General features: G+C 51.0%; 6 protein-coding genes and 1 long non-coding RNA gene across 7 annotated transcripts; 5 read left to right on the forward strand and 2 right to left on the reverse strand.

Annotated features, from left to right (window-relative positions):
* The first annotated feature begins 7,194 nt into the window (after positions 1–7,194).
* Positions 7,195–8,703, forward strand: ZNF593 (zinc finger protein 593). Its single transcript, XM_065421744.1, has 3 exons — positions 7,195–7,426; positions 7,979–8,041; positions 8,499–8,703. Exons 1-3 carry the CDS (start codon positions 7,230–7,232, stop codon positions 8,626–8,628), a joined length of 390 nt encoding a protein of 129 aa, XP_065277816.1. The 5' UTR covers positions 7,195–7,229; the 3' UTR covers positions 8,629–8,703.
* Positions 8,704–17,578: 8,875 nt separating this feature from the next.
* Positions 17,579–46,279, forward strand: CNKSR1 (connector enhancer of kinase suppressor of Ras 1). Its single transcript, XM_065421817.1, has 21 exons — positions 17,579–17,663; positions 24,667–24,824; positions 25,085–25,287; positions 26,054–26,138; positions 30,522–30,563; positions 30,701–30,820; positions 30,917–30,976; positions 31,484–31,552; positions 33,866–33,994; positions 34,461–34,546; positions 36,778–36,893; positions 38,056–38,237; positions 38,899–38,929; positions 40,836–41,008; positions 42,241–42,314; positions 42,942–43,013; positions 43,446–43,519; positions 44,722–44,786; positions 45,031–45,172; positions 45,800–45,981; positions 46,070–46,279. The coding sequence occupies exons 1-21, from the start codon at positions 17,579–17,581 to the stop codon at positions 46,277–46,279; spliced, it is 2,358 nt and encodes a 785-aa protein (XP_065277889.1).
* Positions 46,280–49,428: 3,149 nt separating this feature from the next.
* LOC135893742 (claudin-1-like) lies at positions 49,429–50,028 on the reverse strand. The gene has a single exon (XM_065421662.1). The coding sequence runs from the start codon at positions 50,026–50,028 to the stop codon at positions 49,429–49,431; it is 600 nt and encodes a 199-aa protein (XP_065277734.1).
* A 3,383-nt stretch (positions 50,029–53,411) lies between these two features.
* On the forward strand, positions 53,412–69,867 carry CEP85 (centrosomal protein 85). Its single transcript, XM_065421754.1, has 14 exons — positions 53,412–53,471; positions 55,914–55,986; positions 57,311–57,463; positions 60,468–61,165; positions 62,740–62,873; positions 63,714–63,831; positions 64,244–64,429; positions 65,869–66,021; positions 66,277–66,431; positions 67,073–67,193; positions 67,703–67,753; positions 67,844–67,951; positions 68,920–69,145; positions 69,704–69,867. Exons 2-14 carry the CDS (start codon positions 55,932–55,934, stop codon positions 69,865–69,867), a joined length of 2,322 nt encoding a protein of 773 aa, XP_065277826.1. The 5' UTR covers positions 53,412–53,471; positions 55,914–55,931.
* Positions 69,868–77,836: 7,969 nt separating this feature from the next.
* SH3BGRL3 (SH3 domain binding glutamate rich protein like 3) lies at positions 77,837–81,514 on the forward strand. Its single transcript, XM_065421652.1, has 3 exons — positions 77,837–77,969; positions 79,568–79,735; positions 80,566–81,514. Exons 1-3 carry the CDS (start codon positions 77,922–77,924, stop codon positions 80,629–80,631), a joined length of 282 nt encoding a protein of 93 aa, XP_065277724.1. The 5' UTR covers positions 77,837–77,921; the 3' UTR covers positions 80,632–81,514.
* Positions 81,515–83,795: 2,281 nt separating this feature from the next.
* Positions 83,796–101,126, reverse strand: UBXN11 (UBX domain protein 11). Its single transcript, XM_065421808.1, has 14 exons — positions 101,062–101,126; positions 99,444–99,481; positions 98,953–99,063; positions 98,432–98,532; positions 97,507–97,561; positions 96,629–96,705; positions 95,000–95,114; positions 92,112–92,329; positions 91,737–91,814; positions 88,475–88,595; positions 87,328–87,431; positions 86,173–86,243; positions 84,814–84,960; positions 83,796–83,955 (listed from the first exon to the last, which is right to left on the reverse strand). Exons 1-14 carry the CDS (start codon positions 101,124–101,126, stop codon positions 83,796–83,798), a joined length of 1,461 nt encoding a protein of 486 aa, XP_065277880.1.
* A 5,382-nt stretch (positions 101,127–106,508) lies between these two features.
* Positions 106,509–111,393, forward strand: LOC135893704 (uncharacterized). Its single transcript, XR_010562336.1, has 2 exons — positions 106,509–106,661; positions 110,664–111,393. It is a non-coding gene; the product is annotated as an uncharacterized LOC135893704 (long non-coding RNA).
* Positions 111,394–115,095: the final 3,702 nt, after the last annotated feature.

Below are 115,095 nucleotides of genomic sequence, written 5' to 3' on the forward strand. Positions count from 1 at the left end.
GGGGCGCAGGGTACCAGAGCGGGCGGAGCCGGGGGCTGGGCGGGGATCCCGGGGACGCAGGGTACCAGAGCGGGCGGAGCCGGGGGCTGGGTGGGGATCCCGGGGGCGCAGGGTACCAGAGCGGGCGGAGCCGGAGGCTGGGTGGGGATCCCGGGGGCGCAGGGTACCAGAGCGGGCGGAGCCGGGGGCTGGGTCAGGATCCCGGGGGCGCAGGGTACCAGAGCGGGCGGAGCCGGAGGCTGGGCGGGGATCCCGGGGGCGCAGGGTACCAGAGCGGGCGGAGCCGGGGGCTGGGCGGGGATCCCGGGGGCGCAGGGTACCAGAGCGGGCGGAGCCGGGGGCTGGGCGGGGATCCCGGGGGCGCAGGGTACCAGAGCGGGTGGAGCTGGGGGCTGGGTGGGGATCCCGGGGGCGCAGGGTACCAGAGCGGGCGGAGCTGGGATCCCAGGGTACCAGAGCGGGCGGAGCCGGGGGCTGGGTGGGGATCCCGGGGGCACAGGGTACCAGAGCGGGCGGAGCCGGAGGCTGGGTGGGGATCCCGGGGGTGCTGGGTACCAGAGCGGGTGGAGCCGGAGGCTGGGTGGGGACCCCGGGGGCGCAGGGTACCAGAGCGGGTGGAGCCGGGGGCTGGGCGGGGACCCCGGGGGCGCAGGGTACCAGAGCGGGTGGAGCTGGGGGCTGGGTGGGGATCCCGGGGGCGCAGGGTACCAGAGCGGGCGGAGCCGGAGGCTGGGTGGGGATCCCGGGGGTGCAGGGTACCAGAGCGGGTGGAGCCGGGGGCTGGGCGGGGACCCCGGGGGCGCAGGGTACCAGAGCGGGTGGAGCTGGGGGCTGGGCGGGGATCCCGGGGGCGCAGGGTACCAGAGCGGGTGGAGCTGGGGGCTGGGTGGGGATCCTGGGGGCGCAGGGTACCAGAGCGGGTGGAGCTGGGGGCTGGGTGGGGATCCTGGGGGCGCAGGGTACCAGAGCGGGCGGAGCCGGAGGCTGGGTGGGGATCCCGGGGGTGCAGGGTACCAGAGCGGGCGGAGCCGGAGGCTGGGTGGGGATCCCGGGGGCGCAGGGTACCAGAGCGGGCGGAGCCGGAGGCTGGGTGGGGATCCCGGGGGTGCAGGGTACCAGAGCGGGTGGAGCTGGGGACCCCTGTTGCCTGCCCCTATGGCTAGCGATAGAGACCAGAGGCCCCTGCCAGGGTCGTCCCTACCTCATCCTTGAACTCCTCCTCCTGCCCCTCGCTGCCCAGACTCTGCAGCACTTTGGACTTGTAGACTTTCCAGAATCCCTGCGTCATGGTGGCAGCCGGGAGGTTGGCCCTGAGGCCCCGTGGCAGCCGTGCTCCTACAGCCGGTAGCAGGAGAGGCCCGGACAAGCAGGCTCCTTGTGGCTTAGGCGGTTCTGTCTGTGTGGTGTCTGGCAGCCTTTGGCTCAGCTCCTGTGCCCCGCGTGCCTACGGCAGGGGTGGGGTGCCATTGCAGTTACCCCCGGCGCTCCGAGGGTTCTGCGGGGAATCGGGGACTTGGCGGGATGCTGGACTCGCGCCTGGCACCGGCGGGTGCTTGCTGGGATCTGGTGTCTTCATTAAAATTGCAGGAGCCTCCTTCGATATGCAGTTCAGACCACAAAGAGGAACCTGATCCGGGTCTGACCCAGAATGCCAATGGGCTCCTAGACATGGGGCCGGTGGGCCTGTGGGGAGTTCTATCTGCCTGATCCTGGAGGGGCTGTCCCCTGTCCTTCAGCTCCCCCCAGATCTTGCCTCCAAGAAAAGGTTCTCTCTAGCCCCTCATCCATCCCCTGTCTTGTTCCCAAAGGGGGCTCTCTCCTGGGCCACAGCTACCTTCTCCATCCCACTCCCCGAGTCTATGCCTGGCCAGTCAGCATCTATGTCCCTTTGCAACAAAGGTCTCTCTCTTGCCTACTATCTGTTCCCCTGCCCCTGTAGAGGCTTCCAGCTCCCAGGGTGAGGTGCTTGCACAGCCCCCACCCCATCCCGGGGCCCGCAGACAGTGTCATCCCAGCTTGGCTGAGCTCTTGCGTTACCCTTCATTGTTTGTGGCCTGTAACTGATCCCCTCTGAGAAGGGGCGCCTGGAACACAGTATCTCAGCAACCAGCTGAAAATAGCGTCCGGCAGCTAAATTATTCCTTAGGAGTCGCCGGCCCTGCAAACCCATCTCTTCTCATTCACGTATTTAGTTTCTGCTCAGGGACCGAAAGCTTTTTGGAGCTGGGTCTATGCAAATTGCCAACAAGGGAGGAGAACTCGAAGCTGGAGTAGAAGCAGGGCAGCTAGCTGCGGTCTACGAGGAAGGGGCTTCTTGCCTGCCACACATGAGATGAAGGGACATGGAGGCAGACGGCCACTGGTGGTCCAGAGTGGCAAGACCCTGATGTCTGGTATGGGGGTGTCTTTTGTTCAGTCACCCTACCTGAGCTGCACTGTGTTAATGACAGAGGTCTGTCTGCCATCGCTACGTGCCTGTATGTATTATTGATTCCTAAGCAGAGAGGTAATGTGATCACGGGTGGCTAGCTGACTGACAGCCGCTCCTTTGTTGTGGATTGACAGGTGTATCCAAAATGCCCGACTCCAGGTTTGCTACACTTCATGCCATTAAGACACCCACCTCCAGTGGAGTTTAGTCATGCTGAGAACCCCCCCGCTCAGTGCAGCGGTGACCTCACCCCAAGTGGCAGCCATGCACCTCCCCGTTCCAAAGGTCACCCGCAGGTTAAAACCCTTTCACCATTTGTGCTGTTTACCTTTTGACCCTCACTTTGCTTGGGCAGAGAGAGTAGAACAGGCTGGATCACTGGTTCTTTAGTCAGTATCAGATTCTCCCCTTGTGGGGGAAGTAGAAGGGTGCAGACACTGCAGGGGAATTTACACACCCCAATCAAACACTATTACCTCCGAAAATCAAAATCCACAACCACATTTCTAGGTTTGTTATTTCCTGCCAAATGTTTTAAACACGTCAGACAGGACCTTTATGCCTCCATCCCACAAAAGCCTGCTTTTGATTTCACCGAAATGGAAAGCCAAAGTTAGACTCACTGAGCATGTTTAGCTCTCCCAGGGTTTTCTTTTCGGGCTTTCAAGATCATTCAATATAAGGGTGCAATACTCCTACTAACTGCACATGTCTGTATCACTTTTCATTCAGCCAAGCTGCCTTAAAGAGTTTATTTATAGAGATCATTCGTCCACCATGCAGGCATGCCCACCTCTGGGGTGGGAGGCTACAGCTGTTTATACACAGCAAGGGGCAGGGCACATCATGGTTTCAAGCAGAAAGTGAAGTACATAAGAACGTCCATACTGGGTCAGACCAAAGGTCCATCTAGCCCAGTACCCTGTCTGCGGACGTTGGCCAATGCTTCAGAGGGAATGAACAGAACAGGTAATCATGCCTCACCTGGACACCGACAAATACATAGCTGGAATTCGTCTGGCTCACCTGTGTGTTAGTATTGTTAAAACAGGTATCAGAGTTATAACAATGTGCTTAGTGTTTAGACCAGGGGTAGTCAATTATTTTTGCCAAGGTCCACATTTCTTGGTCAAGGTACAGTCAAGGTGCGGACTTCAGAGAAACATTTTTCACACCAAGTGCCACTGTTCAACGAACACATACAATTCTATATAATATACCCAGGGGCCTATTGCTTATATTTTTAGTGCATTAAATTAAAAATAAAATCAAACCACTGTATAACCTAAAAATAACCTCCAAGAAAGATGTAATAAATTACATCTGAGACTTTGAGAAAGTACATAGAGAAAATGTCAAATAGAGGCAAATATTAGCATTAAAACACTTTCAGACACCTGTTTTAAGTTTTGAATGTGTTTTGTCAAATAAGATTATTATAGGCATATATGTATATATAGAGATAGAAAAACTCTTCGAAACTTTTGTGGTTTATTTAATAAGTATCAGAGTATGAAAGAAAATAACACTTAGTACACATGAACTCTTTATCTTTTATGATTCAAGTCTTTCCAATAACAAATACACACCCACTTACACATGTATTAAAAAAGACTCATGAATAATTACTCTGAAATGCCTGTTAAAACTGTAGTATTACTACTGAAAATGTAATTTTATACAGAGGTTCACATTTAAAATAAAATATGCGTGAATAATGTATAATTATACTAATCGTCATTGGTGGGAAAAGTGATAGGTCCTTTGCTGCACAAGGGCCTTGAAGTTTGGAGTGAGTTCAGTCAATGCAAGACGAAGGCAATTGCACAGATGATTATCAGTCAGAACAGAGCGATACGGGATTTAATCTTGTTCATTGTTGAGAATGCTGATTCACACACGTAGGTCGAGCCAAACATAGTCAAAATGTTAAATGCCACCTTCTGCAAGTGTGGATACATGGAGTCCAGCACAAGAGTTGTCCAGAAAGTTTCAGCTGTAGTTTCAGCATGCTGCACCCTAAGCACTTCATTCGCTTGTAAATCAATAAACTCCAGCTATAGTTTTGCTTTTTCAACATCTGGAAAGGATGTTTTTGCTTGCTCACACCAAGTGCCATTTTCTTGTACCACAAATGGGTTCCTTACAAACAGGAAGATGTCTTTAATACTTTCAAATTCTTGGACCCTCTGTGGGAAGTTTTGAAGAAGTCTGTCCAGAGATGATGCCATCCGAGTCACGTCTGCAGTGTCCCGGCAGCTTAGCAGCGTTGGGAAATGCAGCATCTCCCCAGTTTCCAAATCACTTTTGAAGAGACTCAGTTTGTTTTGAAATGAAGTGACACTGCTGTGAAGATCCACTATGTTGTGATTTTGCCCCGGTAGCTTTAAGTTGAAATCATTTAAGTGGGCTGTCAAATCAACAAGGAAGGCCAGGATGCTCATGCTTGCGGCATCTCTCAAAAATGCATGTACCTCTTCTGTCTTTTTCCCTGGAATGTTATGTACATATTCTTCCACATGAACTCGAATTTCCCATAGCCTTCTTAGTACTTGCCTTCTGCTCAGCCAGCAGATGTCATTATGAACCAACAGGTCATTGTAATCGGCAGATACTTCTGAAAGAAAGCTTTCGAACTGTCTGTATTGCAGTGATGACTTGGACCGAAGGAAGCCGACACGTTTAATCACCATTGACAATACATTTGCATACTCATCGCTAAGCTTCGCACAAAGTTCTGTTTGGTGAATTACACAGTGATAAGAAATCAAATTGGGGTTCAGATCTTGCAGGCGTTTCACAAGCCCTCTGTGAGTGCCGATCATGGAAAGAGTGCCATCTGTTGCAATTGACACAATCTGAGTTACGTCAAGACCTTTATTAGACAAAATAGTTTGAACAGAATTAAACAAATCTTTGCCTGCTGTGCAACTGTTATGCAGTATAAAGGACAACAACTCCTCCTCAAATTTCTCTCCATAAAAAAACGGACATACAATGCTAGCTGTGCTGTGTCCCTGCCATGGAAAATTTTCAGTTTCATATACAATTGCTTGAAAATGTCTTGTGCCATCATCTCAGTATGCCTAATAGCTGTTGTGTCCGAAAGCGGCAGTTGTCTGAAGGCGTCAACAATGTCTTTCTTCTCTGCAAAACGGATTTCAGCTGTAGTAACCATGCACTGCTTAATAAGGTCTGCATTTGCAAAAAGTTTCCTGTGTTTTGCTGTTATCCACACATATCTCAGTGATGTTTCAGTTGCCTTTTACTAAGCACAAGTAGCCTTTGAAATAATATTTGTGCTCAGAAAATATGTATCCTTCAATGAAGCGATCTTGTCTGATCTTAATTGGGAGCCCGGTGGATACTTGAGGTCAAAATCCATGTGCTTCATTTCGTAGTGCCATTTGAGGTTCCCACATTTTACAACAGCCACAGTCTCTGTACAAATTAAACATACTGGTCGACCCTTTGGATGTTGTGGCAAAATAAAACAGTAAGTGTCGGTCCACTTTGCTTTAAACGAATGGTTCTCGGTGTCGACTTTCCTTTTCTTTGCTGCCATGTTTAAACACAGTGCCATTAGCTGTCAAAAGGGATGGAGGTGGGACAACCTTGGCTCACCTTTGCTCCTCCTGCAGTTCACCCCCCTCACACAGGCCAGGGAGGGAGAGGAGAAGACACAAGAGCCCTCCCCTTGTCACAGGAGTAGAGGACAGGGAAGCGCAAAACTGCCGCAAGCCACCAAACTCTGTCTTCTCTTACCTGCCTCCTGTAAGAATGGGGCCTGCTGGGATGGGGGAGAGAGCAGAGCCTGCTTCCCACAGCAGCCCTGATTGGCAGAAAAGGAAAAAGCAGCCAATCAGAGGAGGTTGACTAGGCAACTGGGCAACAAAATAGCAGATGAAATTTAATGCTGATAAATGCAAAGTAATGCACATTAGAAAGCATAATCCCAACTATACATATAAAATGATGGGCTCTAAATTAGCTGTTACCACTCAAGAGCGAGATCTTGGGAGTCATTGTGGATAGTTCTGTGAAAACATCCACTCAATGTGCAGCAGCAGTCAAAAAAGTGAACAGAATGCTGGGAATAATTAAGAAAGGGATAGATAATAGGACAGAAAATATCATGTTGCCTCTATATAAATCCCTGGTATGCCCACACCTTGAATACTGTGTGCAGATGTGGTCAGCCCATCTCAAAAAAGATATATTGAAATTGGACAAGGTTCAGAAAAGGGCAACAAAAATGATTAGAGGTATGGAACAGCTCCTGTATGAGGAGAGATTAATAAGACTGGGACTTTTCAGCTTGGTAAAGAGATGGCTAAGGGGGCATATGATGAGGTCTATAATCATGACTGGTGTAGAGAAAGTAAATAAGGAAATGCTATTTACTCCTTCTCATAACACAAGAAGTAGGGGCCACCAAATGAAATTAATAGGCAGCAGGTTTAAAATAAACAAAAGGAAGTATTTCTTTGCACAATGCATAGGCAACCTGTGGAACTCCTTGCCAGAGGATGTTGTACAGGCCAAGACTATAACAGGGTTCATGGAGGACAGGTCCATCAGTAGCTATTAGCCAGGATGGGCAGGGATGGTGTCTCTAGCTTCCGTTTGTCTGCCCTGCGCTCAGCTCCCACTCTGGCCCTGTGCGTTTCCCGCATGCGCACCGGGCTCGCTCCCCTGCCAGGAGGGGGTCGCTCTGTGATGAGGTCACAAGCCGGCGCCGGCCGGAAGCGGAAGTAGGGGAGGACGAGGCAGTTCCGTTTTCTCTCCCAGTCTCCCCATGGCGCCGCGGAGCTCTCGTCAGACTGGCTCGCACAAGGCGCGGTCCCTGGCCCGCCAGTGGAAAGCGAAGCGGCGGCGCCGGGACCTGGACCAGATCCACGGGGACCTGCGGCCCGACAACGCGGCCAGGCTGCTGCACCAGGAGCCGGACCCCGACATGCCCGGGAGCGCGCAGCACTACTGCCTGCACTGCGCGTGCGTGAGAGAGTGTGCGCGGGGGGGGCATTGCGCGTGAACGGGGGGCGGCTGGGGGCGTCCCAATGGCCCCTCCAGGGACCCCCCCCGGTCCATCTGCCCCTCCTGCTGCGCCTGTCCCGGGGGGGGGGGGGGGCATGGGAGCCCAGCTGCAGTGCATCCCCCACAGCAGGCACAGGGGCTGCCCACGGCCTGTGGGGTGTGAGGGGAGTGTTCCCAGGGCCCGACCTGAAATCAGAGGGCCCAGTCCCCTGGGCAAACTGAGAAGAGGTGCCCCAGCCGGGCGAACTGGGAAGAGGCGCCCCAGCCGGCCTTCCCCCATGTTTGCACAGTGGGGCCTGGGACCAAATACTTAACTTCATCAGGCCCCTTTCCCCACCTTCTGAGAGAAAAAATGTTTGGTCAATAGTGACCTTTGGTATCCTGAGCCTTCAACCCTGTCTTTTTCAGTCTGAGTCTCCAAAGCCTCCTGTTTAGTTCTTAACTTGACTCTTTCATGGAAAGGGCACTATTGTTTTCAACTGCCTGAACTTCTTTCTTCTCTCCCGACAGGCGATACTTTGTAGATTTGAATAGCATGAAGGAACATTTCAAATCTAAAGTTCACAAAAGAAGGTAATGTAAATTCTGTTATGAGGGCATATTTTTCTTAGAAGACTATTAGTATGAAAAAACATCTGATTTATTTGGGGTTCTTATGAATAAGAAACCCCCCACTCCCTTTTCCCTTCAAAAAGTTATTTGAAAAATCTATTTTTCCATCTCTTCTTCCCACCCCACCAGTCTTCATGGCTCCTTCAGTCTTCTAAAGATAGTTTAATTCAGCTGGTGGCTGAAAGTGTCCATCGAGTCACAGAACAGGTGGTGCAGCATTGATAGCTTTCCCACTGCTGTTCTTCAATCCCACTCTGACATTTGAGCACCTGAGACTTAGTCTGGATGTCCTGGCAATGTCAAATGTGGCTTTAGCTGGTTTGGGTTTGTGATAGTTTTTTAAAGTGCTCAGCTTACAGGGGGAACATTAAAGATCAGAACCCATGTGCCTCTCTTGGGTTTCTTCTTTCTCTTTTAGACTGAAGCAGCTGAGTGAGGAGCCTTATACCCAGGAGGAGGCAGAGAGAGCAGCTGGGATGGGATCCTACATTCCTCCAAAGAAGATAGAAGTACAGACTCAACCGCTTGAGATGGAGGAATCTGGCTGAATACGGAGGCCCAGAGACTGTTCTCTGATCCATTAGAAAGTGCCCTTGATTAAAGCCCCACTTTGTGGCAGCTTCTTTTCTGAGTTCAGCAAGTGTCTTTAAAAACACTCCCCCTGCAACAAGGCATAAAAACTAACTCAGCTGTTCTCATTAATTCTTCAGCAAGGAGTAGAGCACTGACCAGTGGAGACCTTTGAACCCTCTTGCTTTGGCAGATATTGTGCATTATGTTCTCATTGGCAACATGGACATACAGTGCAGCCAGAGGTCCAGGGAAAGGATGAGGAACGTCCTGCTGTGATAGCGACCTGATTGTTACAGTCTTTTCTCTTCGTGTTGGTATTTTAAGCAGTGGATGCAGCTCTTGGCTCAGAGGGTGACCTCTGAAATCACCCATCAAACTATTTTAACAATCGAGCTGGCAACTGCTGAATGAGCTGTAGAACATTCCTTGCCGGTTTGATCCAGATTGAGTTGTAGGGACTCAGTTTGGAAAATGAGCGGAGCTGAATTGTGAGCAAAACCAGCCCTTTCACCAACCGGCTCCCCGGACTGGGGCTAATCCCACCAGCTTGATCGTTCGTGAGGACTGGTTGAATTAGTTGGTTGAAGTCGCCTGTCCTTGTTTGTGGGGCGCCTAGAAAGGAGGTCTGAGCAGCCGCCAGCTTGGTCACTGCTAAATTCCCACTATGTTTATTCTTAATATATTTCCTTTGGCAGATGTTCTAACATCTCAAACAATTTCCTTCCTGCCCTCTCCGTGCGTCTAGTTAACTCTTCCCTGATATGGGAGGATGACTTACTAAGCTCCTTCCCTTCTCTTCTAGCAAGAGGAGTGCGCTGAAAGACTGCCCCAGCCCAGCTGAGCCTAACCTCATCACATTGCTAGGGATGGATACAAATTGCATATGAAACTGTTTAAGACCCACTGAGAGTCATTTGATTGTTGGCGATCTCCTTCCAGCCAGGGGGCTGTTTTGGGTGAGATCAGTTGCCAAAGAGGAGGGACACACTGCTCATAGAGAGGGTAGGCAGAGTCCGCGCTGACCCACTTTACAAGTAGGGGACTAACAAATTCAGCCCTGTTCCACCAGATGTCGGATAATATTGGCTGGCACATGCCAATATGCTGCCACAGCATAGCTGGGTACTTGGCTTGAGCATCTGAATTGCATTTTTATTGAGCCCCTCAAACAGGGAGGCGCTTTCTAGAAAACACATAGCCTGTGTTAGGATAATCGCTTGATCTGCAGGGTGGAATGTGGGGAATGCCACTGTCTGCTGTAAGTCCCTGCAAAGCAAGTTCAGCTAATGCCGGCCACCGCAGTGCATCAGTGGAGATTAAACATCTTCAGTTCTTTTTTTTTTTCCCCCCCAAGGGTGGGGAGCCCACCCCAGGTCTTTGTAACGTTTTTATCACCTGATCGTGTATACTCTACTGGCCACATGGAGGTGGGATGGCAAAAGGATGAGACAAGGCAGGTCACTTAATATAAAGGGATTTATTTAACATACACCAAATTATTTCCTCTGTTCTCCCCTCCCCAGGTATAAGGGAGGGTGAGATAGATGATCAAAATTTAGAAATGTCTTGTATTAACATCTAGACTTCCCTGTTAGCAGCTTAAACCTAGCAGGCGGGCCACAGCGGTAGAAGTTTTCAGAGAGGTGATGGGTGTGAAGATTAGCCTGATGCTGTCTGAGAAGGTGAAGTGTACCTGTCCCTGGTGGTGGGGGGGGGGGAGAGACATACTAATTGCTCCATGAAAGTGTCCTCACGCAATTGCTGCAATTAAGTAGTCAATGTCGGCCACTCTGGACTTCTTGAAAATCCCCCTTTCTAATCTGTAGTTTAACAGCATGATTTAGGTCCCAGCCATCTCATTGTGTGCACTGTTATATAACAGCAGTCGGCAATGACCTTGTTCCAGCTTGTTTTGCTATCCTATGATGCACTGCTCCTGGCTGAGCTGGGCGGGGGGAGGAGATGATAAAAGGGCTCAGTCAACCATGTGTAAAATTCTCTCTTGCTGTCAATGCAGCGCATTCCGCCTGTCATACCCCATCGCACTGGTTTAGCGAGGGACACACAAGTGCAGCCAGTGAGGTGGAAATTGCTGTCTGGAAACCTCTTGCTGGAAGTCTCATAAGCCAGGGTGACTGGTAAGCTGCCACGGTGGATTCTACCCCTGGCCTGGGAGGATGCCTTCTACCCTTTCAGCCTCAGTTCCTGCAGGTCCCACTTTATATATATCTATCCAACCTGTGGGAATGAGTCTTGTCTTCTGTCTCCCACAGGGCCCGAGTCGGATCTCACTTCTGTGTAAAGTGGGAGACCTCCCACTGAAGTTTAGAATCCGGCCTCCCATATGGAAGTAGGTTCCCTAGCCTTCTGTCATGAGCTCTGGTAGAGCTGCGGGGAGATGGTCTAGCCTTTCATTTAGTAGCTTAGTTGCATGTAGTGGAAGGGCGGAGCATGGACAGGTGCTGGGGTGGTCAGTGGATGGGGTAGGACTTTGCAATGAAATCCATTGGCCCAAACTGGTGTAACTCAATGAGAAACTCTGGAAGGGGTGTGACAGGTGTGTTTGCTTCACCTACTCAAGGACCCTGGACAGCAACAACAGGAAAAGCGGGACGGGCCAGAGTGTGTGTACCGAGCGATCCCTTTCAAGCCAGCACAAAGCAAGTTGGGAGATGCTTCTAGCTACTCTTAGCCTGGGTCCAGGAGAGCAGTGCGAGGGAAGCCTGCGACTAACCTTCCACTACAGACCAAGGGAGGAGGATGTAGCTGACCCTAGTATGAGAGCAGGACTGGAGCATGATGTCACAGAGTGAATGCCAGACCCAAGACCTAGTCCCCACCACCACCTCAGAGCTGCTGGAATCTCCTTAGATCTAGAGCACTCCATCCACATGGCTGAGCCTCACTGTTCTTGTGGGGTTTTAACCGACTCGGTCATTTGGCGGACGCTGTAGTAGGACAGACTTAGCCCCATGATAGCCAGGACTAAAGCCAAGTGATTCACCAGACGGTCTTTAGGTTCGGACTCCAGCCCCCTGGTCAGCTGCATCTATGAGAGGAGAAAAGGCAGCTTTTTAGAACAGGCGAGGCAGACTCAGGGGAGAGGAACTTGATCGTCTCAATGCTTGAAGGACAAGGGAAGCCGGTCTCCCATCAACCCTTGTGGGTTGTGAACTTGAAGTAACCCCATATTCCTTGTGGATGGCAGGAGTCTATTCAGTGATCTGCACCAATTAGAAATGGCTCCAGTTCTATCTGCAGTGCATGCTTTCCTTTAGCTAGGGGCCTGCCCCAGGGGACACCTTTCCTGGGATGCAGACAGTAGGGAACACCAGCTGACTCCTGGCTAATACCCAGTTATGTCCATTCAAAGCCACCCCAGGAAATCTTAGAAAGCATTCTCCATGCCTGGCTCCCTGAATGACTGGATTTAGTGTGCGAGCGGCCGGTGCTGTCACTTCTGACCAAGAGGCTGGCTGTAAATTCTTCAACTCTGTGCTCTAGCGGAGTGAACCCTGTTGCTGAACATATCTAGGCATCGCTGCCCTTCTGTGCAGAACCATTCTCTCAGCCCTCATTAGTGACTGTGCCTCAGATTAACAGCTGATCAGGGTTTCTCTTATGCTCTAGTGGGAGGGTCTGTTTCTCAGCTGTGTTCTCATTTGGGATGGGGAATCCAGGCCCCTGTGGCCCCGAGAACAGAGTCTGGGTCTGAAACGCAACCTGCCCATTTTGTCAACCAGCTCTTCCAAAAGAGACACTTTCTGTGGTGCAGTGTCGTCAGTGGCAAGGGGGAGGAGAACAGACAGACAAAGTCTACAACAGTTTTCACGGGAGTGGTTCTGTCCCTTTCAAATGGGGGATGACGGGAACGATAACCAGCTGCTCTTCAGGTACTGCCAGTGAAGCCATAATAATGCCCTGTGGGGCAGGCGTCACCCTGCACTTTACCAGCTGAAATGCTCAGCACCGCTCCTTACATGGAGCCATTTAGGCAAACGCCCCTGTGAGCAAAGCAGCAGCGCTCCTAGCCTGAAGCTAGCGATCTGAAACCTGCATACACCTGGTGGGTGATTGCCACTTCCCTCCCCACGCATGCTCATAGCCTCCCAAGGCAGGGCTTGCCATCATACACAATATACCCCTGGACAGCAGGTGCGGTTAGAGCTCAGTGCCGCCGATGATGCCCCTGTGGGGGATGGAGCCCGGGAATGCTGATTCCCAGTCCCCTGCTCTAACCACTAGCCCACGCTTCTTGAGCTGCTCTGAGTTGTCTTCTCTTGCTGGAGCAGCGACTAAGCAGGGCAAGACAGTGACGGTGCCTGCCTGGCTGCATAAGGCTGCGTGCTTGGGATGGACTGAAGGAGGAATCGGCAAACTGGCCTTATCCCAGCCACTGGTATGGACAGCAGAGAGCAATTCCCTCTCCTGCGTGATGCTGCATGATCAGTGGTGCAGGGACATTCGCTCTCCGCTCACCGGTGTCTACGCAAAGAGCCCTATGTAGGGCATCACTGCTCAGGCGGCACAGAGCGTGCCTGGCACACATGGAGCCAGCGTGGACAGGCTGCCTGTTGCCAGACCTGGCTCAGGATGAGCTGATGGGGCAGGGGCAGGGTCGGGGGAGGTATTAGCATCTCACATTTCGATCTGCTGGAGCTGGGCAGCGATTGCCACCGAGTCTGGGTGATTGAGGCAAAGCTGCGAGCCCCGTACCTGTAAGTACCGTTGTTCACAGAGCTATAAGCTGGGGGCCGGGGGTGGCTTAGCAGCCTAAACAGCAGGGCTGAGATGTTTAAAATGCTCCGGACCCACAGGCACAAATCACAGCAGGCTCAGCTCCTCACTCAGAGGAGTTGGAGGCAGTTTAGTGGGTGTGGGCCCGTCAAGTCCTGGCTATTCCGTGTGGACATGAACACGCCCCAGGCTCTGTTCAGAAGAGCGGGAAGTTGCTCCAACATCCTTGATTAAAATTTCCCCTCTCCTAACTGCTGTGTGGCAATTGGCTGCCTCCCTCTCCCCCAGAAGAGGGTCCGGGGGTGCCAGATACTGATCCTGGACAGGCCAGGGAGGACTGGTGCACTCGATGAGAACTAACTCTCGGCTTCGTGTCTAAAACACCAAGACAGGCAGGAGGAGAGAAGCAAAGGGATCAACCCTATCAGAGCTCCAATACAAAGCGCCCCAGGCCCCGGGATTGCTCTGCTCACTGGACAAGAGAGGGTTCAGGCCCTGGAACTGCATCCCAGGAAGATCAGTGAGGAATAGGGGGAACAGAGGCATCGATAAAGGCTCATGGACTGGCTAGAGCATCCAAGCAAACCAACAGCCCTACTGAGTGGGAGGTGGGTTTTACCTGGAGCAAGCGGAAGTACCCCGGGGTTAAGTGCCTGAGGCGGATGATCATAGCTCCCAGGAGGAGGAGGGGTGGATGTCAGGTGCTGCCTTCTGCTTGTAGTCAGGCAGCTTCACAGACTTGCCTTGACTGCCTCTGGCTGTAGGAGGAAGATGGGCAGAGCTGAAGATCAGGGAGGCTGTTCAGGAACCGGGTAGCAGAGAGCAGTCTCCATCCAGATGAACAGCCGTAAAGATGTGTTCTTTGGCCCACGGAAATCACTGGGAAACAGCCTGCCCCCCTCACTCCCCCAGCCTGCTCCAACCCAGTGTTTCCAAAATGCACCCCCCCCCCAGCCCAATGGCTGAGCACTCCATCGTTAGGCCGGGATTAGAACCACGTCATTAGTGTTTCCCCTTAGATGCTCCTTCCTAGTCCCCAGCATTGGCACTTATACCCCAAGCTGCAGCTAATGGCTTTTTCCCAGGCTGGGGGTGAGAGGAGCAAGTGTTTCCCCCACCCCATTTTGTGAGGGGAATCCCTATCTAAATTCCCCTTCGCTCTGAACCAGTTCCTGGACCCCAGCCTGTCCTTCCCCCAATAGAAACAATTTCCTCTCAATGCAATGGGGATGGGTTTCATTGTTGATCACTTACCTGGGTTAGACTCCAGTCCCTGAGTGCCAGGCAGCAAGACTCCCAGGCAGCTGTGTTGTGGAGCTTTTAAATATTACACACACACACACACCGCCCTGATGACGATCCCAACCACAGCCAGCCCCGGGAGCAGCTGTCACAAGAGATCAGCGCTCGCTGCTTCGCTGAGCACGTGCGAGAGAGACGCTGAGAGGGAGAGGCATCTGCCGGGCAAGAAAGCGTTTCATACTGTATATATCATTCTGCGATCTCCAGTGCCCGTTAAAGAGGGGCCACGGCGCCAAGCAGGAGGGAAGCAAAGAATCACGCCGGGCACAAGAGAACGGCTGGGGGCTTCGCTTGAAGGTTACGGATCTGGAGAGATGAGGATGGAAACATCTTACACGTACCAACAGGGGGCGCCCTCGCCTGGCTGGGATCCAGCTGCCTTGTGGGAAAGGCAGGTGTGAGATGCAGGATGGACTGGTGCTGTGGTTAAAGCACTGGGCTGGGACCTGAGAACAAGGATCTGGCATGAAGTCTGAACCTTATGGTGAGCCATTGGGGTGGGATATGCCTGTCCAGGCCTCAGTTCATGGAAACTTTCTAATCACGCCACCAAAGCTGAAACTCGCTTTCCGCCCTGCCCCAACCCCCTGCTGCATTCCCAATCAGTTTAGACAGCTGGAGATTATCTCATGAAAACAATCCCAGCAGTAGACTGGGGTCAAATTCATGACAGCAGCAGCCTTAATCTGAGTCAGCACGGGAAATCCAGAAGCACAGTGGCAGATGCTGATAATCCGGCCTCGCTCCCTGGGGAAGAGGGGCAGACAATTGCTGCAGGGCAGGAGGAGCTGTGTATGGAAGCCCCGGATTGAAGGAACGTGGAGAGAGCATCTTCCCCTCCAGGCCCAGGAGAGGATGGAGCCTCCAGGTCAAGGTGAGAGCTCATTGGTGATGTGCTGGGGGAGATGTGTGTCCAGAACTGGATGAGCATCAAGAATGAATTCCCCTTTGTCAGCGAAGAGGGAAGCAGCTGAAGACTGAATTCCTTGTCCATCCCATGACAGCTGCGTCCTTCCAATGGGGGGATGGCTTCCGAGAGAGGAGCAGTCAGCATCCCAGCATTGAAAGAACATGGGGCGTGAAGGAGAGACCATCAAACAGCTCCAAGGGCTCTGGGAAAGGGTGAGGAGGACAGTAGGAGCTGGGGTGGGTGGAAGGAAGTGTGGTCTAATGGACTGGACACCAGACGGGGCCCCGCCTACTTCCCAGCTCAGACACAGACTTCCTGTGTGACCGTGGGCGAGTCACTCGATCTGCAGAGCACACATGGTAGTGCCGTGAGCCTTCCTCGCAGAGAGAGCTCTGCAGGTGTCTGCGTCACAAAAATCACAACCACCTCCGGCGCTAGCGGCTCCCTGTGGGTCCGGGCAGCAGAAAGGTCAAGGCTTGACTGAACTCCCCTCTCACCGCCTGAGGGGGGCGCTCCTGAGCAGGCCCAAGGCACTCCAGAGGGCAGGGTGGGAGAAGCTGGTGCCCATGCTCTGTATAGGCTATGTCTGCCGGCATAGCCCCCTAGCATAGCATAGACTCAGCGTGCACTGACAGAAAGAGGTTTTTGCTGGTGTAGGGACACCACCTCCCCGAAAGCCCTTAGCTGTGGCGCCGAAAGCCCTCTTCCATTGACACAGCAGCGTCTATACTGGGATTTTTAGCTACGTTGGTCAGGAGTATGGGTTTTCACTCCCCCTGGCTGACAGAGCTATGCTGATATAAGGTTTAAGTGCGATCAAGCATAGGCAATATCAGCCACCCGTCCCTGTCCGTACTGCACCTTCCACCAGCATTACCTTCACTTGAGGGGAACTTCTAATAATAAAATCTAGTACTTATCATCAAAGGAGGCCAGGGTAATTAGCCCCATTTTACAGATGGGGAAATTGAGGCACAGAAAGATGCCCAAACTCACCCAGCAGCAGAACTCGGCATAGAACTCACCTCTCTGGAGTCCCAGGCTAATGCTTTAGCTGCTGCTACTCTGAAGAGAAACCTAAAGAATAAAGCCAAAGCCTCCTCTCTGATTAGAAAGGTTTGGAAAATGCCCCTGCAGATACTGGAGTGTGGAGCTGGACAATCAGCCAGACGCCCAGCTCCTTCTATCCCTGCCTGATCCTCCCTTTGTATTTACAAAAGCAGAATAAAGCCCCTACGGATGCAAAACCTGAGCTCAGAACAATTGCTCTAGGGCTCCCAGCCTGCAGTGGAGTGGGTGGGGTAAAGCTCCCTGCTGGAGTCAGAATGGCGAGAAATTCGGGTGTCTCCCCATAACAAGGCAAGGAATGTGCAGCTAAAGCGGCTGAAAGCAAATCGCCTGTCGGCATGTCCTCAGGAGGCTCCTAGGGTGTGATGCCCTGTAGCGATGGGATGTCGGGGTTTTCCGTCCCAGGGCTAGTTCCTAGGGAGCTAGATTGTTAAAGGTATTTAGGTGCGTAAAGATCTGGCCCTAGGGGACTAAGAGCCGCAGTTCTAAAGCATCTGTGAAATGGGCTCCCTTTGCCATGGTTTGTATTAGTGGAGCCTAACAGCCTCGGCCAAGATCAGGGCTTGTTTGTGCTACGACCTGGAGGAAGAGACTGTCCTGCGCCGAAGAGCTTGCCATTGAAATAGAAGAAAGTGTTGTGAGCCCCATTTGACAGGTGGGGAACCGAGACATGGAGGGATGAGGTGACAAGGTCATGCAGGGGAGTCTGTGGCAGAGCTGGGAACCGGAATCCCAGCCCAGGGCCTTACCTACAAGACCATCCTTCTGTTCTGGGGAACTGATGCCCTCTACCCATGAGGAACCCCCACCACAAGAGGGTATTTACAGCGATTTCACCCCCTCCTCCGTTCCTCGCCTGACTACAAACAAACCTCTCCTCCTCCTCCTGCAGATCTCACCCCACGTGCATGCTACAAACAGTCTGCGCTCTGCCCTGCAGGGTGACCAGTATCTGCAGCACCACCAACCGCACAGGAGGGAAGATACTGCTGGGTGAGTGCTCAAGGGGTCTGTAGATGACTTCCCAGAGGAGTCATGAGTCCCGTCAGTGACTGGCCCTGGCTGCAACAGCCGGATCCTGCAAAACCTTTGGGGAGCTGAGCTGGCTTCAGTGGGGCCTGCTCAGGTGAGGAAGGTCGACTTGCCTGGGAGAGGCTTTACAGAGTCAGGTGCATCTCTGTGGGCGCATCTTGCAAGCTGACCTGCTCCTTCATTCAGCAAAGCAGTAATGTTTTCCAAAGGGTAAAAGAACAGAAAAAGTGGGCAACTCTACCTTCCTCTGTGGGACTCCCGGGCTGGCCTGCAGAGCCCTGAACAGGGCTGTGGAGCTGCTAAGGGGAAAAGCTTCCCCCCCCTTCCCCCGTGTAACTAAGAGATCTGCAGACCGCCAGGGCAAAGAGCAGAGTGAGTGGGTGGGGGGTGAGGCAGTCCTGGGGGCAGGGGACTCACTGGGCGGGTGTGTGCATGTGGGAGAGGGCTTGACAAGACCGAACGGGGGAGGGGGTGTTCTTGTACTGTGGGGGCGGGGGAGGAGCTGGAGAACAGAGTTGAGTATTTTGCGGACATTATCTAGGGACTGTCATTGACTGGCACAGCCAGGCCTAACATGGATGAAGCCTGTACGCCTGGGAAATAGGCAAGTATTATCTCCATTTATAGAGGGGGAAACTGAGGCACAGAGCGGGTGAGTGATTTTCCCAAGGTCAAAGAGGAAATCATTGTCAGAGCAGGGATTAGCGTTCCTGGCACCCAGTCCTATGCTCAGATCAGGCCTCTTTCCTCAGCGGAGATCCTGCCTCCGAGGGGGCTGTAGAGCAAAGAACCCAGTGAGAATCTGGGGAGGGGTGATTAAGGTGGCGGCTACGTGCACTGCCGAGGAGGGTGTGCGGGGGGGGGAATGCGCAGCGTCCATCCAGGGTACTAGGAAAGAGGTAACACGCCATTCCTTCGAACCTGTGCTGCAGAGGGGAGGCTAGAGACCAAGCGTCACCACTCGGCTCCATGTTGGAACTCCAATTTCAATTGGAACTCCCAATGCAATTAGGAGAATTGGACTCCGGGGGGCGCTGCTTCCACAGAACCAAACAATGGCCACAGAAATGATTCAGGTCTTTCCCAGTGCTTCAGCTGGAGAGTGGCTTTAACATTTACTTTGTCCTCCGCTGTCATGCTTCACTAGGATTGCAAAACACTTTCCAAGCAGATACGAACATCTCCTCGCAACGCCGCGTGAGGTGGGCAAGGATCGTTATCCCTGTTGTATAGATGGGGAAACTGAGGCACCGAGCGGTGAGTTGGCCAAATTCATAATGGTGCCAGGAACAGACTCCATATCTCCTGGTTGACCGGTCCTAGTGCCCTAACCACTACACCAGGCTACCTCCCCTTTCCTCACTGGTGTTTTTGGTTTTAGATAACCTTACATTTTAAAATGCACCGGCCCCAGCATCCTTGCAGGGGCCTCCTCTTGCTCCTGGGCAGGGAATAGCAGCAGCAAACAGGTTACATTTGTTTCCTTTAGAATCAAGGGTTTGACCTGGAAGTGTGAGCAGAGTCTGCAAGCCAGGCTCCTCAGAGCTGTCTCCACACAAAGGGGAAGCCCAGAGCTGTCTCCCGCAACAGGGAATCTGGAAAAGTCACGCTAAGTCTGAGCAAGAATCCTTGGGTTGGGTCGTCCTTGGGACTGTCCAACTCAAACCTGCTCTCCTCACCAGCCGCCTCATGGCAGCTTTGTGTTAGAGGCAGAATTTCATTGGCCTTTTGTCCATTGAGCGATGAGTTTCTTTTGTGATGGGAAGCTTTGGGCCAAAGTTCTCTGAAGTGGCCTCTGATTTTGGACGCCTGACGTGAGACTCTTCACGCCTGATGTTCCCATAGTGGGGAGGGGAGAGCAGTAGTGGGAGGGGGAATGTAATCCGTGGCATGGCTGACTCTAGGGAGAAGGGGATGTCATGAGTAACCCCAGCAGAAGGTCTGGGACCTTGTTACCTGCCTGGATAATTGCATTGAGAAGAGAAAGGGGAGGGTGGTTGTGCCCAGGTGGGGAAGGGGAAGCCTGTTGCATGGCTGGCTGCAGTGACGGCAGGATATGAGAGCAGCTTTGCTTGGGAGAAGGACTGTGCTGACGGGGAAGGTCTGGGCCCCTTTCGCATAGCTGATCGAAATGAGGCAATGCACAAGCAAGGGCTGCAAACTCCACAGAGAGCTGACCCTAGCCATGTGTGGCGCGTGGGCTGGTTTGTTTCAGAGAACACGTGTAGAAGCGTAGCATTGGTATAAAGTGGGGCTTGCGCGTGGCACATCTCCTCTGAGGGTTTGCACTGGCATAGCTACGTTGGTGCAAAAAACCTTAGACTTCACTAGAAAGCACTTAACACTAAATGGGGAGGATTTATATACAAGACGACAGATGCTCCTCTGTGAAACGCTTATTTCCTTCCCTGCCAGAGGTCCTGGAGAGCTGGACTGTGCATGTTGCTGTGCCCACCATTGTAATGAAGGAGCAGCTGTACGTAGCGACTTGGATTCCAGCTCTATTTATGAGGCTCCAAGATACTACGGAGTCTGAGAACAGACTGAGGACAGTTTTTCTGGAGACCTCACCAGCTTCTGAAGATCTGTAGTGAGGGTGTGTGCAACAACGTGAGGGATCACACTTAGCCATTCCTGGGGTTGTTAGTGAGAGGGGATCCGGCGAGGGTGCAGCCTTCCAGAGGAGATCAGGTGAACCCGGAATCTGACCATCTTTAGGGATATATATTTAGGAAGTGTTGGGAAGCCTTGCTCTTTGGGAAAGTCATTCCACCATAAGTGACACTTACAATTCAGACACCCCTTTTGGTCCCGATCACCTACCAACTCCCCCCCAAAAAACCAAACCAAGCACAGTTTAGACCCCAAAGAGGGAGAAATGCTAAAGACTCCATGAAGTTTGCTATTGCTATTGATTTTACGTGGAAGAAGCTCAGATACTATGATGTTGGGCAACCGTATAAAGCCCTAAGGTAAATAGATCATAAATGACACCCTGACTGATGTCTGTGCTGTGCTGACTAATCTGTGGACGTTAACCACACCCCCTTGACGTGCAATAATGCAACAGGATCTGAAAACAAGGACACTGACTCTGTTACCAGGGCCGGCTCCAGGGTTTTTGCCGCCCCAAGCAGCGCAAAAAAAAAAAGCCGCGATCGCGATCTGCGGCACTTCGGCGGCAGCTCTACCGCTGCCTCTTCGGCAGCAATTCGGCGGCTGGTCCTTCGCTCTGAGAGGGACTGAGGGACCCGCTGCCGAATTGCGGCCGGATGTGCCGCCCCTCTCTCTTGGCCACCCCAAGCACCTGCTTGCTGGGCTGGTGCCTGGAGCCGGCCCTGGCTGTTACGATCTGGGATGTGCACTGCTAACTCTTGTGACAGGTGTTTTGATGATCTTGACAAATTGGAGAAATGGTCTGAAATAAACAGGCTGAAATTCAATACGGACAAATGCAAAGTACTACCCTTGGGACGGCGTAATCAATTGCATAAATACAAACTGGGAAGTGACTGTCTAGGGAGGAGTACTGCAGAAAAGGATCTGGAGATTATAGTGGATCACAAACTAAATATGAGTCAACACTGTAATACTGTTGCAAAAAAAGCAAACATTATTCTGGGCTGTATGAGCAGGAGTGTTGTAAGCAAGATACGAGAAGTAACGCTTCCGCTCTACTCCAGGCTGATAAGGCCTCAACTGGAGTACGGTGTCCTGGTCTGGGCACCGCCCTCCACAAATTGGAGAAAGTGCAGAGGAGAGCAACAAAAATTACGAAAGGTCTAGAAAACATGATCTCCATGGAAATATTGACAAAATTGTTTAGTCTGGAGAAGAGAAGACTGAGGGAGGACATGATAACAGTCACCCTGTATGTAAAAGATTGTTATAAAGAGGAGGGTGATGAATTTTTCTCCTTATCTACTGAGGACAGGCCAAGAAAAAATGGGCTTGAATTACAGCAAGGGAGGTTTAGGTTGGACAGTAGGAAAAACTTCTTTACTGACAGGGTAGTTAAGCACTGGCACAAATTAGCTAGGGAGGTTGTGGAATCTCCGTCACTGGAAGTTTTTAAGAACAGGTTAGACCAGTGATAATCAGACCTCAGAGTCACAGTAGTGTGAATTCATTGTTTCATTTACTACACCTCTACCCCGATATAACCCTGTCCTCGGGAGCCAAAAAATCTTACCGCGTTATAGGTGAAACCGCGTTATATCGAACTTGCTTTGATGCGCCGGAGCGCACAGCCCCGCCCCCTTGGAGCGCTGCTTTACCGCGTTATATCTGAATTCATGTTATATCGGGTCGCATTATATCGGGGTAGAGGTATATATATATATATATATGATTCTCTCAGCAAAATGACAGACCCAGTATTATTATTTTATCACCTACAATTGGTTAATAACATAGTAAAAGCATTCTGATTGGTTAAGAACTTAGATTGGTTAATAATTCAATCACACGGTGTTTTAATATCATGTGCTGCAAAGAGCCGCAGGAGACACATTAAAGAGCCACTTGCAGCTTGTGAGCTTCAGTGTGAGTATCACTGGGTTAGACACCACCTGTCAGGGATGGTCTAGGTCAGGGGTTCTTCGCCTGGGGTGCGAGATGCCCTTTCTGGGGGTGCGAGACAGGCCAGATTTTTTTAGAAGGTAAATCATCGAAAACACAAATTAAGCACAGGCACATAAGTACAACTACTTTGATTCATCAAACCTATGTATTTATTAACATTATACATTTTTTAACGATTACTGTAATATACAAACAAAAATATATCTAGGTTTAAGGGGTGCGAGAACATATTTTTTAGGTTTAAGGGGTGCGAGAACATATTTTGAGAACCAAAGGGGTGCAGGCTGCAGTAAAGGTTAAGAACCACTGGTCTAAGTGATACTTAGTCCTGCTTCAGTGCAGGGGATAGGACAAGATGACCAGTCGAGGACCCTTCCAGTCCTACATTTCTAAGATTCTGTGATCTCCAAGTATTTACCAAGGTGAATCCATTTTAGAGAGAGGGAAGCTGAGGCTAAGTGACGTGCCCATGGTCACGCACTGAGACAGTGGCTGGGTATAGAATCCAGGAGTTTCTGATTGCCAGCCTCTGCGTGAACCAGTAGGACATGCTCCCGGATATGCAGTCAGCAAGGACGGTGTTTGCTTTAATATTTAGAGTGAGGATGCGATGTTTAGCCACACTCTATTAGTAATAATACTTTGTACTTTTACAACACATTCCATGTAAGGATCTCAAAGCACTTTACAGATTTAAACTCTCATGATCCCCCTGCGATGAGCTGGTAGGCCAGTCGTACTTATTCTCATTTTACAGGTGGGGAAACTGAGGCACGGAATGTCAATGGTGAGCGTGTGTTACAGATGCCGGAGCTGCAGAGGCTACCTGTGACAGCCCCTGCTCAGGGACCTTGCTTCTTTAGCTCAAATTGTAGCCGCTCCTGCTTTTAGCTCTGCAAGTCCTCCTTTCCGTGCCGGGCGCGTCAGCCGAGATAGCAGGTGTTGTGTTAGTGACTCGCCCATGATCAGATGCGGAATCTGATGGCACTTGGAGCTCCTAGCACCCAGTCCTGCCCTCTGCCCACTAGTGAACACTCCCTCAGTGGCCAGGGCCGAGGTAAACAACCTACTGTGGGTCTGTGCCTTTAAGAGAGTCAGGAGACAGCCTGGGGGAACAGGGTGTGTAAGCCTGTTGAATCAGTGAGGCTGGGGGGTTGGAGGCTGGGCAGAGCTCTGAGCTGGGTTGCTAAGAGCTTGGAATTCCCCGTGGGGAGGGGAGCAAGGGTCCTCCAGAGGGGGCGGGCCTCTCCCTGCTGAGCGACAGGCAGCTGCACCAACCCCAGAGCCGGCTGGGAGTTACCTGGTGGGGCTACCTCAGCCCAGGTGTGTCCGGGAGTCCTGCTCCTGGACAGACTTTCCGGGAACAGGGAAGTCCCAGCTGGGGAGCAGAGCTGGGCATGGAGCCCATCGGCGCCTGGAGCCCTGTGCAGGTGGCGCAGTGGCTGAGAGGTGAGTGGGGCGGGGTGGCGGGTCCAGGGCTGGCAAAGTTTGTATGGGGGGGAGGGGTGCTGAGAGCCATTGAACCAAACTGTAACGTAAACCGTGTGTATGATGGAAACCACTTCAAGCCAGGGGGTGTGGTAGCACCCCTAGTTCCAGCACCTATGGCCAGGGGGTGCACTCCAGCCCCTCGGGCAGGCAGGCGGCTGCCCGCTCCCAGGGCAGAGTCTGCGCTGGCAGGAGGAGCTGTGCAAGTGCTGCTGGGAGCAGGAGCGACTGAAACCTTCTGGGGGCTCTGGCAGAGGCGGGTTACACTCCTGCTGGCATGGTGTGGCTGGGCACGGCCCGGATCCCTGCCCTTGGGGAGGAGAGACGTTCCTGGGGGAGGATATACAGTCCAATGCAGGGAGGTGCACATACTGGCAGGGTGGATATGCAGCCCCATGGGGACCTGCCAGGAGGGAGGAAGCAGATCTGGCAGCCAGGGAAGGTAACTGGTGTTACACGTTAGGTGGGATGGGGAAGAAGGTAGATCAGAGAGAAGGTAGATCGGAGGTTCTGTTCTCCCAGTCTCCTGACACGAGGACAAGGGGCCAATCAGTGAAACAGAAAGGGGACAAACTCAAAACCGACGCAAGGAAATATTTTTTCACACAGCACGTAGCTAGACGGTGGAACTCCTTGCCACAGGATGCGTCTGAGGCCAAAACCTCAGCAAGACTCCAAAGGGGTTTGGATGCATTTGGTGGATAACAAGAAATGTCTGGAGTTAGACGAGTTAATGCTATTCCGGAAGGGCTGTTAAAAGTCATGCTTCAGGGCTTAAGCCCAGGTGAAGGCAAGAGGACAGGAAGGCCTGGCAGAGCTGTCAGCAGAGGGGGAATCCAGGCTGAGGTCTGGACATGGGCGATCTGGGAGCAGCTGCGTTTGCCCCTTTCAGGCCTGGACAAGGCGCTGCAGAAGTATCCCTTTGAGACGTGGTCCCTGACCGGGAACGATTTGCTGCAGCTGTCCTATCGGCGCTTGGAGGAACTGGGCCTGAGGCGTGTTGGCCATCAGGAGCTCATTCTGGAAGCTGTGGAGCAGCTGTGCGCGCTGGTGAGTGAGCGGCTGTGAGGCTGGAGCGAGGCCCTCTCCCCATCTGCGGTGAGCGACGGTGTGAGGGTTCCCTCCCGGCGTCTGACCTGCGGTCTTGCTTCCCAGATGGAGGGAGCTCTGGGATTCCGGGGATGGGTGGGTCGGGGATCCTGCCCCCCCCCCCAAGCAGTATCAGGGAGCAGCGCAGAGTTGGGGGGTCTGCCATCCACAGCCTTCGTTCTGAGCCGCTCCAGGGTGAGCTCGTTTGGATTGTTCTCCAGAACTACGAGCTGGAGACCACCAGCCTGGGGACACTGACGGAGAAGCTGCAGCAAGTCGCTCGGACCACCCAGACCCTCATCCTGAGCCGCAGGAAGGTGACCGCGTATGATGGAGAGGCCATCGAGACGCCCTCCCCGGACCTCCTGGCCGGCATCGCTGAGCTGATCACGGCGGCCAAGGGGCTCTTCTCCTGGCTCAACAGGTACTTGCTCCCCCAGTCTGCAGAGGCCAGGGAAAGCACCTGGGGAGGCTGGAGGGCCAGGGCCATGTAAGGAGGGATCCCACATGATGAGGAAGGGGATCGCCGAATGGCACAGGGCGCAAGCTACAGGCCTTCTGTGTCTGTGGGGTTTGCACACACACTCTTTACAGAGGCGGAAAGGGACGCCGGACCAGTGCTGCCAGGACTGGATGCAAGGCAGCCAGTCTCCCTGGCCAGAGGAGGATGGTCTGTTAGCCCAGAGGGACGAGGCTCCACTCAGTGACTGGGGACAGGAGGGCGGTGCTGTGACCACACTCATCTTGGTGATGGTGAAAACAGCAGCATGACAGCCCGGAGCCTTCTGTGCAGAGAACGGGCACAGCATGGGCAGTGGCTGGACAAGGATTCCCTGCCCATGTGCCTCTGCCCTGGAGGGACCCCCTCTTGCGGCCAGAGGGGAGTTCCGTCTCCACAGCCTGCTCACTCCTTTGCTGAGGTGGCTCTATGGGGTGTGGACAAGATTGAGACTCCCACCTTGTTCCACGCAGGCCACTGAGCGCCTGGCAGCTGCCCACTGCAGGCGATTAGCTCTGTGGTCAATTGGGACCCCTTCAGAAAGCACCATAAAACCCTGGAAGCTTCCTCGCTTGTGTTAAGCCCCTGGCCCACGGGGAGGACGGTGCCTCGATTAACTTGAGGCTCGTTGGGCCCTCTCCTTTCCTGCCTTCCTTTGACCTGACGACTGTCTCACTCCCGCACCTCACAGGTATCTCTTCTCTCACCTGAATGATTACTCAGCCAGCCGGGACATTGTCTCGCTCTGCGGAGAGCTGGCCCAGATCCTACAGAAGGTCAGTAACGAGGGTTTTAAAAATCCCAAGAAACCAAAGCCAGACTGTGGCAGGGTTGGCGTGTTTGTGTGTTACCCCTGAGATGTGCAGATAAGGGCGACGTCTCTTCAGTACTCATGTCATGCCGGGGTGTCTCAGGACCTAGGAAGTGAGAGTAGGAGGGGCAGAAAAGGAGGGCTGTCCAGATACCATGGGGATGGGCACAATGTAAGGACTGACCGACACTCACATGCCACACACGCTTTTTTCTCACTAGCAAACAATCAGTGAGATGTTTCCTAAAACTTCATCAGGATCTCCATCCAGAATGTTCCTCCTTGGCTGATGAATACCCCCATATCCCAGGAGAGTGTGAGCTCCTAGCGGGACTGGCGAATCTATTTATTTGTTCTTATTTCAATTCAAAACATTTTCTCGTCGTCTCGGCACCCTGCTTGAGCAGCGAATATCCTGGCCGCTGTCACTTTAACCATTGTGTTAAAACTGTGTTGTTAGCCCCTTGGATTTTAAAGCTTTTCTTTCCCATACTCTAATTTGTCCCTCTTTGTTTGTGTATCTCCCTCAGCTCAGAGACTGAAAATTGCTCGTGTCTGTTTCACGTTTGTTTCAAAGTCAGTTGCATTTTGGGGCAGTCCCCTGCTGCAGTGTTTTGTGACTAATGCTTCAGGCAGATGTTGTTGTTTAATAATGTGTGTTTTCATTACAATTTAAATCTAGACTGGAGACCTTTCTGTTGCTCTTAGTGTGTCCAGACATCTAATCGTTGGGCCACTTCTGAACAGACAAGTGAACCTTGCACTGGTTCTACAGTATATTTTTCAGGGATAAAGCTGAGTGTATTGATAGACAAGCCCAATGTCCAATTTGGAGCTTGTCGCTTATAGAGGAACCCAACCATATCCTTCTGCATTATGATTTGTATCCGTGCAATATGGTTCATTTCATAGGCAAACCATTTGTCCTTCCAAAGTGTTTTTATCAGATGCGGGGCACTGTCCCCTCAGGCAGGGATGGGCTAGCGGGTAGCTGAGTTAGATGAATGGATATTGGTGGAAGGATGGAGACTGTTTAAAAGAAGGAATCTGACTGGAGATAATAAACTGTCAGCTGATGGAACAGATAACCATACCCTGCCTTTCAATAGCACCTTTTCCCTACAGTTCTCAAAGTGCTTTACAAACACGAATGAAGCCCTATTAAATAAGTCAGGGTCACCCACACGTGTATATGGGGAAACTGAGGCACGGAGATGAACTGACTTGCACAATGTGTCAGGGCTAAAATGCCTGAATCCTGGCTCCTAGTCTCCTGCTCTAACCACTAGAGTCATGTCTATAAGCAAGTCGCTGCTGGGGGGGGGGGAGGGGTGTCGGAAGGGTGGTATTTGGGTCATGGGAAGGAGTGCTGTTAACTACCTTCATCCTCCAGTTCTCCTCTGTTCGCTAGTCTTCTGCAGTGCTCCTTCATCTTGGATTCGCAGGTTGCGAGAGGGTAAAAGTAGACTCGGGTCTCGGCATGCCTTCTAGCCCGCAATGCCTTTGTAGTCCACAGGGCCCAATGGTGTCCCAAGTATGTTCTGACTCCTCTAACAACTCCTTGGACCCCAGCAGGGCTCTCCAGCTAGAGTAGAAGGTTACCAGCAAGAGGTACCAGTGCTGCCAGTTCAAATCCTAGGCATGCGCCTTGCCTTCAAGAACCCAATTTAGGGGCAAGTCCATGGGGAACCTGGGGAGGCCATCAAGGAAGGGTCAGGGAGGGACTGTAGGTTTTAGTGTTGCAAGCACGCTGTGAAGGCTTCCTGGAGAGAGGTCTGGAAGTGGAGAGACCGCGCTTTGCCTGGGGTGTATGCGATCTGGTCACCTGAGCCCGCGTCGGTATCTATCTCGGGAACGGCCTCGCTTTACAGAGAGGTTATGGCAGTGATTCAAAGCTGGCCGAAGGGCGCGTGTACCTGAGCTGCCCGGGGAAGGCTCGGTGCCTCTGAGGTACTGCCCAGGGGGACAAGGGCAGTAGGAGATGAGAGCCATGGATGGGTGCATCCGCGATCGGACCCTTGGCTTGGCACAGTTCAGTCAGCTGCAAAGAGGGGAAGGGAAAGAGAAAATGACCAGAGTGTGAGCAGGGAAGGGACCAGGAGATAAACAACATCAAAGGGGGGGTGGGGAACTGTTCTTTATATAACCCTGTGATTCACCCTTTGGGATCAGGTTCCGGGCTGGGGGGAGCTCAGTTGTCCATGAGACTCAGCTGAGCGAAAGGGAGGAGAGAGACTAACGGGCTGAGCCAGAGATTCGGGGGAGGCTGCTCGGCTGAGCCACAGGTACTGGGAGCTAATCATTCCCTGAAGATCCTGGCCTGCTCAGGGGGGAATGCGGCAGGAGAGGGTGTGTCTGGAATGGGCTCTGGGGGAGGCTTCTCCGGCTTTGGAAACAGGGTCTGGAAGGGAAGGGTAGCTGTGAGGTGGGGGAGGGGAGACTGTGACATGGAGAGAGATGGGAAAGGAGGCTCAGGGAAACCTTAATGGTTTGTAAATGGGGGGTGGGGGGTGGAGGGCAAGGGGACAGGGTTTAGGGGGGCAGGGGCAGGAGAGGGGGCGGGGGGCCGGGGGACAGGATCTGGGGGAGCGGGGGCAGGAGAGGGGGCGGAGGGCCGGGGGACAGGGTCTGGGGGGCGGGGGCAGGAGAGGGGGCGGAGGGCCGGGGGACAAGGTCTGGGGGAGTGGGGCCGGGGGACAAGGTATGGGGGAGCGGGGCCAGGAGAGGGGGCGGAGGACTGGGGGACAGGGTCTGGGGAGGCAGGGGCAGGAGAGGGGGTGGAGAGCCAGGGGACAGGGTCTAGGGAGATGGGGCAGGAGAGGGGGTGGAGGGCCAGGGGATAGGCAGGGCCGGCGCAACCCATTAGGCGACCTAGGCGGTCGCTTAGGGCGCTACAATTTGGGGGGCGGCGACCGCGGCGGTATTTCGGGGGCGGGACCTTCCGCCGCCTAGGGCGGCAGAAAAGCTGGCGGCTCTCCTGGGGACAGGGTCTGGGGGAGCGGGGGCAGGAGAGGGGGCAGAGGGCCGGGGGGCGGGGACCGGAGGTGGCGGGTTTAGGGCTGTGGGGCAGGAAGAAACTGACCCTACTAATAACCTAAAAGTAGAGCCATGATCCACCAGTGCCACCCCTGCAACAGAAGGGAGCTCAATGCCGAGGCTGTGCTAACTTGCTGCGGTTCACCCCTTCCTCTGCCATGCTAAGCAGAGAGGTCCCTGCCATTGTGCCCTGGGGGGTGGATTCCTTTCTGATCCCAGCTCCGGAGATTGGTGTAACTCTGTGTGTGAGCAAGAATGGCCTCAGTAAGGCATCTCTCGCCCATTACCCCCATCCCATAACAATGGATTCTTCTCCCTTGGGGAGGGGGCAGAGCCTTCCAAACACCAACTGCCCTGTGGGCAGATACCCCTGTGTGCCTAACCCAGTGGCTGCCCCACATTCTAGCCGTGTGTGCGGCCTGGCTTATTTCCCATGCCCAGGGTGTTTTCCCCACTCCCATCCCCTGGCATTCTCCTCTTGTCGAGTCACTCTGACTTTCTAGTGAAATTCACAAGAAGAGGCTGGAGTTGTGGCCTCGGGGCCTCATCCAAAGCCCCTGGAAGCCGAAAGTCATCTCTCAAAGGTCTGTCCTTTGAGCGAGGAGTCCCTCCGACAGCACTGCCCGCTCCTCTGCTCCTGGATCCTTTCTCCATTGCTGTACGGGGTCGTGTGAGGGCTCAGTGACTCCGCAGTGACTCCCCAGACTGACTGTGTCGGGGAGTCATGTGCTGCCTGGGATGGTTGTGCTCTGGCAGAGTACCCGTCTCTGGGAGTATGAGCACCGTCAGCCGACCTGCAGGGCCCAATCCCCCTGTCTGTAGGGGAAGGGGTGATAGTGCCTCTCCACAGCGCCTGGCCTCAAGGATCCCAATGTGCTCTCTAGGCCTAGATGTGATCGGCCAGGCCTTCCCTCCCCCAAACACCGGCTTCCCTGCCACATGCAGCCGCTCTCTGGGAGGAGCCAGGCGGCGCTGACGGGAAGGAGTGAAGAATGGCGTCTCCATTGGAGACAGCTGGAGGAGTTGAGGCTGGTGGAATGTAACAACCTGCTCTGGAAGCTGGCCAGGGCGCTGGGGTTAATCCTGCTACTGCGCTTAAAAACCAGTGCTGAGGAGTCTTTCGTGACTGCACAGCCTCAACCTTATGTCTCACCTGGAGGCCAGCGGCACGGCACCCTCTAGCACAGGGCGGGGGCATTGGGAGAGGAGCCACCAGCACCACTACTGCAAGACCTGGGGCTGTGTTACGTGATTCCCCCATCCATGTAAAGCTGGATCAGCCTAATTTATCGCGTGTCTCTTGTTCTTCTAGGACTGCAGAGTGTCTGAGAGAGAGAACCAGATCCTGCTGATTGTAAGTACTAGTGTGTGTGTGTGTGTGTGTGTGTTCAGTGCAGAAGAACACATATTGGGGTTTGCCTGAGGTCGCTGCTGCCCTTCTGTAGAAGCCATGAGGACTTGGCGGAATGAGTCTCTCCTGCTGTCCTTCAGTGCAGGCACCTCGTGGGGATCTGTGAGAACATCTCGAGCTGCAGCCCGGCAGCCCTGCTGAACCAGACCGCCATCTTGGAGAGCGTGGACCTTGTGCCCACCGAGCCAGAGGACAGTCTGGTGAGTCCGCTTCTCCGCCACAATCCTCGCCTCTGCCTCTGGCTCACGCTGGGGACTCGTTTGACGTTTCCAAACTCTGTCTGTCCCTCTCTGCAGGGCATCGAGATCAAATCCACCAACTCCTGCCTCCACTTCATAGCGGGAACCGCCACTGAGGTGAGAGATTTGGGGGAGGGGGAGATGGCTTCTGATTTGGTCTTTCCAGCCTGCAGGTGCAGGGAGACGGCTCAGGACTGGTGTCCCAACATATCCCCCTTCTTAAACCGTCCTACGCTGGCCCATGATGAGCAAAATCTAGTTTGGGTATCAGAACCCCCTGGGCTTGTTAAGGTGCTAAACCCTCTTCCTGAACCAGCTCTAGGACACGGGACTTGGCTGAGTCCTTCCAACTCCGCTGACTTGTGGCCGTGTGTCACACTAACCTTGGCCAAGGCTTCCGTTGTCTCCTCCTGCCCTCATGCCTGTGATCCAACAGGAATTACCCAAAAGATCAGGCCTGCAAGTTAATGGTTAATCCCCCTTTCCTGAGCCCCTCTGACTTACATCAGCCTGAGAGCTGCTTAACTCTGATTAGGATCAAGCCACTTGCGCTGCTGCCTTTCTCAGCTTCCCAGCAAGCACGGTTCTGACTCCGTTCGGTCTTTTCCTTGCCTCTCCTCCTAGTCTCCAGCTGACCACTGCAGCCAGATCCTGCCGGGGGATGAGATCGTTCAAGTCAACGGGCAGGTGGTGGTAAGTATGGCCCTGTCCTCGCTCCCGTTAGCATGCTGGTCTCTTGGGACAGCCAAAATCCTACCAGGAAAGGGGGCTTCTGAATGTAGCTGAGATCATGGCTGATGTTTATGGTCTGCCCTGGGGAAGAACGTCACACTCGGTAGAGGGTGCGGCATGGCCTCTGGTTAGAGTGGGGGCTTTGGGTTCTAGTCCTGACTCGCTGTGTCACCTTTGGCAAGTCACTTTCGTTCTCTCTGGGTCTGGTGGGGCTCCCCACGTGCGAGGCTCTTTCCCAACAGAAGGTGTGATTCCCTGCCCCGAAGGGATCAGGCTAAAACTCACTTAGACTCTGGGCCTCCTGACAAGGGGATCATGCTGGCTCCCCCTTTATAAAGGGCTCTGAGGTCCTGGGATGACAATGCAACGTATCCCTACTCATGTTTACTAAGACTGGCTGGTTCCCACTTAATCGCTCTGGACCCTCTTGGCTGCCGGAGTCTGTATGACCCAGATGCCACTGGGATGCTAGCATGGCTAGTTTCCTTTATTAGAAAGCCTGGTGCTAGCTCTTTTTTCTTTCCTCCGTCCCCTCTTTGCTCTTTGACTCACATCCTGCATGGAGGAGAAGCAAACGCCACCAAAGCCTGGCTTCCACCCCCTCACCCCCCTTTCTAAACACAAGCGCATGGGCACGCCCAGGAAACAGGTAGAATCGCTGTAAGGAACCCGGGTGTTTCTGCCCTGACTCTCTGTCGAACCACATGCTCGACAGACTGAAACCAGAAGAGGGGGGGAGGAAAGGAGGGTTTCAGGCTCTGTCCTGGGAGAGGCAAACACCCAGCACTTGGCTGAGCTCTCCACGCGCTTACAACCATCAGTTAATTTAGCCTCATAAAATCTCGACTGCCCACCCAAGTGGGGTCAGAATCATTCTCTCCACTTGACAGTGAAGCATCTGGTTAGGTGGGCGACTGTTTGCTCGAGCTGGTCGGAAAATGGGTCTTTCCCTGTGGGAAGAAAGGTTGACTTTTCAGCAAAAAAATCAAAACCTGAAATAACTGGGTTCAGCAATGGTGCTGCGGTACCTCCTGGGAGTTGTCGTTTGGGTGCTCATGCTCCCATTCTCCTCTAACTGGGCTCCCTGGCTGGACTGTAGCTCCCATGATGCACCAGTCTCATCTCTTGGGGAGAGCAGATGGTGCATGATGAGCGTCCCTGGGTGTGATGCAGCATGGGATATGTAGTCTGGCTGGAAAGCCCAGCTTATAGAGGAGAACAGGGAGATGAAGAAGCTGGACTACAACTCCCATGAGGCACCACGAAGGTCTATCCAAAATGAAATGTTTCAGTATTTGAACAAAACCTGAACTCTTTATGGACATTCAGGTTTGCAGCAACAATAAAACCAATTTCCACAGAAATCCAATACTTAGTGTAAAAATTGTTCCACTGAAAACCAGTTTTCCTGGGGACAGGTTTCAGAGTGGTAGCCGTGTTAGTCTGTATCAGCAAAAAGAACAGGAGTACTTGTGGCACCTTAGCGACTAACAAATTTATTTGAGCATAAGCTTTCATGGGCTAAAGCCCACTTCATCGGATGCGTGCAGTGGAAAATACAGTAGGAAGATATATACACAGAGAACATGGAAAAAATAGGTGTTGCCATACCAACTCTAATGAGACTAATTGATTAAGGTGGGCTATTATCAGCAGGAGAAAAGAAAATGTTGTAGTGATAATCAAGATGGCCCATTTCAAACAGTTGACAAGAAGGTGTGAGTATCCTGCCGACCCTTTGACAAGGAGGATGGCCAGCTGGCTGGCTGCAGGCTATTAGATGAACCTGTCTCTGCCTGGCCGGTGGTGCTGCAGAAATGGACAGTGAAACGAGAAGGGTGTGAATGACTAGCTTACGAAACTGCATTGACGGCCAGGTGTTTAACTGCTTGGTAGCGTTGTTTGGAATCCCTGGTTACTGGGCGGTAGCAGTAAGTAATAAGGAGGCACGGTGGGATTGCTGCCGGCTAGCTGGATGTCTTGTGAAGTGCGCGGTTGCCGAATCGTGGTTCTGGTGACTATAGATTCCCTTGCGCACCATGGAGCTGTAATCAAGGCAGGTGTCTAAACCCTGACCATCGATTGTACCAGGTGCCCAGGGAGAGAAACATCCCCTTTCTGAAATCCTGTGGTAGTGGTGCACGTGGCCTTGCCAGCTGACAGAGCCATGTAACAGAGTAGAATGACTTGCGGAGTTGCCTGTTTCAAACAACCCATTCAGTGCGATTCGGCCTGTGCTGGTGATGAGCACTGATCTGCTAATCCCATGCATAGGTGGGTTGGACTCGAGTGAATCTAGTGAAGAAAATACTCGAAAAGCCAAACCAGGTGACGTTGGTGCTGAAGAAGATTCCACTAACCTCTGTGGGGTCCCCGTGTTCCCCCAGGTCTCCATGCCATCAGGTAAGCAGGACCCGGTACCTGCACACCCCCAGCATGAGAACTGAACCTTCACTTGCTGTGCTGAATAGGCAGTGACTGGCTAGGAACCCAGTTGCGCTGGGCTCAGCGCATGCGTTCGGAGATGGATCACAGGGCCCTCTTTGCCCGGTCCCCAGGGCTAGCAGTAGCTGCATTGGTGTCTTTTGGTGGGGGCACCAGCTCCCATCCCCACCCAGTGTGCTCCCAAATCCTCCTTGTGCTGGCTGGAGGCTCCTTTCTGGGGCTGAGCAGTTCTGCAGCTTCCCTTTCACTCCAGTCCTTATCTCGTGTCAATGCTTTTGTGAAGTGCCCGGAGTCTGGTCTGACTCCGTGCTGAAGGCATTGTCCCAGCAGCATAGAAGGGCGGTAGTAAGGTGACCCCTGCTCTGCTGTGTGTCTATTGAGCTCCAGTGGTGCGCAGGATGGAAATTTGCTGGCTGTTTTATAGGCACCTGGAAGCTTCTCGGATGCTGCAGAATCTCCTGGCTTAGAAAACAATGACTCTCCAATAAGCTTGGTCTCCCTGCCTTCCAGGTAAGAGCCCAGAACCTTAATCTGAAGTGGCTTCCTGTTGCTTGTCTTCTCTGCCCTTGCCGCTGTGTTGGGAGGAGTGACTAGTCATTGTCTGTTACCCACAGAAAGGTGGGGCGGGCAGGCAGGGACCTCAGAGGACTAGTCCAGCCCCCCGTGCTGAGGCAGAAGTAAGTAAACCTAGAACCAGCGTTTCTCAGATGTGGCCACCAGGAGCTTTTCTTGCAGCCACAACCTATGGGGGGGAAGTAACAGCCCCTCCCTCTCCCTGTTGCTCCTGGATGCACCACCTTGTTGTTGGTTGCTGGGGCTCCCAGCAGGGGTTGAGCCCTGTCCCCCTCTGGAAACACCTGGGGCACAACGCTGGAGGAGCCGGCAGCCGGTGAGTTCCCCACCTTCCCAGGGGCGGTGGGGCTCAGGCTTTGGGCTTCCGCCCTGGGGCGGTGGGCTGGCAGTGGGGCTTTGGCCTCCAGTCCCAGGCTCCAGCTGCACGGCAGCAGGCCCCAGACTCTAGCCCCCTGCTGCCACCCCCAGCCCCTCATCCAGGGTTTAATTTGTCCCCAGGTTTGGCAGGGCTGAGTACGTCTACTGTGAAAAGTGATACTTGTGCGTTTGTTAATTTCACTTTTCACAACAGACTTACTAGCTAGCAGTAAATCTAGTACAATGATTTGGACGTGTCTATGTGCATATTTATTTGTTTTTCCTAAAGCTAATTAAGTATTTTAGGAAAAAGTGTGAGAGTGGCCACCAGCAAGAGTTGGTGGCCGCACTCTGAGGCCATCAAAACATTTGTCCGGTGAACCCCTGACCTAGACTATTGTGTTCCAAGTTCGATAGCTTTTCCTAATATCTAACCTAAATCTCCCCTGCTACAAACCAAATTACTTCTTGTCCTACTCTCAGTGGACTTGGAAAACAATTGAGCGCGGTCCTCTTTGTCACACCCTTTCAGGTGTTTGAACTCTGTTATCATGTCCCCATTAGCCTTGTCTTCTCTAGACTAAACAGGCCCAATTCGTAGGCCGGGCAAGTCAAAGACCCTGCTTCTGTAGGTTTGCTCAGGTAGACGGTAGATCTGATAAGATCACGGTCACCAGAGCAAGGTTCCTGTTTTCAATCTCACATGCCAGGGAAATTTTTTTACGTTGTTGTGAATTAATTATAAGCAAAACTATTTGTTTCCTTAAGGATCTTCTGGGGGGAGGGGTGGGGAGGTAGAAAAGATTAAAAACATCTCTCCTCCTCATCCCATTCTTCCCCAAATGCAAAGGTTCCTGTTTCCAGGGAGGAAATGTGGTCTAGTTTTTTTGGATCAGACACTGGGAGTTGGGACTCTGGGTTCCATTCCCAGTTCTGTCATAAATTTGCTATGTCACCTGGGCAAGTCACAGCACCTCCATGCCTCAGTTTCCCCATCTGGAAAAGGAGGAGGAGATGTCCCTTCCTCACAGTGGTGTTGTGGCCTTGCTAGGCAGTGTTTGCCTCATGGATAGAGCCCTGGACTTCAACTCTGGAGACTTGAGTTTTATTCCTGGCTTGGCCGCTGGCCTGCTAGGTGACCTTGGACAAATCACTTTTTTTTTTAAGTCCGTCTGTGCCTCAGTTTCCCCATCTGGAAAATGGAGATAATTTATGAAGTGCTTTGAGATCTATGGAAGATCTAGGCAGTATTTATTCAATTTTTATCTGGAGCCAGGTATGGCTCTATGGTTTTTGCTGCCCCAAGCACGGCAGTCAGGCGGCTTTCGGCGGCATGCCTGCAGGAGGTCCACCGATGCCACGCCTTCAGTGTCCCCCGCCGCCGAATTACCACCGAAGCCGTGGGACCGGCGGACCTCCCGCAGGCACGCCGCCCTCACAGCAACCAGCAGGCCGCCCCCTGCGGCTTGCTGCCCCAGGCATGCTCTTGCTACACTGGTGCCTGGAGCCACCCCTGTTTGGAGCCTCACACTTGTTTTGCCCCACTGACTTTTCCATGAAGTAACGTTTTGCGTGGGAGAGGAAAATGATGCAGAATCAGCTCCTAGATCGCACGTGTGGTGCCAAAGGTAAAAACAGCCCACGTGACCAGCACTGACAGGCGTTTCTTTGCTGAACTGAACTCTGATGAAACGCTCTCACCCACACACAACGCTGGGGCTTGCAGGGCGGCGCGATCCGGCTGAATAGCAAACATGCTACAGGGTTAGTTTGCTGTCAAGTGCTAGTTAAAGGTTTCTCCTCCCCTGAAGCGTGATCGCCGGGCTGGACTCTGCGCTGGATCTCGCCACTGACGAAGAGGAGGCGTTCGACTCAAGCCACCCCGGAGAGGAGACCAGGGACTTCCTACAGCGACTCCCCACTGAAGGTAGGAGAGAGCAGATGCCCTCCGCATCCTGTGGAAAGCAGCAAGCCCTCCTCTGAAAGGCTTTCCACACTGGGGTGAGCTCTGCTTGTTGCAGGCTAGTGGGATGGGATTGTGGGCAGATACTTGACTGAGAGTCCTGTGCAGAGCAACGCCGGGACCATAGATGCTGACTCCGTGGGTGTTCTGAGGCTCAAGCACCCGTGGGGGGGGGGGGGGGAATAGGGGGTGCTCAGCACCCACCAGCCACAGCTGTTCGGCAGGGCCCCAGTGCTGCCAGCAGAGCAGGGAGCAGCTGGGAGAGGGAGGGGGTGCCTTGGGTGGGGGTGGGAGGGATGGAGAAGAGGCGGGACCTGAGGGCGGAGCGGGGATAGAGCACCCACCAGGGAAAAATGTCAGCCCCTGTGACTGGGACTCCTGTTATAAATGGTCCCTGCCCCAGACACTCTGTCTGCCTCCCGTACAGCGCCATGCACATTTGAGGCCCGATCTGATCCTCTTTGTGCTACTGTAATATAAGTAAGTCAGGAAAGGGACCAAGCCGACTGGAGTCAGGGCAGGTCTAAAGAGTGCTGCCTACTGCTTAGAGCGAAGGCCTGGGTATCTGGTGTCTCTTCCTGGCTTGGCTGCTGACTCACTGTGTGACTTTAAGCAGGTCCCGTAACAGCTCCGTGCCTCAGTTTCCCCATGTGCTGATAGTACCCTCCTTGCAGGGCTCTTCTGAAACTTTCATCGACTCAGGTTCCCAGAGCCCTTGGCGATCTCCTGAGAGATTATCCACTGTGTGATATGTGCAAAGGCACTCCGCGTAGGGCACATGCAGAGCACGTGGTAACATTGATCCTGGAGGGCCAGCTTCCCCGCAGAGCTTGTTTGGTTTGCGTGGCCATGGGGTGGGGGATGTGGGTTGAGACTACAGTGATCGGGTAAAATGTGGCATCGGCCATACAGTGCTTCAAGCCTTAAAGGGTAGGCCCCTTGCAAACCTCTGGGCTTGAGCACCTGGAATGGCGCTCGTGTTACAGAATAAAGGCTTTAGTGGGGCCAGCGGGGGATCTGGCCCTAAATTTTTAACCCGCTGTCTGACCTCTCCGTGCAAGTGAAATACAAATCGCCACGTGGCTCAGAGGTGTTGGCGTCCCCCTGACCGGTTTGATCTTTGCAGGCGCTTCAGCAGCCCCTACGTTGGAGAGCCAAGCTGTGGGGGCAGGATTTGAAGGGCGCAGCTCCCCCGTTGCTGTCGCTCCAGCCAGACCCAGCACCTTGGAACTCGGATCGAAGGAGTCCCCAGAGAACGGAATTGGGAGCAGAAGTCGGGGACCAGAATCTCCCGCTCTTCCAAACAAGGTGAGAGGAGAGCGACCGAGCCTAGGCCAGTCTCTTCCTGTGTGTCCGTACAGCGACAACCCCCTGGGCCTGAGGTGGCTGAGGCCTCTAATGCAGCACACAAGACTAATATAAACATGGATGGGGTAGAGAAGGCCACGTGGGCTCCTAATGCCCCCGCCCTGTAAGACCAGAAGGAACGCCATTAGAAATTTAAAAGGCAACAAATGTAAAACTGAGATGAGAGGGGAAAAAATCTTTAACTTTGGGTGTGGTTAACTCGTGGAACTTGCTGCTGCAGGATGTCTGAGGCAAATAACTTAACAGCACCCTCATCTTCATCCTTGCAAATGATAGGCTCAGGTCTGGCCTAACTCTGCTCCCAGTGAAGTCCCTGGGAGTATACCCTACCCTGCAGTTAACATCACCTGGTGGGCAGGCAGCTGCATGCTGAACTAGCTAGAGCCCTTGGGTGCTCTAAACAAGAGAGCTGTGATTGCCCAGCCATTTCCCACATACGACGGCCAGCCAGCGAGTGCATTGTCTGCTCTCCACTGGCAGGCCAGTGCCGTAGAGAACGGCGCCTCCTTCACTTTGTCTGCCTCCCAAAAGCCTTGTGAGTTGCTTGCATAGCCAGGATCTTTCTAACCACATATATCTGTGTCCTCTTCATCCCTTTCAGAGCAGCACCAAGAGTTGCTCCAGGCAGAAAGGTGAGTGGCCTCCTCCCGTCCCCCTGTGGGCTTGACAATCGTGAGCTCCAGGTTAACCAGGGGATCGGAGCGTTTCCTCCCCTTCCACAAAGGTTTGTTTTTCCCCAGGCCCACGGCACATTCTTAGGTTGCACATTAACTTGGCCACGGGGCCGGTGGCCCAGGGCAGCCTGCCAAAGAGGGCGCCGGGTGCAGGGTTTGCTGAGTCCCACCTGACCTGTAGTAGCTGGGCTGATTGGGTGAGCAGCAGCGTCTGGAGGGGGTGGGGGACCCAGGCTGCAGGGGGGCAGTTGGACGACCAGCCAGGTGACTCCTCTGGAGCAGGGGTGCCCCTCCTCCCTCCTGCTCCCCTGCTGCTCGGGACTGGGAGTGTCCTGTTTGCTGTGCGGGGAAAGGGGGGCAAGGCTGATGTCGGGGTGTCCCCCTCCCCCTGCCCATGCACCTGGTCTCCACTGAGCTGGGGTGACAGGGCAGGGGGGAATCTGTCCATGCTGCTGCCTCTCTGGGTCCCAAGACAGCTGCTTGTGTCTGAACAAGCCTGCAGGCTCCTGATCCGGAGTGCTTTCTTAAAGAGACAGCACGCTCATACTCACTCAGGCGCACACACACTCTCTCTCACACACTCCCCCAAGCACCAACACACACTCTGTGTGTATGTGAGAGACAATTTTCTCTCACACACACACAACCAGGGCTCCCTGCATCCAGGGCTCGTTCCCCACCTGGGCTGTGCTGTAAGGCGAACATCAGGAGCTGCTGCTCTCCTTACCCAGAGCAGGCAGGGAACGTGACCTGGATGCAGGGAGCCCTGACGTTGCTCCTCACTCCCCCCGACACCGCCCCCTAGGGGTGCGTGGGGCAGAGGAGCCGCAGTTCCGTGTGGGCATGAGCAGCAATGCAGCTGCTCCGTGCATCTAGGTCAGTTTCCCCACGGGGGCGCCGGAGGGGGATGCAGGGGTGTTAGGGGTGAAGGGGGCACAGTGCAGGGGTTAGGGGGGGAAGGGAGTGTGGGGATCCCAGGGAGCCCATGAGGGCAATGGGGAGGCACCATACCCACAGGGGCCAGGGCACCAAAATACAAGTTTGCCCAGGGTGCAATTTCCCTAAGGCCGGCCCTGCTTGGCCACGCAGCCAGGAGGGAAGAGGGGTCCCGTGGGCTGTGGCCCCCCGGCGTTCTGTGCCGCGTGGCACTAGATGCAGGACGCACTCAGGCTGCATAGACCCAGAAGGAAGGGCCAGACGTGGTGCTTGGGGCTGCATGCCAGGGAGCAGAGCACGGCCCAGGCAACCCTCCGTCTGGTGCTGCTTCTCTTGGCTGCGGAGCAGAATCCGGGTGTTTCTGTTCGGAGCCTGGGGCTGGGAGAACCTTTCTCTTCCCCTCCCCACCCTTCCTCCCTCCTCTGCTCCTTGGTGAGGGGCTCAGCACTGGGCCGAGCCAGGCCGGCTGTGCTGTTCCAGTCCCCTCTTCCCCCGCCAGTGCAGCTCCTTCCCCATCTCCTCGCTGCCGGGTGCCAGCAGCTGCAGCCCAGAGTGGTTTGGGGGTATGGAGAGAGTCCCTCCAGGGGCTAGGCTGAGAACCACCAAGCGTATTTCCTTTGGGAGCAGAGGCAGACTGGGATGAATGGCTGGTGCTTTAACGGGCCTGGGCACCCAGGGCCCAGGCTCACCGTTGTCAGGCACCAAAAAGAGTGGGACTTTCCCCCCTGCCTACAGCGCTCTTCCGTGTCTCTGCTGTCCCCTAGCAGTGAGAGGGCGCAGAGGGGTGGGGATGAGGGAGCCTCGCAGACAAGCTGCTGACAGGGCACGGCTGGGGCAGGATCCCTTGGAGGCTGGTGGCTCCTCTTTTGGAGAGAGCTCCCCTCCCCGTGCCTCACGTCCCCCTGCCCCCTCTCCTCCTTCCTTGCAGGAGTGGCTACCAGGCTGAGCCGCCGGCGGGTGTCCTGTCGGGAGCTGGGCAAGGTGGACTGCGATGGCTGGCTCCTGAAGAAGAAAGACCACGTGGGATTCATGTCCCAGAAATGGAAACGCTGCTGGTTTGTGCTGAAGGGCCACGTTCTCTACTGGTACAACCAGCCCAGTGTGAGTGCGTCCCATGAGCTATACTGGGGGTTAGTGGAAAGGGGCAGGTGGGGGGGGAAGCAGAGGTGCCGTGTACTCAGGGGGCTTGGGGCAGGAGGGAAGGGGGTGTTGGCTGCTGGACTCCAGAGATCCTGGGACAAATCTACAGGGACCGTGTAAAGTGAGACAAGTTCGACTTCGCTATGCTCGGAGCCCAGTGGACTCCCCCAGGCCTAGGTCAGCCCAACCACTGATGGGTCAGGGAGTCCTTGCTGGTGTGCCGAGGAATCGGACGTCAGCGTAAGAAGTTTAGAGTAGGGGGTAGAGATTTCTGTGCCCTTCCCTCCCGTTAGCAGCGGTCCTCGCTGCACCTTCTCTTCTGGCCCAGTTGGTGCATGTCCCCAAATGAGACTCCTCTACGCTCCAATAACTCAGTGAGCCAAATTCAGAGGTGATGTGTAAGAGGGGTGGGCGGGTGTAACAGCCCCACAGAGAGAGCTGGAAGAAGGTGGATCCTGCACCAGCTTTGTGGGCTTTTCCCCCACCCTCTGACTCCACCAACCCCATTTATAAGGAGGACCCTGATCTCCTCTGTAAAGCACATTCAGGCCTATGTGCGGAAAGGCTAGATAAGAAGAGCTGGGGATTATTATTACAATCCTAGAATATCAGGGTTGGAAGGGACCTCAGGAGGTCATCTAGTCCAACCCCCTGCTCAAAGCAGGACAAATCCCAGACAGATTTTTGCCCCAGATCCCTAAATGGCCTCCTCAAGGATTGAACTCACAACCCTGGGTTTAGCAGGCCAATGCTCAAACCACTGAGCTATCCCTCCCCACAAGGATGTCTCCAAGGACAGCATGATGTTCCCGGAGTAAGCTGCACGTTGTTGCTTTACCTTCTTGGCCCAAATATCAGGGGATATCCGTGTTAGTCTTTAAGGTGCCACTGGACTCCTTGTTGTTTTTGTGGATACAGACTAACAGATTTATTTGGGAATAAGCTTTCGTGGGTAAAAAACCCACTTCTTCAGATGTCTTCATGAAGAAGTGAGGTTTTTACCCACGAAAGCTTATGCCCAAATAAATCTGTTAGTCTTTAAGGTGCCACCGGACTCCTTGTTCTTCTTGGTACAGTGGCTCTCCTGGCCACTGAGTCCCGCGTGATGCCCCAAAACCAAATGAATCTTGCTTCTAAATGCCAACGGCAGCAAAGCCCCCTGGGTGTGACGTGCTCCTTGTTTCACCGCTCAGGACGAGAAAGCCGTAGGCCTGATCAACGTGTCGACCTACGACCTGGAAAGCACCCGGGAGCAGAAGAAGAAATAGTGAGTGCGTGAGATGCTGGGCAGAGACCTCGGCTTCGGGAGAGGAGGACCCTGAAGCACCCAGGAGCTGCCTGCTTGCTGGGGATGGCGTGGGAGCATTCTCCGTAGGGCAGCACATCCATTGGAGCGCTTGGTGCCAAGCGGACTAGCCGTACGCAACGGTGCAGGAGCTCTGTGTGGGGAGATGCTCCCAGCTGCTCCAGTCCCCGCCTCTCCAGCAGGAGGCACTGAGTAACGGTGCAGGAGACCTGGCTGTAGGGGAAACAAGCAGCCCTCTCCCAGCAGGAGGCGCTGTAGGGCGTGGTGCCGGAGAGCCATCTACCAGGTGGAACTTTAGAGAACTGCCTCGAGGGAAAGGCTCGCTCCAGGCTGCTCATTGCGGATGGGTTTGAATTTGATTAATGTCGGGGGAAGGGGGAGGGGAATTTAAAAATCCCAAAGAAAAGGCTCTGTTGAAAGTTAAGGGTGAACATGTGTTTCAGCAGAGCCCAGCTAGCCCCAGGGGAGGCTGGAAACGGGGCTAAGAATGGGACACTAGCTTCACTCTTAACTAGGGGGTAGTTACAGCTGCCTGCTAATAGGGGAGGAATTGTGGAAAATGCAGCCACGTCCTTGTTCTTCTTTCAGTGTCTTCCAGCTCTGCCATGAGACGTACAAACCTTTCATCTTCGCAGCAGAGACTCTGGCTGATCTGAGCATGTAAGTAACAAGCCGGGCTGTCCCTGCGTGAATCTGACATTGCTAAGCAAACACCCTGTGGTGATCCATGATCGGCTACAAAACCCCTCGCCTCGCTCGCTCAGATGCAGTTAAGCTCCAGCATCCTAGGGAGGGGCTGAACCAGCCCGAATCTCCAGTTCCTGTGGTCACTGGAGGCTGTGTCCAAATGGCTGGTATGATTCAGTGAAGACCGTGGTTCTCAGACTGTGATTTGTGGAACCCACCCCGAGGGTTTGGGCTGCTGGGAAGGGAGGTGGCTGTGGAAGAGGGCTGGATCTCTGATTCCGAAAAGCATTGGTCTGAGATGGCTTTCCCCACGCGTGAGGTGGTTCGTGTGATGGAAGGGGAAGTGCCTGGGAACCTGGGAGGGGATCTCTTTGGTGACTGTATGTGATCTGTTTGTCTTTCCAGGTGGGTGAGTGGTTTGATCGCTGCAAAAACCAAATACAAGCTGGCCCAGGAATCGCTCCCGGCCAGAGAAGAAGGTAGGAACCAGGCACCTTGCGAACCAGTTATTACATGCCATGTCCCTACAGGGTGACTGGATGAGCCTCTCCCAGCATCCTCCTGACTCCAGCGGGCTCCACTCCCATATCTACATAAACTGGGGCGGGATAGTTAGCTGGGGGGGGGGGGAGGCAATGCTGGAAGTGGTCTGAAAAGTGGGGGGGCGTCTCTCGTAATCTGGGAGCAGCCACTTCAGGAAGACAATGCTTAAAGTGCATCCCTCAGGACAGTGCTCTCTTTTTAATTGGCTGGGTCTGTGACCCCCACTGGTCCCGTCCCCCCCACACACACACACACAGGTGCACATAGACATGTTAAATACTGGTGGGGAACCAAAGCTCTTGGATCTTGGAGACCAGTAGCCCTCACTAGGGGGAGAGAGGAAAGTCCGTTGCCTCTGGCTTGGGGGTCAGAAGCGTGGGCCCTGTGGCACAGAGCGTCTCTTCTCCAGAGTCCTGTGCTCAGCTGGTGAAGGCCCAACTGCACGGTGACCGAGAGGGGCACGCACGAGCGATTCACGTGGGAGACCTGAAATGTGGCGGGATCCAGCCTGCTGGCATTGGGACTTTTGTAACCTCAGCGCAGTGCTTGCCGATGCACGTGCCTTTTGACAAAAGCGAGGGGACCCCAACTTTGTGTGCAGCGTAGGACCTTTGAGACGAAATGAGGGACACCCCTGAAAAAGGTGGTGAGTTTGGGGTAGAGGGGTCAAAGAAAAGGGTCCCGCTCTGCACTGACTGCAGGCACCCCCCCTTAAGATCAAGAATCCAAAGATGTGGGCAAGCCAGGCTCCGTTCCAGCTCCCGGTCTTTCCTTTGCTGGCCTGGGAGGAGCTTGCTGTGCTGTATGATGGGGAGGGGGTGAAGATGAGAATCCTCTTGCTGAGCCATGAATCCTCCAGTCAACAAGCGGCAGCCGGGCTGGAGCGACGTTGGGTGACAAGATGCAGTGAACTCTAATGGTTAGATGACCAGCTCGGGGACCAAGAGGCCTTGCCCCACCTTCCCACTCTGTGAGGATCATCCCCAGCTGGTAGGCTGGGCCCCTTCTTCTCACTAAAGTGCTGTGAGATCCTTGGATAGAAGAGCTGGAGAAGGGCAACGTGTGCTGTGTGGGAGCGAAGGTCCATGGCAGGTCCGGGCTTTCCCGCTGATTGTCCCCTCTGTGCTTCTCCTGCCAGACTGCTACAGTGAGACGGAAGCTGAGGATCCTGACGACGACACTCCCAGGCCTAGCTCTGAGCTGGTGAGTGTCATCGGGGAGGAGGGCGGATCCTACAGACCAGCTGGGGAGAGCCCTGGCCCTGTGTGATGGGACCTGGGATCAGCTCTTGGCCCTCCCTTTGCGGATGCTGGTGGGCGGTGCTGCGTCGCGGGTGTCAAACGCAGCTTGGCAAAGGGCGAGAGGATTGTGGCTCTTCCCAACCTCCTCGGGAGCTGGGATTCCTTGGTGTTGGGGGAGGTCTCTAAACAGAAATGTTCTTCCTCAGCTGCCAAAGAGAAGGGAGCTGCTAACCACTCTGGAGAGAGCCCAGCCCGGTGCTGCAATGGGGAGCCCCGACTCCACGGGCCCAGTGGGGAGCCCCCTGGGGAGCCCCGTCCCTGGCAGTGGCAGGCCCTGCTCGCCCCTGGGTAAGTGCTAGCGCTGCTGCTCTGAGAGCAGCCTGGATTTGGGCCGCTGAGCATCACCTGTGCTCAGTGGGGCCCCCTGGTGACTGATCCAGGTATAGCAGTTAATGAATCCTCTGCTCACCAAGGTGGTTCTCTTGGTCAAGAAGAGCGGGCTCCAGCGGCCCAGGGGGGCTGTGTTACACAAGCGGGTCCTTTCTGGGGCAGGTGGGCATTGGATGGGGGGGGGGGGGGTCAGGGCTTCTCCTTCGTTGTGAAGAATCTCCTGAGATTTCTCCCCCCCCAACCCCCATCCCCTTTCTGTTCAGCCTCCCCCGGGATCTGCTCTGGTGTGTCAGAATGTCCAAAGGGCCATAGCTTCTGTTGTGGCACCAACATGCCATTCCCTGAGCTAGCCGCTGTGTCTGGGGCCTGTCGTATTTTTCCGGCGCCTTCTGTGGAAGTTCTCATAACCCTCCTGACCACAGAGTACCAGGCTCCTGAACTGCCTGTAGTGCTGGGGCCTGATCTGCTTGGGGCCTTCCTGGCAGCAGGCACCACCTACTCCCCACAAGCCCATCGCCCTGGCACAGAGGCTGTTCCGGCCCCACTCTAACTCTATCTGCTGTGTCCCCCCACCCTCCCATGCAGACTCCCCTGGCGAGGAACTGGAGTCCCTGATTCAGTGTCTGAAGCAAGGCGGGGTGTCTCTCATCGGCACGCGCCAGCTCCTGACGCACGAGCAGTACCGCAAATCCTTCATCAAGCGCAACAAGAACCCCCAGATCAACGAGAGAGTTCACCTGGTCCGGGCCCTGCAAAGCACACTCAAAGTAGGTGAAACGTTCAAGCCCTCTCGCCGTGTAATGCCCTCCGACGCACGAGCACTGAGCAGCGGGGAATGTTCTTTTCCTTTTGCAGGCGAAGGTGGCTGAGCTCCAGATCCTCGATCAGCTCCTGAACGACTCGGAACTGACCTCGGAGAAATTCAGACACTGGAAAGAAGAGCATCAGGAGTTATACCAGGAAATCCACCAGTGGTGGGCGCCCAGGCCCAGCCAGGCTGAAGGTCTCGAAGCAGAACTTGGCGCTGAATCCAGTCCACAGGAAGCTGCCGGTGCGACGCCATAACACATGGAAACGGGGCAGATCCTGGGCAATACGTTCCCTTCATAAACCTCAGTGCAGGGAATAACACGTCCCTCTCTCATTCCGGAGAGAGATTCCTGTCGTCTCTGTCCCAGTAAGAAACGCGATGCTCTGAGAGCAAGGAGGAATGGTGCTCGCTCACAACACGCAGCGCGTCAATTCCACTGGAAAGTGGGCTGCATTTTTAAAGACACCGTTTAAGGTTCTCCCCTGAGAGCAGGATTTTATGTAGGGAACCACTTTTGACAAAGCCTTGTCATTCTGAGGACGAGGGAGGAATTCTCAGAATGGATCCTCGGTTGGGTCTAGAGAGTCTTGCTTGTTTTAAAAGAGCTGCTGTTTCCATTTCCCAGTGATGCTTAATGAATATGCATCGATATACTTCACTGAGTAACTGAACCCAGCGCTGTGAGACCAGGACGGTCCCTCTGGGGTTAATTCTGAGATTGGGATATTCAACATGTTGATGCCTTGGCATTTCTCATCACTCGACATCCATCCAGAGCCCGATCAGAACCAAGAACCCGTGTGATGGAAGATCTTTTATGGATAGAAGTGCTGCCTGGCCCCCTCTGGCTCTGCTTGCGGTGGTAGATATTCATTTGATAAAGAGAGAGGCTGGTTTTCATATATGTACAAATAATTCTGTGTTACAGTGTTTGCTAGTGGACAGAGTTGGACTCCAGTGCCATTCTCTGCTCTGCTGCTAACTCCCGAGTGTGACCTCGGGCGATTGCCTTAGTTTCCCTATATTTAAAAGGGGATAAGACTGATCTGCCTCATAAAGCTGCTGTGTAGTTTCATTAATTCATGTGGCCAAAGCTCTTTGAGATCCTCTGCTGCAAGGCCTTGTTACAGATGTAGGCTGGTTAGCCAGGGTAAAGATCTGATCCAGCTCCCCTCGCTGGATGGATGTGTTGTTGAGTGAGCTCTGCTTTGTTCTGTTTAAACATCCAGGACCTGTCTACACTGCATTGGAAAGCAAGCCTCCCCGCTGACCTCCCCAGACGTGTGCTAGCAGGGCTCACGCTACCGCTCTAAAACTGGCCGGGTAGATGTTGCTTTAACGTTGTGACTTGGGCTCTCGTGCCCACCCACCCCCTTTCATCCCCCAGTTGTCAGAGCCCAAGCACCAGCCCGAGCCGCAGTGTCTCCACACCTATTTTTGCAGCACTAACACAAGTCTGAGGAGGCGGGCTGGGGGGCTCACTCCCGATGCAGCATGGACAGGCTGACACCAGCTGGCTCGCTGCAGCCCTGCCAGTAATTTTAACTAAAATATCCAGCTGTTTTCTAGCATTTTAACTGTCCATTTTTATTTTTTGTTTTGCAAGTGCCTGATCCCAAGTCCCCGTCCTTTGCTGACAAATCAGTTCAGGGCCTGTTTTAGCTAACCTCGACTCTTATAGGAACCAAGGTTTGCTCCAATGAAATGTACCCACCCTGTCCCGCTACATGTGAACCAGAAGCTGCCTCTGGCTAACGGCAGTGAGTTTGCAGGGCATTTCCTTGGCTGCTTAGGGCAGGAGAAGGTTGAGCCTCCATCATCTCATCATCGTCAGCAGCTGCCAGGACTGGAGTCCAATTCGAAGCTTAGTGAGAGTTTTCCTATTGCTTTCAATGGGCTTTGGTGCCTGAGCTTGCCTTCACCCTAAAGTTACCACCCTCGCTGCTTGGTTCTGCTGCCCCAGCTTTCCCTTACTCGCCCCCTCTCTAATTCAGTACCTCCAGCCTCAGCTTGGCTACAGGCTTGGGGCCTCGTTTCTGTTGGGAGGGGGGAAATCCCTCCATCCCTTTCGAGCTTCGGGGAAAGGAAAGCAGCCATTGTTATATATATATTTTTTTCTATTGTCAAAGCTGTTTTATTTTTTTCTAAGCACTCTCCCCTGCCGGATTTGTATACGGGGAGGATTAGGTTTTATGTATGATCAAACCACTTCTCTGTTCCATCCTCAGTCTCTCTGCATCTGGCCACTTATAGCTGGAATAGACAGGGGTTGTTTGAAGCAGGCAAGGTTGGTTTTCTTGGGGCATGAATAAAACTGTGTTGATGACAGGTCCAGCTTTGCCTCCTTTTCTTGGATTTTAAGTTTCGGAATAGCAGCCTGTCACTAAAATGCAGGGAGTAGCTGGCTTCAGAGAGACAGGATCCCACCCCCCACTTTGGCCCTGAGTCTCACCAAACCCCTCTGTGCAATAGTCTTTCTCCATCCCTCTTTCCTTGCCTTCATCTCGCTTCAGGGGCTGGCCTCTCCTGCCCGGAGGGATATTCAGCCCCTCTCAGGAGGAAATAAGATGACCTCAAAGACAGGGACTATGCCAGGGTGTTCTGGAGGTGGGTGATGTCATCATGTGCAGTGTTATCTGAGCACTTCCAGGGCCCCAGACCAGACAGCAGAGCCCCATAGCCCAAGGAGAGCAGCTGAGCACTGCTGGCTTCTGCCTGAGGGCTGGAATCATTTGCATGTCTCCTTCCCACCCTCCCCCAGCAGCAGCAGGCACCATCCCACCCCGATCAAATCTGTGCTTGGAGAGTCCCGACTCCACTGCCAGCTGTGCTCTTCCCTTATCGATGTGCCTCAGCTGGATCACCTCTGGGCCAGCCTCCACTGCCAGTTCTCCACCCCAGCTCCCCCCAGGGCTGCCCTCACGATGCTGCCCCCGCCCCTTACAGATGTGACACAGTTGGAAGCGTGCACTCCCCTTCTGCTGCACCCTCCCTCAGCCCCTTCGCCTGAGTTGGGGGCGGGGGGGGAGAGGGCGGCGTTTTCAAGTAGCATCAGGAAGACAAACCTACAGGCTGGTAAAACCCCAAAGCTGGCAGGGCCCCTGAGACACCTCATTAGGGAAACGATTGTCAGCCCATCTTTAAAATTGGCTTGATTGAGGGGGGTGATTTTCCCTGCCTGGCCGGCCTGTACATCCCTGTTACCAGCAATGCCAGTCCTGCGGGGTTGAAGATGCGCAGCTTGATCCTAGCGCAGCAAGGTAAAGGCACAGTCATGCTCAAGCAGCTACAGCAGGAGACCCACGTGGCCTCAGAGCCCAAGGAAAAGACAGTTGTAGTCCCCCCGAGAAGAGTCCCCAACTCCCTCAGTTTCCTCTCCCAGCACTGGCCTGGTAGCCCCTCCTCAGTAATCCACCTCATAAGGAGCAGCCACATTCCCTGGGCTGCTTTCCTGCTTCCTTTGGAAATTGACGGCCAGGCAGATCCCAGCCAAGATCTCAGCTACTCCGCCGCTCCAGCCAAGGTAGAGACAGGTCCCAAGCCAGAACTTGTCCCCCGCAGGGGTCTGGGGGTTGGCCATGTTCTCTAGGACTTTGTAAGCCATGTAGGATGTGGCACATAGATACATGGCTCCAGAGAGAACCAGCAGGAGTCCAGCAGTTCCCGTAAGCTTGGGGTTGGGCTGGTCTGTCCACCAGTGTACCCCCACATGGGCTAGAGAGTAGCTCAGGACCCCTGTAAGCACTGAGATGACAGTGAGTGCTCTCAGCATCTGCATGGACCAGGAGATGGCAGTCTCCTGGGGGATGGCTTGGCACACCCTGCCCGGCACGCTGATCACTTCCACGCAGCTTTCCCACAGACCGTCGCTGAAGGAAACGTCCCACGGGAAGCCGGGCCGCCTGGAGAATTCTCTCCACTGCGGGGTCACCGTGGCTGCCAGCAGCAAGACCCATCCCATGGGAGCCACCACCAGTCCAAGCACCATGGAGCCAGTTGCCATGGTCTGATGAGAAAGGGCCCTGGTCTCTTAGTCTCTTCAAGGGGGCTCCCTCGGGCCGGGATGCAGAGTTGGGCAGAGACGCTGTGCAATCGGGAAGGCGTTTTCTGGAGCGGAAAGGAGAAAGTCGTCGCTCGTCTCCAGGGCGCTCTCGGGCCGGGCTGGAGGCTGCTGGAGCCCAGGTGAAGCTGTTGGTTATGGTTCTACTGTCCGCATCACCTTGACTTTGTAAATCCTCTGTCGCGAACACGTTTCCTTCCTAACAGTTCAAGCCTGTTGATTAAATGTTAAGTGACCCCCATTCCCACGCCCCCTGGTTACACATTAACGTTGCCCCTCGTTCTGCTCTGGGCCTAGTTCGTGGCCAGACATAACGAAAGGCTCTAATCATTAATATGCACCAGGAAGGGGCCCCAGTGAACAATGCTCTATTGACCTCCACCGGGGTAACTGCACGGAGAGCGCCTTCAGTTAGACCGTTTATGCTGCTTGGATCGCATCAGCCCCAACATGAAGCCTCTGACTGTACCAGGCATGAACTTGGCCCAGTAGCTTCGTGAAGGGCAAAGAGGTTGGAGGATTGGGGTGGGGGAAGGGTGTGAGAGGGGTGATGAACGCCAGCATTTGCGTTGTGCAAGAGGGCATGTGTCTGGGTGGTGGATGGGTCTAGGAGAAGGGGTGTGTGGAAAGGGGACCTGGGAGAGATTGGGTGGTGGGACGGGATTTGGGTGTGTCGGGTTGGCTGGGAGGGTACAGGAAGGGGAGCTCTGGAAGACTGATGGACGTGGCGGGAGGGGAGACTAGAATCGCTGTGCAGGTGTCCATGAATTGGCGGCTGCAGGCTCCAGGTTCTCATTGCCATGGAAATGTTCCTTATTAAAGATGCCGGGTGGCTCCATCCTGTGCACGGTGCTGTACACAATGTACCGCACACACTACACTTTACACTCTATCTAGGCAGTGGGCTAACATCCTTTCTCAGTTACCCCAGCGTGAACCTAGTGTAACTCCAGAGAGCTCATGGCCATTACTCTAGATTTAACCCACATGCCAGAAGTTGGGCCACTGGGTCCAGTGATTGGTGCAACAGAAAATAAATCAGCCCAAGTGGGTTCTAGGCCTGGCTCTGCTCTGGACCTTTCCCCCTGCTCTGCTCTTCTAGCCTCGTGTATTTAAAGGAGCAAGGTGCCAATGTTTGTCTTCCCAAGTGTCCTTATTTCTACTTCTCAAACGTTGCCAGGTGTGGGAAGGCCTGCTGAGCAGAGGGCAGCATTCTCCTCCCCCTCCCACTCCCCACCCCCAAACTGGTGCTCTGTGGTATAAACAGTAGCTCTAAACCTACATAACAACTTTGGCATCTTTCTCACAGTTGGTAGCTGAAAATGCTTAGAGCTTTCCTCCACTCCCGGTACAGGTTTGCTTGGTAGAAATACTTTGTCCTGCTATAGCCCCTTTCAGCCAGCAGCACCTGCATAGGTTACAAAAAGGACCCTCTGGCCAAGCGATCCAATTTTTCTGTTTCTTGAACATGACTGTGGGAGAAAGTTCTCAGGGGTGGGAGCTTGTATGATCAGTGTGGTGTTTAGATGTTGCTTGTGATTAATAGAACTGGGAGCACTGGCTGTTGGGAGTCTGAAAGGCCAGGAAACAGGAAGGAGGGGGGAGGAGTTGAGGAGGTAGAGTGAGAGTTACAGAGGGTGCAGCAGCAGCTTGGTAAAGAGGTTTCCACTTTAAAAATAAAGTCCTGTTGATACAACAATCAGTTACCTTCAAGGTGGGAGTGGTTTCATTGAAGCCAAAGGAATGCTGACAGGTCACTGAAGCATTTTGTCATACAGGGGTTGGTCTACTGTTCGGTACAACACTGCAATGGTAAAAAGAACAGGAGTACTTGTGGCACCTTAGAGACTAACAAATTTATTAGAGCATAAGCTTTCGTGGGCTACAACCCACTTCTTCGGATGCATATGCATCCGAAGAAGTGGGTTGTAGCCCACGAAAGCTTATGCTCTAATAAATTTGTTAGTCTCTAAGGTGCCACAAGTACTCCTGTTCTTTTTGCGGATACAGACTAACACGGCTGCTACTCTGAAAACTGCAATGGTAGTTAGGTGCCTAAATGGCTTTTTAAAATCTGGTGCTTAGCACTAAGGGTAAAGCGGGCTATAGAAGTGCATCCGCCTGTCAGGGGTGGTCTAGGTTGGCTTAGTCCTGCCCCACTGCAGGAGGCTGGACTTGATGACCTCTAAAGGTCCCTTGCAGCCCTACATTTCTATGATAAATTTTGTTAGCTATGAAACTGCTCCAGTCCTTAGTGCTCTGGAACAGAAGCATGTTCCAGTGGCTATTCATCTCATGCCAGTCGCCTAGCTTGCAGTAATGGGGTTATTAATGAGGTTACAGTTTCTTTCTCAGGATCACATATTATTGGTATTGGTTATTTGTACTGGGTAGTGCCCAGAGGCCCTAATCAGGTTCCAGTCCAGTGTATCTCTCCAGTGCATTTGTAGAGATATAGGCCTGGTCTACACTAAAATGTGAGATCGACCCAGCTACGTCGCTCAGCGGTGTGCAAAGTCCACACCCCTGAGCGCTGTAGTTAAGCTGACCAGAGCCATGGGGTAGCAGAAGAATTCTCCCATTGGCCCAGGTACCGCCTCTCTGGGGGGCAGCCGGGAGACCCCCTCCTGTCGATGTGGGTGGTGGTCACGCAGCGGCACCGCTGTAGCATTTCAAGGGGAGCTAAGCCCTGGGTTGCGCGGCATTGAGCAATACCAGGTGACTCTGAGTTCTTTGGGGGACCAACCCCTGCATTGGGCTATGCGGACCGGGCAGTGCAGATGTTTTACGGCGGGGGGGCGGGGCAGGAGAGCAGGGAACAGCTGTTGAGGAGCCTCCAACACTGGGTGCAAAACCTGCAGCTGTGCCTGCAACTGAGCGTGGCCCCCAGGGCTAGGGGGCGGGGCCTGGGCGAGCCCAGGCAATGCCACGTGGGGCTGCAAGGGGGGGGCTACTGAAGGGGAGGGGCAGAGGCTGGGGGTGGGACCTAGGGTTTGAGAGGAGAAGGGTCAGGGGCGGGCTAGGGGTAGGCGAGGGTTGGGAAGGGGGCGGGGCAATGGTGCGGCAGCCCTAGGCTCCGCCTCCTTTCCTTACGGGTCGCTGTGGCAGACATTTCTCCCTGATGCGCTGCCGTTATTCAGAGCTCCCAGCGGGAAGGCGGAGCTCATGTATCTTGGGCGGGGAGCGGATCCTGCGGGCCAATGGCGAGGGGGTGGGAGGGCACGAGGCGGAGCCGACGCTGCGGATAGGCTCGGCGCGGCGTGGGGGCGTGGTTAGCTAGCCTGGTGCCCCCGCCCTCCGGCACGGCTGTAACGGTCGCCGACTCCGTGCGCGTCCGCGCCGCGAGACAGTGAGGCGGGGGGAGCTCGAGAGCCGAGCGGAGCCAGGTGAGGGGGCGGGTAAACTCCCTCTGTCCCGTCCCCCCGGTAACTGCCATCCCCCGGGTAACCCCCCTGGCCTCCCGCGGGGCCCCCTCCCCCCGCCCGCCGGGCCTCCCCCTGGAGGCGCAGCCCGACGCGGGACCCCCCGCCTAGCTCCGACCCTCCCCAGTCCCGCTACGCCCCTGCCCCTAGATATACCCCCGGGGGCTGGAGCCCCGATCCCTGCCGCTCTCCCCGGGGATTAACCCCCCCCATTGCCCCACTCCACCGGCTAGACCCCCCCCCATTGCCCCACTCCACTGGCTAGACCCCCCCATTGCCCCCCGACCCGTCCCACCCCCCCCCCCACGCGCGCACAGGCCCCAGGCTCCCCAGCCACCCCTGCGCCTTAGGTCAGCTAATACCCCTGCCTTCATCCTAGGGCACCCCCCAACCCTGCCCCTCAGCTCCCCCCGTCCACTTCCGGCACGAAGTGCTGCCATCCTGTCCCAGCTCTGCCCCTCTCTCGTGTGGGCCGGGCTCTGGGGCCCTGGGGTGAATCTGCTCAGCCCGATTCCTGCCCGCCCAGATGAATAACTGTGGCTGGAGCTCTGGGCTGGTAGCTTAAGGCTGGGGGTTTAAAGCAGTAGCCGGGCTGCCCCAGCGGGGGGTGGGGACAAGACATTTTGAGGGATTTTAAGGTTATTTCCATCACTTCATCTCTCCTGCACTCTTTAGCATGACGCACGACCTGGGCTGGTCTACTCTGGATAGTTGCTGCTGTGCCTGACGGCTGCTAGAGACGGGTCTAATGTCAGTCGGCTGCATGTCTTTCTGTTGGAACCGGGCTGTAGTTAATAACCAAAAACCATAGTCCAAACACATCATTGGGGCCCTACCAAATTCATGACCATGAAAAAAACGTGTCAGAGGTGAAATCAGACTTTCTCTGTGAAATTGGAGGGGAGGGGCAGGGCTGGGGTGCCCCAGCTGGGGCTCCTACCATGTCTCCAGCTACTAATCCTCTCCGGGCTGGGGAGGGGTTGGACTTACTCTTCCTCTGCACAGCCACTTCTGGGTACCTGGCCTGGGTAGCAGCCCCAGGGCTTCCTGCAGCTGCAAGAGATTGCCAGAGGTGGAGATAGGTCTGATCTTCCTGTGCTGCTAGGAGTGCCCTGCAGCTGGGGGAGATTCCCTGAGGGGGGTCTGATCACCCACCCCCCTCCCAGAGCAGCTGTGCAGGGGAAAAGCAAGTCCTGTCCCTCCCCAGCACGGCCCAACTCACAGCTAGGAGCCACCAGCTGGGGTGTTCCCAGCAGCACAGAGGAGATCAGATCCACCTCCATCTCTGGGAGCTGGCTGCAGGAAGCTCTGGGGCTGCTGACAGCGCAGAAGTGAGGGTAGCAATCCCATGACACCTCCCCTCACACTCAACAGATTTGCGACCCCTCCATGACCCCCTTTCGGGTCGGGATCCTCATGGTTGCAACACTGAAATATCAGTTGAAAACATCTGAAAAGATGAAATTGACTAATTTTCAAATACTATGACTGTGAAATTGACCAGAATGGACCTTGAATTTGGTAGAGCCATACACATAATCCATTAACCTGAGTTAACCACCAAGTTTTGTTTCTCTTTGCTCAGAATGGAACTCCACTTCTTCCCATATCTCATTGCATTCCCTACTGTCTCACCATGTGACTGGTGCCAAATCATTAGCTCTGTTTTCAAAATAGAAATATTTTCCATGAGGACTTTGGATGACAAAATTTACTTAAAGTGGGGCCTGCAAGGACTGGATAATAGGGAGTTATTATTTCACAGGGTTGAAGGAAATGAGAGCTTGAATTTGATAATGAAGAAGTTTGCAAGTGCTAGATATTATAGTCATACTCTGGGCAGGAGATTCATGTGTTTGAGATGATTTCATATACAATAAAGTCAACCAACACTCTGGATAGAGCAATGATCATAGCTGATGGTGTAACATCACTTATGACTGACTGACCAGGTTTCTGGGTGTAGCTGCATAAAGTAATCTTCAGAGGGCAGAAATAAACTGGCCAAGTGCTGAGGTTTGTAAAAGGAAATTTTGAATAATTATAGATATAGAACGAATACCTAGATACTATGGTGGCTGATGCCCTATAAATAACCAAGATAGTATAACGTGGCCAGGTTTTATGCTGAGCACTTTAAGAGTGTTACAAACCAGAACATTTTCCATTTCTGAAAAGTGTGTTAATCCAGACTAATTGCACTTCTTGAAGTGTTAACTGCTGTTCTATAGTGGAAAAGTAGTGGAAAGGAGGTGCTAAGTAAATGTGAAACATGGTATTAAAGATAAATGTTTTCTTTAGCGAAGAGTAGCTGTAGTATTTATGTCAGTGTAGGATTTGTATACTTGCTTGGCCAGTGGCAAAAATGGATTGGATTATGTTGATTCTATTTCTTTAATTTTATAGTTGACTGAAATAGCTGTGATGGCCACCCTTGAGAAATGCCCAGACCTGAGGTTCCAGCAGACGAGTCCAACAGGTTTGAATTATGAATTGTTTTCCTTAAAAGTCATACTCCTGTCATATCCTGGTAGGAGATCCTTATGAAACCCAGGAGGTGGCTTATTTACCAAAAGCTTTTTATTAAAAATAAAATCTTAAAACAATTATTTGATCTGTTAATATCCTGTGCCTGCAAAACAATTGCATGACTGTCCAGGGACAGATCGTCACTTACACATACACCAACCTCTCTTAAAATCCAGCAAAGGGGGAGTTCATAACATGATAATATTGCAATGCATCTTTACCATCACCAGTATTATCTCTGTACTTCTGTATGCAAACACTCACTCTGCCGCTTCTTCAGTTTCGGAGCACATGCATAGTGATACCAGCGAGATATGCATTGCATTCTTATCTTCCATAGTGGTCTCCTTTCCTCTCTTGCTGACTTGGGGTACGTCTATACTTACCTCCGGGTTTGGCGGTAAGCAATCGATCTTCTGGGATCGATTTATCGCGTCTTGTCTAGACGCGATAAATTGATCCCAGAAGTGCTCGCCGTCGACACCGGTACTCCTGCTCCACGAGAGGAGTACGCGGAGTTGACGGGGGAGCCTGCCTGCTGCGTGTGGACCCGCGGTAAGTACCTTGTAGTTCGAACTAAGATATTTCGACTTCAGCTACGTTATTCACGTAGCTGAAGTTGCGTATCTTAGTTCGAACGGGGGGGTTAGTGTGGACCAGCCCTTGGTTTAGGTCCTTTGTGCCTGTTGCTAGAAGATTTGCCATAAGGAAAGAGATTTCACAAGCAGCGATATTTCAGAGGAATCAAACAAAGAACAATTCATATCCACCCAGTAAGGAAATGTGTGAATACAGCTTAATGCTGATTCTTAAGCAATTGACTTGCTAATCATTCTGGAGAGATCCACTTCTTTTTTTTTAATGAATTTAAATTAAACTGGAAAAACGATTTTGTAACCAAAAGTTCAAACTCCATTTGATAAATTAAATTGGCTTCTTGGTCTCCTTGGTAAAATTAATTTCTAATATTTCCTCCGTTCACCCCAGCAGGGGCAAGGATAAGGATGGGTTTAACAAGTCTCTTCCATTTGCCGTCTCCTATAAATAAATCTGAAACTTTATTTCTTTGAAATCAGCTGCGAAGTCATCTTGTTCATTTATTACCTTTCAGTCTCCTTCACTGGCAAGTATCTCTGAGCAGGTGGAACAGGCTGGGGATACTTTCCCCTCCGTGTAGGTTCTAAAGGTTGATCTTTGGGGAACACTCTCTCGGTGTAATACTGATAGGTAGTACTCTGAATTATATATATGCCCACAGTGTGACTCTTTACCAGACTCTAATACAGGTCAAAAGAGCTGTTCTTTGGAGACCGACTGGAAAACCCCAACTCTGTCTGTGAAGTTCCAGAGTCGCTTTGGTCACTGTTCAAGTATGGCTGACAGTGGGGATACAGCAATCGGGACCTCCTGCTCAGACAGCACAGAGGGTGAGTCTGAATGTCTGATCCTTACAGTAAAAGTGCAGAATTTTTTCTAGTTCTTCTTACGACATAAACCAAGCGTCAAGAACCTCCCGATACAGAAACAGCCCTAGCGTATGAAATGGAGGGGAAGATGACATAGTCTGTAGTGAGAATATTGTACACTTTCACACTTAGCCGTTAGTTTTGTAATCTAAAATGTAAACAAATATATATTGGTTGAGAGATTCATTATCTTATCTAAAGCTTGAAAGGGGATTAGCCAAACTGCATTACAATTTCTAGCTTCAACGGTAGTTACAAGTTTGTCAATTAAAATGACTTTTGACAGAGGTAGATTAATAATCTTTAAGATGCGCAAGGATTCTGAGCACCTTGAGCTGTTGACCTTCAGCCTCTGCTTCATATTAATATACTTCCCAATAGAAAGCGTGTGAGGATCTCACTCTACACAATATGCCGGACAAAACTATTGCCTCAATATTCCTCTTTCCCTGTATTTTGTAAGAATTAGGGTCAGTTTATTAAAATGGATAGAGACTGGTATATTTGGGCTCTTGAGCTGCAAACAGAACAAGGGAATTTTTGTGTAATGGTTCTCAATGATATCTAGACTTGACCATTTTGATTGTGTAGTGAGATGCATTCTGCGAGGTCACTTTTCATATTGCATCCAGTCCTAACCAGGGGATTGTTAGCTTGGAGTTCTCCTTGCAGCACAAGGCTTCCCAAGAAGGCCATGACTTTAAGAGCATGGGGAACTGACATTGATATCAATGGGGCAATAATCATGTTTTTGCTTTTTAATGGGGGAGAGAAACTGATCCACTTCTTGTCCTTCTGTTGTTTGAATTCAGGCTTCTACACTTCCACAGCATCATGTTGGCTTTTTGAATTGTATGCAAGTAATGTACTCTACAGCAATATAGGAAACTGCACCTTCCCTCGTGCTAGATGAGACCAAACTCTTATGTATGTGTGGTCTGAGGCAGTAGTGAGGCTTGCGTAGGACAGTGGTTCTCAACCACAGGTACGCAGAGCTCTTCCAGGGGGTACATCAACACATCTAGATCTTCGCTAGTGCTTTTTATGTAGCTTGTTATAAAACTAGGCAAAGTCAGTACAAACTAAAATTTCATACAGGCAGAATGAGAAAGTAAGCAATTTTTCAGTAATAGTGTGCTGTGATACATTTGTGTATTTATGTCTGAGTTTGTAAGCAAGTAGTTTTTTAAGTGGAGGTGAAACTTGGGGTATGCAAGACAAATCAGACTCCTGGAATGGGTACAGGAGCCTGGAAAGGTTGAGAACCACTGGCGTAGGACACTGCTTGTTAACCTGAAGCTCCTTTCGGTCACAAATAAGGAGGGTTTACTTGTATTGCTCTTTAGAAGGAACACTTGTTCACTTTCCCATTCTTCTTCAGGTGTATGGTACCATTTGAAACTTGCCATATTTTCTAACACCACAAGATTCAAGATCAAGGTGTTCTTAAATAATTTTTTCAAAGTATTGTATGCCTGCACCTTGAGGTTCCCCATCTAGTCTTTCTCAGCACAAGAAAATTTCCAGTTGCACTCAAAGTGGGGGGGTGGTGTCAATAACACCACAAACATACAGCAAGACAATGTCCCTTCTCCAAAGAGCCCAGATTGAGCTTGCAATACTGATAGTTATTAGAATCATATTTTGACTTTTAAAATTAGCGTACTTGTTATAAGATGCCACTGACTGTGGTGATCATTCCCATGCTTCCAGGGACTGATTCATTCCCAGTGGAGTCCATTGCTAGTGGATAGAACTCAATAGCTCCTGACCATGATACTGCAATCTAAGCTTAGGAGACTTGAGAGAAGAAATCGGCACTGACTCTCCTCAGTCTGTTTGAAACGTGTATTCTTGTCTATTTGGAGGGCTGTTTCCTCTTTGAAGGAGTCCTAGGTGGAGCTGATATCTGTAGGGATTCCCCCCCCCCCCCCGTTTGTTAACATTGAGAGAAGACGTTCCTTCATATTAACATCTTTTATGTAGCTCGAGACATTTGACAGGGTCCTGCATAGTTCCTCATTCCAGTTACTTTAAAATTGTGACTTCATTCCTTCTCATAGCAACACTCTGATGTTAAAAACATATGGGAATGCGAGCTCACTGTCCCAAAGCTGGTCTGGAGAAATCGCACATCGGGATGGGCCTTATGCCAATGCATTGAGAAAACAGGCTAGCCTGAGGAAACATGAAATTGGTACCCAAATATATGGGGAAGAGGAAAAATCAACACATTGGGAAAGAAGGCTCTTCAGTGTTTGCCCAGTTGAGCTCCTGTTGTTGCTCTATTGAAACCTGAGAGTTACTAAGAATAACTTCAGACTTCCATGGAGGCAGGTTTGGTAGCTGCGTGAGATGACGGATCTGCAATTCGTCTCATTTCCTGTGACTGTGGGACAGGGCCATTACTTTTCGTTCTAGGAACGGCTGGTTTTGTTGCCATGTTCCAGGGGAGTTCTAAGGTCAAGGGCTCTGTGGTGTGTGCTCAGCAAGGCTTGCAGCTTATCATGGGCTTAGCAAAGGCTCCTAATGCTTTTGGTTACAGTGCAGAGTCGCTGTGCTGTGGGATGAGCAGAACGTAACCACGGTCTCAGTTTTCAGTTCTTGAGTAAGTTTCAGCCTTTTTACTCAATTTCAGGATTTATTTATAAGTGACTAGACAGAGAAGTTTATCGATAAGTTTTGATTAAAGAATTTTAACACCAAAATGTAATGGTCTAGGATGAATGATAGCAGTTGTTGCCCTTTTGCAGTTTACTTTGGCAGATAAATATCATGGGGCACCTGGAACTTTTAATAAAGGAAAAAACAGATGTGCAAGTGTGCCCTTGTCCTGCTACTGTGTATGGTCTCCCCCAGCCCCTCGACCGTAGGAAATGTTCCTAGTAGGATAAGAAAAGGTGGCAATTGTCTTGTAATTGAAAAGTGTTGCTTTAATTCTAACTCTCAGAAATTCTTTCCCTAGAATTTTGGAATTCCAGTAGCAGTTCCTCGTTTCAGCCCATCAAAACCCAAGTGACCATCCCCACAGCCCATGTCATGCCTTCTACGTTGGGTACGTCACCCTCCACGCTCTACTCAACAGGTGAGCCGAGCTCTTTGCAGAATGCCCCAGTTTCATCCAAACCAGCCGTACCAAGATCGTCCACTGAAAATGGAGGGCTGACAAGAAGTGGAGGTTTTACTGCTGTGAAATCCTCTCAAGTGGATCTCTTGCATCTCTACGGGACGTCTGGGGGAAATGGTTTTGAGCAGTCCTGGTTTCCTATTTCTGATCATCTGAGAGCGGAAGACACTCGAAAATTTGACACTCCTGCCATTGAGCCTACCCTTAATCAATCTGTTTTGCTGGATACGCTGCACGCTGACCCAGCCCACAAGTTCCAGGATCCAAGCTTGATTTCCACTTACAAAGTGCTGCCAGAGACTAAACCAGCAACAGGGGCCAGTGAAGCCTGTGAGCAACGAAATGGTACTTGGCCCACTGGGAGCAGACTGCCATTGGGATTTCAGCCCAATAACATCTTTTCGAAACCAATGGCGGCTCAGTCTCAGGTGTGGAGGCAGGAGCCTTGCACTTTGCATCCACATCAGAGGGCCTGTGAACTCAGTGCTTGGAGGCAGCAGCTGGACAACATACGGTTGCAAGTAGAACAGATGCAGGTAGAAAAAGATCCACTTTTTAAACAACAAAACCCTTTGAAATCGCTTTCTCCTTCCCTCTCCACCTCTCTCGGAGTTATATGTAATGTAATCACAATTCCTGACTAATGCAGTAAGGGGGCGGAATGTCTTGTGCTTCTATTACACATTTTTATACAAATTATCTCAAAACTATCTACATATACATGTCATTCCTCACATCACTGAAATGTGGCAACCATGTAACACGGGGGTGGGGAACCTTTTTTCTATCAGGGTCCACTGATCCACAGAAAAAATCAGTGGCGGGCCACACACAGCCCCGTGGGGGAATACAGAGGCTCGGGGTTTTCCCCACCGCCAGTGGGCAAGCTAGCGCTCGAGGCTCCAGCCTGGAGAGGGGGAGGGCGCAGAGGCTTGGGGCTTCCCCTAGGCTCTGGGGTGGCGCCATAAATGGGTTCAGGGTGTGGGAGGGGGCTCTGGGCTGGGGCAGAGGGTTGGGGTGTGGGAGGAGGTGAGGGCTCTGGTGTGGGGCTGTGGGTGCAGGAGGGGGCTCCAGGCAGGGGCCAAGAGGTTTGGAGTGCGGGCTGGGGCAGGGGTTTGGGGTGCAGGTCAGGGTGCGGGGTCTGGGAGGAAGTTAGGGCGCAGGAGGGGGTTCTGACCTGGGGCAGGGGGTTCGGGGTGCAGACTCCGGCCGGGCGGCGCTTACCTGAGGCGGCTCCTGGTCGTTGGTGCAGTGGGGCTAAGGCAGGTTCCTTGCCCGCTGGGGCTAGGGATCTCTGCATGGTGCCTGCTGCCCTCAGGCGCCGCCCCTGCAGCTCCCAATGGCTGTGGTTCCTGGCCAATGGGAGCTGTGGAGCTGGCGCTGGCAGCAGCGTGCGGAGCTTCCCTGATTGCCCCGGCTCCCAGGGGCCACAGGGACATGCCGGGAGCTGCGCGAAGCCGACTGAACTTCTGGCAACCCAGCGAGCCAGCGCTTGCCGCTCCAGCCCTGCAGGGGGCACCGCGGTTCAAGGCTTCCGGCCTGCGGCGTGGAGACTTGCTGCCGGCTGGATGAAATGAAGCAGCGGGCCGGATCTGGCCTGCGTGCCGTAGGTTCCCCACCCCTGATGTAACGTAACACAGCAATGCTACACAGTAGTTTAAATCAGGTGGTGATTACCCTTTCCGATGGGAAGTGCAGGGGAAACATATGCAGATAGAAGGTGGTGGTTCTCAGTATTTCAACTAGCAGACTACCCTCGCTCCATATCTAGACTTGTGGAACAATTTTAAGTAGATTTTTATGAAAATATCAGGCTTTCACTGGAGGGGAGCCATTTGTTTAGTGAGCAGTTGGGGAGTAGCAATATTAGAAACTAATGGCTTCCAGTGACACAGCACAGTGGTCTAAAATTATTCAATAAACTCAGTGCCTGAGCTCAGCCAAAATGACTTGTTCCCGGAGCCCAGACACAGGCTGAAATAGCGCCGTACTAGATGAACTTTCTGCGTGCTCGCATGCCAGATGAGCACACAGCGTACAAAATAGCCCCAGCAATGCTGCAGTTACCTTCTGTGAAACCTAAGCCTCTCCTTCCTACTCTCTCTTTCAGTTACAAAATGGAGCGGCTTGCCACCAGCCTTCAATGTATGCTACTTCACTGCACTCCACTGATCCAGCCCAATGGGTCAGTATCCTGAACACCAGTGAGAATCTACTTAAGGAAAAAGAGATCCTCATTGACAGGTAGGAGGTATTTCAAGAGAGAGCAATAAAGAAAAAAAAAGAAATGTGTTATCCTGTGGGTTTTTATTGACCCTAACAAATAACATTTGAAGAAATGCCCTTGTCTTCCATGAGATTTCAGAGCGATTCCCATGGAAGCGAATAGTGAGGAAGTGAGACAGGTGATTCCTTAGCAGCAGTGGCTAACTTAGAGGATCTGCAAAGGATTTTTAAAAATTGCGTTTGTGCGTTTTTCCTGCTTTGTGACAGAGAAGGAAGAGCTGAAAGCTTTTAAAATGTGTTCTGCTGTTTGTTTACATGAGAAACATTTGGAATGCCAAGTCTGCTCTTCCTAGTTTTGCTGGAGGACCTCTTTGGGATCTCAGGGATGTTTATTTGGGGCTGGTGAGTCTTTAACAAATCTCTCCTTTCTCCAGAGTAGTTATTGACTATTGATGTCAGGTGTTAACACACATGAAGTTTTAAACATTTGGACTAAAAATCCCTACCCAGGTCATTTGCTCAGCTTGACTCTTCTGACATATGCAATTTCACCAGTAAATTCTCCAGTCACCGTAGAAACTTGCAGGGCAGACAAGACTTGAATTTTTAACGTGAAAAACAAGCATGTGTTTGACAAAAACGCTTTCAAGTCTTTAAAAATTGCTATTCCTTTGCAGGCTATTTTTAAGCTATGTAGTTGTTTTTTGTCATGATGGAGGGCCCTGAGTGAGGAGCTGTGTGTTTTTGACTGTACTGGGTTTACATAGCTGGCAGAGTGCCTTGTCCTATCGGCTAGGGCAACAACTATGGGGTATGTTTGAGAAGGGTGTATTGTCTGATCTGATTTTTTTTTTGCAGGCAGAGGCAGCACATCTCCCAGTTGGAGCAGAAAGTGCGTGAGAGTGAGCTGCAGGTTCACAGTGCTCTTCTTAGCTGTGCTGCCCCCTATGGAGATATTTGCATGTTGAGAATGCAGGTAAGTAGGAACAGCAAGAAGTCAGTTGACAATAGCATGCACTAAACCCACTTGCTGCAGTGTGCTTGTTTTAGCAGGTTATTTCTGCACAGGAGGGGTGGGCAAGGTAAAAGTCCATTCCAGGTGTGTCTGCTGATGCCAATTCATCTGGGCCATCTGGGTTTTTCTGTGGTCTTGACATTTAGAGCCTTTGATTTCTGAACAAACTGCAGTGGTCCTGCTACTAATGCCGGTGGCTAACAGCACCAGTGTGCAAGCTGATTTTGCAGGTGCATCAAAGGTGCTGTAAAGGGTGGATAATACATCAGAGTTGTAACTGCTGTTCTGGAGAATAGGGTCTGTTATGTTTAACAGGTGGGTTTAGTGGACAATGGGAACCCTTACGCTGGTTGCTGGGTGTCTTTGTTGGCAGGAGCTGCAGCGGGAGAACTCGTTCCTGCGAGCACAGTTTACTGAGAAGACTGAATCCCTCAGTAAGGAAAAGATTGAACTGGAGAAGAAGCTGGCTGCTTCAGAGGTGGATGCGAAACTGATTCGGGAGACACTGAAGGAGACCGTGCAGAAACATGTAGAAGAATTGAAGAAACAAGAAGAGAGGGTATGACTGTTGGTGCTCTGGAACTGCGTCAATGCCTTTTTTTTTTCCCCCTCAAGAGGTGGGGGGGGAGTTGGCCCAGTGACTGGCATTGGCCCAAGGAGCCATTCCTGGCACCACTACCTGTTGTGTGGAGCCATTTAGCCTGCCTTCTTCTCTTGCAGCCCCCGAGCAAAGAGAAACCTCAGCCACTATCAGGCTGTAGTTGGGAGCAACTTGCTTTCAAAAAGAAGCAAAGAAAAACATCTGGAGTGGCCTTTCTTTTGCCCCTTAATTTTCTTCAGTGTGTATCACTGTAACATCAGTGACTTGTCTAGACCTACTCTTAATTATAATTAGCAAATCAATATAATTAAGGCTTCATTGTGAAGGAGAATTTAAGGGTTAGTACAAGAAATAGGTTGGACTCCCTCTTTTGACATAAAAGTTCTTCCCCTGCTCGAGGTGAAGTCTGACTTGTGGATCCACGTTTGTGTCACATGAATCACACTCTGCACTTAAACACGCTGAAACGATCTATTCAATGAGGAAAGATTCTTGGCTTAATTAATAAAATGTTGTGTTTTGAGGCTAAACCGTTACTTATTTTTCTTGTGCATTCTGGAATATAAATGTCACCCCCTGAGTAGAACTGCCTGTTCCATTCTTGCCTTGTATTAGTAAGAGTGCTCCATTTGGAGGCACTCTTCTCTTGTTCTTCTCAGCCCTATTCGTCCTTGTTCCCTGTAAATGCAGTGATCCTATTTTTACAGTTCTAAAAACAAATGCTACATAAATCTGCAGTTTGTGGGGAGTGGGTTTAGGCGAGCCCAATAGTTTTCCTAAAGTGGGAAACTCTCCTACGTTGCCGCGTTAGAGGTTTGTTCAGTCAAAGTGGCATTTTCTCAAGTTTCTCTGATTATTTGAAGAGAGCTCAGAGGACAGGAGCACCCACACATTGCGACACTCAGAACCTTATTTGCAACTTGCTAAGAGTCTGAGGGCTGTGTTAAATTTGTGTATTTAATGACCTCATATTGCTTGGCTTTAATTATTTTTATATTTCAGAATTTTAACTGTATTTTTAATTGTGTGCAGCATCTTATAAGTGTGTGTGTGTGTGTGTGTGTGTGGCACTTGATAACTTTTAAATTCCAAGCGTATTTGCTCATCCTTTCTTTGAGTACAGAAACTGCTCCTTGCTTGGGTTCACCAGCAATAAAAACCTGCAATTACAGAGGGTGGCTTAGGAGCTCATGTGCTGACCCGATAACTAGCATATAACTTCCAATGGATGAAGTTCACTTTCAGATAACAGTGAAAAGAAAAACTGCTGAGATGCGGCAATTTGTTATCTTGGTGATGGGTGCTGCATAAATGCTTAGATAGATAAGCTGGAGAGAGAGACACGCACGGAAATTATAACATAAGCAAATCAAACCTTCAAATGTCTCTTCATGCAGGTAAAGGGAAGAGACAAACATATTAACAGTCTGAAAAAGAAATGCCAAAAGGAGTCTGAGCAAAACCGGGAGAGACAGCAGAGAATTGAGACCCTGGAGCGCTACCTGGCTGATCTGCCAACATTGGAGGATCATCAGAAACAGAATCAGCAGGTAAAATGACATCCTCTGTATAGTGCTGAGTTTGAGGCATTAGCCTGGATGCCACAATTTACTGCTGCCAATAATCCATACACTAGGCTAGTAGAATTGCAATCTGTCCTTCTGAAAGAGAAATGTTCTGAGCTATGGCCTGTAAATTGCCACAGTGATAGTAGAAATCCCTGTCAACTACTAGGGTAGCCCTAATGTGGCACATGGCAAAGGATCTCTAGACTTGTTAGTGCTGAGCAATGTTTTCTGTTCCAGTTAAAGGAATCGGAACTGAAGAGTTCTGCTCTGCAGGAAACCGTGACGGCGCTGAAAAGAGAGCTTGGAGATGTCCGGGCTGCCTGCAGAGAGCAGGAGATGCAGCTAGAAACACAAAAACGCAAAGAACTGGAGTTGCTTTCCACTGTTCACAGGTAAAGCCCCAAAGATGAAGGCGAGCCTGACTTCTGCCTAGTAGCGAAGGCCAGTAGCTCTAGAATCCTGAGCACGGAGAACAGAGAAGTGGAATACACTAGAGCGCATCTTTCTACTGCAGCGTAGTTATGAACTGGGCTTGTATTGAGTCTCTGGATATTGTGCTCGAATGTAAATTCTAGATAAAATTGAATGACCATAACTTGTGGCTGTTCCAAAATGGAGGTATGGCTCAGGGAAACGCATGAAGCCTTTCTGCTCCAGGTCCGTTGGTTCATATTCATCATAGGCTACTGAAGCTATGTGAAAGCAGCATGTGGCCTCGGACCAGTTCCCATTGGATATGTGTCTATATCACACATGCTACAATTGAGCATCCCATTGTGACAGCCTCAGCCAAGAGGGCAATGGTTGACTGGGTCACGGGGGCTGATTGCCCCCCTCTAGTCCTTAGAAGTAAATCGCCTCAAGTCACATGGAGGAACATTGAAAGGGCAGTGGAAAAAGCTTTTCCCGTCTGTATCTGTTCTGTGGCAGAGGATGTCAGTTTCTCCTATTGTCTCTTTAAAAGAGAACCACTGCCACGTTATGTTGAAATTTCTTATATTTGCCGGTTCATTTGATGAGCTGTTTATCTCAGCTTGCAGGACAGAGTGCAGCAGTGTGTGAAGAGTGCAGGCAGAGGGTCACCTGTCCAGGAGGTGGAGAAACAGAAATCAGAAAATGATTCTCTGCAGAAAGACTGTGATTGTCTCAGGAAGGTAACTCTGAATATACAACTTGGACATGGGTGAGACTACCCCACACTAACTCAGATTTCTCTCCTTCCTTGGACTGTTCCACATCAGGCATTAAAACAGGGGTTCAAGTTTAACATTCAAACTCTTATGTACTTATACAAGTGCTATGCGCTAGTAGTTCTCAGCATGCCACGCCTGGAGGGGTCTGATAGCCATTCTTGGTGTGAATACTCTACAATTCCGTAGTAGTCTCTTAAACATCAAAGTGACGAGAAACTGAAGAATCCAGAAAAGGAAGCAGGTGGGGAGAGGGAACCCCAAGAATGCGGCCTCTCCAGTCTCAGTACATAATTGCTAGTCCTACTAGCACCTTCCACTAGGGAATCTCAAAGCACTTTACAAACCAGGCTGTAATTTAAAGTGATTAAAAACGGATTTGTAGCTATTCGATCAAAGGAAGAATCCCAAGTGGTATTACGGAGTACGTTTGGGCATGTTCGGCTCTGAGATGCATCTGCTTTTGATTTCAGATTGTGGACAAACAGCAGAAGAAGATGGAGCAGTTGTCTTCACGAATAAAGGTGAGAGGTGTGAATGCTGAAGGTCTGGGAACTCTGGAGCATCGATGATAAGATATGTTGAACTAACTTCTCTCCCTGGGTCTGCTGCAGAGCCTGGAAGAACAGGTGTCTCAGGAAGAGGGGACAAGTCAGGCTCTGAAGGAGGAGGCGACGCGAAGAGAAAACTCACTGCAGCAGCTACGCACTGCCGTGAAAGAGGTCAGAATTGGAGTTTGTGTATGAACACAGTAGCTGAATGAACAGTGAACTGTCTTGTAGCGGGGGACTTAACGTGCAGTTGCTGGTTCCTCCTTCACTGCATCTTGTCAGTCTGCTAACTGCCCTGACAGTGCTCTAGAAAGGGGGTCCCTTGTCTCTATTTTAGAACCATGATTTCTCTTTTTCATCCATCTCGCCACCCAGTTGTTGCTTTTGTAATGCCTGAGATCTGGCTGTGCCTGGCTCCCATGCAGCAGCTTGTCTCCCTAACTCCCAACTTAGTGTGGATTGTGATTGTAGTTACTGACGTGGCCACCAGGGTGCAGTAAAGAAGTCTTATTCACCACAGCTATATACCAGAGCTTCATAAGCCCTGAGTGAAAGATTCTTGGTTGAATTCCATCTGATGTCTTAAAGTGACCCAAGTACTGAGTGTGTCTCCTGAGGGAGAATTCACCCTGCATCAAGTTGGGCAAAGAGAAGGGGGAAAGAGCACAGGCATCCCTTGGAAGCCACTGCATTATTACCCAGACTGAGGGTGCCAGGGAGCTAGTGGGATAAGGCGCTTCCTGTCCTGTTGATTTTATATTCTTCCCTTTTGAGAGAAGCAGGCTCCTATTTTAAAAAAAAAAAACTAGTGTTGTGGTGGTCAGGCCCAAAATTTGACCTTTAAACTGTTCTAGCTGGGTTTGAATCCAGAGGACATTCTTAATATAAACCCACTCTTCTGGTCACCACCACCACCAAGTATCCACACTGCTAAAAGTATATACCCCTGCTGGCAAGACACAAAGTTCCAATCCTGTGAAAAGAAAACATCCTGATTCAGAGAACAGTGTCTGTACAGTTCCCAAACATATACATGCAACCAAAGTCTGTAACGCCTGCTCCACGCTGAGGGGCCAATAGAATCAGACGGCCTATCTGACATAGTTAGGACTTGGCTAACGTGACTTTTGTTTGTTCAGCTTTCAGTGCAGAACCAGGATCTGATTGAGAAGAATTTGACCCTACAGGAGCACCTCCAGCAGGTAGAGTTGAACCAACCGCTTCCTGTCGGGACAGCACATCTCGCCCATGAGTTACACAGTGAACTGGCCAGCTGTCTACAGGATTTGCAGTCTGTCTACAGCATTGTGACTCAAAGAGCACAAGGCAAGGATCCCAACCTTTCCCTGCTCCTGGGCATTCACTGTAAGTACACAAGGGACTCTCAGTGTGTGTGTGTGGGGGGGGCTTTGGTTCATGCACTGGGTGGAATAGAATAATTTGTTTATATCAGTGGTCCCTAAACTTTTTTCAGGGTCGCGTTCCCCGTCTCCACCCGAGCTGGGGCAGGAGGCTGGGCTGGGTGATGCTCTCTTCCCCCCCACCCCGTGGGGGCTGGCCCAGGCCGAGCCCGCCCACACACACCCCCGCCGCCCAAATATTCCTCCATGCCCCCCCTGGGGGAGGGGGCGCCCCACAGTTTGGGGACGTCTGGTTTATACTGTAGATAAAACGTTCTCCTCCTGGGTTTCAGAACACTGAAAAGTCTTAAAAGCCAGCCTGCCTTTCTCTGTGCTCTGTCGTTCTGTTCAGACCTCTGATTCACAGACTTTAAAGATTTGAATTCCCTGTATGGATCTGCTGGGTGTTAACTAATGCCATGTACTGTGGATAATTTGTCTGGTGTAAAGTGATGTATTCACTAATGCATGACTCCTGTTCAGAACTGTGTGTCTGATGTGATTTCATTCTCTAACTATACAGCTGTGCAATCTTCAGTTAAGGAGAAGGATGACTTGCTGAACCCAGACGTGCTTGCAAAGAAACTGATGGAGGCGAAACAGCTTCACAAAGAGATCGAGGACTTACGGACTGCAATATCTGACAGATATGCACAGGATATGGGGGACAACTGCATCACGCAGTGATGGATAAGCTCTCCCCAGGATAGCATAGGAACAACTGGAAATGAACACTTGAAAACCTGAGGAGATTAGAGCCCATGTAGTGGAAAAAACTATCAAGCACCTTACCATCTCCATGCTTTAGGTACAAGATGCTGGTGCTTATCCACAAGAGGAAATCAGGGATTCTGATGCCAAGGTCATTTAGTTGCTGATTGGCTAACTGGAACGATTTAGGATCTTTGCTGTTCATCAGACTTTGCAGCAACTTTGATCCGTTGGATTTGGTGCAGTCTCCGATTCGATCTGGTGGGTGAGTTACTAGTTATCTTCCAAGTATGTCAAATACTGAACATGGAAACACAAGGATTCAAACTGACCTGAAAAGGAAGCGGATGCCATGGCCTCTGTCCTTTCTGGTAAATAAACAATCCAAGCAGATTCCTTCTGAATATTCTGGCCTTACTGATTGCACAAAAGTGTTCAGAAGAAGTCTGTGGAGTTCATAGACAAGCTGCTACGCCAGTAGCACTGTTCAATTGTCCCTAGAAGTACAGTGTTACAGGCTTATCTGCAACAACCATGTATATGGTTCTGCCCCGGATCAATAGTGTGTGGTCATTCGGGTAACCAGGTCTGCATTGCTCAGGTATAGGCCACTGACGTCTTTCAGTAGCCAACAGGCTGGAAAAAAGGTGATGCTAAAACTGGGTTCTGAAAATGCTAGTCTTGATGAGGCCTTAGGATTTTATCCCTTTAACGATGCTCTGAATGTGGAGAGCAGCAAGTGGACTGCTACTGAAGTGCCTTAATCTTCTAGAGAAATTTCCCGCCTACTTAACTTCATCCCTAATGCATCTTCTGGGGGGTGTGGGGGAACTGGTCTTTCTCCTAGCTGCCTTTATAGCCATAAACCAATCCTGCAGCAGCCTTGGGCATACACACTCTGCCCGGAAGGACAGCTCACTGCAAGCAGCAGAGAGCCTTCGCAAGCCTGCAGCAGTGTTCTTGCACAAACGCTTGCTGCCTCCCTGTAGCTGTTCAGTGGGAGAAATGACAATCATTGCATGGGGTATCCTCAATGTGCTGCTGTCTGGGATGTGAACAGGGTTTTCCCAGAAGTCCTGCAGGGTGGTGACTACAGTGCAGTCACAGGGATCCATTGCCGCTCACGTAGACACACCCGCTAGATTAAAGCTAGCTCAGGACCAGACGGGTGAAATTGCAGCAGGGTACGCTAGAGCCGCAAGTAATTACCCAGGATTCCGTGTGCGCATGTACAGCCTGCACTGCCGCAGCTTTACTGCTCCAGTTCCTGAACTAACTAGATTAAAGCTTGCTTGGTTTGATGTACGTGAGCTGAAACCGCACCCTGCGAGTGTAGTGATGTCAAAATAAGCAAATGAAAATTCTTTTCCATTCTTATATTTTGTCAGCTCTCAGCCTTAGGGGTGACTCTGAAGTACTAAACATCTGCTTAGTTGGAAAAGCACCAAGGGGCTAATGATGAAACCCGCTGGCTGGGTCAGAAGCTAAGAAGTCAATTCAGTCAGGCGAAAACCCTGCTGACGCATGTTAACATTTGGCTGTTGTAGGTTTGCATCCTTCTTTTGGGGCTGATCCCCAGTTCTGTGAAGACGCTGTTCCTGGTGCTCTTTTGTCAGACTTCATTGACCAATGAAATCTGGCCAGCACAATGTTTGTTCTGGAAACCACCTGGCTAATATGCTACTCATGACTAAGATCAAAAAGTATCTGATGGGTGGCTTGTTAGCTGGTATATTCCCTGCTGTGTAGCTACGCTATCCTTCCTGGAGCATTTGGTAGTGTAACATGGATCATTGCTTATAATCAGGGCATCTCTCCACAGGTGTTGCCTCCAGCCAGCTCCCTTGCTGAGTTACTTAGATAGTGGGCCAAGATAATTCCTTGAAGTCAGTTGCCCAGACTATTGAGAAATATGGGCACGACAGGGCCAGCAGCACCAAACATGAATGTTGCTGGGTAACTGGAAACCTTGGTGACCATGTTGTTTAACAGAGATGCTGTTAGCCTGCCAGGGAACCTGCATTTAGCACCTGACTTTTTAAAGCAGCCTCACCCACGTTTCCATTTATACCCACAAAACACATGCAGGGAGGAAGAGAGGAGATAGCTACCTGTCCCCAGCAGCACCCACAGAATGATTGGTACAAACCCAGAATCTAGGTCTTAAATACATAAGGGTTTCATTTCTTAAGCTGATACAGAGCAGGGCACTGCATTTCTGTCCTTGGGGAAAGAGGTGATAGGCTCCTACGTGTCATGGCACTCGGGTAGCATATTACTGTGCCTGCGAGAGAGAGAGAGCTTCATTTTAATCCTTTTGCAAAGGTTTGTATTTAAAAAAAAAAGTTCTTTGCATACCTTGTTATTAAAATAACTTTGGTTATAGCAGGTATCCACCAGCTTTGGTGGCTAGAGCACCCAAGACCCAGGTATCCAAAATAACCATGTACTGTGGTTAGTCTCATTGCTTACGCAGGACGTGTTTAAATAGTTGACTTGGGCCTGGTGTTTCCTTGTACAGTTAAGCACAGGTATATTTATATGAATATTTGTCTTACGCGGTTGTTTGTACTGAGTATTTTGATTATAAAATAAAGCTGCTTTGTTCCTGTTGTGCAGAGCAATTCAGTGTACGGCTTTGCTTCTCAAGGATGTGGCAGAGGGAGGTGGGATTTGATAGTATTTCATAACACTGCATTGTTCCTTATAACACTTGTGCTTTGTCAAACTGAAACCACTTCCTTCATGGCTATAAACTGCGACTTCGGAATCAAGTCCCATATTCCGCTTCATCAGTGTGTCACTAGAGTTGCTCTACTGAAATCAATGGGAGTTTCACTGCCATGCAATGATGAATCAAGCCCTAGGATTCTTCACTGCATAGAGTTACAAATTCAAGCTACTGTTTACAATAAAACCTTGGATGTAGGGCTATGAAGGAAACTCAGGGCAATGGAAAGCAGAACTGTCTCACCAGTAACCTAATATAACACATCCACATATGTTGCAGACGACTTTTTTTAGAAGTTCCTACTCTGTTTGTATAGGGAAGTACAAGCTGACCATGCTGTATTTAAGATCCAAATAGCAGCTCAAACTGGGCACAGAACTGTGCCTTCCTTTTAATCATGTGCCTCCAGGAGGGCAGAGTTTGATTGCAACTGCTAGTATTTTTCGTTAAAGTACTGCAGTGCTTACTACCTCCTTGTTAGTCTCTAAGGTGCCACAAGTACTCCTGTTCTTTTTGTGGATACAGACTAACACGGCTGCTACTCTGAAACCTACCTCCTTTCTGTGGCATTCTGAGCTAGATAATGGCGTGAGTGCTCAGATGTGTGTGTCAGTCGCTTTGCTGTAAGGTGACAGTTAGCAGGATGCCCACTGCCTTCATGTGGGGCGAGGCATGAGGCCAGAATGCTGTGCAACTTGAGTGATTACAACAGAAAGCTGAGGCTGGGTGCCTCTGCCTCCCACTGGCTAGGCTAAGCATTGTTGCTCTCAAGGATACTTTTCCTTGACAAGCATTGGGAATGGCGGATAGCAGAGGAGGTTATAGGGATTTGGGGAGGGTGGGCGCTAACTGAGTGAGTGATCTGTGCACAAGACACAAGTTGGTGCCTTATTCCAGGTTCCCTGTGGCTCCCAGTTCCCTAGTCGAAGGTTAAAATTACTTCAGAGTGAGATGAAATTTCAAAAAATGTAACACATGTTTCAATGGGATTACAAATTTAAATTCGTAACTACTTCATCAAGGAGCTGGGGTTTGACTGGCTGTATGTGACCAAATAAGTCTCAGATCACCCAGTGCCCCATCCGTGCAATGGCCAGACTCTGCTGAAAGAGCTAGGACATGCCACTTCCTGACCCGAAGCTTCCTTTTTGCGCACCCTACTGTCACACCTCTGACCGCTTCCCCAGTGGGCTTACTTCTCCGATAAGGAGCTGGGTTGTGACTGGCTGTACGTGACAATGTCTCAGTTTGCCCCCAAATGACACATCCCTGTGGCAGTTGTTTTGAGATGGAGATGCCGCTCCCAGAGGTGTGAGCCTTTATTTTTTTTTCCTTGGTAGTAAACATACAATATGCATGTAAAAATTGGCACAAAGCAATATCCAGCCAAGTTGTTGCAAATCCAACTGCGGTGTTTCCACAGAAATTATGGGATAGCTACCCAGGAAGAAATCTGTAGAAACTTTGCTGTGGTGTTAGCTGAATTAAGACCAGGAAAAAAAGGCAAAATTTGTTCAATCGCATTAGATATAAAAATGTGTTATGATTCGAGTTGTGTCCTTTAGTCGCTGCACAACAAAAACTACGAAGACGACACCACTTGGGCACAGTTGGCTCCGGACTCATGTTTGTTGGCTGGATGCAAACATATATGGCCTAGCTCTGCTGCTCTGAGTGGTTTCTGATGGCTTTGCAGAAAACCATGTGCACCACTAGAGTACTTACCAACTACTTGAAGGAATACTATGCTATACTTACAGGCAGCTACGCCACTGTAGTGCTTAGTGAAGATGCTACCTATGTTGGGGTAGCTACTTATGTCGGCAGGAGAAGCCCTTCAATTGACCTAGCGCTGTGTACACGTGGTTAGGTTAGTATAACGACATTTGCTCAGGCACGTGGATTTTCCACACCCTTGAGAACGTAGTTAAAGCGCCATAAGTTTGTAGTGTAGACCAAGCCTAAGTTAAACTAGCTCATGTCTTTAGTGCTGCTGTGATATTCATACAACAGCAGCGTGGCTTTGGGCACTTCAGTGGAATCTGGAGAACTCAACCTGTGGCTACAGTATCTCCCTCTCCTTTCTTTTTTTAATTCCAAACTTCCATCACCGAATACCAGCTCTGTTTGATCAAGGTTATGGAAACCTATAAAATGGTTCCTAGTGTTGTATCCCAACAGCCTTGTAGCTAGAATGACAACACGTTTGTTTTAATAAACTCTACTGTTTATGCAAATAACTTTGATGACTTCTATTGAACTGATCAATATTTGAAACATTTTAAATATTAATGCTATACTCAAGTTACATGGAAAAGTACTATAGTGAGGGCAGCTTTTCTGGGGTAGGGGCATTTCATTGTTGGCTGAATAGTCCGTGAATGGTATGTGAAAAGACGCAGATCACCACTTTGAGATGCATCCACCCAAATGCATCTTGTTTTCTTTCAAATTACTTGTTGTGCTGTGCACAGAAATCTGATTGAAATAGCCGAGGGTCAAATTTTTGAATCTTTCAGTGCTCGGACTTAGCTACGCGTGTGATGAGTAAGAGCCACCGTGAATGAAACATGTACTCAGTTGACGTGATCCTTTGCCCTTGTTCACTTTGACTCTGAAATTGTAAGAGAAGTTACCATTGTAACAAAAATATTAATTGAGCAATTGGGGCTGTTATGCATAGTGCTGATCACTGGTGACACGTAGATTTAGGCACCCTAAGGATTTGTATTGCTTTTGCACAGAAGGGAAGTTTCTTCATGAAGTTCTGCATAGACTTGCTGCATAATTTGGTGCTGTCTCTCCATACGGAGGTTTTTATGGTCGGTAATCTTGATGTAAGCAACTACTGCACCGAATTCCCACGTGGAGGGGGAAACCTTGATAAAGGTATATGTGTAGCAGGGCCAGTAAAAGGGTTTCACAGATGCAGAGGGAACAACTGGATCATGTAGTCTGACTTCTTCTATACCACTATAGAATTTCATCCAGTTACCCGCGTACTGAGCCCAGTAACACCTTGTTTGACTAAAATACATCTAGAATGGCATCTACTCTTGAAGACAGCAAGAAGGAGTATCCCTTCCCTTGGGAGTTTGTTCCAATGGTTAATCAACTTCACTGTTAAAAAATTAAGCAGTTTGTTTGTTTTTTAATTTGAATTTGTCTGGTTTCAGCTTCTGGCCACTGGTTCTTGGTCTGCCTTTCTCTGCTAGCTTAAAGAGCCCTTAAATACCCACTGTTTTCTCCCCTTGAAGGTATCTGCACACCATAATCAAGTCCTATCTGTGTTCTTTTTGATAAGCTAAACAGCTTGGGCTCTTCAAGTGGACGGCATTTTTGTCAGTCTTTGAATAATTGTTGTAGCTCTTCTCTGTGCCCTCTCCAATTTTTTTAACATCCTTTTTAAAACAGACACCAGAACTAGATGCAATATCCACCTCACCAGGGCCTTAAACAGAGGCAAAATCACCTCCCTGCTCCTATTATTTTTTCTTGTTTATACCCCCTAGGATTACATTAGTCCTTGTTGCCGCAACATCGCCCTGGGAGCTCATGTTCAGAGGCTTGTCCTCTTCATTAATGACTTGGATAATGGAGTGGAGAGTAAATACATAACATTTGCAGATGATGCCAAATGGAGAGGTTGCAAGTACTTTTGGAGGACATTCAAAATGACCTTGACAGATTGGAGAATTGGTCTGGATTTCACAAGATAAAATTCAATAAAGACAAGTGCAAAATATGTTACTTACAAAGGAAAAATCAAATGCACAATTAGAAAATGGGGAATAACTGACTAGCTGGTGGTACTGCAGAAAAGGAGCTGGGATTACAGTGGATCACACATTAATATAAGCTAACAAGATGATGCAGTTATTAGAAAAGGCAAATATTGTTCTGGGGTGCATTAACAGGAGTGTCGTATGTAAGACATAGGAGGTAAATATCCCTCTCCACGGGGCATGGCTGAAGCCTCATCTAGTGTACCGAGTCCAATTTGGTGTGCTGCACTTTAAGAAAGATGGGGACAAATGGGAAAGAGTCCAGAGGAGAGTACCCCACATTATAAAAGGTTTAGTAAACCCAGGGCCGGCTCCAGCATTTCTGCCGCCCCAAGCAAAAAAAAAAAAAAGCTGCAATTGGTGGCGGCAGTTCAGTGGCAGGGAGTGAGGGACCTGCTGCCCCCGAATTGCCGCAGGTGCCGCCCCTCTCCCTTGGCCGTCCCAAGCACCTGCTTGTTAAGTTGGTGCCTGGAGCCGGCCCTGAGTAAACCTGATCTACAAGGACAGGTTAAAAAAACTGGGCACGTTCAGTCATGAGAAAAGAAGATTAAGGAGAGGATCTGATAAGTCTTCAAATATGTTAAGGGTTGTTACAAAGAGGATGGGGAGCAACTGTTCTCCCTGAAAGAAGGATGAGAACTAACCAGCTTAATCTACACCAAGGGAGATCATGGATAAATATTATAAAATATTTTCTAAAGGCTAGTTACGTACTGGACTAGGTTAGCATGAGGTTGTGAAATCTCTGTCATTGGAGGTTTTTAAGAACAGGTTAGACAAACACCTGTCTGGGATGGTCTAGGTCGGCTTGGTCCTGTCTCAGTGTGGGGGGGATGGATTAGATGACCCTTCAAGTCCCTGCCAGCCCCTCCTTTCTATGAGTCTTCAGAAATGTTCTTTTTGCGGTCACAGGGACGTGTCACTGGGGGGACACAGGGCTTATTTTGCCAGGTCCACACTCAGAACCCGACTCGCAAGGAATGAGTCCTTTCAAGGTAGAGCCCAGTCGATCCCCTTCATTTGATGACATTTCTAAACATTTCCCCTCGCACGGATCCACGTGTCAAGGATTTTGGCCCCGGGCTATGGAACTGGGAGCCACCAACATCAGCCTCGGGGGCGCGGGCCTCTGCCCAGCCCGGCCCGGCCCGGCCCCGCAGCGCTGCTCTGCAGGCGCCTTTACCTGGGCGAGCAGCGGGGCGCGTGATGGCGGCACCAGGCTGGCGCTGGAGAGCAGCGGGGCAGGGACCGGGGCTGCCCCTTTATGCACCGGGAGAGTGGGGCGAGGGGCGGCCTTGGGCGGGCGCCCGGGACACCTGGCCAGGGCTGGGGCCGCCCGTCTACAGGGAGCCGGCGGGGCTCGGCCCGGCCCGGGGGAGCGGCTCGGCCCCGGGCAGGAGGGAGGGGAAAAGCCGCCGCCCGCCCCATTGGTCTCCGCAGTCACATGCTGGGCGGAGGCAGCTTCCAGCGGCGGAGCGGAGACGCGGAGAGGGAGCGGCCGCGAGTCCAGCACCATGTCCGGCCTCAAAGTCTACAGCACCTCGGTGACCGGCTCCAGGGAGGTGAGCGGGGCCGGGGCCGGGGCCGGCAGCGGGGAGGGGCCCGGCAGCACCGCCTCCCCCGGGGCTGCCCGGCCCCGCCGCAGAGGAGCTCGCACCGCGGGGCGGGGCTGCGGCACCTTCCCCTTTCCCTTCCCCTTTCGCGGACACGGTCCGGCTTTTGTTGCGGGGGGCCGGGACTCGCTCTCCTCCCGCCCCCCCCCATTTTACACCCCAACGCTACACCCCTCATTGTAACCCCCCTTCCCGCTGTGATATCTGCACCCCATTGTACACCCCAACTCCGCACACCCTAACCCCCCCATCCCGCTGTGATATCTGCACCCCCATCATACACCTCAACTCCGCACCCCCCCATTGTACTCCTAACCCCCCAACCCTGCTGTGATATCTGCATCCCCATCATACACCCCAACTCTGCACCCCCCCATTGTACTCCTAACCCCCCAACCCTGCTGTGATATCTGCATCCCCATCATACACCTCAACTCCGCACCCCCCCATTGTACTCCTAACCCCCCACCCCTGCTGTGATATCTGCACCCCCATCATACACCTCAACTCCGCACCCCCCCATTGTACTCCTAACCCCCCAACCCTGCTGTGATATCTGCATCACCATCATACACCCCAACTCTGCACCCCACATTGCACACCCTAACCCCCCCATCCCACTGTGATATCTGCACCCCCATCATACACCTCAACTCCGCACCCCCCCATTGTACTCCTAACCCCCCAACCCTGCTGTGATATCTGCATCCCCATCATACACCCCAACTCTGCACCCCACATTGCACACCCTAACCCCCCCCACTCCGCTGTGATATCTGCACCCCCATCATACACCTCAACTCCGCACCCCCCCATTGTACTCCCAACCCTGCTGTGATATCTGCATCCCCATCATACACTGTAACTCCGCACCCCCTTGTACACCCCAACTCTACACCCTCCATTGTAAACCCCCCATCCCGCTGTGACATCTGCACCCCCCATTGCACACCCTAACCCCCCTCCCACATCCTGCTGTGATGGCCATCGCGCCCCCCCCCCCGCCCCCAACTTATACACCCTAATTACCTGTGGGGCCGGGTCCATCTCCCAGATCCTGCTGGGATCCCTGTACTCCTCTATTATACACCCTAACCCCCACTCCTCCCACATCCTGCTATGATCACTGCACCCCCCATTGTACACCCAAACTTCCCATGGGGCCGGGTCCCTCTCCCATAGTCTGCTGTGGTTCCCCATGGGGCTGGGTCCTTCTACCTGATCCAGCTGTGATTCTCTTCTCCCAAACCCATGCACTAATTCGCCATGGGCCAGGTGTCTCCAGCTGGGAGTCATTCCCCTCCCTGCCACTCCCAATAGGGCTTAGTCATTGCTATCCCTGTCCAGCGGTGACTGACTTCTTCCCTAGATGCCCTATTTCCCGTGGGGTGTGGTCCATCTCCAGCTGTGACTCAGTCTCTCTCGCAAGTCACTATTCTCCACCCACCCGGTTTGTGTGTGTGCTTCTGGAAACTTAAAAATCTTCAAACCTTTCGCCTGTCAGACACAGGGGAAAGTGTAACCTGCCTTCTCAATCTGTGTTTCAGATCAAGTCCCAGCAGAGTGAAGTGACCAGGATCCTGGATGGGAAAAATATCAAGTATGAACTGGTGGATATCTCCCAGGATAATGCCCTGCGGGAGGAGATGAGGACCAGGTCAGGCAATCCCAAAGCCATTCCACCCCAGATATTCAACGGCGACCATTACTGTGGGGTAAGGCTCAGAATCCATGTAGATGGGCTATAAGGACCTCAGAACCCAGGGGTTTGGTATTGACCAGTGGCTCTCAAACTTTTTTTTACTGGTGACCCCTTTCACATAGCAAGCCTCTGAGTGCGACCCCCCCCCTTATAACTTAAAAATACTCTTTTATATATTTAACCCATTATAAATGCTGGAGGCAAAGTGGGGTTTGGGCTGGAGGTTGACAGCTCATGACCCCCTATGTAATAACCTCGAGACTGCCTGAGAGGTTCTAACCCCCGGTTTGAGAACCCCTGGTACTGACCTTGATCTCCCAGCCTGGGTGTGCAAATGACAAAGTGCATTTAAAAGGCTTTCTCTGGGAAGAGATGTCGACATGGCACTATAGGCCCTTGTCTTTAAGTTTAAAGGGAGCATGAGAGAAGGCTAACAAGCAAAGGGCATTGTGTGGCTGTCATAAGGGGACCTGGCGTTATGTGGGAGATACTGCTGAACCTTACCATTGCATTGTGGAAGCCGCCTGCATACGGTCCTGTCATTGCACCTTTGTCTGCAGTCATCAGTTCTGAAAACTGCCAATGCATTTGCTATTGCGCAACACATTCTATAGGCGTTTGTGAGGTGAAGCTGATTCCGCTGGGTACTGAGTTGCACCCACCATATTTGCTTGCCCTGAACCTGAAGGGAAAGGCAACTGAGCTGTGCCTTTCTCCCTCCCAGCACTTGTTCTGTTTGTGCACCTGGCTGTGGCGGAGCAGGGGTGCCCGCCTGAGCTGTGTGCCCCTGGTTTTGTTCCCTTCCCTGTTCTGAGCTTGTTTTGTTGCATTTTCTACCTGCAGGACTATGAGTTGTTTGTGGAGGCCGTGGAACAGAACACCCTGCAGGAGTTCCTGAAGTTAGCCTGAGCATTCCTTTCCCATCCTGGACTTTAACTCTGCATTCCCAACCAACTGCCTCTCTGATCACCTTAACTCCTAGGCTGTCCGTGCCATCCCGGCCTCATGATCTATCTCCTGCCGCAGGGAAACCCATGACCAAAAACCTCTCCTCTTTGCAGCTGCCTGCGATTTCTTCCTGCCTAACCCCGATAGTGTCTGACAGGGCCCCAAAGCAGCTCTGATATCACTGCATGTTCCTTCGACCACTGCCGGGCCTTGCTCACAAGGCAGCTGCCAGTGCCTCTCTAGAAAGGAAGTCACCTGAAGTAAGGCCGTTGGAAAGCTCAGCTATTCCTGCGCCCCTCTCCTCTGAACGAGTCTTGTGTTTTAGAAGGGAAGGGTGTGGGATTGTGTGCTTCCTCTTTCGTCCTATCATCAGTTGCGGTTCTGTGTGAACACAGCAGCCTGTGCTTCCTTCCTCTCATGCTGACTGTAGACATGCTGAGGGCTGAGGGCAGTTTGTTGTTTAAACTCAATGCAGAAGCACTGCACAAGAAGAGGGTTTGAATTCCCTCACAGCCAGAGAGAGGGAGGATGAAACAAATAAAACTACTTCAGTAGAGTGCGGAGCTCTCTTGAAAAGGCTCTGAGGGGTGGGTGGTGAGGGCAGATCTGCTATTAGGGGACCCATACAGTTCCATTAGCACATTCCTGTACTGATGTGATGTGAAAGCTCCCTTTAGGAGGGCTCAGGGGCTGCTCCAGAATGTCTGACGCTCCAGCCTTCCTGTCTTTCCTTTTCGAGCTGGCTTGCTGTGACCTGGACCAAGTGCATTTTGTTTTCCTGCCAAAAAGCATCTTTCTAACCACTGTTGTCTTCTGAGATGCTATTAAATGTTACTAAGCCTTTCTTGCTGGCTTTGGTGTGGTTTTTTTTTTAATTGGTTTCTTTATTTTGATGCTAGATTGGGCATCATCCTACTTACCAATTCTGAGCGAGGGCCCAGCTCAGAGGAGCTTAGTCAGTTGTCTCATTGCTTTGGCCTGGCACAAAGATCTTAACTCTAGAACGCCAGCATGGGCTTAAAGAACTTGCGTGGATGCCTTTACAATTCTGGAGTCTCTTCCAGAATTGCTTCCAGTCCCCCTCTAAACACTAGTGAAATGTACATGGCATGGAGGGGGGCAAGCTGCTAGTGAGGAAAACATTTGTCTAACTAGATGAGCAAAGGCCTTAAAAGTTACAGGGGATCCTTCCTGTCTGTGCAAGGGGAAGAAGACCTGTTTCCATCCACTCACTGAACTTCTGTAGTTCAGGACCATGCAAGAAATGAGCTGGGGTGAGTGCAGTTGAGAGGAGTTTTGATGCAGGATTCTCTGGCGCCAGCCTTTTACCTTTCTAGTGCACTGTTGGCTGACCAAGGCTTTAGCACTTCCCCAAACATTCAATTGAAAGTTGATAGATGAGAAACTGCAGCAAAATAACTGCACAGCTTAAGAGTGTTTGAACCCGTGAGAGTGCTGTGTGCTCAGGAGAGCCTAGTCAAAGGGGAAGTTGCCCAAAGGCTCTGCACTGCCCAAAGGGTGCAGCATCTTCAGCCCCAAATCAGCTGCAGCTTTGTCACGTTCTCACACTGAATGGTTAGAAGGCTTTCCCGGACAGGAGGGGGTGAGGCTAGCATATGAACATGGATTAAGGCTCCGTCCCTTCATAGGGAAAGGTGGGGTATGTGCATAAGCCAGTCCCAGAGATTGTACTCTGTCCTTTAGTGAACTAGGCTGATACAGAAGGGGGCTTGGGTCCTTAACTCTCAAGGCCTGGACTCCTCCCATCTTATACTTTGCACACATGGAAATGATACGCAAAGTGAAGAACAGCACTACTCATCTGATTGAATAGTACTTTGCCCAGGGGATAAATGACAACACAGTACAAAGCCTGAGAATTGGGCCCTAGCATAGGACAGAAATGGGGGTAGTAGGTCTCGTGAAAGCACTTGTTTCGTTGCCGCAGGGCCAACGACTGGGGGAAAGGCAGAGGTCGGCACTATGGTGATCAGGCTCAGCCATACAGACTTGTAGGCTGTTAACATTGGACACTTGGGGCCTCTTTAAAGGAAGAAATGTTTCATGTTGAGGAAGTGTAAGGATTGGCACCTCCTCACTGGAGTGGTTCTGGCTGTGTCTCAGTGCTGCAAATGACTCAGAACCTGATTCCACTCAGTCCAGTGTAAACCTATTGACTTTAATAGTTAAGCCCGTTTGTACACCAGTGAGAGATCAGAATCTAGCCCCAACAGAGAGAGCAGATGCATGTGGAAACGGCACTGTAGCCTAGCAGGGAGGGCCCTTACAGCATTTCACCTATGCTGTATATAAACTTACTTCTTGAAGGCTCTGTCTACTCCGCAATAAAAGACCATGGTATGGCCGTGTCTGGCCTGGCTCGTCTGACTGGCTAAAGATTGCAGTGTAGACATTCACGCTTGGGCTGGAGCCTGGGCTCTGAAACTCCACAAAGGGGTGGGGGTCTCAGTGCCCCGGCTCCAGGCCACACTTGATCATCTATGCTGCTAGTTGTAGCCCCACATCCTGAGCCCAACTCAATTGATGTGGGCTCTGAGATTGGTGCTAGTTTTTTTATTGCAGTGTAGACATAAGGGACCTGCAGATGAGGGCACAGGTGTTGAACTGAACTCACTGCAACCTCTGAGGGGCAAAAAGCTCATGTGACCTTCAGCAAAGGTGGAGAGAAACCCAGTTTGGATATAAGTCCCCCAGGGTAATATTTACCCAGGTAGGCTGCCATGTGATGAGGCCACAGGCCCAGAAGGGCTCTAAAGACAGCCCCCCGAGGCTAGTAGGATCCAGACTGGCAGGGTGTGTGGCCTTGTCATCACAGTTCTCTCACCAATAGTGCAGGGAGGAGCTAGATCTCCAGGGCTATTTCTCCCCTTTGCTTTGCCTACAGGAGGTGGTAGGCCCAGGTAACAATACAGTTCAACTGAATCTGGAAAGACAATCCCACCCTCCTTCCCCCTTGAGTAAGGGAGAGGTTGCAGCTTATCTGATCGTGCAAGGCTGTTCCTTCCTCTTGCCTTATTGTAGAAGTGGACGGGTGGGGAGGAAAGCAAATTGCTTCATGTGGAGTAGCAGTTGCAAGGCCAACTGGCTCATTTGAAGCTGTTAAACTATCTGTGGCCCTGTCCCTCCTTGGCCAAAGGGATCTTTTCCCGCAGCAGAAGGGAGGCGTTGGGAATCAGTCCACACTCCTGCAGGGTCATGAAGTTGTCAGTATACACTCTCTGGGGAAAGGTGCTGATGATCTCATACGGCTGTGGTTCTCCACCCCTAGGAAAGAACAGTACAATCTTTCCTGTGAGCCATGTTCCAAAAGCTTCCACAGAGCTGCTGGAAATAAGCCAGTTGCAGGATTACACAAGAGCAGAGGGCTGGAGGGACCATTAGAGGAACAGAGCTGTTTCCAGCTGAGATGTAGAGTCCAGCCAGTTGTAGGCTGTTCCAGACTGCAGCAGCCCCAGATGGGAAAGCTCTTACAACTCAATAGCGGTGAGATCACCAGGCACACACCAAGCCTAGGCCAGGCAGGGCTACATCCTGTGAAGGGAGCAGGGACAGGAGAGAGAAGGTGCCTCTGGTAGGCCAGAGTTGCTTCCAGGATGTTAAGAACAAGGACAGTTTTGAAGTGGATTGTGAGAAGGGGGTGACAATAGTCAAGGCGACGGTTGCTGAGGAGTGGGTGTGGGGAGCAGAGGCAAACAACGACATGCCCAGGTACCGCTGCAGGAGGTAAGGAGGAGATGGGAACTACTGAAACAGAAGAGCCAGAAACGTGGAAGACTATGGAGATGTCAGCTCCCTGCAGGAGGTGGGATTTTAAATCTATACACAATTCCCAAACCATGGGCCTGATCCTGATTCCTCTCTGGAGGTGCTGAGTGTGACAAGCACCTTCAACCCCCACTAACATCATTGTATGTTGAGGGGGCTCAGCACCTGGCAGGCAGAGGCACTGTGATCCTGCACCTGCTGGAATTACATTGTAGAGTATTCTTCAGGCGGCTCAATTCCAGGGATCAAGTGGGATTTGGAAATGCCACTGGCCCAGTTTTCACTGTGGCCTGACTCAGTGGAGTGGAGGAGTTGGACTGGCTCGCAGACACCCCCCTTTCCTCTCCCTATACCTACCTGCTCTGGGCGAGGTGCCGGCGCAGGTCTCCTATGGTCTCTGTGAAGAGCATTTTTACAATGTATGTCTGCTCCCCATTCTCAGATTTTATCCGGAGAGTGGAGATGTTGGGGGCTGGAGGCTGGTCCTGTTCGTCTGCCTTCAACCTGAAGGCCATAAAAGCCAGTTAGACAAGAAACAGCAATTTTATAGAGAGACTGATCAGTCAATGCTAAGTGGGCTAGGCTGGACAGGGCATCAGGAGAGAGCCAAAGGGAAAAGAAAAGTGCTGGAATAGAGAATCTTAAAAATCTACAGAAAAGTCTACACTAGCTGGTAAAACAATTGGCGGTCTGGGGTGTGAAAAAAACATCCCCCTGACTTGCCATAAGTTTCACAGACAGAAGCGCCGGTGTGGACAGTGCTATGTCGGTGGGAGACGTTCTCCCGCCGCACGTTGGGGGTGGTTTAATTATACCGATGGGAGAGCTCCCTTCCGTCGGCATAGAGTGGCTATACAGGAGACCTTACAGCGGTGCAGCTTCAGCTCTGCCGCTGTAAGGTCTGTAGTGTAGACGTACCCTTAGCAGGTCCCTGAACCCTGATTGACTGTGGGCAAATAGGCCAAAATGGCCTACAAAGTGCTACGTGCCTTTGAAATAGCTGAATGTGGAAAGACAGCCCCACCCGCCTACTCCTTTGCGGGAGGGAGAAGTTGCAGCCTATCTGATCATGCAAGGCTGCTCTTTCACTTTCTGAGATAAGCCGGGGCCCTTTTTTGTTCCTTATTATAGATCAAGGCTGCCTGGTGGGGTTGTTTATTTGCTTTTTTAAATACAAAATTCTGCTTGATTTATGGTGACATTACAAATTCAGGTCTTGTCTAGCCTGGAAGACTCTCTGACTACGGGAGAACTAGTGAAATGGTGACCCCATTTGCTCATCTCTTCTCTGGAGGCACTTTTCCATTCAGAGGGTGAAAATTGAAAGAAGAAGGAATTTATTGCCAGACTGGTTCAAACTCCTTGGGTTTTGCTTGTTCTTGTGAACACCCCTTTAATACCAAGGACTAGCTAACATTTTGAATAAAGGAAGCCTTTGTTGAAGATGTCAGGATTCACCATAAACATCTCAGAGGCCTCCCAAAACTAGGAAAGATCAAACCTGGCCTGCCTGCTATTTCTAAAGTAAAAACCAAGTGGAAAAAACTCTAGTGGTTTTGCTTTAAAACACACAAATGAACCCTCCCTTTCCAGGCCCTCTTTATCCATCAGAAATGGGCAAAACCATTAAACAAATCTTTGCAGGTTGCCTCTGATGGCTAGTGGATGGACAGGAGAGACTGACAGTGCATTGGCCAAGGGACCACTGCCCTTTACCTCTCTTTCATTGATGCAAGGCTGGGCGTCTCCACCAGGATCACTTCATTGCTACCTGTCCCATGAGAGCCCTGAAACCAAACAGGGAAACCTCAGATACTATCTGCCCAGCTTCCCTGGATTAATACCTGGGGGACAATCCACCTGTTTTCTGGCCACAGGTGGAGAATGTGCCCTCCTCCTGAGCCCACCAGCTACAAGGCCAATGGCTTCTCCATCCTACCTCTCATTCCCATGCAGCATCACAAAACCTCTCACCTGCTGCTGCTCCCAGCAGGATGCAGCAGGCTTGGCACAGTGCCAGGCAGGCAGGTTTCTCCAGCAAATGGTAAATATGGCTTCTAAACTTTGTAATTAGTTAAACTATTTATTTAAAAAAAAAATCTGCCTACACTGGTCCTGGTGTTGGCTGTGGCTTCTTCTAATCTAACAACGGACTTCCACATTAATTGATTAGTTTGTTTTAAGCCAATAAAACTACATTGGTCTATTTCCTTGTAAATGTTCTGTATGGGCACAAAGTTTAATTATCATAATTAAACCTATCTGAGGAAAGTACTTGCTCCCCTTCAAGCAAAATGACAGGGTCTAGATCTAACACCCGAGACAGTAATTTAACTTAAATATTTACTCAATCATCAGATGGGTTAATAATGATTTTTTTCCCCCAGGGAGAAAGTTCCAGAAAGGGGTGAAAGGGCCTGGTGAAAACACATCTAATGCTTTCTGCTGGAGTCTTTTCTGAATCCAGGAGGTTGAAGATTTTTGGAGAGAAAGGGCCCAAGCTGATTTTATTTGCACCTACGTAAGGTTGTTGGCTTCCATAGAGTTATTGCTGATTCACACCAGTGTAACTGCAGAGTCAGAAAATGTCTATACTACGAGCAGCTCAACTACAGCACTGTAGCTATTCCGTTGTAGCATCATAGCGTAGACACTTCCTACAGCGAGGGAAAGAGTCTTTCCCATCACTGTAGGTAATCCACCCCCCTGAGCTGTGTTCTTCCATCAATCAAACTGTGTCTACACCGGGGGTTAGATAAGCTTAACTACTGAGCTCAGAGGTGTTTTTCACACCCCTAAGAGATGTAGTTAGATTGACCGAAATTTTAAGCATAGCCTAGCCGTTAGGCTTGTTCAGGGGCTCTGTCATACCTGCAGAGTTTCTTTGATTGGTCCTCGGATATCAATCACTTGTCCCTCCCGGATCAAGGATTTAGGAAGTTTGTTCAGAAACTGCTCCAGTGAGAGCTTGGGACCTGCCACGAGAGGGGGGGCGGGGAGGAGAGACAGGAACAGGGAGAAGCGGGAAGGGGAATCACATCACACCAAGCAATTATACGAATACTAGAATGTTCCACTTCTTGGGCTCATCAGAATTATACTTTGGACAGTTCCCTTTTAGGAATGGGTTATTAGAATCACCCATAAGGCATGTGATCCAAAGTCCATAGTATATGAGAAGCTCTTCACAGCTAATAAATATCAGGGTGATATACAATTGCTGATGGGAAATGCATATGCATAGATTATTATATATTGCCATATATGGCTGTCCAGGAACATACATAACCATATATGACTACTCCCACTATACAACTACATGTCAGAACATATGTGACCAGACCTTCCAAGATCTAGTCAGAGCAGTTTAATTTTCAATCTGTGCGAGTAATTTTTGGCAACTGTTGGAGCAGATTTCTGGAATGCAGAAGGAAAACAAGGAACCTGTGAGCTGGTCCTATATAATGTGTCTTTCCCTCATGGCTTGGAGATGTGCTGTGACATATCGGAGATGGAGAAGATGAGGCTGGCATCTTGGGGGGAAGATGTCCACTTACATAAGTAACTTGCAATAGAACAATTGTTTGTTTGAAGGCCCAGTCCCTGAAGGCCGTCACCCACACCATTCTTCTGAATGTCTCAAGTGGGCGATGTTGGAAAGACCTCTACTGAGAATGAGCTCTGGGTTTCATGTGGAAAGTGGGTGGGTTTCATGCACATTCTGGGAAAACTGCCCAAACTGTGGTATTTTATGAATGGCAAGTCTCAGGACTGTTTGCTTCTGTGATCACCGTGAAACTGACTATTGTGGCAGCTGGCTCTCAGTTACTGCAGCAGCACATGAAGCACATACATAACACTCCTCTCAGAAATGTCACCAGGCAACTCAGAGACTCTCAGAATTAACTCCTCGGTAACTGGATGACTGTTGCCAGGCTTCACCGGGGCTTCATTTATCCTCTATTTTGGGGCTAAGTAGGGGATCGCCAGGGATTAGCGGGAATGGCAAAAGACTCACCTGGGATCTCACTGGTTTCCTTTACCTCACTTGACCTCGAATGGCCAACTACCTGCCCCTGGCCAGGAAAGTTCTCTGGTAGCTGCCTCTCCCGAAAGAAAACGTCTCTCCTGTCAGTGACCTGTTAAATTAAAGCTAGCTGCCATTAGCAAGCTTGTCTGCCTCCAGGACCCAGCTCTCACTGCATCAGAGCAAACTAAAGGGTAAGCAGCAAGAACAAAACAAGAACAAACAACTAATAGAGACAGCTAGTTCCTCCTGAGGGTGATTCTAATATAGGAACACCTATAAAGGAAGCTGTCTGAAGATCCTTTTAGACCCTCCAGAAAAATAAACCCACGCCTGTGTCCCTTCAAGTCTAAAACCCTTCTAGTTAGCAGTTCAATGTCACATCCAGATCCTAAGATAAGACAGATGATCACTCCAGCCTTGCACACATTAGTACAGTGCTTCGATCCTGCTTTGTGCCTCAGTTTCCCCATCTATGAAAACTGATCCTCAGATGAGAGGTGATGTGAAATTGCAAAGTATTATTTTGTAATCGATAGGCACACCTAGGGGTTTGCGAGGTTTCAGAGTAGCAGCCGTGTTAGTCTGTATCCGCAAAAATAACAGGAGTACTTGTGGCACTTGATCTGTGCTAACAGAACAAGGGATGTGCAAGCAGCCAGGACCACCAGATGTCTCTCTGAAACCAAAGAAGCAAAAGCACCATATTCAGCCCCCCACAGTCCCTGTCCCAGCCAGCTCAGCAAAACACAATTGTCAGAGAACCACATGGCCACTTTGGTACATCCACACTGCAATAAAACCCCTGTGGCTCATGGGCCTCAGGCTGCGGGGCTAAACAATTGCTGTGTAGATGTTTGGACTTGGGCCTGGGGCCCAGGGTCTAGGACCCTGTGAGGGGGGAGGGTCCCAGAGCCCAGGCTTCAGCCCGAGCCTGAACATCTGCACCATAACCTGAGGCCTGTGAGCCCAAGTGAGCGGACACAGACCAGCTGCAGGAGTTTTACTGCAGTGTAGATGTACTCTAAGTCCTGACTGGGTGTCTTCCATTCCCTAGGGTTACCATATTTTGAGTGTCCAAAAAGAGGACACTCCACGGGGCCCCGGCCCTGCCCCCAGCCCCGCCCCCGCCCCAACTCCACCCCTTCCCCAAAGTCCCCGCCCCAACTCCGCCCCCTCCCCTGCTTCCCGCGAACATTTGATTCGCGGGAAGCAGGAAGCAGGCAGCAGGTAAGCTGGGGGGTGGGGGGAGGAGGCGCGGCCCAGTCTGGTCCCCTCCGGCGGCCGGCCCCGGCCCCGGCCCCAGCATCTCCAGCCTGGCTCGGCTCGGGCCCTGGGGTGCCGGCCCCGGGCCAGCACCGCCGGCCCCCAGCCCAGCACTGCCAGCCCCCGGCCCCAGCCCGCGGCCCAGCGCGGCCCTGGCCCAGCACTGCCGGCCCCCGGCCCAGCGCACCCCCGGCCGCCCGGCACCGCCGGCCCCCCCCGGCCGCCCGGCACGCCCGGCACCCCCGGCCGCCCGGCACCCCCGGCCCCGCCGGCCGCCCGGCACCCCCGGCCCCGCCGGCCGCCCGGCACCGGATTTTCCCGGACATGTGCAGCTTTTTGGGATTTCCCCCCGGACGGGGATTTGAGTCCCAAAAAGCCGGACATGTCCGGGAAAATCCGGACGTATGGTAACCCTACCATTCCCCCATGACTCTCTAACCCCCACAGCGATAGGCCCAACATTTTCAAATCATGTGCCTACAGTCAGGCACCTACACAGAAGTGGCCTGATTTTCAAGGGGGGCTGAGCACATACAGCTCCATGGGATTTGTGTGCCTAATTTTAGGCACCTATATTTGAAGATCTGGATTATAATATCCTCTGCAGCTGCCTCCTGTGATGTGTCATTCCATATTCTTTATGAAAATATGCTTATGATATGAATATGACATAACAGAGATATACTTTATGCAAGACAGCTCATGTGAGGGATCATTGGAAAGGTTATGATTTACTGAATGCGATTATCCTATTTGTATGCATGCCTCATTTCTGTATCTGAAATTAGGAATATTGACTATGTATCTGTATTTCAACTATGCTACTTTGGGTGACGCCCACTGCTAACACTTCAGGTACAACAATGGAAAAGGTAGACAGTGCTGATGGCCCATCAGCAAGGACAATGGACTGTAAAAGAGTTTAGTCTTCCTGTGAACCTGTGGGTCAGCCTGTGAAGAATGGCTACAAGGGCCCTACAGAGGCATGTGACCATGTCACCTGATACTGGAACCCAGCTTGAATTCTGTACTTTTCCATGAGAAGCTGGGGTGGGGGGGAGGAGTGTCAAACAAGGAAACAAAGGACTCCCGCCTTATGCAAATCCTATTTAAGGGTGGGGAGTGAGATAATCCAGGTCCACAGTTCTCCCCTGCTACCCCACCCAAGATGACTGCTGGAAACAACTAAGATTGAACTGGGGGAAAAGAACTGGACCCAGGCTGGAAGGGCGTCTGGCCTGTGAAGAAGATTATTAGAACCACATTTAAGGTGAGAATTTACATGTAACCAGTTTCTTTAGTGTTTTAAGCTTCGTTTGCGTGCTCTGTTTTATTTTCTTGGTAATCTGCCTTATTCTGTCTGCTACCTCCGTAACTACTTAAAATACACCCGTTATAGTTAATACATTTATTTCTGGTTTATAATATAGCCCAGTTGATGTGATTTCTAATGGGAGGGGGGAGAAGTTGCACACACCCTCCTCCACCCACATGGAGGGAAGAGGTGAATTTCATAGAATTTGGGGTTTGTACTCAAGAGGGGGTGGACAGGTGGGTACTGTGGCAAGCCCCTTAAGCTGACCAGGTAAAAAGAGGCCCAGGCTGGCAGAATAATCTGACTCAGTGGCGTCCCAGCCCGCCAAGTGACACCCCAGGGGGTTCAACCCATCACACCCCCTTTGACTGCTTTCTAGTGACGCAGAAATTTTGCCCTCACTGTCTCGTTCTAACCCAAGATTCATTGAATCAGACAAACCGTTCAGTTCTAGTGCACAAAGGCCAAGGCATTTCCTGTAACGGCTGTAGCAGGTGCGTGCCCCACCTCAAAAGTCTAGCTGCACATGGGCTGGGTTTAGAAACCTCAAACCAGATTTCGCGTCGAGAAAGGCCTGCAGAGTGGTGACTGCAAACAATAAGACAGAAGCAGTTTGCATGGAGAGAGGGATTTCTCCTAAAAGGAAGATGGCAGGGGCTTTGCATTGCTTACCTGAAAAGGAACGCCATCCGGGTAGCGCGTCTGTAGCTCTGAGGGAAAATAGCCATCCATGATATCCTGAAGACATTGCTGAAACAAAGCATGAATGCTTAAAAACCAGGCCTCAGGCTCCATAGTACCTCGCTGCTGATACATTCCATTCCACCCGCATCAGACCTGGAGACCTATAAAGGCACCACAGGATCTCTGACGGAGAGAGACTGGCAGATCCTCTAACAACCATTATTCCTCACGAAGCCCTGTGGGGGACAGATGGGACTAGCGTCACCCCACAAGCCTCAGCCTTTCCCCATTCCCACCCTCGGCCTTTGCTGAGGGAATAGTTAGATGGCAATAACTTGACTTCCTCCAGGAATTGGTCCATACCTGCGTGGATGGCTCCTCGTACGACCGGAAAGGTCCATTGAACATGACTATCCCATTCTGATAAAAAGTGAGGGCTATCGATTGGGGCTGCCTCAGTCTAGCACCTCCTGCTGTGCGCTCGATTTGAGACACACCTTCCCCAGCCAGCACGTTTAAATCTTTCAGGTTTTCCAAAATTAAATCAAAATCGATCGGGTGCTTGGAAACAGTTGAGTCGCCTGCAGCAAGGAAATCAGAGTTATCGAGGGGGAGGAGCCTGCAGCCAGGAGTGTTGAATCCACACGTCTCCCTGCATGGGCATGTTAAAGGTGCTGCCCAAACCCTACCATTTTGGGCCTGGCTCCCACCTGCCTCCACTTTGTGTCATTTATTCCTTTGGGAAAGGAGCGTGAAATGCTATCACGTCAGAATGGCAGTGTTTCGCTTCCGCACTGCAGAGGCATATATAACACCACAGTGGAGAACCAGTCCCCTTGTTACCAACTTATGAAACTGCATCATCAGCCAATGCCACAGCCTGCACTCCTTGGAGGCCCTGATTATTTTGATGGTTATAATGTATTTAGCATCGTTCCTTGCTTGGTGCTGTACAATACAAAGAGGGAGGTGAGGTGCCTGTCCCAAAAAGCTTACAACCTAGGTTAGACCAGCAGTTGACTTCAGCACAGGCTCCTGCAGGGAACTCAGATGGGACACCAGCTGACTGGCTGATCTCAGAGGCAGGCAGATTGCTCTTTCTAAATAACCCCTTCGCCTGCTGGTGGATTATTGGCGAGAGGGAGGTCTTTTGGGTGCTTGAGAAAGGGATGCCAGGTTTATGGGGTAGAGCAGGAGAGATGTGCAGATGACAGTGGGAGAAGTATATGAGGAGAGGAAGTGCGTGCAGAGGTGTTGACTGGGATGAGGCCTTTGATAGTTTCAATTCTGCTTTTGACAGATCCTTCAAAGGATAAAAATAGCATCAATAAGCAGAAATGATCTCTGTAAATGCATCAATTAGCAAATAAGGCCAAGTGAACTGACACACTAGCCTCTGTGCCTTACGCCCACTGCTATTCAGAGATCATCTCCCTTACCTACTTCAAGGGGCTGTGAAAGTTAATCAGCTGGTGTTTTTCACAGCACTTTGAAGGTGAGGCTGCTACTAGTCCCAAGTATATTCTCATAATTCTCTCTTACCACTTAACAGGAGGCCATTACTAAATACTATAGGATTCAACACAATGCAACTAGCTCCCAACTCACGTGGCTGCTGGAGGAAGGGAACAATAGTGTGTTTTGATGGGGTCAGGCAATAGGGGCAAATAAATGCACATGATACATACGGAAAGGGCCGGATTTTGATTTCACACGCATTTTATGCCTGAGTTGCCTGAGATGGGAATCAGGCTCCAAACATTCAAAGTATGGGGACTGCTTCTGAAGATTTTCCTCCTGATAGCTGGCCCATCAGCTCCCCAAAAGAAATGGGCTTTATAAAATATAGTTTAGTAACTGCATATGTTCCTGGTGCCACTTGTGTTACATTACAAGTCTCCTTTCTACTGAAATGGGTTAGGATGTAGACCCCAGGATCACCATGAGGAAATCATAACAGGGAAGGACCTTAGCATTTGAAAGTCTGCAGGACCTATCATACCCAACCTGCATCCAAAGCTATCTGTAAAACATTCGACCCTTTCATCCCCGCATCAAGTAGTACTAATTTTCACTGGGTATCTTCACCCCTGCTGTAAGCTGCTTCCACACTGTGCTCTGGCCATACAAAATCCTTCCCCCCTCACTGCATTTTCTATCATTTAAAGATAGGGTTTTCAAGTCCCACTGATTTGCAATGATACCTGTGCACCTACGACACTTATGAGCTTTGGAAAATCCCACGCTACAGTTTTTTGTCTTTCCCTAAAGCAAAGAGGTTGATGTAGGGGTTCAGATCCCAGAAGCCATCATCCCTAACAGGCGCCCTTCCATGGGCGGCGTGTAAACCACCGGCTGGGGTAGGCTAGCCCCCAGCTCTGCCCCTTCCACCTGAAGCCCCACCCCTTCTGACCCCCCCCACTGCAGCCCCCGGCCCAGGCTAGTGTCCCCAGCCCCGGAGCACTGTGCGGGCGGCACAGCCCCGCCCCCAGCCCCAACCTGAGCCGGGGCCACAGCACAGGGATGGGAAACTGGCAGGAGGGAACCTGGGGGCAGAGCATGGGTGGGGACACGCCTGGCTGTTTGGGGAGGCCATGCCCCCTTCTCAGTCTCAGCAGAGAGGCCAAGGGCTTGATGTCATTGACACCAAACTCCTCTCTTAGCCCTAGGGGAGGTCTCTCCAGGTCAGAGTTGAAGCACATTGGGAGGGGAGTGCAGTATGGGGGAAGCCTGACGTGCTACTGCCCACGCAGTGCCTGTTCTACAGATAACAGCAGGGAGGTTTTCAAAGGGCAGTTAGGTAACTGAAGTCAAAGGGTGTTAGGTGCCTATCTCCCATTAGCGCCTTTGAAAATCTCCTCCATTATGTCCAGAGATGTTAATAAAGTTTATGTAAAGGGCACTAAAAATTCACCTCTAAACACAAACTAAAAAGCCAACCACGTGAACCAAACAGGTTTTTGGACCAGGCATTTCAGTTGGAAAGGTGCATCTTTCCAGGGTCACACCCAGCTAAGATGTTATGTAAATAATAATAATTGAATGAATGACCTACGGGCTAGGAGCTCTCTGCACAAGTCCTGGCACGATGGAGCAGTTCAAGAGGAGTCGCAAAGGCCTATCGTGCCATGAATCTGATTGATTAATAAATCCCTAATTATCTGTTTTTCCAATCTGGAGAATATTATGCCTTTTTTAAATACCCCTGAGGGGCAGGCTGTCTGCCTCAGCAAAGGGCACTGCTGCTTTACCTGGTTTCCAGAGACCCCTTGAAGGCTGATTTTCCTGCTTCTTCAATGATTTCAACTCTTCCAGCTGTTCATTGCTCTCTCCAACCCAAATCAATCCATAATCATTCAGAAACCGCTGCATGGGGAAGGGGAGAAGAGGATGAACTAGCTTGAGAAGCATGGGAGTATAAAAGGCCAGGAATGGGAGCTGTAAAATGTGTGTTGCCTTGGACAAGTCTGACCTTGTTACAAGGTGCGGGGGTGAGAAAACTCACTGAGCAGGAAGAGTAGCATGTCATGGACTCCAAAAGTTGTATGAACCTATCCACAGTGATCAATCATTCAGTACTCAGTCTATCATGTCTTTGATCACTGCAAAGACTTGAATTCTACTGAGTCAGCCAGTTAATTGGAACAGCAACAGGAGGGACTGAAACAAAACTAAAGCCATACAGATCAAAAGGAGGAGACATAAGTGTTTGTGTATAAGAGCTATTAAAAATGCATGCAATTTAGCCAGGTGTCAATAATAAGGATATGCTATATTTACTTAGCACCTTTCTCCCAAGAATCTCAAAATACATCACCAACATTAATTTATTAAGCCCCACAACTAAATGTGAGTTAAGTCAGGACAACTACCTGCATTTTACACACTGGAAAACAGAATAACAGAGAGGTTAGAAAACTTGTTCAAGGCCACACAGTGAAATTAGTGGCAGCACTGGGAGGAGAACCCAGAAGCCCCGACTCCCAGTTCCCTGCTCTAATTACCAGGTTAAAGTTTCAGTCAGACATCAATATTGCATTATAGAGGAAAGTGTTGTGGTTCCATATCAAACAGCTGAGCATGTATCAAGAGCCACTGACTCTGGGCTTGGGCAGGTCACTTAACCTTTCTGTGACACAGCTTTCCCGTCTGTAAAATGGGGATAGTAATAGAGCAGCTTTGGGATCCTTGGATGAAATGACTTAAATTGCAAAGTAGTAGTAGTATTAATAAATGTTCCCCACACTGCAATTTGGATAAATAATTCTTCACTTCCTGTCCTACAATCTTGTGTAGTGTTGCTGTGAGCTGTTCAAAGGCTACCGTATTCCACCCTAGAGATGACTGCATATCACAGGTGAGTGAAGTGCTCCCCAGAGTGATGGATTCTCCAACACTTGAAGTCTTCAGATCAAGCCTAGATATCTTTCTGGAAGATATGCTTTAGCCAAACAAGTTATTGAGCTCCTTACAGGAATAGCTGGGTAAAATGTAATGGCTGATGGTATACAGGAGGTCAGAAAGACTAGATGATCTAATAGTCCCTTCTGGCCTTACAATCTAAGAATCTATGTACAATTCCCTGGATTTCTTCAGAATGAGCGGTGATATGATTAGCAAGCTGCTAATTATAATTGAGTGTTACATCATATATCAAAACTGATTCAAAAGGGGAGAAAGGAAAAGGAGTGGGAAGGGGATTAGGGAATGTCCCTCATCTGCCATTTAACCTGTTCCTTCTGTACTGAAGCTGTAATAATAGGCAGTGATACTGAAACTGGCAGCTTAGTCAGAACCAAACATTTATGGACTGAATGAACAGGAAGCCAATTCCAGGGGAGCGTAGGGTGAGGCCAAGGGGGTCCATCCATGAATCTCACCTCCATTTCCCAGACCTGATTCTGCAGCTGAAGACACTTCACCTCCAGTTCCTCTATTCTGCTTGACTCTGGGGAATCTGCAGAGGAAAGACAGAGACATGAAGTGTTTTATTTTTGCTCTAAAAAGCTTCAGACAAGAGCTGAGATAACGAGTGTCAGGGAGTACTGAGTGTGTCTGGGCTCAGCTTGAGGGAACTATTGCTCTCCTCCCAGTCTTGCTTCTTCTAACCACTCCTAAGAACCACGTGGTTATGTGGCCATCTTCTGCTTGGGTTTTCGGTCTTGTGGGAACACTTTAGCACAGTGAAAGCAGGTCAGAGTGTGGCAGTTGAGTGCTGCACCAGAAACTAGCAGCTTAAAAGTCAGCCGCAGGTGCATGCATGAACTGAAAACCTGCTGGCAAGTGAAGCAGTGAGTGTGTAATTCACAGTTGTCCTTGGGGGAGTACTGGAACTGGGCTTCCCCAAGGAAAGGACTGTGCTGAAGTCCCCAGCAGCACCTCCCAGTACTGGAAAAGAGCACAGTCTGAGCTTAAGGCTGTGTCTACACTGCCATTTTCAGCACTAAAACTTTAGTCGTTCAGGGGTGTGAAAAAACACCACCCTGAGCGACAAAAGTTTTAGCGCTGAAAAGTGTCAGTATAGACAGCGCTTTATCACCGGGAGCCGCACTCCCGGCGACAAAACTACCCCCCCTCGTTTGGGGGGGGGAGGGGGGTTAATCGCCGGGAGAGCTCTCCGCCGCGATAAAACGTGACTACACTGCCCACGCCACAGCGCTGCCGCGGCCGCACTATAACGTGGGTAGTATAGACATACCCTAAGAGAATGTAAGCCACACACAGGAAGCAGAAGGGTGCCAAGGACAGACCAACTTACCTTTTCCTTTCTGAAGGATCTGCACCTGCTTCTCAAGTTCAGCAACCTTTCTAGCCTGAAGATCCCAGAAAAAAGGCAAAATAATGATTCCACTTGGTTCCTTTCCTCTGAGGATCTCAAAGCACTTTCCACATACCGAAGATTTAGCCATTCTGCTCCCAGAAGCCAGGTAGGTTAACTACACCCATTTTATGGATGGGCAAAGTAAGGTCTAGAAAGGGTGTGACCTGTCCCAAGATCACATAGGGCTAGACTGTGGAGTTACCACAGGCCCTGACATAACTGCGCAGTCCCAGGAGTAGACCAGGACCAAGTCACCCTGCCTGCCCATCCATTTCCCACCTGCATGAGATGGGGAGTAGTGACCCCATGATGGCTGCTCCTCCTCTCGCACACAGTCCAGTTACACAGGTTGCGCTCATGCTCTCCTACCCCCCTTTGAGGGTGCAGCTCAAAGTTAAGCCAGTGGTGAGTACATGGCAAATCTGGGGTTAGAACTCGGGAGTCCTGATCTACTAGCCACTAGAAACACTATTTACCCTAAAGTGTCTATAACACCAACAGGGTACTATCCATCCCCATTTCTATCGGGTGTGTCTGCTTCAGAGAGACCTCTGGCCTTCTAATCAACTCTAACATTATAAAATGGAAGGAAGAAAAGAAACATCCAAAGCAGAAGAGTCAATGACATTAGATGTTAGGGCTCATCTTTCCCTAGGATCACTGCAGCCTTGGGACTGTCCCTTACTGCAGTGTGGTAACAGCAACTGGGCCTCTACAGTGAGTGGTCTCTGTAATTAGTAAGATACAGGCCTAGTAGTTGCCTTGTCTAAAGAACAATTAGCCCAAACTAGGTGTGATCATGGTTCTGGCTAACGTGGCCAGAACTGTTCAGAAAGGGCCCAAATGAGGCTGGCATTTTTACCTTCAGCTGGATTTCCTGTGCTTGGCTCTTTGCTTTTTGTTCCAACAAAGCAATTTTTTGCATCATGGAGGACATGAGCTCCATGTCAGTCGGAGCTGCCCCTATAAGCACAAGTACAACACATCACCCAAAAAAGCACCTTCAGAATTACAAGCTTAATTTGACCAAGGGGAATGCTTATGATCATCCAGTGCCATATTACATGGGCGGAAGGCATCGTGCAGGAATCCTGGATTAGCCATCGCAGACAGCAGGAATGGATGCCCTGAGGGCAGCGTGTATAAATACTGCAGGTCCCGGGCCGAAGTAACTGGGGTCGATATGGACCTTGCAGCGACACTGTGTATGCATCCCTGGATCACCAACAGGCACACTGTGAAAGTGTTCAGGGATGTGAAATGAGCACCAGACTCTGTAGCTGGATTCACTAATCAAGCACCACCTGTGGATCATTAAGGTTATAGTCCCTGATGCCAGCACTGTGTCCGGCACAGCAGCTCGTGTCCTTTCAGAGACATTACCATGGGTACTTGTTTTTGTTGCTGTTCCCTTTGAGCAGGAAGGGGAAATGTCTTGCACTGGAATCTTTGTTCTAGGAGACAAGATGTCATTCAGCAGCGCAGCTTCATCCTCTGTGAATCGAAGAGGCAAAAAAGCATCAGAGGCAGGGCCAAGTCCACTTTTTAGATGAAGCCTCACCAAAATCTTGTGACGAATATGCTGGGTGTATCGTTAGGGATTTGGAAGAAGCAGTTTGCTCTGCGATAGAGAGGGTGTTCTGAGCACAGGTGACAGCATGGAAGAATGAGGGAACCAGCTTGATTTGGAACTGTAAATCATTTTAGAGAGTCTAACATGTTCTAACGAACCCTGGGGATGGGAAAACGACTTCCTACTAATCTGATATCAGACACATGTGGAAAGGAGAGAGAAACCAAGGACAAGAAAATGAACTAAGCACATAACACTTGAACGCAAAAACACATAAAGGGAAGAGAAAGGCCTTACTCACCATCGTAGGCACTCAGTTTAAATGGCACTGTCCTTTTCCTGCACATAAGAATAGGGAATACAGAAAACAAACAGCAGACAGATTAATTATCTGCTGGCTGGCCTGGGTAATTTTTTTTTTAGGGATAATAGACTTGTAAATTACATCAAAAATCTTCTTAAAATACCACCACCTCTACTTTCTTGCCAGTTCACCACACAGATAAAAACCAAACAAGCCCCCTCTTGCTTTGTAAGCTGAGTGAGCTCACACACAAACAACAAATTCAGAACAGCCTAACAGCAATTAAGATCACAGGAAGCCACAACTAGTGTTAGCTGCTTCACACTAGGGAAAAGCAAAAGAAAGACAAACAACAAACGTGGCCAACTGTGCTATGCAAAATTGTACAATATTCCTCCTGGCCCCAGCTGGGGATCAGCTTGCACCGCAAGGCTATAGAACAGGGGTGGGCAAACTTTTTGGCCCGAGGGCCACATCTGGGTGGGAAATTGCATGCAGGGCCATGAATGTAAGGCTGGGTCAGAGGGTTGGGGTGCGGGAGGGAGTGCCAGGTGCAGGAGGGGCTCAGGACAGGGCATTGGGGTGCAGGAGGGGGCTCAGGGCAGGGGGGTGGGGTGCAGGGAGGGGTGCAGAGTGCGGGAGGGGGTTCAGGGCAGGGAGTTGGGGTGCAGAGTGCGAGAGAGGGCTCAGGGCAGGGGGTTGGGGTGCGGGAGGGAGTGCGGGGTGTGGGAGGGGTGCAGGGTGCTGGAGGGGTCTCAGGGCAGAGGGTTGGGGTGCAGGGTGCAGGAGGGGTTCTGAGTGCGGGCTCCAGCCTGGCGCCGCTTACCTTGAGCGGCTCCGAGGTGGCAGCGGTGCGCAGCGGGGCTAAGGCAGGCTCTCTGCCTGCCCTGGCCCCGCTCCTGGAAGTGGCCAGCACCACGTCCCATGCTGCCCTCCGCCTGCGGGTACCTCCCCCGAAGCTCCCACTGGCCATGGTTCCCCATTCCCGGTCAATGGGAGTTGCGGGGGGCAGTGCCTGCAGGCGAGGGCAGCGTGGGGAGCCCTCTGCCCCCCCCAGGGGCCGCAGGGACATGATGCCCACCACTTCCGGGTGCAGCGCAGGGCCAGGGCAGGCAGGGAGCCTACCTTAGTCCTGCTGGGCCACAGGGCTGGCAATCCCACGGGCCAGATCCGGCCAAGAGCCCCAGCAAGGTTATTCTTGCTAGTATAACTGCACAGACTGTTCTGATTCATATAGGGCCCACCATGGAATGGTGGCTCACAGCTGGATTTGGGATGGCACAATACTGGATTTTAGGGCCCAATTCTGCAAGATGCTGAGTGACTGCAGAGTGTGGTTCTGACCACCCTTAAATCCTACTGACTTCAATGGGAGCTGAAGGGACCAAGCATCTTGAAAGATCAAGACCAAAGAAGGACCCTCCCAGTTTACATCAGGCAGCACACACAGCTGTGAAGTATATAGCGTGGGGTGAGAGTTTGCTGGTCTTGAGGCATTTGTCATTTATGCCTTGATTATAGTGTTCGTAAGGAGAAGCAGCTGGTATCAAAATTTCACAAATAAGCAAGGATGGCAACAAGACAAAGCAAGGAAGAGCCCTCATGGCTCATTTACCCTGGACTGTGTAGCTGCAGTGGGACTCTGCGGTGCTTTCCCAGGGAGGAAAGAGGAGAACTCATGGTTTATACCTTAGACAGCTCTAGATCCTAGGGAACAAAGATAGCGTTACAATTCCAGGCTGCAGGATGAAAGTGAGTGAAATGCCTTGGAACACAAGATTGAGGCACACTGTGAAAAGCAGACGACCCAGGATGTATTTTATCATCACACATTGTAGAGGTTTCCCTCAGAGCAGGTTGGTCTTAGGGCAGACCACGGAGTTAAAAGCATGACCCTTCATCTTTCATACAGAGCAGGGAGCGTCGCAGGGAATTCGGGTCCAGCCATGCTGCTTGGAGCAAAGGGTGCATTTCATGCTGGAGTCTCTTTTGCCCGTGGGGTCCCATAGGATATGTTTATACAGCATAGAATAAAACACCGCTGGCCTGTACCAGTTGACTCGGGCTCATGAGGCTCAGGCTGTGGGGCTTTTTCATTGCTGTGTAGACTTCTGACCTCAGGCTGGAGCCCGAGCTCTGGGACCCTCCCACCCTGCAGGGTCCTACAGCCCAGGCTCCCGCCCAAGCCCAGAAATCTACACAGCAATGAAACAGCCCTGCAGCCCCAGCCCCGCAAGCCCAAGTTGGCTGGCACAGGCCAGCAGCAGATTTTTCTTTGCTGCTTAGACAGACCCATAGAAATGACGTCAAGCACTTCATTGTGGGCCCTGTGGTCTCCACACAGGCTGCAGCCTCCAGGTGAAAAACCACAATCTGCTCCATTTCATGCCAGTTGGGTGCAGCCCTCAGGCGAAGGCTGCCACTTTCCTTGGGTTGCTCTGGTGGGACAAACTTATGCATCATGCATGACCTTCTGTCACTGCACCAGTGCAGCACAAAGGGACATACTGATTTTGCCTCAAAAAGTCAGCTCACCGTGTCACGCCACCCTCATGTCCTAACGGAAAGTGATGTCATGAGGCACCCCTGTGCACCGTGATAACATCGCAAGTCACCACAGTGCAATGCAATGATGCCAGGAGGCATCCTCATGCAATGCTAGGACATCCCAACACATCCTTGTGTAAGCACCATGACAGCACAAACGGCCACTGTGCAATGCGATGACTTCAGGAGGCGTCCCCGTGCAACAGGGTGACCTCACAAGGCGTCCCCGTGCAACAGGGTGACCTCACAAGGTGCTACCGAATGACCCCAATGACCTCATAAGGCGTCACCACTTAACCCAACGGCTTTGGGCACCCTGGGCAAGGCGACATGTAACGAGGCAACAGGCCCGACGTCGCGCCCCCGCCGTGGTGGGCCCAGCCCGGCCTTACGAGGGCCCCTCAGGCTCCCAGCCCCCACGGGCGAGAGGGGCCGGACCCGCCTGGGGAAGAGGCCGCCTCGGGGTTGCAACGGACTCACCCGCCCCCCGTCGGGGTCGGCTCACGCGACGCCATCTTGTTTGTAGCGGTTGCCCCGGTTACGGCCGGGCGAGATGATTGGCTCCGCGAAGGTCCCGTGGCTCGACCCCTTCTGAAAAGACTACTAGTCCCAGCATGCAACGCTCGGGTGTTCTGCACCCTCTCCCCCATCCTCATGTGTCTGAGCAAGAGCTGGGGAGAGAGGCAGGGAATTGACCCCTCCCAACCTGAAAGGGCCCCTCGCGGGACAAGGCAGGGGCTGGGGACTTGCCCCCCTTAAAGGGCAATAGCTGAGGGATCCCCCGCCACAGGAGAGAGGTGGGGCTGGGGGGCTTACTCCCCTAAATGGGAATGCACCCACCCCCGGGGGACAGAAGAGGAGCTAGGGGGCCTTAACCCCCCTTAAAGGAGCAACCCCTGAGAGACCCCCTGATGGAATATAGGGGAATGGATGAGGCATTAACCCCCCATGTTAATGGGGCCAAGCCCAGGGATCCCCATCCCCAAGGACTGTGGCAGGGTCCCCATCTGGAAGCCCTCAGAGAGGGCCCCCACTTCTGAGCCTGCTGTGACTCCCCACAGCCAGCCCCGGGCTCCTGGCTAATTCCCTCGTCACCCTGTGGACTGCAGCCTGCAGCATGTGCTAGCCCAGGACACGCATTGCCCAACCAGGTATTCCTTCCCACCCTCTACACTCATCCCGTGCCCACACAATGGCTCATGGGACAGCTGCATGCTGTTCTATGGTGGGGCTTTCCCTCACCGCGTAGTATCTGAGCCTCATGTATGTCAGAGGGTTAATCTTCACAACCCACCCTGAGGCAGGGAAGCAATACTTTCCCCACTGTGCAGATGATGAAACCGAGGCACTGAGAGGGAAAGCAGCTTGCCCAAGGTCACGCCGCATGTCAGAACCCAGCTCACCTCTGGCCTGGTCCTGTGCTTTAACCACAACATTCAGAATTGTCAACTCTAGCAGTGTTCTTGGGAGTCTCACAACTCAGCTCCTGGAGTAATGTTATTACATGAGAATCTCAACGTTCATTTAAACAAAATACAGAGATTCCAGACCTCGTGATTGTGGAGAAAAGGTGAACCCTAAAAAGCTACAAAACCAGAATGCAAATAAAAAGGATGCAAAATTTATTGTTCTAAAACTCCCATGCTTTTTAAGTCAGTCTCATGATTTTGGGTGGCTTGACTCATGATTTATGAATGTAGGGGTTGACAATGCTTTTTTGTTGCTATTTCATGGTTGCTATTTTTCCATTTCCCCACATCTCCCACCAGTAAGGGTCAGATTTTACTCATGAGCTTTAACTAAGAAATTATTCTTTTTTAGAATCTGTTAAAAAAAACACTGCTGACAGTTTTCAACTTTATGAACTGATCATTCAAGGTTTAAGTCAATGGATTTGCACCCCACCCTTATCCAAAAACAGATCTGTGAGGGTCATGAAGATATCTTTTTAGTTGTATTTTCACAGTTTTTTCCCCCTCACTTTTTTTTCTTTTCTTTTTTTGACTGTTTCTTTCTTCCTGTGTCCCTTCTCTGATCTGCGGTACCACGCAACTTGTTTTGTCTGTGTAACATTTGAAAAACTCTATAAACAAAATGTTTGAAATATCCAAGATGGCTGTTTGGTTGTCATCATGCCATTTCTGGGGAACCCTTACATATTTTTTAGGAAAAGCTCTTCCATTGAAGCTATGCCAACAATTGACAACAGCTAAGGATCTGGCCTTCTGAATTTGAAATATGTGCTAAAAATTACCACACGCTCCTTTCACGGTCTGGTAGCCTCCACCAACAAACTTTCATTTCTACTCTTCTGCTTACTGAAACTGTCAAGAAAGATCTAAAACAGCTAAAGCAGAAGCTTCAGCATTTTCTGTTTCTTTCAGATATTGTATGTTAAATCTTTCCCTTTCCAGAATCTGATACATTTCATACCTCAAAGAAATTCAATGGGTCCATTTTATCTGAAATATTTTGGTCAATTACTTTTTTCAAGCTGCCTTAAAAAGGCACAAAATAGTGAAAGAAGAATTAGACCCAGCTTGACACCAGTGTGAATCGGGAGTAAATCCACTTAAGTCAGTGCAGTTACCCTGGTGTAAAACTGGTGAAACTTGTAAACTCAGGATGAAGCTCATCAGCTTTGACTAGATGTTACTCAAGTTTAAAAGGAAATATTACTGTGCTCTGTCTAATCTAATCTATCATCTTTCTAGGTATGCTGCCCCTTCCTGTGGTATCTATTGCTCAGTACAACATCCAAGTTCATGAGATAGGAAATGCTTTTCATCATGAGCAAGCTTCAAAATATATTTTTTAATGTTTTTAAGAGAGATGGGGCTGAACTATCCCTCACCCCAGATCAAAGCACCACTGAACTTTGTGGGCTCACAATCTACACCTGAATTTTCCAGTTGAATCTATTTCTAGTTTTCAGTTGAAAAATAAGAGGGCTAGTTAACAAACCTGAAATTCAGGCCAGCTAGCTGAAAGTTTGGCTGATGTTTGCAAACATCCCAGTGAGCCTGAGCTGATTTATGATTTTGTCACCCGAGGCCTGGGAGATATGTGGCCATTTTGAATGTTTTGAGGTTTCTAGAAAAACTTGAGCATGAGAGTGGGGGAACCAACACTTAAGTATAGATTCACCCCCGTCTTCTCCAAGCCATAATGGCTGAGTTGTCAGCCCCATGTGGCCCTGTGCTTTGGGGACCATGCACTTCCTGGAATGTAGGGAAAAGAGAAGACTGACAAGAGCCCTGTGATCTGGGATCCCTGCAGAACCCCCATCCCAGATGCCAAACTCCTCTACTGCTCCTTCTTGCCGTATCAAGAGAGCACAGTTGCCAACTTTAACACGATAAATAAGCACCCCGACTTTCACTATTAGCCAAAGATCAAGCTAATCCCATTTCAAAACGAGGCCAAAACAAGCCAATCCCTAAGAACCCCAACACTCTATGTGTCTAGATCCCCCCAGCGTGAAGTCTGGGACTGTGGTGGGCCCACTGTGCACCCCTGACTATCTCCCCAACTTGCCCCTGCTTGCCGGGAGCCGATCAAAAAAAAGAAGCAACAAGCTACAAGCCAAAAACTAGTCAACAAGCAATTCACAAGCCAATTAAGCCAAAAACAAGCCCAATTTCTGTGTTTTTTTCAAGGGTTTGGCATGTCTGCAGGAGAGTCAACCCAAGCCCTCCAGATGCCAAAAGCCTCTTAACCACCCCCCTGATAAGCACCACCACCACGCTCCCCAGGAACAAACCCAGCTAGCCGTCAATCGCCTCTCCAAATCCAGATGTGCAAATTCGGAATGTCTGCTTGAGCCCCTGGTACATGAACCCATGGCTAGTTTTGATTGTGGTTGATGAATTGCCCATGCTGAGAAGCTGTGATTTTATCAGTGCTACTGTCCTGGGTGTTTTGGGAAGGGAGGGATCTTGGGGGTGTTATGATCAGAATGAATGTTGTACATTTTTAGGGCCGCTTCACTGTGTTAGCCAAATGGGCTCGTTTCCCCCTGGAGCTACCCAATTACCCCAAGGAGGCACGGGAGTCTAGAAGACGGCTTCAAGTTTTTTATTGATCAGTCAGCTGAGCGGGTGCTCTCCTCGACTAATGCCAGAGAGAGAGACACACCTTACAAGCGCAAAGCAGGCCTTTTTATACCCAGTAACAAACAACTTAGCGTGCATACATTCTGCTAACCTATGGAATTTTTAAATTCCTTTCTAGGAGTAAATAGGATACATCTGTTGGACTTCCTTGATTGATTATTCTTCGGGGGGTCTTCAGGATACATATGTCTGACTTCCTTGATTGATTGTCTTGCTATACATATATCCGGGAAGCGGGGCTACGTGCATGTGGGAAGCAGGTGGGATAATAGGCGAGTAGTTGACCTTTGCTTTAACAACTGTAACAGTAAATCCACTCTGACCAGCAGCCCAAGTAAGGTGTGGCATAGAGGCTGCGAGGGGTTTGATTGGTGAGAGCTCTCTGCGTCTAAACAGGCAAAATTAAAGCTTCTGTTTCTGTTCTGGTGGGGGCAGAAGAGGACGCTTCCTTACACAAGTTGCATCTCACTCACAGAGGTTTAACATGAAGACTGTCCTGCTTGTCACTGCTCTTCTCCTGATGAATTTGATGACTGAAACCTTTGCTTCAACGGTAAGACCAGCCCAAATGATTCAGGTGGAGACCAAATTCCACCGAAACCACATTTGGGTCAGCTGAACCCTAATCAGCGAAATGGGACTGGGTTCTGGGGCAACTGATCAGGATCTATTTGTCTCTGTCTTCCTATTTTATTGTATATTTCTAATCTATAGTTTACCTTAATCTAATTCAATCTGGTTTTTATACCATGCTCACCCCCCGCCCCCATAGTATCTGAGCATCACATGAATTTTAAAAAGACATTTTATTTACCAATATTGTTTATATCTTAATTTCTTTCCCTCCAGCCCCACCCATAGATGTTATTTATTATTTGTCTTACCATAGCACTTAATGCTATGCCCATTGTGCTAGGCGCGGTACAAACAATTATCTATCTATGGTACGTCTCTGTCCCTCATTACCGTAGCATCTCACCATCTTTAATGAATTAATCCTCACAACACCCCTGTGAGGGAGGGAGGTGCTATTATCCCCAGATTGATCCCCAATCTCTCCCTTCGCCGGTCCCCTGCATCTGTAAATTAAACAATCCCAGGCCTTTCAATCTCTCCTCATATGGAGGGAGGTCTTTCCAGCCATCTAAGTATTTTTTTGTCTCCAGTCTCTAGACCCACTTTGTTCATGTATCTTTCTAGAGACAGGGTGACCCACCCTGCATGTCACCCACCAATTTTGCCACCTCCTTGCTCAACCCCCTCTCCAGATCATTAGTAACTATGTTAAACGGTGGCCTCCCAGAGCCTGGATCTATTAATTTTCCAGGCATGCTGCGAAGCCCATGTCTTCTTGTAGGCTGTTAAGGCGGTTGGGGGTTTATAGGCAGAGGGGCTGAGCAGGGTCTCATGTTACGGCTGAATAAAAGGATCGGTGTTTTTCTTTGGTGGGAGATTCTCTCAATGGTATTTGAATTATTGGAAATTTCAAATGAAATACTGTATGGCTCCATGTGCGATATTTAACAACGAGTTTAAAATGCTGAGGGGTGCCTAGAGGGGTGACTAGGTGGTGGATAAACTGAATAAATCAACCGGCTGCAAGCGCAAGTCCCTGTATTTGCAGGTGTAGACAGCGACTAATCAAAGATAATAATAAGGACTCCGGCTCAGCTGCTCATTTTGTTTAAGACCCCCCCAATCCTGTAGTTTTTTGCACGTTGACGGATCCCTGCAGCCTCCCAGAGCCCTGCTGACTTCAACGGTATCAGCATGGGTACAGGCTTTGGAGCCTTAGGGTATGGCTACACTACGAAATTAGGTCGATTTTATAGAAGGCAATTTTTTAGTGTCTATGCGTGTAGGTCAGGGGAGGGCAAACTACGGCCCACGGGCGGGATTCGGTCCGCGAGCCGTTTTAAGCCAGCCCATGAGCCGCACCACACGGCTCGGCCCTGCTCCAGCCGGAGCGCTGGGTCGGGGGCCGGACCACGCAGCTCGGCCCCACTCTGGCTGGGGCGCAGGGTCGGGGGCTGCACCATGTGGCTCCCGGAAGCTGCGGCATGGCCCTGCTCCAGCTCCTATGCGCTCCAATGGGAGCCGGAGAAGGGAGATGCCACTGCTTCCAGGACCCGCTTAAGGTAAGTGCTGCTTGGAGCCTGCACCCCCTGAGCCTCTCCCCACGCCCCAACCCCTTACCCCAGCCGTGATCCCCCTCCCACTCTCCAAACCCCTTGATCCCAGCCCAGAGCACCCTCCTGCACCCCAAACCTCTCATCCCTAGCCCCATCAAAGAGCCCGCACCCCCAGCTGGAACCTGCACCCCTTCCCGCACCCCTGATCTCCCTCCCATCCTCCAAACCCCTCGGTCCCAGCCCACAGCACCCTCCTACACCCCAAACTCCACATCCCCAGCCCCACCCCAGAGTCCTCACCCCCTCCCACACCCAGCCCCAAATTTGTGAGCATTCATGGCCCGCCATACAATTTCTATTCCCTGATGTGGCCCTCGGGCCAAAAAGTTTGCCCACCCCTGTGCTAGACACTCCGGTAATGGAACCAGATGAGTACCTAAGATAGACAGAATTCATTCTTCAGGACATATGTCAACTATTAACTAATGGGGGTTCAGAAGAAACTTTCTCTATGGACAGGTCATTCTATATCTGCCTACTGCAGGGTGTCTTGCACCTTCCTCTGAAGCAGCTGGGACTGGCCACTGTTAGAGATAGGAGCTGTGGCTAAATTGCTCCTAGTCTGATAGAGTCAGGTAGTTTTGATGTTCCTCTTTTGGCCCTTCCTTTTCCATTGTTTTCCCAGTGCTTGGGTTCTGCTCGGTGTGATTTTTTTCCCAACCATTTTTCTCTGCCGCTGAGCTCAGCGTTCCCAGCCTGCCTCAGTGGGGTGGGAGCAGGGGCGGCTGGACTAGATCGCCTCTTAAGGACTCTTCCAGCCCTGATTTTCTATGATCACTGGGTCTCCTCCCATGTCATGGTCTAGTTCCACAGCCACTGCTGTTTCCAGAGTCCCCACTGACCTCTGGGTGGCAGATAAATGGGTTCCTCGTCCACCCGCCCCCCCACTTTCCAAGAGTGTTTTGCTAGACGAGGTATGAGAACAAACAACACGTGACCGATGGTAACCATGTCACTTACTGCTGGGAGGTGCTCAGGCCCGCATGGAATAAGACCCTGCAGAGAATAATAAATAAAAATAATGGGACAAAATGAAGAAAGAACTAAATTCTTTTCCAGTTGCACTGGTGCAAATCTAGAGTGGCCCCAGAGAGGATGTCCACTGACTTGCTCCAGGTTTGCACCAACGTAACCGAAAGGCGAAACTGGCTCAGAAAAGATAGGCGAGGCTCCCATAGAGTGGGCTGGTCTGACGGGGAAGTGGCAGAAGTTCCTACAACCGAGTCGATTGTGCAAAGCGCCTGAGTGACCCAGCAGGTCTCGTCCGTTTCTCCTTTCTATAGTTCGCTCTTCTCTCTCTCTCTCTGGATTTCCCCCTCAGTCAGTGCACTGGTCTGCAAAAGGAGAGCTGCTACATAACAGGAAACTGGTTTCAGGGCTGGAATTGTTTTGTTCACACAATGTCATGCATGCACTGGAAACCACAGCCTTGAGGTCTTGGCAGCACAGTGGCGGAGGCTTGCAAGTCCTCAGCACGATATCTGCTCCGCTGGTTGGAACAGAGGACCCTTCTCGAGCCAAACTGGCCCAACTAGGGACACGTTCTAGCCGCAGAGAGAGTGGTCTAGGCAGCATGGCTTAGTAGACTAAGCACATGGCTAGGATGGGGGGAGGAGGTTCTGAGACCCTCACAGCCACTTGGTAGCACTGAGAAAGTTACTTCCCCTGTGTGCCTTAATTCCCTCCTCTGTGAAACAGGGATAATGACACTTATGTACCTATGGTGAGGACTGATTGGTTACAGTTTGTAAGGCAGCAGAATGGGGAGAGGAAGATACTGAGGATTCTTTAACACTGTCCCGTAGGGCAGGGTGGGAGCTGAGAATGGTGGTACTCTGCCCACAGCCTCAGACTACATCCCCCACCAAGGGAACTGCATGTCTCTGCTACATGACATTTAAAATTCCTGTCCCTCTTGGCTGGGCAGGGTTCTCTGCCCCAGGGGGTCCCAGAGTCACAATCTGGGGCTGGATTTTAAAATGGGACGGATGCTGTTATGACCAGTAACAACATGTGCAAGCTGAGATCAGGATAAACGACCCTCATGCTTCAAGACGTAAGCTGATTGCCTGGTGGGGTCAGGAAGGAGCTCCCACCACTGCCTACGCAGCATTGCACAATTGCTCAGGTTCATTAAGGTTCTTTATCCCTTCCTCTGAAGTATCAGGCATTGTTCAGAGTCAGAGGCAGGATACTGGGTTATATGGACCAATCAGTTAGAGCCATTATGGCAAATCCCACATTCATATCTTGATCTGAATGAGGAAGGTCCAAGTATCCTCACAGCTACTCAGCATGGGGCTGCCTAGGAATGACACAGAGCCACTGCCTTACTCGAATAACCTTTCTGATTGCTCTTCCAGCAAAAACCCACGGGGTCAGATCACTTGAAGAACCCCCAGCCCAAAACAGACCTGGGCACACCCTGCTGCGTCCCAGCTTCTCTTTTGCTGGTGTTTGCCTTGGCAGCAATTTACCTCCTCCAAGCAAAATAAGCCCCCACACTTCACTCCCCAGAGAGATGCCAACGCTGCCTTCTGCCTACCACCATCTCAGCCTCTCCTGCCGGGCACCCCGCTGGAGCCTGCCAATCCGCGTAACCCAGCCAGCATAACCGCTCCAGTTCAAGTCTTCCCGCAACACACCCACTGTGCACTTCTCTTTGCAGCCATCGGCTTCTTTCCTTGTTTCCCATCAGAGCCATTCGTTCCACCACCTGCGATGGAATCCCGGCAGCAGAGTCCAGCTTCGCATGGAGATTCCCATTAGGATCACATTGGAGAGGCAGATGCATGTCTCACCACAACACCTGAGGAGCCTTGCCATTGATTGACCAGCTCCTGTGCAGAATGGGCCTCCCCAAGGAAAAGAGACAGAGATTGCAGCAAGGGTGTGTTTTGTTGCATGCGTGTGTATGTATTGCACTAATCTGAAGTTCCCCAGGCCTAGCCCTTGGAACGCAGATCCCAATTCCATGAAAACATGTTCTGATGCTTTGAGAAATTAATGTGAATATAAATGATTTGGGGTCTTTCTGATCCCTGCAGAGTGGCAGCCAGCTCAACCTAATAAAATGAAAGACAAGCTTCCTTACTGCCGAGTGTGTGTCATCATCTGCTTTTAGCTGAATCAAATTCCTCTAGACCAGTGGGTTTCAAACTTTTACGCTGCGTTCCCCTTTCCAAATAATGTCGTCTCCCACATACCCCCATCTGAGATAGGGTCGTACTGTTCCTATGGTTAGATTGCCAAGTCTTACTAAATAAAATGCATTGTCCACCATTACAGGATTTTTCTCGCATGCCCCCTGACGAGAGCTCATGTACCCCTAGGAGTCTGCGTACCCCAGTTTGAAAACCACTGCTCTAGACACACAGGGCCAGAGATGTAGCTGAGGTCACTCTGAGTTCAGTGAAATCACAGCAGGTATGAATTTGGCCTGAGCATTCTTCAGTTGCCCATTTCACCCTCACATAAATACCCTCTGGACAGGGTGACAGTGCAGACCCAGCCAGAGAGGCTAAAACCTTATCTACACATAACCTTGCACCAATCTACTTAAAATCAGTTTAAAACCCGAGCTAGTTAAACACAGACAGCCACGCATATCAGTTTAAAGCTGGCATCTGTACCTTTACTGATGCAAGCTAGAGCAATACAAGCCAGACTTAAATGAATTAGCCACACAGGGCTTGTACTCATGTAACTAAATGGGTTTAAAATCACACCTTTAGTTAAACTTGTGCCTGTGTGTGAAGACCAGGCTTGGCACAAACACATTGTTGCTCCTCTCCTGGCTCTTTGGAATAGAGAACAGTGAAAAAGCAATCGTGAAGATCACACGAGAGGGGAAAGGGATGTTGGACCGGTGGGCTAAGAAAACACTCAAAGCTTGTCTACACACAACCCGTGGCCTGCGTTGTGCAGGAGGTCAGACTAGATGATCATAATGGTCCCTTCTAACCTTAAAGTCTATGAGTCTATGAACTGGGACAGCCCCTGGGTGGACACGCTTCTTTCACTACATGAATATTCCCTAGCTCCTATGTCCAAGGCCTGGGCTTTAATCTGTTAGGCCACCCTGCCTAACGTTTAGTTCAGCTTCTTCCATCCATCCCCGGGTGTACCTCACTAAATTGGTTTAAGAATGACTTATTGTGGTTTAGCTTAAATTTGATTCCTAATCAATGTACACTAAGCCAAATCAAGCCACTCTTCTCAGTGAAAGAAGCGTGTCCACCCAGGAGCTGTCCCAGTTCATAGAATCATAGACTTTAAGGTCAGAAGGGACCATTATGATCATCTAGTCTGACCTCCTGCACAACGCAGGCCACAGAATCTCATCCACCCACTCCTATAACAAACCCCTGATCTATGTCTGAGCTCAAATCGTGGTTTAAAGACCTCAAGGTGCAGAGAATCCTCCAGCAAGTGACCCATGCCCCACGCTGCAAAGGAAAGCGAAACCCCCCCAGGGCCTCTGCCAATCTGCCCTGGAGAAAAATTCCTTCCCGACCCCAAATATGGCGATCAGCTAAACCCTGAGCATGTGGGCCAGACTCACCAGCCAGCACCCAGGAAAGAATTCTCTGTAATAACTCAGATCTCACCCCATCTAACATCCCATCACAGGCCATTGGGCATATTTACCTGCTAATAATCAAAGATCAATTAATTGCCAGAATTAGGCTGTCCCATCATACCATCCCCTCCATAAATTTATCAAGCTTAGACTTGAAGCCAGATATGTCTTTTGCCCCCACTGCTCCCCTTGGAAGGCTGTTCCAGAACTTCACTCCTCTAATGGTTAGAAACCTTCGCCTAATTTCAAGTCTAAACTGCCTAATGTCCAGTTCAGCGAATTGGTTTAAACCCATCCCTTTAGGGAAACCAGCACAACTTTCTCCCCTAGACATGGCCAAAAGAGAGCTTTTCAAGGTGGGTTAGTTAAAGCAGTATAAGTTTTGTACGTAAATCAGCCCTAAATCCCAGCGTGGACTGCAGAAACATGGCCTGGAACGCAGCCTGCCTTACAAGCAGGCCTGAAACAAACCCAGCTCCAAACACCCCTGACTGAGGACAGTTCAGCCCTGGCTTCCCATCAGCCGTCTGCAGCGTGGGCTCATCTTTAGTTTGAAACAGGATGGTGCTGACGCCCACTGCCCTCCTAAATATACCATTTCCTATGTAAGGACTGCATGCAGGCATGTGTGAAAAGTTGCAGCACCGCTTGAGCGGCCTCAGGCCACAAAAATAGAGCGGGATTTCCTGGTTGCAAAGTGTAACAATGGCTCTCATCCCAGGGCTCAGCACACTGGGAGTGTGTGTGGGAGGGGGGGGGGGGGGAGGGTAATGTGTGATGTTCTCAAGCCATTCATCAAAGCCAACTTTACCCCACACCAACCATGGCCGTTTTAAAAGTATTTCCCCCCCTGGTTTAGTTGCTGAGGGTTTGGGTGCACGAGAAGCTATATCTGCCTAGGTGCACAAGCTGTATCTGCCTAGGTCCTCCTATCATGTGGATCCCCCTGGTATCTGCATATGGCGTGTGGTTAGGAGAAGCCCCCACCATATGGCAGGGGCGCCGTGTTTGCACTTGCAGAGGATGGGCTGAGCCCGGCACACCCAACAGAAACTTGATGCTCCGTTGAGTTTCCAAACTGTTCAAATCAATTCGCAGCTCACTCGAAATCTAGCATAAGCTAGGGACTGAACAGTGACCCAGGATCACCTCACTGACTGTTGAGAGTCCCAGCTCCTCGCAAGATGGGGCCACCCATCTCCAGTGAAACAGGCCTTTAGGAACCTGTTAGCTCATCAGCTCAGGGATTTAAATGACTTCTGCTGCTCAGCTGGATGCTGGGCTGTTCACTCAAGTGCATCCACATGCCTCAGAGTTTAGGGCCAGACCTTCAACTGGTGTAAACAGCACAGCTGTACTGAGCTATCCTGATTTACACCAGCTGAGGGTCTGGCTCGTAGGGCCTGCACATCAGACAAGGTCATTGGCCTTTCGATCCTGACCCATGTAGTGACTAAGAACTGATGTTTCAGTGGATAATGTTTTCACCCATCAGCTCACAGAGAGCTGAGAAGCGAAACTGAACAAATAATGCACCAATCCAGTTACTGCAGTTGGGGAGAAATTGCTTCCTGACCCCAGCAGCAAACAGCTCGTGCCCTGGAGCATGAAGTTTGCTTCCATCTGGCTGAGCTCACAGAACTAAAATGCTAACCTTGGCCACAAAATTATCCAGCCCTTTTGTGTGTTTGACCCTATGGCCTCCGACAGGGGCAATAGTGCAGCTAACAAATGAAACTCCCTTCTCAGCCCCATTGCACCCACGCTGTGCTGTGCACACCTCTTTCCTTTCGCCCACCAGATCAACAGCACCATTGCACAACATGCTTAGTGAACAAAGAGTGGCCTCTAGGGGTCATGAGGGAGTACAGCAGCCATAAAGAAACTACCCATCAAGGCCTTGTCTCCATGAGAAAGGTGCCTTAACTTCAGATGTCATTTTAACCCGATACTGTGAAGCTGGTTCAAAAGGCTGTGTAGACACTCTTACTTTAGTTGGAAAGTCGCTTATTTTGATCTCACCCTGATCAATTTAAGCTAAACCAAAATAAGCCTGGTTAAAACGAAATGAGTGTCCACACAGCCTTTGAACTAAGTCAGTTTAAAAATCACGTCTTTAGTTAGGGCAGGTCTTCACTACGGGGGAGGGGGGGGGTCGATTTAAGATACGCAAATTCAGCTACGCGAATAGCGTAGCTGAATTCGACGTATCG

The sequence above is a fragment of the Emys orbicularis genome, chromosome 23 (assembly GCF_028017835.1).
Source record: "Emys orbicularis isolate rEmyOrb1 chromosome 23, rEmyOrb1.hap1, whole genome shotgun sequence".
In the NCBI taxonomy this organism is placed as follows: Eukaryota; Metazoa; Chordata; order Testudines; family Emydidae; genus Emys; species Emys orbicularis.

Coding starts and splice junctions, on each gene's coding strand:
- LOC135893742 (XM_065421662.1), bottom strand. CDS start 50,028: ATGGCAACTGGCTCCATGGTGCTTGGACTGGTGGTGGCTCCCATGGGA.
- UBXN11 (XM_065421808.1), bottom strand. CDS start 101,126: ATGAGTTCTCCTCTTTCCTCCCTGGGAAAGCACCGCAGAGTCCCACTG. Junction 95,115..96,628: donor ATCAGGTCTGGGAAATGGAG/GTGAGATTCATG, acceptor TTCCCCATGCAG/CGGTTTCTGAATGATTATGG. Junction 86,244..87,327: donor CAATCAAAGAAACTCTGCAG/GTATGACAGAGC, acceptor GTTTGGTTTCAG/GGCTCTCATGGGACAGGTAG.
- CEP85 (XM_065421754.1), top strand. CDS start 55,932: ATGGCCACCCTTGAGAAATGCCCAGACCTGAGGTTCCAGCAGACGAGT. Junction 61,166..62,739: donor TGCAAGTAGAACAGATGCAG/GTAGAAAAAGAT, acceptor TCTCTCTTTCAG/TTACAAAATGGAGCGGCTTG. Junction 67,952..68,919: donor TACGCACTGCCGTGAAAGAG/GTCAGAATTGGA, acceptor TTGTTTGTTCAG/CTTTCAGTGCAGAACCAGGA.
- ZNF593 (XM_065421744.1), top strand. CDS start 7,230: ATGGCGCCGCGGAGCTCTCGTCAGACTGGCTCGCACAAGGCGCGGTCC. Junction 7,427..7,978: donor CACTACTGCCTGCACTGCGC/GTGCGTGAGAGA, acceptor CTCTCCCGACAG/GCGATACTTTGTAGATTTGA. Junction 8,042..8,498: donor TCTAAAGTTCACAAAAGAAG/GTAATGTAAATT, acceptor TTTCTCTTTTAG/ACTGAAGCAGCTGAGTGAGG.
- SH3BGRL3 (XM_065421652.1), top strand. CDS start 77,922: ATGTCCGGCCTCAAAGTCTACAGCACCTCGGTGACCGGCTCCAGGGAG. Junction 77,970..79,567: donor CGGTGACCGGCTCCAGGGAG/GTGAGCGGGGCC, acceptor TCTGTGTTTCAG/ATCAAGTCCCAGCAGAGTGA. Junction 79,736..80,565: donor ACGGCGACCATTACTGTGGG/GTAAGGCTCAGA, acceptor TTCTACCTGCAG/GACTATGAGTTGTTTGTGGA.
- CNKSR1 (XM_065421817.1), top strand. CDS start 17,579: ATGCTACAAACAGTCTGCGCTCTGCCCTGCAGGGTGACCAGTATCTGC. Junction 26,139..30,521: donor TGGCCCAGATCCTACAGAAG/GTCAGTAACGAG, acceptor TTGTTCTTCTAG/GACTGCAGAGTGTCTGAGAG. Junction 43,520..44,721: donor GCTCCCGGCCAGAGAAGAAG/GTAGGAACCAGG, acceptor TTCTCCTGCCAG/ACTGCTACAGTGAGACGGAA.